At 48.0% G+C, this 144179-nt stretch overlaps 1 long non-coding RNA gene across 1 annotated transcript; it reads right to left on the minus strand.

Annotated features, from left to right (window-relative positions):
• Nucleotides 1-8629: 8629 nt before the first annotated feature.
• LOC140134556 (uncharacterized) lies at nt 8630-94999 on the minus strand. The gene is made up of 3 exons (XR_011856358.1): nt 94932-94999; nt 22054-22117; nt 8630-9063 (listed from the first exon to the last, which is right to left on the minus strand). It is a non-coding gene; the product is annotated as an uncharacterized lncRNA (long non-coding RNA).
• Between the last annotated feature and the right edge of the window lie 49180 nt (nt 95000-144179).

Genomic DNA, 144179 nt, shown 5'->3' on the forward strand with positions numbered 1-144179 from the left:
CACCTGTGACATACTTTTCCTCACAGGTTAAGGGTCTCAGGGACAGAGAGAGGTGCTGAGGAGGCGAGACCCTTCCCCTCTTACCTGGCTGACGCTGCGGAAACTGTGGAGAGATAAGAAGACGCGTCATCAGCCATCATGAAACATTGTAAGTACATGATATATTATAGACATAGGAGAATACAGGGTTAAACCGCCGCCACATTCAGTCTATTGTGCCATTGGTCAGGAATTGTGCGGGTAAAGCAACCATTGGGCATCACCAAGTGGGGGAGGGTCCTACACTAACAGTGTCCAATCAGAGCTCCCTCTAACAGCTGGAACGGTAACGCCCAGTTGTCAGTGAATTTTTGCTGGAGGAATAACTGAGGGACACAACCAGCCCCGATGTACAAGAAGTGAGGTCAGGGCCCAATGATGTGGTGGAGCCCCCTAAGCACCGGGGGCCTCAGTATGTGTCGGTCTCTCATACACATGCCATCTCATATAGGAGATCCCTCTGTATATCACATGGGCAGGATCATATAGGAGATCCCTCTGTATATCACATGGGCAGGATCATATAGGAGATCCCTCTGTATATCACATGGGCAGGATCATATAGGAGATCCCTCTGTATATCCCATGGGCAGGATCATATAGGAGATCCCTCTGTATATCCCATGGGCAGGATCATATAGGAGATCCCTCTGTATATCACATGGGCAGGATCATATAGGAGATCCCTCTGTATATCACATGGGCAGGATCATATAGGAGATCCCTCTGTATATCACATGGGCAGGATCATATAGGAGATCCCTCTGTATATCACATGGGCAGGATCATATAGGAGATCCCTCTGTATATCACATGGGCAGGATCATATAGGAGATCCCTCTGTATATCCCATGGGCAGGATCATATAGGAGATCCCTCTGTATATCACATGGGCAGGATCATATAGGAGATCCCTCTGTATATCACATGGGCAGGATCATATAGGAGATCCCTCTGTATATCACATGGGCAGGATCATATAGGAGATCCCTCTGTATATCACATGGGCAGGATCATATAGGAGATCCCTCTGTATATCACATGGGCAGGATCATATAGGAGATCCCTCTGTATATCCCATGGGCAGGATCATATAGGAGATCCCTCTGTATATCACATGGGCAGGATCATATAGGAGATCCCTCTGTATATCACATGGGCAGGATCATATAGGAGATCCCTCTGTATATCACATGGGCAGGATCATATAGGAGATCCCTCTGTATATCACATGGGCAGGATCATATAGGAGATCCCTCTGTATATCCCATGGGCAGGATCATATAGGAGATCCCTCTGTATATCCCATGGGCAGGATAATATAGGAGATCCCTCTGTATATCACATGGGCAGGATCATATAGGAGATCCCTCTGTATATCACATGGGCAGGATCATATAGGAGATCCCTCTGTATATCACATGGGCAGGATCATATAGGAGATCCCTCTGTATATCCCATGGGCAGGATCATATAGGAGATCCCTCTGTATATCCCATGGGCAGGATCATATAGGAGATCCCTCTGTATATCCCATGGGCAGGATCATATAGGAGATCCCTCTGTATATCACATGGGCAGGATCATATAGGAGATCCCTCTGTATATCACATGGGCAGGATCATATAGGAGATCCCTCTGTATATCACATGGGCAGGATCATATAGGAGATCCCTCTGTATATCACATGGGCAGGATCATATAGGAGATCCCTCTGTATATCCCATGGGCAGGATCATATAGGAGATCCCTCTGTATATCCCATGGGCAGGATCATATAGGAGATCCCTCTGTATATCACATGGGCAGGATCATATAGGAGATCCCTCTGTATATCCCATGGGCAGGATCATATAGGAGATCCCTCTGTATATCCCATGGGCAGGATCATATAGGAGATCCCTCTGTATATCACATGGGCAGGATCATATAGGAGATCCCTCTGTATATCACATGGGCAGGATCATATAGGAGATCCCTCTGTATATCCCATGGGCAGGATCATATAGGAGATCCCTCTGTATATCACATGGGCAGGATCATATAGGAGATCCCTCTGTATATCCCATGGGCAGGATCATATAGGAGATCCCTCTGTATATCCCATGGGCAGGATCATATAGGAGATCCCTCTGTATATCCCATGGGCAGGATCATATAGGAGATCCCTCTGTATATCACATGGGCAGGATCATATAGGAGATCCCTCTGTATATCACATGGGCAGGATCATATAGGAGATCCCTCTGTATATCCCATGGGCAGGATCATATAGGAGATCCCTCTGTATATCCCATGGGCAGGATCATATAGGAGATCCCTCTGTATATCCCATGGGCAGGATCATATAGGATATCCCTCTGTATATCACATGGGCAGGATCATATAGGAGATCCCTCTGTATATCACATGGGCAGGATCATATAGGATATCCCTCTGTATATCACATGGGCAGGATCATATAGGAGATGCCTCTGTATATCCCATGGGCAGGATCATATAGGATATCCCTCTGTATATCACATGGGCAGGATCATAGGAGATCCCTCTGTATATCACATGGGCAGGATCATATAGGAGATTATAGAGCAGTACTGACCTGTACTTATGTGTATAAAGCACTTAAGGCGAGATAAAAACTTCCTATCAGCTCCAGCGGCCTCTGTCTGTGTCTCTCCTCTATAATATAGGACATCATAGAGAAGAACTGACCTGTACTGATGCTGTTGGGGTGAAATAGAAACTTAATATTATCTCCAGCAGCCTCTGCATGTGCCTGAGTCTCTCCTCTATCACAGCTGCATCAGAAAGGACATTATAGAGAAGGACTCAGCTGTTCTGATAATAAACACTTGGGGTCAGATAGAAACCTCCTATTCTCTCCAGCAGCCTCTGTATGTGCCTGTGTCTCTCCTCTATCACACAGAAAGGACATTATAGAGCAGTACTGACCTGCACTTGTGTGTATTAAGCACTTGGGGTCAGATAGAAACCTCCTATTCTCTCCAGCAGCCTCTGTATGTGCCTGTGTCTCTCCTCTATCACACAGAAAGGACATTATAGAGCAGTACTGACCTGCACTTGTGTGTATTAAGCACTTGGGGTCAGATAGAAACCTCCTATTCTCTCCAGCAGCCTCTGTATGTGCCTGTGTCTCTCCTCTATCACACAGAAAGGACATTATAGAGCAGTACTGACCTGCACTTGTGTGTATTAAGCACCTGGGGTCAGATAGTAACTTCCTATTATCTCCAGCAGCCTCTGCATGTGCCTGAGTCTCTCCTCTATCACACAGAAAGGACATTATAGAGAAGGACTCAGTTGTTCTGATGATAAGCACTTGGGGTCAGATAGTAACTTCTTATTATCTCCAGCAGCCTCTGCATGTGCCTGAGTCTCTCCTCTATCACACAGAAAGGACATTATAGAGCAGTACTGACCTGTACTTCTGTGTATTAAGCACCTGGGGTCAGATAGTAACTTCCTATTCTCTCCAGCAGCCTCTGCATGTGCCTGCGTCTCTCCTATATCCCTCAGAAAGGACATTATAGAGAAGGACTCAGTTGTTCTGATGATAAGCACTTGGGGTTGGATAGAACCTTCCTATCTCCAGCAGCCTCTGTCCCTCCTCTATTATATAAAACATCACAAGTGATGATCTGATGACAAACTCCGTTCTGCTACATCTGTATAATACTAGTGTCCACAAGCCGTGCCCCAGCATCACCCCACCAGACCAGCAAGACCAAGGGACCCGAAAATATGAAGCCCCAAACACCTGTGACAGACACCAGTTACATGCGGAGACGTCCATCATTGTACTATCTGTAAGGACTCTTCATACAGAGACATGGGGCGGCCGAGACTACACAACTTGTCACACCCCCCCCATCAGAGTGTGGTAGTGTATGACTATATATGTGTTTACAATGTGATGTGTATGTATGACTATATATATGTGTGTGTGTAGTATGATGTGTATGACTATATATATATATATGTGTGTGTGTGTAGTATGATGTGTAGGTATATGTATGACTATACAGTATGATGTATATGACGATATAGTGTGATATGATGAGTATGACGACATGTATGGTGTGATGTATGTGTATGATTATATAGTGTGACGTGTGTATGACTATAGTATGACGTGTATGTATGAATATAAGTATAGTGTGTGTATGTGTATGACTATATAGTGTGATGTGTATGATGATATGTATGTGTATAACTGTATAGAGTGATGTGTATGTATGAATATAAGTACAGTGTGATGTGTATGTATGAATATAAGTACAGTGTGATGTGTATGTATGTGTATGGCTATATAGTGTGATGTGTATGTATGTGTATGGCTATATAGTGTGATGTGTATGGCTATATAGTGTGATGTGTATGTATGTGTATGGCTATATAGTGTGATGTGTATGTATGTGTATGGCTATATAGTGTGATGTGTATGATGATGTGTATGTGTATAGTGTGATGTATGTATGTGTATAACTGTATTGTATGATGTGTATGTATGAATAAAAGTATAGTGTGATGTGTATGACGATGTGTATGTCTATGACTATAGTGTGACTGTACAGTGTGATGTATGTATGTGTATGATGATATGTATATGTATGACTATATAGTGTGATGTGTATGATGATATGTATATGTATGACTATATAGTGTGATGTGTATGATGATATGTATATGTATGACTATATAGTGTGATGTATATGTATGACTATATAGTGTGATGTATATGTATGACTGTACAGTGTGAGGCAGTGACTCTGGTCTCTATACTCAGTCACACGCAGACGGCGCGGTTGCAGAATGCGTTGCGTCCCAGACAACAATAGATGGGACATGTTTGCCATTGTCTGGCGCAGGACGTTGGTGTGAGCCGCGCACCTTCCATTGTCTTACCTCTGGCATCTGGCGGCCCCTCCATATTCCGTCACATGGGAGCGCATCCCCTCCGCAGTCTAGAGCACAGGATGAAAGGAGTTAACGAGAATCCACATCAGCCGGACAGAGGCAGCCTGGGAAATAACGGGGCAACAATTGGGCAAAAATAGCAAAAATGAAGCCCTCTGGTTGTGAGTGGCGCCCACGTCTCTGCAGCAGATCCTGCTCTCCGCATTGTCCAGGCAGCGCACCCCACTAATGTCTGTCCTCAGGTCGCCCCCCTCTCTAGTAGCCGGCAATTTAGGGAGTGGTTGCAGGAAGTGCAGCCCATAATTGGGTGGCCTGGTGCCATGATACTTCTTCACCTATAGTGTCCCTCCGCCTGTCTGGGCCACCACATATCAGCACTTTCAATGCTTTCCTAAGTCATGAAGTCCCCCAGACATCCCTCCATCGGGCACCCACCCTCTACCTACCTACCCACTATAACTCATGCCGGGCAGTGTGCCTGGCACAAGACGGGCACAGACCAGACAATCACATCTGACTACTCCCAACCCACCTGCCTGGCACCTACCTGTAAGGGAACAAAGCGAGGAAGGCAAACGCAACGTTACAGGTGCACAGACACTGGCATCCAGACAGATGGCGGCGCAGACAATGCGCAAAATGGCGTCTCCACCGCCGCAGAATATTAATCAGCGACTGACCCCAAACTGAGCTGCGGAATGAGACACTGGCCCCCAAGACCCTCCTCGGAAAAAGAAAGAAAATCGGGGAAAAAAGAGATGACGGTACCGCACCAAAAAAAGATGCAAAGCCGGGCAGGAGATGGGCATGCGATGGGCACGGGCGAGACACATGCACTTAATGCAAGACTGAACCCTACAGACAGGCGTCCCCCCGAAGTGAGCAGCAGACGTGTCCCCCCGACGCAACAAAAGAGCATCCAGGCAGCACAAGCTCCGCAGACGAGAGACACATGAGAGCGTCTGGCAGCCCCGTACCTGACCTCCAGCTGCCTCTGCCAGTCTGTGCCACCCCCTCCTCTGCCCTCGCATACTCTCTCCTCGCCTGCGGAGTGCGCTGTTACAGGTAGCTGTGGCCTGTGCTCCGGAGTGCAGACACTTCTGGCTGGATACAATGTTGCGGCTTCTTTGTGTCTGTGCATTCCTCTGTACCTTTCTGCCTGGTGCACCTGCCGCTACCTCTTTGTCTGGCACACTGTCACGGCGCTGCGCTCTCATTGCTCTTTGTCTGCACTGTCGCTGCCTCGATTGACCCCGTGTTTTTTTCCCTGATTTTTCCTTTTTCCCTCTATGCACCTGTCTGTTTTCTGCATTCCCTCTTCCCTCCGTCCGTGGTCCCCTGCTGCCCTCCCTCCGTTGCCCCCTTAGCTTGGCTCCAGCAGGTTGAGCCCCATTGTGCGCTGGCCGCTATCCCCCCGGTACCTGTCCGCCTCGTTCATTTCCTCGTCTGACCATCCTCTCTTCCTTCTTCCTCTCAGCTCTCTCACCATTCTCCCCCTCCTCTTGCTGTGTCTCGCTCTCCATTCTCCCCTCGCTCCATCCCTCCCCTCCTCCGCCCTCCCCGATCCCTCTCTCTCCGCCTCCTGGGCTGCCTTTCATTTCCAGACAGGCAGAAAGCGCAATGCGGTTCTAGTCAGGATGGGGGGGATTTATTAAACTTGTCTGGCTCAAGACACCGAGGGAGGGTCTGTCTCTGTGTGTGGGGTGATGGGACTGAGGAGACACGGATAGAACCCCAATAAGGGAGGGGGTTGCTTAATAGTAATGCCAGGTAGATATCCCCAATCTCCCGGTAGGTAGATAGATTAACTCTTCCCTGCCAGGTGGCGCATTGCAGAAGGCGCTTAGTACAAGAGTTAATGTGGCGAACAGCGTCTCATCCCTAATACTGCCGCCATCTCCCGACACCCGTTTTAGGTCTTACCCGACCCCCGGTATGTCGGCTTTTTCGGGTTCCAGCCCTGTGTCACATATCTCAGCATCCTTCCCCCCTGCGTTACGTTTAAGCAGAATGCGTCTGACCCTCTAACTCGTTTTCCAGTCTAGACCGAGACGTTGGGTTATTTTGGAAGCTCGTAAAAATACATCTGTCCGTTCCGATGAAGAAGAGGACGGAACATACATGTTACCATATGACAAGATAATGAAATTCTGGGGTGAATGGAGATAAAACGCACTGGCGTCATCCCTCCCGGGGGCAGAGCCATTGTATCAGTCCTGGTTAAGGACTACTACAACCATCATCCTCTTGTCGGGAAGATTTGCTGGCTCCCTTGTCGTTGGAGTTATTTGCTGGAATCCTCACGTCGTGTAGTGATGGGACATATGTCTGCGCACGTATCCCACATAATTCGATGCAAAGTTATCATGGCAGCCGAGATCTCAGTCTGTCTCACTTGGAAGCGCTAGAACAGACGGAGAAATCCTGCAGATTCACAATGCAGCTTCCTCCAGGGGGCGCTCCGAGACTATTCCACTTGCAAGGTGCAGCAGAGGTCGTTGGAGGCCTGAGGTTCGCTCTGGCTCCCCCTCTCCTCCTGTAGTGTTACTGACAGAACAGCAGGTGACGCTGCGACACCACAGAGACGACTCTGCCGGCTGCGCTCAGACTGAACCCCCCGAGCCGCCCACTGCATGGCAACACAGACACAAAAGATTAAAAAATGATCCTGCAGCCTTTGACTCCGCAAAGCGATATTGGAAAAAGTAGCCAAAAATATCGCCGGAACGGGGACACCAGCTACGGATATACTATTGTGGGGCGGTCGTAATATAAAACATATAGACATACAGCAGGGGTGAGGTACGCAGGTCCTTATATATCATATATCTGTTGCCAAGTAACAGGTATGGCATTTTTGGGGACCCTGTTGCTATGGGATTGCAGTCCATGCCCTTTAAATCTGTCAGCAGTCACCGCTCTGTGGTCTTGAGCCCATAGTCTGCTGACACGTCTGCAGCACATCTTGCAGGGACTCTATAGGATTATTGGCAATATACACTGAAGATCCTCCACACCATTGCAGATATCATAGTTGGGCCCCCTTGTGCTCTTCCAACCTGTCCTCAGTCACAGTACTATAGCCCCGAGTCCACAGTCTGCTGACACGTAGTCTGTAGGACAAAAAACTATCCCACGTCCTTGCACCCCCTCTTGAATACCAACATTGAATGAGCAGGGAGCAGGTCCCTCAAACCCAGTGGTGATCGCTCATGGTGGACGATCATTGGATAGGACATGACGCCAGTTGGTGCATCACATCAAATATTCCTGCAGAATCCCGAATCCGACGGATGGAAGAAGTTGTGATGTCATGGTGAAACCCCAGGGAAAGATAGGAGGCTGTACAGTTATCTCCTGTGGTGTTATCCTCAACTATACAACCTACTACCTCATCCTGGAGCTCACTGAGCAGAAGACCCCTGGAAGGCGGTGGATGAGCGGTTTCCTGGTACGAGGGGAACCAAATAGAAGAGAACATGGACGATAAGCGTAGACATCCAACAAAGTCTATGGAGACACTATATAAGATTGCTATTCCCATGTAACCCTACGTGCCGCCGTAGCCAAGCCGACACAGACCCGCACACTCGAGCTTGTGAGATGGGCACAGCACAAGTTCGGATCTACGGGTTTATGGCAACCAGCAAAACATTTAATACCAAACATTAAAACAGAAAAATCTACTAGTCTGAAACTGTAACATATATGGGACTTCCACATCGACATATTATTTTTATGATCCCTTTAAGTGGGCACCAAATCATTCAAGAATCTAGGATTCAAGGGGAGAAGAACATTCGCCAACATGAACACGACGTCATAGGGCCATAAATAAGATCTACGACTACTGCTGGAACGAAATGGAAGTTGAAAGTTACAAGTTACCTTATTGGGCGGTTAGTATCACCCCTAAATGTCCTCGCCCCGCGCAGAGCCTGGAAGTACCGGCCATGTTACATGCTGCCTGGAGTGGGCGGCTGTACTGGGCCCCGTGCCATGACACTGAAGGCGGTGTTGCATTTTTCGTGGCCTCTCTCTCTCTCTCGCTTTCCTCCCCTTCCCCATGGACAGTTTCCGTCGCAACTAAAAGGAACAAAGGAGAGAAATGAAGACATAAATGCGGGTTGCACGTTGGCACAGGCTGGTATATTCGCTTGGCAGCGGCTGGTCTTCGGGGAAGGATTCCCTTTCTCGTTTCCCACACACTTCTGCTTCCCGTTCTATCTATTCCGAGTCTACCCAACCTATGATGTCACCGCTCTTTGTCCCCCTTATCAATATGTGGCCGGATGTGGGGCCCCTTCTTCCCAGTTATATTTTACTTTCCTTTCATCTCGCTGCCCTCTGACGACTTTTTCCCTAACGTCATCCTAACAGTTCGGCTTTCCCTGCTTTCGAGCTCCGATCTTTACCGTTTTTCCCCCCGTCACTTTCATGGTCACTTTGTTAATTATCGATCCCCGTCTCCATTCCTTTCCCGCCCTGATTCTCTTCATTCATTACCCTCCTCCTCCCTTCCTTCCACTCCTCCCATACTCCGCTCATTCCTAGACTTTTTCTTCGCTGCATTCTCTTGATGGCTTCTGTCTCGTTCCCCACCCCTCGTACTTTACCTCCCTCCCTTTTCTACACCTGTCTTTCTCCTTCATGTCTACCACATTGGTTTTCCTCTTTTTTCCCGCCAAATATAGTACAAACTTTTTCATATTCCGATCCAAATTCAATACAATCAATAAAATTCTATATAACAATCAATTGCTACATTTCCATATATCAATAGCTCTTTGGTTATCACCGACTCTTCATATCCAAAGAGAGCAGACCAGACCCAAGGGCTCAGTGTTACGCACAGCAGCCAAGTACATTGTGCCGTCTGCTCCGGTACTGTACATGTTAAATTACGAGGCTTTCTCCGATCGAGGAGCCGGTGCCAGACCTCTCGGCATGTGCAAGTCACAGCAGAGCCCAACAACATTTCCAAGGCTGAAGATCAAATGAAAGTAATGAAGGGAAAGATATCCGATTATTATGTATGTATCCGATACGGGAAGTTGTATCCCGGAGCTCGGGGGAAGCTCTACGGGTGATGTTCTACACGTTGAACTTTCAGCTTCGTATTACTAGAAGGCCAGATGACTTGTATTTCGACAAAAAATGACCCTACTAATGCTTTATTCCAAGGCACCGGTGGTGGTCCTGGCTCATGGACTCTCACCAATGTGATGGTCATCTTAAGTTTTTTAAACTGGAGAAGCCCTTGTATGGCTTAGAGAAGGAGCCGCATTGCCTGGATCTCCAGACCAGCTTAAAATATTCTACCCTTTTATACCTAAAAAAACACGTAAATCACCACACAATATCTGTTGTTTAATGATACCACATAGATCAATAATATCAGAGGAGTCTTGTCTCACTATGTTCCTCAGGAGCTCTACATTAGGACTATTACCTAGGTACACCAGCACTGGTAGCCCGTCCGGCCCATATAGACATGTATCATCTCAGGCTTTCATATTAATACTTCCCCCTCTCAAAACATGTGTGTATAAGCTCCTATAGGTGTACATGTATTACAGGAGGATATGGGTGACTTCCTGGGTAATGCTCATGATCTATACATAAAGCTGAATTCTTCGCATTTCTCCCCAATTGTTCTATATTTGATGAGAAGCAGCGCTCAATGTCAGGTGGCAGCTGCAGAAGTCACGACAACTTTCAACAAAACTAGAAGAAAATGAAATATAGCTTTGAAATCGATTGAAATCGGAAGGTTTGATGTGACGAAAACCAGAGCTCAATGTCAGAGAGCAGCTGCAAAAGCCAAGACGTGGTTTAAAAATGTGAGAAAAGATGTCAGAGTCACAGCCAAAGTTTTCATTAGGTATAAAGGATTTTTTTCCCCCCTAAAACTATACAAACATTTCTGCAAAATCAAAAAAAGGACAAAATTATTTCAGTAATTGGTTTACGGGTCACGTGTTTGGTGGTCTACTTGAAAAGGAAAGAGGGGAAGTTGAGTTTTATAAGGTGTAAAGGGTCTGAGCTGTAATCATGATGGAGAACACATGTGACCGGGAGGGATTTCCACTTGTTATAGACGAGTTACAATATGATGGTCCTACAGGTTCCCATTACTGGCTGTCAGTAGAGCGTAAACTTTGTAGACTAACAAGAGGTTGTTGTAACATTGTCCACTCTGGGAATCGGGGTCCGTGGGGTAAGAAGTGTTGAATGCTGCACCCAACAAGGTTCCAACAAAGTTGGACCCCATAACTCTGGTGGTACGTAGCAACTATGGAAAAGGAAGATTCCTCATTGACACTTGTCAACGGTAAAACATCTGCCGGCTTGTGGTTGCCCCAGTCAAGAATAGCCTAAAATTTGGAAGCTTCTTATCTTCCGTAGCCCCCGTGAGGAACTAGGTTCTTGGAGGTTTTTGATTGCACTGAATGGTACAAGAGAAGTTTTCTCAATGAAAATCCATCTTGTCCTCAATAAATTAGATGATGACCACAAGTGGCCAGTGGTGCGCTAGATATGTCAGGTATGAGCGATTTGAATGGTGAACATTGTTGGCATAGACCAGGTCCTCACAGTGAAGTTGCCCAGTCATCAGAAACTGGCCTAAGCAACTACTACCAGTATATTGTCTTGCATCTTTCCACCATCCAGATCATGTTTCTTTCATAGCCCAGCACGGCTCCATCACCCAGAAAATCAACTTTCAAGTAAGATGTAAACTGGTTGTATAAAGTCAAGGAGGCGGAGAGTTCAACAGTTAAGTCACGCTTTCCCCGCCCCTGAACACCTCCCCCTGTGACATAATATCCAGACTTCAGGAGATTTGGTTAGTGATGTCTCTGGATGCAGGACCATCAATTACAATGCAGGGGTCTTCCTGAGACAGGGAAAGTTTGAATTCATTGTTAAACTCTCCGCCTCCTTGACTTTATACAACTAATTTACATCTCACTTCAAAGTTGATTTTGTCTATGATGTCACCAGCCTGAGCCAGGTAACATATATGAACTGGAAGGTGTTCAGCTGCTTGACAACATACGGGTAGTGATTTATTGGGTATATTTCTGCCCCTTTAAATTGTCTCAAGACTTGAAAAAGTTTACATCAATAAGATCTCTCCGAAAGTTCATTAATGTGTTGGAGAAGATGTCGCCCATTACTTCATATGTGTTTGACCTTTGACTCTTATACTTCACTCATCTAAAACTTAGGCCTCCTTCACGCAAACTTTTTTCCGACCCCACTTCCTTCCATGTTCTTATGCCCACGGCAGGTGCATGCGAGGCGCCTATGGTGGGCCGACTGTCCACAAGACAGATTATGGGGCGGGTGCTATTCCTGACCATCTTTGTGACTTGGGCAGATACTTTCTATCGACAGGGGTGGTGTGAGGGGGGGGGGATCACGCGCCAATGTCATATGGGCCACAAACATGGATTACGCTTTGCGACCCACAGAGTGGTGATTAGGCCTTAGGCACATGTGTGTGGAGAGTCCTATAGTGGCAAACTATGAAGTTGCGATGAGCTCCTGGGAGACATGTTGGCCAAGATAAGTTGGCGCCAATCCATTTCCTATGAAAAGTAAACAACAGCGTAGAACTTGTCTCTTCACAGTCAAAGCAGCACTAGGAGCTATGGAGTCAGGAATCGGGTCACAAACACCTACCAGACCCAACTATTTTAGGTGGGTCTAGAACAGAAATGGTGGTAAAGGGGGATATAGATTTTTGGCACATGGCCCTTCTCATTGGGTTAATCAGTTCATGGTTTTGTAATCCACTTCTTATAATATCACTGGACTTTAACAGATACTTGGAATATTTTTGTATAATATGAGTACGAAAATATTCACAGATCGTGTAGGTTGAAGGAATGGTCACAAAGACAGTGATGGAAGGAGAAGACAAGGAGGGAGACATCTACCCCACCTCCCGTATTGACAGGGTCAACACCCATAATGTAGGACTGGGTGTTTAGATTTTTGGGACAGGGTCTCTTGTCTGTCGGTAGACCTCTTGGTGCTACTTTTCTACTTATTGGGTTGACCATGTTTGTTACGTTGTTGAAAAAAATCATCGCTCACGATATTGGATTATGATGGAAGCCGCAGAGTAAATAATTCATGAATATTGGGAATATTGTAGATCATAACAACAAAAATATTTACACATTGTCGAAACGGAGGTCAAGTCATTAACGGAGGAAGGAGAAATGGTGGAGGAAGAAGACGAAGGCCCTTGTGTTTTGGCGGGATCAAAGGATGGGAAGGTAGAAGGGGGATTTGGATTTGTGGTTTGGGTTATTTTTATCTTTGTGTATTGTGGCTCTTCCACCCTTTCGGGCCACCAGGCGAGTCATGTCTAACTACAAGTGGATGAGGAACATAAAGAACGTAGAGAAATGGTCATTTTTGTTGAATATCAGTAGTAAAATGTTCTTGTAGGTCAAATGAGAGGTCATCTGGTCAAGGATTAACCAAATTGTACAAAACATCTCGAAAGAGCGAAAGGAAGAATAGTGGAATATCTATAGGAAGAAATCCACTCATGACTCAAGACCAACATGAAGACAACTGAAGGGAAGGTGGAGAATTTCGGCATGGGGCCCTTTGTTTATATTTTTTTTAATGCCAACTTTCTGATCATCAGCTTGACCATAGGACCTAAGTTTTTGGAGATAATCCGTAGTATGAAGGTTGGAGGAGAGGTCGTTCCCACCAGGGATTAACCAAGCTTAACAAAAACTTTACAAGGATGGGAAGGAGAAGACCAGGAGACACGTAGAAGAAGGAACAGGTCATCTGTAACCTCCAGAGCTGGATGAGGTCTCGCCTTGGAGAGGGTAGTAGGTGGCAGAAGTGACTGACGTTAGTTCTGATCCCTGTTACTATGGGAGCTGAATCGTCCTCAGCCGCTCCACAATATATTGGGCACATGCCCAGATATCTCTCCTCCTTTGTCTCTCCCTCCTTCATTCGCTCCCCCTCCCTCTCCTGAGACAGGGTCTGCCTGTTTCTTGTTCCTCACACCTCTCCTGCTTCAGAATATCACACCTTTGTGTCTCGCACATCCTTCCTTTATTCCTACATTCGCTGTCTTGCAATTTCTTCCCAAAAAATTCTTATTTTACACATTGGCATTTTTCTTGCCTTCCCCACGATGTCGAGACGTTGCCTGTTATTTGCCCGTTATTGCCGTTTTGCGTTGTCTATCCCCTTTAATATTTATTTCTTTATTCCTTTTTCGTCTCTCATCTACCCCCCCCCCCCCATTGCTTGCCTTTCCTTCGTCTACCTCTCCCTCCCCCCTATTCTCATTAATTCCTCACACGCAGCACTGCGTCTGATGCCAGGATACCAGGCTGGCACCCGCCATGATGCGAGAGCTCGCGTGGTGCCACAGGGACATGGCTATCCGCAGTGTCTCCATGGCCGTTCGGATGTCTTATAATCATTTTTTTATCCCGGTTCTGCTCATTTTTCATACGTCTGAAATAGTCGTCGTTGAATTTTATGGCCAAAATGACGTCCGGCTTGCCCAGTTGTGCGGCGCAGCACTGTTAGGGGTTAACCCTGTACGACTATGACTGGGTCTTGTAGGGATTAGTTGGCAATCTGGTACTCTGTCACACTCCGCTAGTCCTTTTCGAGTTATTGAGTCTGCTGTGATTGCCACAGCCAATTCCGACTGAAGCCCTCCGCCCCCCCCCCCCCACCGATGGGAAGAGTTATCCGAGACCGTGCACGGAATGACTACGTCCCTCTCCCACCTGCTTTATCTTCCCTTCTATGACTTACTATATACTTCTACTTTCCATACATTCCCAGAATCCATATAGATATTTCTACCTGCCGCCCTACGTAGAAGATTTACCCTATGGAATATTTTATGGTGTAGAAAGATGATGGGTGGATGAATAGATAAGATGTTACATTTATATAAAAGTTGGATAACTAAAAGATTTCTTTTGGTAGTGGGTGGTTGCTGGGAGTTGTAGTCTTCCTACCCTCCTATGGACCTTATATTTCCATATAATATCTAGCTAATAAGTTTCCTTCTAGTCGGAGCGTCCGCCTTTCACCTCCAGACGCTCCGGCACTGGCTGACCGCTCCTTAATCTTCTCGCTCCTCCCCAAACAGAGAAAATAAAATGATGATCTCATCACTTGATGAGAATCCAAAATTGGCGAAATAAAACAGTCGTTAAAGCGGTGTCACCGCATCGTATAGACCTTTAGGACGGCCGGAGCGGATCCATTATTATATTGTATTGGGGGGGGGCCCGACATTTTATCCTTAATCTATGCACAAACGACTTCTCCTTTTCGGACGCCCCAATCGGACCCGCGTTTGGCAAAGTCCCCCCCCCCCCCCCCCCACGACCAAAAATACTATGTGCCTACTTTTGCCCTGTTTTTTCTGGGTACCCATGTCCTTACTTAAAATGGCGTCCTTCCACAATCCCACTCGGGCGCAATTCACACACGGTCAACACGTCACACATCTACGGGTCTAACAAAGGCAAATGAGGAGGAAAAAAAAATACCTTCACGCCGTCACATTGCGGAGTCATGACAACGGGGCGAACCGGCAGCCGATCCCTCGTTTCATTGTCCACTTAAGGTTTGTCGTCTTTTTTTTATTTTTTCGACAGCCCCTCCCACCGAGTCTGACTTCCCGTCTCAAACGGGCACAAAAAAAAAAAAAACTTCTTCCTTAATTCTACGAAAAAGAAGGATTTTTGCCCCAAGTATTGGGGAAGTCAGAAAGGCGGGCACCCTGTCTACTGGTGGCGACGGTCACCCCCATAATTAGCGGGGGTTCTTCCTCTTGGTTTCCCTTGCTCTTCGTCTCGTTTTCTTTCTCACCTCCCGCCCCCCCTCTGCATGCCACCGGCTGGCGTGTCAGACTGCCAGGGGAGCCGGCTCCCTGGCAACGCGAACCCTGGCACATCTCCCAACACTCGCTGACTCAAGCTGTGTTTAACACCTTCAAGCCTGAGCTCGCTCTGCCGCCCAGACACCGGAGCAGCCGGGTGATTACCAGAGGCGGGGGGGTGGGGTGGGGGGGTGGGCATCTTACAAAATAAAGCAAAAATATTTTAAAAAATAATAAAAGACTTTGTGATTTTCTAATGTGCTTGGAAGCGAGAATACTTCCACTTCCGACGTTGGCGCCCCTACCAGCTCACCGCATGGTTATTAACCCACGAGCGTCCAGAGCGTTTTTGTTGGACAAAAATTTCAGGAGATGATAAATTGTGACAACATCGTACGATGATCGAAACATAGACAAATCCAGTGTATACATAATCCTATATATACATAATCCTATATATACATAATCCTATATATATACATAATCCTATATAACCAACCAACTACTCGTGGCCACCAAGTCACAAAGTCTTCACCCCAAAATGATTTATAACCTACGAATACGACAACTACCCACAGCAATGCTGCACGGTCCAGGGTCGGACACAACAATTGGAAAAGTGACCATTGGTGGTGCTCATTGTATACGTGACCATTCCTGGTGCTCATTGTATACGTGACCATTGGTGGTGCTCATTGTATACGTGACCATTGGTGGTGCTCATTGTATACGTGACCATTGGTGGTGCTCATTGTATACGTGACCATTCGTGGTGCTCATTGTATACGTGACCATTCGTGGTGCTCATTGTATATGTGACCATTGGTGGTGCTCATTGTATACGTGACCATTGGTGGTGCTCATTGTATACGTGACCATTGGTGGTGCTCATTGTATACGTGACCATTGGTGGTGCTCATTGTATACGTGACCATTCCTGGTGCTCATTGTATACGTGACCATTCGTGGTGCTCATTGTATACGTGACCATTGGTGGTGCTCAATGTATACGTGACCATTGGTGGTGCTCATTGTATACGTGACCATTCGTGGTGCTCAATGTATACGTGACCATTCGTGGTGCTCATTGTATACGTGACCATTGGTGGTGCTCATTGTATACGTGACCATTCCTGGTGCTCATTGTATACATGACCATTCCTGGTGCTCATTGTATACGTGACCATTCGTGGTGCTCATTGTATACGTGACCATTGGTGGTGCTCATTGTATACGTGACCATTCCTGGTGCTCATTGTATACGTGACCATTCGTGGTGCTCATTGTATACGTGACCATTGGTGGTGCTCATTGTATACGTGACCATTCCTGGTGCTCATTGTATACGTGACCATTGGTGGTGCTCATTGTATACGTGACCATTCCTGGTGCTCATTGTATACGTGACCATTGGTGGTGCTCATTGTATACGTGACCATTCCTGGTGCTCATTGTATACGTGACCATTGGTGGTGCTCATTGTATACGTGACCATTGGTGGTGCTCATTGTATACGTGACCATTGGTGGTGCTCATTGTATACGTGACCATTCCTGGTGCTCATCGTATACGTGACCATTCGTGATGCTCATTGTATACGTGCCCATTGGTGGTGCTCATTGTATACGTGACCATTCCTGGTGCTCATCTTTAGAATTGTAGCATCTTTGAGAGCAAAGTCATTCCAAAATAGTCAACACAAGACTTTAGAACTTTAAGTTACGGTATCTTTTTTCTAAACCTTTGATTAATGTTGGGCCATAGCTAGTGTATAAATTATGGTGGACAGTGGAGGTATGGAAGAGGACAGAGGAGTCTGGAAGAGGAGGAGGAGGACAGAGGAGCCTGGAGGAGGAGGACAGAGGAGCCTGGAGGAGGAGGACAGAGGAGTCTGGAGAAGGAGGAGGACAGAGGGGTCTGGAGAAGGAGGAGGACAGAGGAGTCTGGAAGAGGAGGAGGACAGAGGAGCCTGGAGGAGGAGGACAGAGGGGTCTGGAAGAGGAGAAGGACAGAGGAGCCTGGAGGAGGAGGACAGAGGAGTCTGGAGGAGGAGGACAGAAGGGTCTGGAGGAGGAGGACAGAGGAGCCTGGAGGAGGAGGACAGAGGAGTCTGGAGAAGGAGGAGGACAGAGGAGTCTGGAAGAGGAGGAGGACAGAGGAGCCTGGAGGAGGAGGACAGAGGGGTCTGGAAGAGGAGGAGGACAGAGGAGCCTAGAAGAGGAGGAGGAGGACAGAGGAGCCTGGAGGAGGAGGAGGACAGAGGAGTCTGGAAGAGGAGGAGGACAGAGGAGCCTGGAGGAGGAGGAGGACAGAGGGGTCTGGAAGAGGAGGAGGACAGAGGAGCCTGGAGGAGGAGGAGGACAGAGGAGCCTGGAGGAGGAGGAGGACAGAGGAGCCTGGAGGAGGAGGAGGACAGAGGAGCCTGGAGGAGGAGGAGGACAGAGGACCCTGGAGGAGGAGGAGGACAGAGGAGTCTGGAGAAGGAGGACAGAGGAGTCTGGAGAAGGAGGACAGAGGAGTCTGGAGGAAGAGGAGGAGGACAGAGGAGTCTGGTGGAGGAAGAGGACAGAGGAATCTGGAGGAGGAGGACAGAGGAGTCTGGAGGAGGATAGAGGAGTCTGGAGGAGGGGGACAGAGGAGTCTGGAGGAGGATAGAGGAGTCTGGAGGAGGGGGACAGATGAGTCTGGAGGAGGGGGACAGAGGAGTCTGGAGGAGGACAGAGGAGTCTGGAGGAGGAGGAGGACAGAGGAGTCTGGAGGAGGAGGAGGACAGAGGAATCTGGTGGAGGAAGAGGACAGAGGAATCTGGTGGAGGAAGAGGACAGAGGAATCTGGAGGAGGAGGACAGAGGAGTCTGGAGGAGGACAGAGGAGTCTGGAGGAAGAGGAGGGGGACAGAGGAGTCTGGAGGAGGATAGAGGAGTCTGGAGGAGGGGGACAGAGGAGTCTGGAGGAGGATAGAGGAGTCTGGAGGAGGGGGACAGAGGAGTCTGGAGGAGGGGGACAGAGGAGTCTGGAGGAGGAGGAGGACAGAGGAGTCTGGAGGAGGAGGAGGACAGAGGAATCTGGAGGAAGAGGAGGACAGAGGGGTCTGGAAGAGGACAGAGGAATCTGGAGGAGGAAGAGGAGTCTGGAGGAGGAGGAGGACAGAGGAGTCTGGAGGGAGGAGGAGGACAGAGGAGTCTGGAGGAGGAGGAGGACATCAGAAAGGCACACATAGAAGTCTGGAGGAGGCACATTTAGCATTCTGGAGAGGGACACAAGAGTCTGAAGAGACGGAGGGGTTGGAAAGCACACAGGGTTGTAAGGGACACACAAGCTTAGGGGGGGGGGGGCAGAAGAATCAGAGGTGCGCAAAGGGGAGAAGTCTGGCAATTGCTTTTACTATAAAGCACAGGTGCACGCTAGGCGAAACTAAGCATTCAAGTGCAGGAAGATGCTCAACAGCGGCTGTTATCAGCAGAGAGAGGGAGATGCAGGCCTGAGCATGTGAGTCCATGAGATTGCAGATTCATCTCTGATTGTCGGGGGATATGGTCAGTAGTGACTGCAATCAGTGGAGGGAGATGCAGGCCTGAGCATGTGAGTCCATGAGGCTGCAGATTCATCTCTGATTGTCGGGGGATATGGTCAGTAGGGACTGCAATCAGTGGAGAGACGCAGCATAGAGCATGTGAGTCCATGAGCCTGCAGAGTCTTCTCTGATTGTCGGGGGATATGGTCAGTAGTGACTGCAATCAGTGGAGAGACGCAGGCCTGAGCATGCGAGTCCATGAGGCTGCAGAGTCTTCTCTGATTGTCGGGGGATATGGTCAGTAGTGACTGCAATCAGTGGAGAGACGCAGGCCTGAGCATGCGAGTCCATGAGGCTGCAGATTCATCTCTGATTGTCGAGGGATATGTTCAGTAATGACTGCAATCAGTGGAGGGAGACGCAGCATTGAGCATGTGAGTCCATGAGGCTGCACAGTCTTCTCTGATTGTCGGGGGATATGGTCAGTAGGGACTGCAATCAGTGGAGGGAGACGCGGCATTGAGCATGTGAGTCCATGAGGCTGCAGAGTCGTCTCTGATTGTCAGGGGATATGGTCAGTAGTGGCTACAATCAGTGGAGGGAGACACAGGCCTGAGCATGTGAGTCCATGAGGCTGAAGAGTCTTCTCTGATTGCAGTCACTACTGAACATATCCCCTGACAATCAGAGAAGACTCTGCAGCCTCATGGACTCACATGCTCAGGCCTGAGTCTCCCTCCACTGATTGCAGCCACTACTGAACATATCCCCTGACAATCAGTGGAGTGAGACGCAGCAATGAGCATGTGAGTCCATGAGGCTGCAGAGTCTTCTCTGATTGTCAGGGGATATGGTCAGTAGGGACTGCAATCAGTGGAGGGAGACGCAGCATTGAGCATGTGAGTCCATGAGACTGCAGAGTCTTCTCTGATTGTCAGGGGATATGGTCAGTAGTGGCTGCAATCAGCAGAGGGAGACTCGGCAATGAGCATGTGAGTCCATGAGGCTGCAGAGTCTTCTCTGATTGTCAGGGGATATGGTCAGTAGGGACTGCAATCAGTGGAGGGAGACGCAGCATTGAGCATGTGAGTCCATGAGGCTGCAGAGTCTTCTCTGATTGTCAGGGGATATGGTCAGTAATGACTGCAATCAGTGGAGGGAGACTCGGCAATGAGCATGTGAGTCCATGAGGCTGCAGAGTCTTCTCTGATTGTCAGGGGATATGGTCAGTAGTGGCTGCAATCAGCGGAGGGAGACTCAGGCCTGAGCATGTGAGTCCATGAATCTGTAATGTCTCATCTCCCAGGGTAATGCGCACCTGCAGAGCGTCTCCTCTGACAATCGGGTAAGACCCTACAGCTGCAGGACAGGGATGCTGTTTGGTTCTGTATTACAAGCCCTAATCAGTTCTTCCCAGTGGAGTGGGTGACCCGGCATCTCCTGCTTGTCCACTCCTCTGTCTGAATGGAGTAGCACGCTGCCGCACTATTCATAGTCTATGGGGGGATGCAGGGAGTGTGCCCACCCTGTGCCCACATTACACTAGTACGTGATGGCCCCTAGTAGTCTGGTCACTGTCTTTCCATAGTAAATGACAGGTCTCATCACTAGAGTCTGGTTGTATTCATGAGCACAGCACTAACCCCGCCTCCCCAGACACGCCCACACTAATGTAACAGGAAGAAATGTATCAGTGTCTCGCTGCAGAAACCTTTACAACCAAATCAGATTCCAAAAGTATAATAAAAGCTAAAATCCTATTGGTTGATGAGAATGAGGATAAGAGGCGGCACATCCGGATCCAAACAATAAGATGCAGGGGTGAGATTATTTCAGTGCAATATTTTGGTTTGAAAAAGCTGGTAATGCACCAAAGTAATCTCACCCCTGCAGCTGATTTTTTGGATCTGGATGTGACGCCTCCTTAACTTGGATACACAGACATGAAATAGATACATGTGGGATAGATAGGAGATAGATAGATAGATAGATAGATAGATATGAGATAGATAGGAGATAGATAGGAGATAGATAGATAGATAGATATGAGATAGATAGATAGATAGATAGATAGGAGATAGATAGATAGGAGATAGATAGATAGATAGATAGGAGATAGATAGATAGGAGATAGATAGGAGATAGATAGATAGGAGATAGATAGATAGAGAGATAGATAGATAGATAGATAGATAGGAGATAGATAGATAGATAGATAGATACATAGATAGATAGATAGATAGATAGGAGATAGATAGGAGATAGATAGGAGATAGATAGATAGATAGATAGATAGATAGGAGATAGATAGATAGGAGATAGATAGATATATAGGAGATAGATAGATATATAGGAGATAGATAGATATATAGGAGATAGATAGATAGATATGAGATAGATAGATAGATATGAGATACATAGACAGATAGATAGATAGGAGATAGATAGATAGATAGATAGATAAGAACATTTAGTACTACTTAATCTTGCTCGGAGATGATCTGATAATCTTACACATCCCACAATCCATAATGTTGTACAATGTTACGGAATGTTCCGCTTCCTGGTGCTGGAGTTTGGGGCCTGACAAACTTTTGTAGGAGAATCTATGTGAGCGTTCTGCCCTCTAGTGTTGGGCCTGGGAGCTGCAGGCCTCGTACCTGTGTGAGTGAGCGCTGCCTGCAGGACATTCCTGTACCGACACATCACAACGGATCTTCAGCTCTGTAAAGACAATGAAACAGAAGAGGGTGAGACTGTGTGCGATCGGACATCGTAGTGTAAGTGTATAGACTATGGGGCGCGCTATCCCCTTCTAGAAGTAATAGACGTTTCCTCCAGGCTGTGCTGCGCTGTCACACTGTGACGACACGGACACATTGTCAGACTGATGATCTGTAGATCCCTCCATATCTCAACTCCATGAACATCACATTTCATCATCGCATCAACAACACTAAAGGAGCACAGGCAGGGATCTCCTCATACAGATCCCTACATCTCCGCTCCTTACCACATGGAGATATAAACCTGTCCTAGTGCGGACACAAGGAGTTACCAGACCGGGCAGGACCGGGACATTGAGAAGACCTTCAGTGTCCTCCTCCAAGATACAAGAGGATGGAGCAAGCTGAGATATAAGGTTCTGTATGATGGTCCTCATACTGTACAGGAGCCACTGACTATCAGAACCAGTGACCCAAGTGTAACCTCCATGTCCTATGGGTAGAGGGAGCTGAGATATAAGGTTCTGTATGATGTGGTCCTCATACTGTAGAGGAGCCACCGACCATCCCTGACATGGAGGGAACACAAGGTCAATCAGAACCAGCGACCCAAGTGTAACCTCCATGTCCTATGGGTAGAGGGAGCTGAGATATAAGGTTCTGTATGATGTGGTCCTCATACTGTAGAGGAGCCACCGACCATCCCTGACATGGAGGGAACACAAGGTCAATCAGAACCAGCGACCCAAGTGTAACCTCCATGTCCTATGGGTAGAGGGAGCTGAGATATAAGGTTCTGTATGATGTGGTCCTCATACTATAGAGGAGCCACTGACCATCTGAACCCACGACCCAAATGTACCCCACATGCCCCACCTATAAAAGCAGGAGAAGCTGAGGTAGAAGGTCCTGCCTGACACCGGAGAACTTCTCTAACTCCTCGCTTGTCTGTGGCCTGGAAGAAACAATATTATCAACTGTGAGGGTCAAAGGAAGATTTATCATGTTCGTTCCCCTGGTTTGTCTGTGACATGGAGGGAACACCTTCACCATGGAAAAGATGTGTAGGGAGCACTGAACCATCCATGGAAGGTGTGGAGTAAGGAGCCCAACAAACATCTCCTTGTATCTCAGCTTCCTGGTAGGGCAGTAGAACACAGATGATACACTCGTCGTAACCAACGATTGTGATGCCCACTAGGATTATGGAGGTGGTGGATCTGATAGCACCCACCACGTCCCCCTCATCCAGGTAGAGGAAGCTGAGATACATGGTCATGTTTGATGGGATCTTCACCCTGGAGAGGTTCTTCAGCTCCCATTGTCCATCTGTGACTTGTAGGGATCACTGTTGTCACCTGAGGACCAGGTGTAGCCTCCATCTCCTTGTATCTCAGCTTCCCAGAGCAGATCATGGATGGTTGATGTTGATGCTTCTTATACGTTGACTACTAAGGTTATGGAGCAACAAGAGAAAGTTTCAAAAGACATCCTGACGTTCCAATAGTATGTGAACCCCAATTGTCATATCCTCAATCAGGCCTAGTAGACCCCCACATCTTCCCGTTATGCCGGCTATTGCCTTACATGTATGAGGCACCACAAACGGGTTCATTAGCCATCAAAATCCAAAAAATAAGTGCCCCCCCCCTCATATTTCCAGGGGAGGCACTACCCCAGGAGCCCCCACATCCTGCACGTTGTTCTGTAGCATCCGCTGTATGATAGTTTATTGGAAGTTGGTCCTCATCAGTGCGAATGTCATTAATTGGGAGACAGATTGGCTCGTTAGTGGCGAGCAGCGATCCAGCGGGATAATTAGCGATGCGCAGACTATGCTTGGCAGGAGCGCCAGGATAGCACGTAGTGTCTTTTATCTGCCGCACCAACAAATGGCTTTTCTATTTGTTATATTCATTGGCTCCATTGATCAAGATAAAGTCCAGAATAATGTCTCACTATCTGGGAGCCAGGAACTGCACCAGCAGCAAAGTGAGTGCAGCTCTGGGGTATAATACAGGATGTAACTCAGGATCAGTACAGGATAAGTAATGTCATGTATGTACACAGTGACTGCACCAGCAGCAGAATAGTGAGTGCAGCTCTGGGGTATAGTACAGGATGTAACTCAGGATCAGTACAGGATAAGTAATGTCATGTATGTACACAGTGACCGCACCAGCAGCAGAATAGTGAGTGCAGCTCTGGAGTATAATACAGGATGTAACTCAGGATCAGTACAGGATAAGTAATGTCATGTATGTACACAGTGACTGCACCAGCAGCAGAATAGTGAGTGCAGCTCTGGGGTATAATACAGGATGTAACTCAGGATCAGTACAGGATAAGTATTGTCATGTATGTACACAGTGACTGCACCAGCAGCAGAATAGTGAGTGCAGCTCTGGAGTATAATACAGGATATAACTCAGGATCAGTACAGGATAAGTAATGTCATGTATATACACAGTGACTGCACCAGCAGCAGAATAGTGAGTGCAGCTCTGGGGTATAATACAGGATGTAACTCAGGATCAGTACAGGATAAGTAATGCCATGTATGTACACAGTGACTGCACCAGCAGCAGAATAGTGAGTGCAGCTCTGGAGTATAATACAGGATGTAACTCAGGATCAGTACAGGATAAGTAATGTCATGTATGTACACAGTGACTGCACCAGCAGCAGAATAGTGAGTGCAGCTCTGGGGTATAATACAGGATATAACTCAGGATCAGTACAGGATAAGTAATGTCATGTATGTACACAGTGACTGCACCAGCAGCAGAATAGTGAGTGCAGCTCTGGAGTATAATACAGGATGTAACTTAGGATCAGTACAGGATAAGTAATGTCATGTATGTACACAGTGACTGCACCAGCAGCAGAATAGTGAGTGCAGCTCTGGGGTATAATACAGGATGTAACTCAGGATCAGTACAGGATAAGTAATGTCATGTATGTACACAGTGACTGCACCAGCAGCAGAATAGTGAGTGCAGCTCTGGAGTATAATACAGGATGTAACTCAGGATCAGTACAGGATAAGTAATGTCATGTATGTACACAGTGACTGCACCAGCAGCAGAATAGTGAGTGCAGCTCTGGGGTATAATACAGGATGTAACTCAGGATCAGTACAGGATAAGTAATGTCATGTATGTACACAGTGACTGCACCAGCAGCAGAATAGTGAGTGCAGCTCTGGAGTATAATACAGGATGTAACTCAGGATCAGTACAGGATAAGTAATGTCATGTATGTACACAGTGACTGCACCAGCAGCAGAATAGTGAGTGCAGCTCTGGAGTACAATACAGGATGTAACTCAGGATCAGTACAGGATAAGTAATGTCATGTATGTACAGTGACTGCACCAGCAGCAGAATAGTGAGTGCAGCTCTGGAGTATAATACAGGATGTAACTCAGGATCAGTACAGGATAAGTAATGTCATGTATGTACACAGTGACTGCACCAGCAGCAGAATAGTGAGTGCAGCTCTGGGGTATAATACAGGATGTAACTCAGGATCAGTACAGGATAAGTAATGTCATGTATGTACACAGTGACTGCACCAGCAGCAGAATAGTGAGTGCAGCTCTGGTGTATAATACAGGATGTAACTCATGGTCAGTACAGGATAAGTAATGTCATGTATGTACACAGTGACTGCACCAGCAGCAGAATAGTGAGTGCAGCTCTGGAGTATAATACAGGATGTAACTCAGGATCAGTACAGGATAAGTAATGTCATGTATGTACACAGTGACTGCACCAGCAGCAGAATAGTGAGTGCAGCTCTGGGGTATAATACAGGATGTAACTCAGGATCAGTACAGGATAAGTAATGTCATGTATGTACAGTGACTGCACCAGCAGCAGAATAGTGAGTGCAGCTCTGGAGTATAATACAGGATGTAACTCAGGATCAGTACAGGATAAGTAATGTCATGTATGTACACAGTGACTGCACCAGCAGCAGAATAGTGAGTGCAGCTCTGGGGTATAATACAGGATGTAACTCAGGATCAGTACAGGGTAAGTAATGTCATGTATGTACACAGTGACTGCACCAGCAGCAGAATAGTGAGTGCAGCTCTGGGGTATAATACAGGATGTAACTCAGGATCAGTACAGGATAAGTAATGTCATGTATGTACAGTGACTGCACCAGCAGCAGAATAGTGAGTGCAGCTCTGGAGTATAATACAGGATGTAACTCAGGATCAGTACAGGATAAGTAATGTCATGTATGTACACAGTGACTGCACCAGCAGCAGAATAGTGAGTGCAGCTCTGGAGTATAATACAGGATGTAACTCAGGATCAGTACAGGATAAGTAATGTCATGTATGTACACAGTGACTGCACCAGCAACAGAATAGTGAGTGCAGCTCTGGGGTATAATACAGGATGTAACTCAGGATCAGTACAGGGTAAGTAATGTCATGTATGTACACAGTGACTGCACCAGCAGCAGAATAGTGAGTGCAGCTCTGGGGTATAATACAGGATGTAACTTAGGATCAGTACAGGATAAGTAATGTCATGTATGTACACAGTGACTGCACCAGCAGCAGAATAGTGCGTGCATTGTCATTCTGCTGTGAGCTACTGACGGGTGTGGTTGTGTGCTGCTGAGCTCCTGCACCACCTGGAGCAAACCCAATCCACCCAGGCCTGCTCTCTCCTCCCCAGGGAGGGAGTGGGTTCTCTGGGATGAATCAAGCTGGAAAGTCCCAGGCTCCTGTCTCCCGGACCAGGCCGGCGGGGGGCAGGAGAATCCAGTTACCGGCCAAAACTGATGGCGTGAGAAGATCTGCCCGGAGCCAAGGACGCAGCGATGTGACCTCGGCTGCCACCCCCAAGACCCAGGGAAGCCGCAAGGTCTCCGGAACACAGAAGATCAAGGCAAGTGACATCAGCCTAAGTGCTCCTCCTGGAAAGCTGGATGTATGTGCGGGAAAGCTGGGTGGTTCAGCTGAAAAGCTGGGTGCTCACGGGGGTGTGCAAAAAGCATGGGGTGATCTTAAGGCCCGGGAGTCTGCTTCCATCTATGGCTCCCGGATTGCTGAGCACCTCCGTGAGTACGAGGAAGCTGGAAAAGCGCTGAGGAGGCTCCAGGAGGAGATAAGGGAGACCTTGGCCCTAGCGGGGGTGGCTACGCAGAGAAAGAAAAAGTCTGATCTTCTTAACACCATAGACAGACTAAAAGCCGAGGTCACCGCTCTGCAGGAGAAGCGTCATCTTATCCGTGAGCACAGCGGTCCGTTTCGTGAAAAGCTGGAGAATGACGCCCGGTTTGATGACATGCGCCAGGAGCAGCTGAGAAAGCTGAAGGGGCTTGAGATCCAGGCGGATGATGGCGATGATGAGGAGGATGAGGAAGACCTGCCGTGTCCGTCTGGTGGCCTGCACCAACACCAGCAGGCCTCGCACGACAGGCTGCCTGCGGAGCAAGCGCCATTACCATCAGGCTGCGGCTCTGCCAACCTGGAGGAGGAAAGTGATGACAGCGGCCAGGGGGGGGCGCTAATGGCTCAGATCCGTCAGCTTGAGTCCCCAGTTCACCTCCAGAACTTCTCCTTCGGCGATGATATGCCAGATGACGACCTAAAGAGAAAGAAGACGAGACCCAAGAAGACCAAGACGTCTCAGGAGGTGAATCTGGTGTTTCGTCCCCTCCCTGTTCCCTCCGGGCGGGCAGCAGTGCCAGCCTGTCGTGTAGGCCCCGTTGCCCAGCCCAGCACGAGTCCTGCAGTGGACCCGGTGCCAGGGTGCGGGGAGAGTGCAAAGCCACGTTCCATCATGGCGCAGAGCACCAGCCTTGTTTGTAGTAGCAAGGATGGTGCAGGGAAGGCATCGGCCGAAAGGCCGGACAGTGAGGGCGATCCAGCAGGTCCTGGTACTGTGCGCCGCCCCCTAGTGGGAGGGGGGGGTGGCCCAGTGCCAGGGGCAGTGGCGGTGGCTCCTGTGGCCCTTAGCGCTGTTGCTTGCTCCGGTGAGCAGCGGCAGTGTGATGGGGCTGCTGGGGCTTGTAGTGCGGCGCCTCCCAAACATCCCGTGCAGCCTGCAGAGAAAGGCGCAGAAAAAGTATTATTCTGTATTGGTGCATCAAACTCTGAAGACATAAAAGGGGCAAAAAAACTGTCTGGAGTCTGTAAGGACAAGAGGCCTCTACCACCAATCGAGCAGCGATGCTCAAACATCATAAAAACTGCTGGACAACAAGGGGTTAATGCCAATGAGGCAGAGGGCACAAATAAGATCGGGGTTGGAGCTGCCTCTTCTCAGGCTGTATCAGCTATGGAGGTGGCTCTACCCCCAGTGCCCAGTGACGCCGAGGCAACCCCAGGTCCTCCTGGCCCAGCTGGTGTGAGTGATGCAAGGAAGCGAGGCAGTATTGTACATAGTGTGGTGAATGTTGGGGTGGTGAATGGCGCTGAGGGGGATCCTGGTGTGAGTGCTGGACCATCTGCACCCCCAGTGGTGGCCGCTCCCATAAGGAGCTATGCGAGTGTCACCGCTGGGGCAAGTGGGGTTAACTCCTTGTCTCCTGGCTCTGGGAACAGCGTTTTGCAAAGGCGTCTTCTGGAGGCTCTCAGGAGAGGGGAAAAGTCAATCACTGTAGAGGGGAGAGAGGTTGATCTGTCCTTCTGGACAGACAGGCATGGCCTGGCAGCCTTCCAAGAGAAAAGGGGGGGAGAGACTGTATGGTCTTTACCCACAACTGGGCCCGGAGCTGCCCGTAGGAATGTGGTTCGTCTTCGCTGGAGGGGCAGTGACGCATGCCCACCCAGGTCAAGGGTGGTGGAGCTCCTCCTGAAGATGAACTTCAGGGCTAGTGACATCTTTGCCCTGATACATCCTTATGGTACTCCGGAGTTCGATGTCAGCTTTGTTCGGCCGGAGGGCTTAGAGCTCTTCTGGTCGAATTATGAGCTGGCAAAGAACGAGCCCGCATGGCGAGACTTTGCTGTGCAAGCAGTGTCTCGCCAAAACACAGTCAAGAAGGTGACCGTTTTGACCCGTAACGAGTCACTTTCTTGCATGGACATCATGACTTGGCTCAGTCGTTATGGTGAGGTTGTACAGGTACCTCAGAAAAACCGCGATGAATTTGGCATTTGGTCTGGAGCCTGGACCTTCATGATGAAGTTGAAGTGTTCAGGCGGCACAGTCGCCCACATTCCCTCTTCAGCCTTTCTTGGGCGAGACAGAATCCTGATTTTCTACCAGGGGCAGCCGAAGGTCTGTCACAGGTGCGGTGACCCCACACACTTTAGCGCCAGCTGCCAAGTGCAGAAGTGTGCGTTGTGTGGTGGGCTAGGTCATCTCGCTGCATCCTGTAAGGACATTAGGTGTAACCTGTGTGGTGAGCTCGGTCACCCTTTCAGCCGTTGTCCTCGCTCCTTTGCCAATGCGGTTGTGACCCCAGTGGAGGAGAGCCATGAGGTTGCTTCTGCTGGGGAAGGTACCAGCAGAGGTGGAGGAGCTAAGGGGCCTGTGAAGAAAAGCAAGAATAAGTCACCTTCTCAGTTGAGGCGGCTTGAGGCCAGACAAAAAGGGAGAGACCTGGGGAAGCCTCAGGTTGCTGGGGTGACCCTGGGTCCTTCCTCAGAGGCTGGTCATGCTACTGAGGCCCTGAGGGATGATGAGTTGGATGAGGAGGTCAGGAGGATGGAGCGCGAGAAAGGTGCCATGTCCTCCACGTCCTCCCATTATGAGAGTATGGATGAGGATAACAGGATTTGGCTAGAAAATAAGCGCAAGCAGAAAAAGAAAAAACGCGGCCTAAGGTACCTAAGGAAGGGAAAACTTCCTCCCCTCTGGTTGAGCTTTCCAACCGGTTCCTCACCCTCGATGAGATCGCCTCCTCGGGAAGAGAGGCTGAGGGTGGGGTTCTGGAGGTGGCGGCGGAGCAGCCTGCAGGGGTCGCCGAGTCTCTATCCTCTGGGGAAGCTGGGTCCTCAGAGTGGGAGACTGACTCAGAGTCAGGAGACAAGGACGAAGGAGAGGGTGGTCCGGGTGGGTCCTTGGGGGCCAGTAATAATATGGACACCACAATCTCATTAAAGAGAAGCTGCCCCAATTCTGAAGGTAAAAGGGAAAAGGGATCATCCTCAGAGGACAGTAGAGGGAAGGGAGGCAGTAAGAAAAAAGCCGTCTAACTCAATCACTCATGATGGCGGCACCCACTCCGTTGACGCTGGCGTCCATTAATGTCGCCAGCATTAAGTCTGATGCGGCTAGATTTGCGGCCTTTGATTTTCTCGGCCGTGTTGAAGCCGACATTTTATTTTTGCAGGAGACCAGGCTGCCAGATTTGGCGGCCGTGTTTAAAGCTAAGAGGGAATGGAGACACGGGCCTTCCTATTGGTCTCTTGCGGCCGAGCCGTATAGCGGAGTGGCGGTCCTTTTTACCGCGCCGGTAGAATGCCGACGAGTTATTGAGTTAGAAATGGGGAGGTGCCTGATCCTGGATGTCCTCATGAAGGGACAAGAACTGCGCCTAATTAACATCTATGGTCCCCAGTCCAAGTGGGACAGGAAGTGTCTCTTTATGAGGATCAAGCCCTACCTTTTTACAAGTCGGCAGGTGGTCTTTGGAGGGGACTTCAATGCTGTCACGAGGTCCCAGGATAGGGGAGGTTCCAGAGACAAGCTGACTTATGATAGCGTCGCTCTTAATAGCATAGCTAGTGAGGCTCGCCTGGTGGATGTCCACATCCGGCACACCCCAGGCCACGCGGGGTTCACCTATTATAGGGGTAGCTGCAGGTCTAGAATAGACAGGTTTTATTTAAAGGAGGAAGCCATTTCTTCAGCAGTGTCCGTTGTTGAGGTGGAGTTCTCCGACCACTGTCTAATTTTGTTTTCTCTGAATGTTACAGAGACCCCCCGGATGGGAAGAGGCTACTGGAAGCTCAATTCGTCTCTCCTGGAAGAAGCAGAGATAAGACAATCCTTTGAGGACTTTCTTCAGAGCCAGGTACCATTGCTGGGCCTTTGTAGCAGTAAGTCAGAGTGGTGGGAGATGCTCAAGAAAAGGGTGGCGAGATTCTTCCGCCAGCTCTCGAGCCTCAGGAGTCTGGACAGGTACCGCCTGTATCAGGGCCTGAGGAGGAAACTCGAGCATCTCGTCTCGACTGGAGGTAGTCGTGAGGACATCTCCAGAGTGAAATCCTTGCTGAAGAGGTGTCAGTACGATAGACACGCATCTTTGGTTTTTGAGAGGGATTACGGGAAATACCGCTCGCCCGACCCTTACAGAAACTGCAAGATGTCAGTGAATGGTAAAGTTGTCACAGGACTGGTTGACAGTACGGGATCCCTGAAAAGGTCCAGATCAGGGATTCTGGAGGTCGTCAGATCCTTCTACTCGCACCTCTTGGGCAGGAAGGATCTAGATCGGGATGTGATGTCGGCTTTCCTGGCTGAAACTGTCCCTGAGCCAGGAGTAGACCCCTCTCTTGATGTTTTGACAGAGATGATCAGGGAAGAGGAAGTCAGCCGGGCGATTGAAGGGCTCGCCCTCAAGAAATCGCCGGGTCCGGATGGCTTAACATCCGAGTTTTATAAGACCTTTAAGGACGCCTTGGTTCCCCTCTTGACTGAGGTATTCAATGAGTGTCTTTCCTCGGGCGCTCTGCCGAAGTCAATGAGGAGGTCTGCCCTGATCATCCTGTCAAAGGGTAAGGACCGATCTCGTATTGAGAACTGGCGTCCCATAGCGCTTCTCAATGCGGACAGAAAGGTTTTGGCAAAGGTGCTGTTTAATCGGCTGGTGCAGTTTGCGCCCCGGCTCCTTTCGGGGACCCAGCACTGCTCTGTTCCAGGCCGCAGTACATTTAGTGCTGTGCTTTGTGTTCGGGAGGCAGTGGAGCAGGGCAGGGCTGGTAACTGGAAGGGGTACTTGCTGTCCTTGGATCAGGCAAAAGCGTTTGATCGGGTTAACCACGAGTACCTCTGGTCTGTCCTTCTGAGGTATGGCCTGCCGGGGGAGTTTGTCAATTGGCTAAAGGTTTTGTACGCAGGGGCAGAGAGTTTCCCGCTTGTGAACGGTTGGATTGGCCGCTCTTTTGAGGTCGGGTCTGGTGTTCGCCAGGGTTGTCCTCTGAGCCCACTTTTATACGTGTTCGCGATTGACCCATTCCTTAGGAGGGTTGATCGTGGGCCGTTGGTGGGAGTCGGGATGGACCAGGCGGCACCGGAAGCCACTCTAAGGGTGGTAGCGTATGCTGATGATGTCACCGTTTTTGTGTCCTCGAGAGGGGAGGCGCAATGGGTGATGTCAGAGGTTGACCGCTACTCAGAGGCTTCTGGGTCCAAGATCAACCGGGATAAGTGTGAGAGTCTCTGGCTGGGAGAGGGGGATCCAGGCTTTGATCTCCCGGACACTCTTCCAGGGCCCCAAGACTCTGCCAAAGTTCTCGGCATCGAATTTGGCCAGGGGGATTACCCCATGCAAAACTGGGACGGCAGGCTTAAGATCGCCGCCCAGAAGGTGGACCAGTGGAAGGGTTGGTCTTTGACCCTCAGGGAAAGGGTGAACTTGATTAAAACTTACCTGCTCCCATTGCTGATATATCTGGGCAGTGTGTGCATGTTGCCAGAACCCCTCTGGACTCGGGTCTACAGTCTGTTCTTCCAGCTGTTATGGGGGAATAGGCTGAACCTAATCAAGAGGGAGGTTACTTACCGCACGAGGAGACAAGGAGGGTTGTGTATGGTCAACCCTGTGGTGTTCCTAGTGAATACCTTTCTTAAGATCAATATCGCAAACCTCTGGAAAGAGAGGGCTCCTCCGTGGGTATACTCCTGCAGGGGATGGTTTCGGCCTTTCTTCCAGGAATGGGAGACAGGAGGGCGAGTGAAGGATCTCCGTACACCACATGGGCATCTTCCGGCTTACGCTACCCCGGTTCTGAAGGTGATTCGCCGGTGGGGTCTGGGAATGTGGGAGATCAGGACCATGTCGAGGAAAATCCTTGACAAAAGGGTTCTGTTGACCCATTTCCAGAAGCCTCTGGCCCTCAGGGATTGCCCAAGTCGGGATCTTGGGGTGGGTTTAGGTCTTTTGAATTCCATCAGGATCCCCTTGAAGTTTTGGGACTTGACTTGGCGCTGCTTCCATGGAAAGCTGTGTGTGAGGGACAATCTGAAGTGTAGGAGCTCTGAGGAAAGGGGTTGTCCCCGGGAGGAGTGCGGTGGTCTGCTGGAGAGCATGGACCACTTCCTGCTTCAGTGCCCCTTTAACACAGAGGTGTACAACCGGGTGGGCGCTTCCATCCATTGGCCCGGGTTGGCCGGTCTCTCCTATGCGGAGTGGGCCTATGGAGCATTCAGAGGCCTGGGTGGCCGGGACCGCTGCACGTTATTCCTAGTTAGTCTAGTGGTCAGGTACCACACGTGGAACGCACGGTGTTTAGTATCGACGCAGCGTAAAATCCTCCCGGTGGTTGAGGTGGTTAGGAACATTCTGGGTGACCTGGTGAAGGTGCGCTCTCTGGAGTATGAGAGGCTGGGCACGGGGAGGGCCTCTCTCCTTTGGAGGGGGTTCTCCTTTAGTGTCCCTTAGTCTGTCATCTCCGCTCCTGGTGTTGGGCTGAAGCTGACACTGTAGATTTTTGTTTTGTATCTGAGGTTATAGTGATGTAGGGGCTTGCAGGCGCCGATCCTGGGCTTTATGTGGTTGGTTTGTTATATGTTGATATGTTTAATGTGTTTGTATTTTGTGTACAGTGTGTATTTATGTAGTTATAGTTAATGTGTATATAGCTTGGTTGGTTTTGGGGTGTTGGTGTTAGGGTGTTAGGTTGGGAGGGGGGTGGACGGGATTCGGACAATATGATCCTGGGCACTGGTCTGGACTATATAGCGCGGACTTTGGACGTTAGACCAGTGTCTGGGTGGGAGGGTGATGGGCGTGGGATTTAGTTAGTTTATATTTAATGTTTTTATTTCCTGTTTGTCTTTTTTTTGCTGTGTATCCTTTAGTTATTTATGGAAAAAAAAAAAAAAAAATTTATTATAAAAAATTATATAAAAAAAAAAAAAAAAATTAGGTGGTGGGATTGGGTGAAGGTTTTGTTTTATAATGCTGATTGTGTGGTGTGTGTGTGGCTGGGCCAGGAGATTTTCGTAAGTCTCTTTTAGTTTGTATTATTGTTTTGTTATTATTATTATTGTTTTGTTTTGCCAGAAGTTATGGCTTGATTTATGTTTATTGTTGTAATGTTTTTCATTTTTATATATAAAATAAAAGATTTACAGGATGTAACTCAGGACAGTACATGATAAGTAACGTCATGTATGTACACAGTGACTGCACCAGCAGCAGAATAGTGAGTGCAGCTCTGGAGTATAATACAGGATGTAACTCAGGATCAGTACAGGATAAGTAATGTCATGTATGTACACAGTGACTGCACCAGCAGCAGAATAGTGAGTGCAGCTCTGGGGTATAATACAGGATGTAACTCAGGATCAGTACAGGGTAAGTAATGTCATGTATGTACACAGTGACTGCACCAGCAGCAGAATAGTGAGTGCAGCTCTGGAGTATAATACAGGATGTAACTCAGGATCAGTACAGGATAAGTAATGTCATGTATGTACAGTGACTGCACCAGCAGCAGAATAGTGAGTGCAGCTCTGGAGTACAATACAGGATGTAACTCAGGATCAGTACAGGATAAGTAATGTCATGTATGTACACAGTGACTGCACCAGCAGCAGAATAGTGAGTGCAGCTCTGGAGTATAATACAGGATGTAACTCAGGATCAGTACAGGATAAGTAATGTCATGTATGTACACAGTGACTGCACCAGCAGCAGAATAGTGAGTGCAGCTCTGGAGTATAATACAGGATGTAACTCAGGATCAGTACAGGATAAGTAATGTCATGTATGTACACAGTGACTGCACCAGCAGCAGAATAGTGAGTGCAGCTCTGGAGTATAATACAGGATGTAACTCAGGATCAGTACAGGATAAGTAATGTCATGTATGTACAGTGACTGCACCAGCAGCAGAATAGTGAGTGCAGCTCTGGAGTATAATACAGGATGTAACTCAGGATCAGTACAGGATAAGTAATGTCATGTATGTACACAGTGACTGCACCAGCAACAGAATATTGAGTGCAGCTCTGGGGTATAATACAGGATGTAACTCAGGATCAGTACAGGGTAAGTAATGTCATGTATGTACACAGTGACTGCACCAGCAGCAGAATAGTGAGTGCAGCTCTGGGGTATAATACAGGATGTAACTCAGGATCAGTACAGGATAAGTAATGTCATGTATGTACACAGTGACTGCACCAGCAACAGAATAGTGAGTGCAGCTCTGGGGTATAATACAGGATGTAACTCAGGATCAGTACAGGGTAAGTAATGTCATGTATGTACACAGTGACTGCACCAGCAGCAGAATAGTGAGTGCAGCTCTGGGGTATAATACAGGATGTAACTCAGGATCAGTACAGGATAAGTAATGTCATGTATGTACAGTGACTGCACCAGCAGCAGAATAGTGAGTGCAGCTCTGGAGTATAATACAGGATGTAACTCAGGATCAGTACAGGATAAGTAATGTCATGTATGTACACAGTGACTGCACCAGTAGAATAGTGAGTGCAGCTCTGGGGTATAATACAGGATGTAACTCAGGATCAGTACAGGATAAGTAATGTCATGTATGTACACAGTGACTGCACCAGCAGCAGAATAGTGAGTGCAGCTCTGGAGTATAATACAGGATGTAACTCAGGATCAGTACAGGATAAGTAATGTCATGTATGTACAGTGACTGCACCAGCAGCAGAATAGTGAGTGCAGCTCTGGAGTATAATACACGATATCTTAGGGATGAACTCAAAAGACAAAACTCAAAAAGAGTGAAAAACTAGACACTCCCCACATCTGGTTTATATTTCAGTCTTTGAATACTCATAGTATTTCCCAGTAGATGTTGGGATCTGCATGGGGCACGGTGCTCTCCATACTCATCGGTTGTGTTTTGTCGCTGTGGTTTCCATGACGACTGGTATTTGGGATCTGACACATAATGTGATTGTACACTGGACGGATGAGCAGCGGCCATTGTTCTCCACATGAATCACTGGAGACTATTTATAACATCATCCACCATCGATGGTTCCTGCTGCTGCAATGAGGCCTGTGGAAATACTGGACGCTCAGCTAACTCTCTCTCCACTGGCCTCATAGCATGCAATGTAGTCAGTGGTCTCTGTGTGTATAGAGCAGGTTGGGTATTAGTCTGTTTGGCAGGGGTAGGGCATTCCAGAGAATTGGTGCAGCTCGGGGAAAGTCTTGGAGACAGAGTAGTGAGGAGTCCGAATTAAGGTAGAAAATAATCTAAGATCAATGGCAGATAAAAGAGCACAGGTAGGACAATAGAGAGAAGAGATAGGAAGGTGCAGCATTATGCAGAGCTTTGTGCATGAGGGTTATTATTTTAAACTGTACTCGGAAGGAGACGGGCAACCAGTGCAGTGACTGGCACAGACACGAGGCATCCGTAAAGCATTTGGTCTAAGACAAGTCTGGCTGCTGTATAAATAATAATAATACATTGGAAAGGAGAGAGTTTAGTTACAACTTTGACCTTGGCCTAATCCTTAATTCTGCCTGCCATGACCCATCTTGATCCTCGACTCTGCAAAGACTTCCACTGACCTCGGCTTGAACCACAACCGTCCTAGATATCTAACTGCCCTCACCTTGGCTTGATCCTCAAAACTGCCTTAACTCCACCTGTCATGACAGCATTTGATCCTCTACTTTGCCAGACTTCTACCTGCCCTTGGCTTGAACCTTAACCCTGAAGACATCCCACTGCCCTGACCTCGGCTTGATTCTCAAGTCTACCTGCCTCAACTCCGCCTGTCATGACAGGACTTGATCCTCTACTTTGCTAGACTTCTAACTGCCCTTGGCTTGAACCTTAACCCTGAAGACATCCAACTGCCCTGACCTCGGCTTGATCTTCAACTGTGCCATGACTCGGCTTAATCCTTGACTTTGCTAGAAGTCTACCTGCCCTGACCTATCCATGATCCTCAAATCTGCCGGCTATGACCTGGTTTTTATTCTCGACTCTGCCTAAAACTCCACCTTCCGAGATTTCTGCTTGATCCTTGACTCTAGAATGCCCTGACCTCAACTCTGCTAGACCTCTACCTGTCCTAACCTCGACTTGATCCTCAACTCTACCTGCCATGACTCAGCTCAAACCTTGACTTTGCTAGACTTTGCCACCTGCCCTGACCTTGGCTGGATAATCCTTACCTAGACTTCCCAGGCCTACTCTGAAACATAGCAAACTCATGACCATTGTGTTGTTGAAGTCTACATTCCCGTACAGGGAAGAAGGGTGAAAACCCACCGGTCCAAGAGAAATGTCCGATGCCAAATAGTTAGGAGGCACTTGTGGCTCCACGACCCTCTGCTCATTACAATTACTTTGACGTTTATACACAAAACCTCGGGAAATTGTGATTCAAGATGCATTCTGAAGACAACGTTCCTGATTTCGACACAGAAGCTAAATTCCACCTCCAGAAAGTTATGATGAGCAAACCCGAGGACAGCATCAAAGTACAAAGAAGAACCGGTCCAAACCGTTTTCTCTATCAGAAGAGTTTTCAAAATATACATATAATTATCTTAATAGCTGCTGACGGGTCTCCCATCGTGGGGCAGGAACTGATCGGTGGACTGAGACGGCCCCCATGACATTGGATTCTCAGTAGCTGAGCAGCACTGATAATCCTGTCCTTTACGTTGAAATGACATTTACAGTGCAGGACTGTAGTGATTTAATGGTGGACAGTCACTCTATTATGCCTTTGCAGCCTTCTTCCCCTATACAACCGCTATCCACTGCGCCCAGTGCTGACTATATGCTCGGGACCCGGCACGACCTGGTATGGGAAGGAATCTGGAGAAGAGCCGGAGCTCAAAGAGAAAGTCCAAGACCAAAGAGAAAGTTGTTGTGAATAGCGTCCATAGTGCATGTGACTTGTGTCAGTGACCCAGAACGCTGCCCCCTACGGGAATGTGTGGGAGACCATGGGCACGTCCCACCCCTTAAAGCCCTGCTCATCCCGGTTCAGAGTAGATGATGCCACAACTACTGTGACCACTGTCAGATTCCACCCTGTTCTACTGTGACATCACAGAGCAGTCATATTATCACACAGCATTTACCAGCTCCTGTATCCTTGGCAAGTGGGTGCCCTTTACACACAGACCTGTATCCAAGACAAGGGGACGTCCTCTACACCTAGACCTGTATCCATGACACGAGGACGTCCTCTACACCTAGACCTGTAACCATGACAAGGGGGCATCCTCTACACCTAGACCTGTAACCATGACAAGGGGGCATCCTCTACACCTAGACCTGTAACCATGACAAGGGGGCATCCTCTACACCTAGACCTGTAACCATGACAAGGGGGCGTCCTCTACATCTAGACCTGTAACCATGACAAGGGACGTCCTCTACACCTGTAACCATGACAAGGGGCGTCCTCTACACCTCCACCTGTAACCATGACAAGGGGGTGTCCTCTACACACAGACCTGTAACCATGACAAGGGGCGTCCTCTACACCTCCACCTGTAACCATGACAAGGGGGTGTCCTCTACACACAGACCTGTAACCATGACAAGGGGGTGTCCTCTACACCTAGACCTGTATCCATGACAAGGGGGTGTCCTCTACACCTAGACCTGTAACCATGACAAGGGGGCATCCTCTACACCAAGACCTGTAACCATGACAAGGGGGTGTCCTCTACACCTAGACCTGTAACCATGACAAGGGACGTCCTCTACATCTAGACCTGTAACCATGACACGGGGGCATCCTCTACACCTGTAACCATGACAAGGGGCGTCCTCTACACCTCCACCTGTAACCATGACAAGGGGGTGTCCTATACACCTAGACCTGTATCCATGACAAGGGGGTGTCCTCTATACCTAGACCAGTAACCATGACAAGGGACGTCCTCTACATCTAGACCTGTAACCATGACACGGGGGCATCCTCTACACCTGTAACCATGACAAGGGGCGTCCTCTACACCTCCACCTGTAACCATGACAAGGGGGTGTCCTATACACCTAGACCTGTAACCATGACAAGGGGGCGTCCTCTACACCTACACCTGTAACCATGACAAGGGCGCGTCCTCTACACCTACACCTGTATCCATGACAAGGGGGTGTCCTCTACACTTAGACCTGTAACCATGACAAGGGGACGCCCTCTACACCTAGACCTGTAACCATGACAAGGGGCGTCCTCTACACCTAGACCTGTAACCATGACAAGGGGGAGTCCTCTACACCTAGACCTGTAACCATGACAAGGGGGCGTCCTCTACACCTAGACCTGTAACCATGACAAGGGGTGTCCTCTACACCTAGACCTGTAACCATGACAAGGGGGCGTCCTCTACACCTAGACCTGTAACCATGACAAGGGGGAGTCCTCTACACCTAGACCTGTAACCATGACAAGGGGGCGTCCTCTACACCTAGACCTGTAACCATGACAAGGGGGAGTCCTCTACACCTAGACCTGTAACCATGACAAGGGGGCGTCCTCTACACCTAGACCTGTATCCATGACAAGGGGACGTCCTCTACACACAGACCTGTAACCATGACAAGGGGGCGTCCTGTACACCTGTATCCATGACAAGGGGACGTCCTCTACACCTAGACCTGTAACCATGACAAGGGGGTGTCCTCTACACCAAGACCTGTAACCATGACAAGGGGGAGTCCTATATACCTAGACCTGTAACCATGACATCCTAATACACCGGCACTAGTCCTCATCCTGATACACCAGCACTAGTCCTCATCCTGATACACCGGCACTAGTCCTCATCCTAATACACCGGCACTAGTCCTCATCCTAATACACCGGCACTAGTCCTCATCCTAATACACCGGCACTAGTCCTCATCCTAATACACCGGCACTAGTGCTCATCCTGATACACCAGCACTAGTCCTCATCCTAATACACCAGCACTAGTGCTCATCCTAATACACCGGCACTAGTCCTCATCCTAATACACCAGCACTAGTGCTCATCCTAATACACCGGCACTAGTCCTCATCCTAATACACCGGCACTAGTCCTCATCCTAATACACCGGCACTAGTCCTCATCCTAATACACCGGCACTAGTCCTCATCCTAATACACCGGCACTAGTCCTCATCCTAATACACCGGCACTAGTGCTCATCCTAATACACCAGCACTAGTCCTCATCCTAATACACCGGCACTAGTCCTCATCCTAATACACCGGCACTAGTGCTCATCCTAATACACCAGCACTAGTCCTCATCCTAATACACCGGCACTAGTCCTCATCCTAATACACCGGCACTAGTCCTCATCCTAATACACCGGCACTAGTCCTCATCCTAATACACCGGCACTAGTCCTCATCCTAATACACCGGCACTAGTGCTCATCCTAATACACCAGCACTAGTGCTCATCCTAATACACCGGCACTAGTGCTCATCCTAATACACCAGCACTAGTGCTCATCCTAATACACCAGCACTAGTCCTCATCCTGATACACCGGCACTAGTCCTCATCCTGATACACCAGCACTAGTCCTCATCCTAATACACCAGCACTAGTCCTCATCCTGATACACCAGCACTAGTCCTCATCCTGATACACCAGCACTAGTCCTCATCCTGATACACCAGCACTAGTCCTCATCCTGATACACCAGCACTAGTCCTCATCCTAATACACCAGCACTAGTCCTCATCCTAATACACCAGCACTAGTCCTCATCCTGATACACCAGCACTAGTCCTCATCCTGATACACCAGCACTAGTCCTCATCCTGATACACCAGCACTAGTCCTCATCCTGATACACCAGCACTAGTCCTCATCCTAATACACCGGCACTAGTGCTCATCCTAATACACCAGCACTAGTCCTCATCCTAATACACCAGCACTAGTCCTCATCCTAATACACCGGCACTAGTCCTCATCCTAATACACCGGCACTAGTGCTCATCCTAATACACCAGCACTAGTGCTCATCCTAATACACCAGCACTAGTCCTCATCCTGATACACCAGCACTAGTCCTCATCCTGATACACCAGCACTAGTCCTCATCCTGATACACCAGCACTAGTCCTCATCCTGATACACCAGCACTAGTCCTCATCCTGATACACCAGCACTAGTCCTCATCCTAATACACCAGCACTAGTCCTCATCCTAATACACCGGCACTAGTGCTCATCTTAGGACAAGTTAATCAAAAGCCAACTCTTTGGAGAAGACAACAATATATATAAAAACTAAAGAGAAAAACTCAACTGGGAAGATGATAGATGGTCTAAGTAGTGGGCATGAAATCTACCAAATTTGTCAACTTCCATAAAGCAGCATTTCTAACAGTGCAATAACCCATGGTATTTGTAGTACATCCACGGCATCCGAGCTTGTGATACAAAAAGCTTCACTGATAACATATTTATAAAGGAAAGATATATGAATGACTGTAACACCTTCACATTTTCATAATATCACATGGAGAAATCAACCAAAAATTATCTGCAACCTGAGGGAAGGGATGGGCTACGATAGGTGATAAGTTGTAGATCAGGGGAGATCCGGTTGACCCCACCTAGTCAAGTGAGCGTGGGTTCATTGCACAGTGATCACATAGACTTTCTTCAGGACTGCCGGAGGGTGAATGAACACTCTGCTAGTCTGCTAGGACTATTCTGAAATTTTGGGTGGAGAGCACTAATTTTGTACACAGAATGTGTTTCAGGAGGCCAAATTCCATCTAACAACCAAGGTCCATGTGCCAGACGAATTCCTCTGGACTGTGGACATGACTATGTAGACTCAATCTACTCAATGCAGTACAAGGTCTTTATCATAAGTCATTAAGATGTAGTCAGTTCCGTTCATAGGGTCTTGTTAGGTCCCGGCATTGTAGCCGGGCCAACCAAAACGGACCTTACTTTGATGTTACTCCAGATTTGCAGCCTCTTAAAATAGTGAAGTTTTTGTTGGTTGAACCTATGTTGACTGAAGTCAAAAGTTCATCGGATCTCGGTTTCAGATGTACTTAATGGCTCTTCCAAGGTGCAAACTCATCTTAAAACCAGATCACATATCCCCCTTGGTTTTTGTATCCCCCTCACAAGGAGCTGCTCTGGAACGGTTTGGTATTGGCCCGGCAGTAGAGCCGGTCCCTCTTGGGTGTGGTGGTTCTTTCTTCGTAAGAGAGAGTCAAAACATTGCTTGAATTCTCAAGGCAGAAATGTTTGAAGAATTCCAAATGTGTTGGAGGAGGTCGGAGGAACGGAGAGAGGCGAGCGGGGATGGACGTTCTGCAAGACGAGGCAAACACGAGGAATAATAACAGGTCTAGTTCCAGATGAAATATTTTCCTTACTGACCTGGACGTTTGGGATCGTATCCGCCTATGGCCTCAACATGAAAGGTTACTTCATTGAAAAAGGAAACTAGTTGTTTGTGTCTCAGGTGGTGGCAATAGCCTTCGTCTTCTCTATAAGAACATCACGGTGTTCCTGTGTACTGTACCTTAGGTAAGGCCTGCCAGGAACACCATTAGGAATCAGGTCTTAGCACAAGGGTTGGCGTCAACCTCGGAGAGATACTAGGGCCCAGTATTTTAGGTCTATTGTTACTTGTTATGTCAAACCCATAGCTGGAGTAGATAAGGAGTCCAGCACTATTATGTTGCCCCTAACGGTTCTCATAGTCCTGGAGCAAGACAGGACAACCTGGACAACCTCTTTAACCACTTTTTAATACTTGGCTATTAGTATCACAAGATGTAGTTGGAACTTTTTGGATAGGGGTTGTCCGCAAGTAAGACATTGCTGGTCAATCTTTTAGCGTTGGCTATCAAAGTTTGGTCCGTGGGGTTTTTATACTCTGGTGCCCTCAGGAGTTGTTAGCATGACCAATGGATGACTTCTTGGGGTTAGCATGACCAATGGATCACTTCTAGGGGTTAGCATGACCAATGGATCACTTCTAGAGATTAGCATGACCAATGGATCCCTTCTAGGGGTTAGCATGACCAATGGATCCCTTCTAGGGGTTAGCATGACCAATGGATCACTTCTAGGGGTTAGCATGACCAATGGATCACTTCTAGAGGTTAGCATGACCAATGGATCCCTTCTAGAGGTTATCATAACCAATGGATCCCTTCTAGGGGTTAGCATGACCAATGGATCCCTTCTAGGGGTTAGCATGACCAATGGATCACTTCTAGGGGTTAGCATGACCAATGGATCCCTTCTAGGGGTTAGCATGACCAATGGATCACTTCTAGGGGTTATCATGACCAATAGATCACTTCTAGGGATTAGCATGACAAATGGATCACTTCTAGGGGTTATCATAACCAATGGATCACTTCTAGGGGTTAGCATGACCAATGGATCACTTCTAGGGGTTAGTAATGTCCAATGGATCACTTCTAGGTGGTTAGCATGACCAATGGATCTCTTTTATAGGTTGGCATGACCAATGGATCACTTCCAGGGGTCGGCGTGGCCATTTGGTCATGTCTCACTTCCATGTTGAGCAATGTTGCAGAACTTTTGTAGAGCTGCCCAAACCACAAATGATCCTTCCAATGGATATCAGATACTTTCCTTGCTTTTTACAGCATTCACTTGTAGCAGACACTTAACCTAGAATATTTATGACCTAGACATAAACCTCTTCTAAAGTCACAAAGGAAAAAATATAGTTGACGGCCAATCTAGGAATTAATAATTCATAATCTGATCCCCGTTAAATATGGATAGATAATGTGTCTGCATCGGATCCTCGGCACAGATACTTATTTAATAGCATTGGGGTGCAAGGAAATCAAGTGGGTCCGTTCCAATAAAAGGGAAGTAATTACTCCGCCAGTGACTTGCTTTTTGGCACGTAACTCCCATCACTCACAGATTTCACAATATGTGGCCCCTTATTTTCTGGTTTTACCGCTCACACCCATTTGCGGTGATGACGCCTGGATTTAATGTCTTTGAAAACCTCATTTTTGGCATCTCATGAAAACGGAGCAGCCATGACCTCGAAAATTTGGAAACATGTTATGTGCATCATTAAAATTCCCCCTGAAGAAAAGAAAAAGAAATAAATCCTTAAAGGAACATTTCCGATCTCGGAAAAAAAAACATTAGCTGGAACATCATTTGCCAAACCTAATGAAATTTGTTGGGAGACCCATAAACATTAGATTAAAAATCCTATAGAATAAAATCTTGTGAGGGGAGAGACGCTGGTCCCTACCTTGTCCCACCAACTCCTTTCCGTTTATGATGGCCACAGGATCATTTCGGTCTTTGACACAGGGTACACACGGGGTTAATTAACCTAGCCAATCCATAGCTTTTCATGGATTTTTAAGGCACCCGCCCCCAATAAGTTGCCTGAGCAATAGGTTCCTAGTTTTCCAATGTTTCTAGTAGTTAGTTTGTCCACTTGGGTCCTGACCCATGTCCGAACCCGTTTCCCTAGCCCAGTCCTCTGTCTGTATAACCGTATATGAAAGACCTGCACCCTTGCAGACCTCTGTCCATCTACTGCCTACATCACTCTTTGACCATAAGGCACCACACACCAAAATGTCTGATCTTTCTTGGTTTGCCATCACTACCCTAAGATTACCAGATTCGGGAGTATCCCCAAGTCTCTCTGTAGTATCCCCAAGCCAAATCTTCCTTACAATGTGTTTGGCCATATTATCATCTGAACATTGAGGAACATAAGTCTCATAGTTAGAGCCAGGACTCACTGGGGAGTATTCATTATGCCTTCTCTGACGGTTTTCATGAATCTGGTTGGAGGTCACACGGCACACTTGCCCGGCCCCCCGTCACATTTAGTATGAACTCCGCCAGATCAGACCTGGCCAACAGGTCCTATTTGGTGGAATCTGCGCTCTTATTTAGTAAGAGGTTGGAGACTGGTATTCAAAATGGCAGCCCTAATGAACTCTACCCCTTTATCTGAGGCTTCTGAATTTCGATACTGTAGAGGTAATGGCAGAACAGAGTAATGTGCCTATAGGTATGTACATATCTACTGCTCTACGATGAGCACAGTCTACATCTCCTGTTATTTGCCCGTGATATGATACATAAATCCAATAACTCCAATCTCAGAGCTGACGACGACTGAACAACCGACAATCACGTGATCGACTTTTGAACGATCATTCTGTTATCTTAGTCTAGAATGTTCTCAGAGTCCTTCACAAGATAGTCCATCCATGGGCAGGTAAAGGACAAGTGATCATGCCTACCAAAGTCATTTCTTACCGGATCAATAAAGTATCGCTACAAAAGGTCAGACACGACATAGGATTCCAGACATCCCCGGTGATGATATATTCGTTACACCCAGCTTCCTGTAACGGTTGTCCAGATTGTATCAACCAAATGTATACAGGTGGTCTCCTACTTAAGGACACCCGACTTGCAGACAACCCCTAGTTACAGACGGACCCCTCTGCCCCCTGTGACCTCTGGTGACCTCTCTGAAAGCTTTTCTTTACTCCCAGACTGCAATGATCAGCTGTAAGGTGTCTGTAATGAAGCTTTATTGATAATCCTTGGTCCAATGACAGCAAAAACTATTGAAAATCCAATTGTCGTTGGGACAATTTTGTCTGGAACTACAATTTATAAAATATACAGTTCTGACTTTACATACAAATTCAACTTAAGTACAAACCTAAGAAACCGATCATGTATGTAACCCGGGGACTGTAGTGTAAATCCCAGGATATTGGAGGTGAGATAAGATGCGGAGAATGCGGATGGTGGCCTTGTACTGTGGGCAGGGGTCAGAGTTACACACAAGGTAAAGTCTGTAGAAAAGAAAGTCACTCTCTCCGGCCCTAAATCAATACGACCAGGAGGCATGTGCGCTATTAGGCCCCGTTGTCATGGCAGCAGACATAGAGTCTAACCTTAACACAACCCTCGCACCCCCTGCCGTAATGTCCCGCTCTCCCTGTCTGAACAGATTACACCTACTGAGCTCCACCAGGTGTAAAAACCTCTGCCGATCCCTGCCCGGACCCCATTTCTATTCTCAGTTAATTATATACAACCCAATAAACTAATCCATATCCTCGTAGTCTATGTCCTATGCAAAAAGGACAACCGGATTTCATTTACTTTTATTTTTCCGTTTTTTTTGTTATTTTTGCTTCTAGAGGGAATTTTTTTTGTAAATAAAAATTTTGTAAATTTAAAAATAACCAGTTATTTAATGGACAGCTTCCATTAAAATTTTCAAAAAAAAAAAAAAAAAAACAAAGCACTCAAAAATAACCAAATATAAATATATATTATATAATACAGAAAGGGTTTTAAAACACAAAAAAAAAAATCATAAAAGTAGTGTTTTTGAATTTTTTTTTTGAAGAAAATTAATGAAATAAAAATGTAAACTGTTAATTCTTAATCATCTATAAAAAATAGTCCCATGGCAATTGTTTTCTGAGAAACATTTGTATTAAAAACAGAAAAAAAATCTCAATAATGAAAAAAAAAACCTGTAAATTATTAGGATATTTATAACAAAAATTAAAAAAAAAAATGAATCAATCATTGTAAAAAAAAAAAAATAGTAATGAAAGAATTTTTCGTTTGCGAGAACTTCGAAGACAACAGAAAATAAAATACAATAAAAAATTCAATTGACATTCAAAAGAATTTTGTTGCCAAAAATCTAATTAAAAGAAAATTAATTAAAAATAATTTAAGAACTATAAAACTAAAAATAGTCAGAATCTAAAAGAAAAAGGTAAAACCCAGGCCTCTAGTTTGGGAGTCTAGAGATGTACGAAGACAAGGGGTCTACATGAAAGCAGAGCCAGGGACTATAGGATATCATCTTCCCTGTGCGGCGTATTGATAACTCAGAGAGCAGGAACAGGTTGTATTGGCTTAAGGATAATTACCTAAGCTAATTACAGGGGTCAAAGGTTAATGTCGGGGGCAAGCCCTTGAAATGCTGGCTGCAAAATCAAAGAAAAAACAATTAGAAATCCCTTTTTCCTGGAACAATCAATAAGCCGGGAACAATGGCTCTTCTCATCGCCGCTTGACCATCGGCCGTCACTGACCGTCAAGTGTCACGTCCGTCGTTCATCATTGTTAACCGTGTGACAAGAACAGAGACAATCGACTTTCTGCCCGTTTTTCTCTACCCTTTCGTTTGTTTTCGCTATAATGTTCTAATAAGTCCTTTAAAAAGTATAAAATATGCAAATTAGTTCATGTAAGCCAAATCGGAGACTCCTCCAAAAACAAGAGCAGCTGCCCCACGTGGAGCACTCCCATATGATTTGGCTCACATGAGCTCATTTGAATATATTTTTTCCCATGGCTCACTGTTGGTGTATTAGTCTCCACAATAAGAATTAATTTTTCCCCCAAAATACAATTAAATGGAATATTTTGAAGGTTGGGTTAAGACCCCTTGTCATCTATGTTTATCCTCACTCTCCGTCCACTTCAATTTCCGATTAATGGGGGGTTTCCGGCAATGAGATGAAGATCATGAAACATCATCTCCACTTTACTCATGATGAGTTTTTAATCTTTGAGTCCTCCATAAAAACAAATGACTAAATTAAAGGACTTCTCCACTTTTTATTGAGCTGGTCCTCCAGGGTTACCTCTGGTGGGACTGGGCAATTTTGACTAGAAGCCGCCATACACATTCAAAGGTAGAACGTTTATGGTTAGACAACTGTAGAATGAAGAGTCTTCCGGCTCACAATCGTTTCGACAACAGAGCCATAAACATTTCAGTCCATATCGTCCATTACATTCCATAACCCTACACATTCTGAGAATTCCGACGTTGGAATGTTCTAAGAATTTTCCTTCAATGGAAGTTTGTTATCTCTTATCTAAAACATATTTTACCTGATGATCAATTACTTTGGGTAACATTTTTCCTTGTGTTGACTTTATCGACAACTCAACTCTTTCTCTGTAACACCTGGGGGTCATAAGTCACAGCATCCGGTTTCTCTGGTTGGTCATGGCCACCGGGTACAGGTCTTCAGAATTTTCTGAATATGCTGTTTCCCTAACCAAACATGTTCTGCCCCTGTTTTTTTGGGCATCATCCACCAGAGGAAGGTGCCCGAGCAATTAAGATTCTGAGCCTCGTCTAGCCTTCTGAAGGTGTTCATGTCCACTTGTCCACCAACTACTTCTACGATTATGCACTCTATCTGCCCCGACCTAGGCCTGTAACCTAGACTAGGTTCCTGTTTGTCCCCTGTTGACCTGTCGGTGTTAGCCAACACTGGGAATACTCAAAGAGGTAACAAAGTCCCTTGTGGGGGTTATAAGGTAAAAACTCTGTAGGCCACTTAAGAGTAGTGAAAGGTCAATCCAGTTCGGCAGGTAAGTCTACACGATTCTACACGACAACAATTCACTGGTCAAACGGAGACACAATATGGTATCAGTTATGGTTGTAGATGGACACCTTTGCACTATCGATGATCATAAATGGATCCACAAATAGAAGACGTCCCCGTTACAAGCCTCAACGGGGCATTGCCAATACTGTTCTGGCCCTTTAACATATTTCCGAGATTTGTTCCGTAATGTGTTTTCCCTGAAAAGTAGAAGTTAAGTAAGTTGGTGACTCTCTCCGCCTCTGCGGCTGCGATTCCTGGCCGGCCGCCGGCTGAGTAATTTGGGAGTGAATGTGGTAGAATCTTCTCGTGTGGTGAATCACCTGCAAATCACTTTTTACTAAATCCCAGCGTAATTTGGCAAATTTCTTGTCTTTCCATAATACTAAGGAAACTATCATTGACTAATGGTCTGTCGGTTTACCCAAAGCCTTTGTAAGTGGCGGACCACCGGACCCCCCACCACCTCAAAACCTCAAATACTTTACCCACATACCTAATCCACCGTCTCGTAAGTGTCACCTAGTAGAGCGGCCAAACTCAAGGTCAATCCTGGAAACTCAGGTTTTGCTGGATTTATCCCTAATCTTCCCCCAACCCCCTATGGTCACATTGTCCAGGGAGCTGAGATATGAGTCTGCCCTGATGGACAGCTGGGAGGTGACCTCAGGAGAGTGCCCGCTTCCCAGAATCCCTTAATCCTTCTTCTAAGGAGCGTGAGACCATTTGTTCCAATTTTGGACCTCTGTGACCAAACAACTCTCTGTTGGTATGAAAATGTTTACAAAGAATTTCTACTTCAAATGAAAAAAAATTCAAAAATTTCTGTAAATTATTATTTGTACCTGTTTGTATTTTCATATTTTTTTTCGATTCTCCATCACAAAACAATAATAAGAAAAACATATTAAGTAATGCCGCCATGATTATATGATTTGCATAAAAAAGGCCTAAGAGCTGTCACCAGGGGACTCGGGAGGACACATAGGAGCCTAGGGGGGCCAGGAGGACACAGAGGAGCCTGGAGGACAGGGGGGGGGGGGGGGCTGGGGGACGCAGGGGAGCCTAGAGGACACAGGGGAGCCCGGAGTGGACATAGAAGTCTGGGTGGGCCAAATGGAGAAGTGAAAATATGTGACTGTAGGGTACAAAATGTTTTGGAAAATGGAGATGGACAGAAGAGTCTGGAGCAGAGGAAGAAGGAAGAACCTGGAAAAGGACCACAGAGGATTCTGGAGGACGATGAGGACAGAGGAATCTGGAGGATGAGGAGTCTGGAGGAGGACAGAGGGGTCTGGAGGAGGAGGAGGACAGAGGAGTCTGGAGGAGGAGCAGGACAGAGGAGTCTGGAGGAGGAGGACAGAGGGGTCTGGAGGAGGAGCAGGACAGAGGAGTCTGGAGCGAGGAGGAGGACAGAGGGGGTCGGGAGGAGGAGGAGGACAGAGGAGTCTGGAGGAGGACAGAGGAGTCTGGAGGAGGACAGAGGAGTCTGGAGGAGGAGCAGGACAGAGGAGTCTGGAGGAGGAGCAGGACAGAGGAATCTGGAGGAGGAGCAGGACAGAGGAGTCTGGAGGAGGAGCAGGACAGAGGAGTCTGGAGCGAGGAGGAGGAGGACAGAGGAGTCTGGAGGAGGAGGACAGAGGAGTCTGGAGGAGGAGCAGGACAGAGGAGTCTGGAGCGAGGAGGAGGACAGAGGAGTCTGGAGGAGGAGGAGGAGGACAGAGGAGTCTGGAGGAGGACAGAGGAGTCTGGAGGAGGAGCAGGACAGAGGAGTCTGGAGGAGGAGCAGGACAGAGGACTCTGGAGGAGGAGGAGTCTGGAGGAGGAGCAGGACAGAGGAGTCTGGAAGAGAAGCAGGACAGAGGAGTCTGGAGGAGGAGGAGTCTGGAGGAGGAGGAGTCTGGAGGAGGAGCAGGACAGAGGAGTCTGGGAGAGGCGGAGGAGGACAGAGGGGTCTGGAGGAGGAGGAGCAGGACAGAGGAGTCTGGAGGAGGAGGAGTCTGGAGGAGGAGCAGGACAGAGGAGTCTGGGAGAGGCGGAGGAGGACAGAGGGGTCTGGAGGAGGAGGACAGAGGAGTCTGGAGGAGGAGCAGGACCGAGGGGTCTGGAGGAGGAGGAGCTGGACAGAGGAGTCTGGAGGAGGAGGAGTCTGGAGGAGGAGCAGGACAGAGGGGTCGGGAGGAGGAGGTTATAATATATAAATATATAAAAGTAATTATAAGAGATATAATTGTTACCCTGTGTCTGTAGGACGTGTGAGGAGCAGTATATGGTAACGGGGTGAGTAGTGTTACACGTCTCTAAGCTCCGGCAGGTGATAATATCCGGAAATGTGACCATCTGTAGGTGAAATGTTTTACGTCCTGAGTACACACTCCATGAATAGAAGGTGTGAAAGCAGAGATTAGAGGGGAAGTGAGGTGACTGCAGCCCGAGGGAACACAGGTGTCATGTGAGGATCCCAGGCCCGCGGCTTACATGTATAATTATACCAACGTCAGGAGGGGGAACTAAAGCTAAAGGAAATATATCCATGGACAACACAGGACACCGACCAATCATAGTGCAAGGAACAGACAGGAAGAAATAATAACATTGTATTTTATTATAATAATACCGAACGGAAAAACTGTATTATACTTTAGTGACTGTCTCTCTGCTGTCTCTAACAGATTGTCCTCTCTCCTCTTGAAACTTAAAGGAAACCTACCACTTGAAGTGGCAGGTTTCTGATGGAAATACCGGGCACCAGCTCAGGGTGAGATCAGGGTGAGCTGGTGCCGGAGCTTATTTTTGTTAGTGTTTTAAACCGCGGTATCGCGGTTTAAAACACTTTTTAAACTTTATAGCCGGCGCATGGAGGTACGCGCTCGGCGCTTACCATGCGCACGGCTCTCCTTCACTTGCTATGTAGCCGTGCGCATGGTAAGCGCCGAGCGCGTACCTCCATGCGCCGGCTATAAAGTTTAAAAAGTGTTTTAAACCGCGATACCGCGGTTTAAAACACTAACAAAAATAAGCTCCGGCACCAGCTCACCCTGATCTCACCCTGAGCTGGTGCCCGGTATTTCCATCAGAAACCTGCCACTACAAGTGGAAGGTTTCCTTTAATCTAAGACTGAACTCCTTATCTTTCCACCATCTACTAACAGAGTGTATCCTAACCTCTCCGGTCTGTGGGATCTCTATAGCAGGCCGCTGTTTTGGGGTTGTCCTGGACTCTGACCTCTCATTTGCACCGTATATGCAATCTCTTGCATCTCAGAAACATCTCCAGAATCCGCCCTTTTCTTACACTGGAAACCTCTAAAATGATAATTGTTGGATTAGACTCCTGTAACTCCCTACTAATCGGTCTTCTACTCTCCTCTACAATCTACTCTTAATGCAGCGGCCGGGCTCGTCTTTCAGACCAAACGCTACACAGATGCCTTCAGTTTGTGCCAATCAATGCACTGGCTGCTCGTCTCCTTCTGTATGCAGTATAAAATAATAACCCTCATCCACAAAGCTCTGCACAGTGCTGCACCCCCTACCTCTCCTCTCTTATCTCAGTCTATCGCCCTTCCCGTGCTCTTCCATCTGACAGTGATATTAGACTAATATCCACCTTGATTCGAACCTCTCATCCATGTCTCCAGGACTTCTCCCGAGCTGCACCAATTCTCTAGAATCCCCTTCCCCGGACTCTCAGACTAACACCCACCCTCCAAAGTTTCAAATGTGCTCTTAAAAACCATTTTTTTTAGACAGCCTATGACACTCGCTAACTGCATGAAATGTCAACTCTCTCTTTACTCATCCATCCTATGTCCTCCTCCCGTTATCCGGCAAACAGCAGATATTTACCAGGCTCCAGGCTTCTCTGCAGTCATTTTTTACCATGGAAATGTATATAAGATGCGGCTGATGGCTGGTTCAAGCAGCAAAATTTTTATAAAATTATTTTATACTGTTCCATTATAAAGAATGGCCAGACCATTATACAAGCCCTTATACCTTGTGTCCCCCCTCATCCTCATAGACTGTAAGCTCTTGTGTCACCCCTCATCCTCATAGTCTGTATGCTCTTGTGTCCTCCCCTCATCCTCATAGACTGTAAGCTCTTGTGTCCTCCCCTCATCCTCATAGACTGTAAGCTCTTGTGTCACCCCCTCATCCTCATAGACTGTAAGCTCTTGTGTCCCTCCCCTCATCCTCATAGACTGTAAGCTCCTGTGTCACCCCTCATCCTCATAGACTGTAAGCTCTTGTGTCACCCCCTCATCCTCATAGACTGTAAGCTCTTGTGTCCCTCCCCTCATCCTCATAGACTGTAAGCTCCTGTGTCACCCCTCATCCTCATAGACTGTAAGCTCTTGTGTCACCCCCTCATCCTCATAGACTGTAAGCTCTTGTGTCCCCCTCATCCTCATAGACTGTAAGCTCTTGTGTTATCCCCTCATCCTCATAGACTTTAAGCTCTTGTGTCCCCCTCATCCTCATAGACTGTAATGCTCTTGTGTCACCCCCTCATCCTCATAGACTGTAATGCTCTTGTGTCACCCCCTCATCCTCATAGTCTGTAAGCTCATGTGTCACCCCCTCATCCTCATAGACTGTAAGCTCTTGTGTCACCCCTCATTCTCATAGACTGTAAGCTCTTGTGTCACCCCCTCATCCTCATAGACTGTGAGCTCTTGTGTCCTCCCCTCATCCTCATAGTCTGTAAGCTCTTGTGTCACCCCCTCATCCTCATAGACTGTAAGCTCCTGTGTCACCTCCTCATCCTCATAGACTGTAAGCTCTTGTGTCACCCCCTCATCCTCATAGACTGTAAGCTCTTGTGTCACCCCCTCATCCTCATAGACTGTAAGTTCTTGTGTCACCCCCTCATCCTCATAGACTGTAAGTTCTTGTGTCACCCCCTCATCCTTATAGACTGTAAGCTCTTGTGTCACCCCCTCATCCTCATAGACTGTAAGCTCTTGTGTCACCCCCTCATCCTCATAGACTGTAAGTTCTTGTGTCACCCCCTCATCCTCATAGACTGTAAGTTCTTGTGTCACCCCCTCATCCTTATAGACTGTAAGCTCTTGTGTCACCCCCTCATCCTCATAGACTGTAAGCTCTTGTGTCACCCCCTCATCCTCATAGACTGTAAGCTCTTGTGTCCCCCCTCATCCTCATAGACTGTAAGCTCTTGTGTCACCCCCTCATCCTCATAGACTGTAAGCTCTTGTGTCACCCCCTCATCCTCATAGACCAGTGATGGCGAACCTTTTAGAGACCGAGTGCCCAAACTACAACAAAGACCCGCTTATTTATCGCAAAGTGCCAACACATAAATTCTATTTGTGATTTATACTCCCTGCTCACACAGTTTCACAGTTTTCATTGTTACCAGCCCCTGAGGACACCAATATAGCAGAAAATAGTCCCAGGTAGAGCTGTCACTTTAAAATATCTCTGTGCACAGCAAGTCCTGGGATGTCTGGGACTGCAGGAAGATACCTGGAGTCATCTCTGGAAATGGCCTGAGTGCCCACAGAGAGGGCTCCGAGTGCCACCTCTGGCACCAGTGCCATAGGTTCGCCATCACTGTCATAGACTGTAAGCTCTTGTGTCACCCCCTCATCCTCATAGACTGTAAGCTCTTGTGTCACCTCCTCATCCTCATAGACTGTAAGCTCTTGTGTCCTCCCCTCATCCTCATAGACTGTAAGCTCTTGTGTCACCTCCTCATCCTCATAGACTGTAAGCTCTTGTGTCACCCCCTCATCCTCATAGACTGTAAGCTCTTGTGTCACCCCCTCATCCTCATAGACTGTAAGCTCTTGTGTCCTGCCCTCATCCTCATAGACTGTAAGCTATGACGTCACAGGCTCCACCCATAAGGATGACTCTGCCGTCTGCTGCTCCCTGACTACCTACCTGCTGAGCCCTGTGACTGTAAGTGTCCTGTGGGCAGCAGGGGTGATCAGTCACAGAACCTACCTGCTAGTGAGAGGACGGCCTGAGGTACCCGCTGTAATACCGTCACTGGGGGATGACGCTGCACAGCTACTGCATATGGTGGCGCTATGTGTATTATATGAGGAAAGTCCAGGAGGTGCAGACAGTGTGTTATCAGACCTCTGTGTATGTAGCAGCAGGACTGTGACATATGGATCAATATTCCAGGGTTATAGCTTCTCCAAATGTACTGAGAGTACTGAGAGTACTCACACTGCTGTGCTCTGGGCTCTCTATAGTGTTAGGTATCATCCCTAAAGAGATGTATTCCTTTGTTTGTGTGTGTTAGTAGAAGCAGGACTGTGAAATACGAGTTTATACTCCAGGATTGCAGCTTTTCTAAGTACACAGGACTGGAGGTGTATCCCTACACTGCTGTCCTCTGGGCTCTCTGCAGCCAGCGTTATACATTGCTACTAGATAGATGTGTGATCAGACCTTTGTGTATGTTATCAATATCAGCAGGACTGTGATATGGATTTATATTCCGGGATTGTAGCTTCACCAAGCGCATAGGGGGCATCTCCTCACACCGCTGTGTCCTGTGCTCTTTGTACTTTTAGGTAACGTCTTTAAAGAGAGAGGTGTAATCAGTCCTTAGTGTGTGGTGTTAGTAGCAGCAGGACTGTGATATATGGATTTATATTCCAGTATTGTAGCTTCTCCATGTAAAGAGGAGGCGTGTCCTCACACTGCTGTGCTCTGTGCTCTCTGCAGCCAGTGTTAGGTGTAATCAGACCTTTCTGTGTGTTGTTAGTAGCAGCAGGACTGATATATGTCTCCCAGCCGGATGTGTCAGTCTGAGACCCCCTTACCGGCAGAAGTTGGGGGTCCCAGGCCCGTGTCAAGTGGATGCAGAGCTCATACACCCCTTTAAGTAAACACGTGGCTGCTGGTTCTGTGGACCAGGGCAGCCACAGGCAGAGGATCGTACCGATCGCAGGACACCGCAGCACCAGAGCCGCAGCAGAAGAGCACTGAACTGTAATGTAACAAGGACGTCTACAAAGTGTCAATGTTTACTCGCAGCTTTATGTGTGACTTGTGATGTTAACACACAATCATCACTGAGACAATATTTAACATGGAGCAGTCACATCGTACCGCCATAGTGTGCTAGATACACCGCCATAGTGTGCTAGATACACCGCCATAGTGTGCTAGATACACCGCCATAGTGTGCTAGATACACCGCCATAGTGTGCTAGATACACCGCCATAGTGTGCTAGATACACCGCCATGGTGGGCTAGATACACCGCCATAGTGGGCTAGATACACCGCCATAGTGTGATAGATACACCGCCATAGTGTGATAGATACACCGCCATAGTGGGATAGATACACTGCCAAAGTGGGATAGATACACCGCCATAGTGTGATAGATACACCGCCATAGTGTGCTAGATACACCGCCATAGTGTGATAGATACACCGCCATAGTGTGATAGGTGATAGACCGCCATAGTGTGATAGATACACCGCCATAGTGTGCTAGATACACCGCCATAGTGTGATAGATACACCGCCATAGTGTGCTAGATACACCGCCATAGTGTGCTAGGTGATAGACCGCCATAGTGTGATAGATACACCGCCATAGTGTGATAGGTGATAGACCGCCATAGTGTGATAGATACACCGCCATAGTGTGCTAGATACACCGCCATAGTGTGCTAGATACACCGCCATAGTGTGATAGATACACCGCCATAGTGTGATAGATACACCGCCATAGTGGGATAGATACACCGCCATAGTGGGATAGATACACCGCCATAGTGGGATAGATACACCGCCATAGTGGGATAGATACACCGCCATAGTGTGCTAGATACACCGCCATAGTGTGATAGATACACCGCCATAGTGTGATAGATACACCGCCATAGTGTGTTAGATACACCGCCATAGTGTGATAGATACACCGCCATAGTGTGATAGATACACCGCCATAGTGTGATAGATACATCGCCATATTGTCATAGATACACCGCCATAGTGTGATAGATACACCGCCATAGTGTGCTAGATACACCGCCATAGTGTGCTAGATACACCGCCATAGTGTGCTAGATACACCGCCATAGTGTGCTAAATACACCGCCATAGTTTGCTAGATACACCGCCATAGTGTGCTAGATACACCGCCATAGTGTGCTAGATACACCGCCATAGTGTGCTAAATACACCGCCATAGTGTGCTAGATACACCGCCATAGTGTGCTAGATACACCGCCATAGTGTGCTAGATACACCGCCATAGTGTGCTAGATACACCGCCATAGTGTGCTAGATACACCGCCATAGTGTGATAGATACACCGCCATAGTGTGATAGATACACCGCCATAGTGTGATAGATACACCGCCATAGTGGGATAGATACACCGCCATAGTGTGCTAGATACACCGCCATAGTGTGATAGGTGATACACCGCCATAGTGTGATAGGTGATACACCGCCATAGTGTGATAGATACACCGCCATAGTGTCATAGGTGATACACCGCCATAGTGTGATAGATACACCGCCATAGTGTGATAGATACACCGCCATAGTGTGATAGGTGATAGACCGCCATAGTGTGATAGGTGATACACCGCCATAGTGTGCTAGATACACCGCCATAGTGTGATAGGTGATACACCGCCATAGTGTAATAGATACACCGCCATAGTGTGCTAGATACACCGCCATAGTGTGATAGATACACCGCCATAGTGTGATAGATACACCGCCATAGTGTGATAGATACACCGCCATAGTGTGATAGATACACCGCCATAGTGGGATAGATACACCTCCATAGTGTGATAGATACACCACCATAGTGTGATAGATACACCGCCATAGTGTGATAGATACACCGCCATAGTGTGATAGGTGATAGACCGCCATAGTGTGATAGATACACCGCCATAGTGTGATAGATACACCGCCATAGTGTGCTAGATACACCGCCATAGTGTGATAGGTGATAGACCGCCATAGTGTGATAGGTGATAGACCGCCATAGTGTGATAGGTGATAGACCGCCATAGTGTGATAGGTACACCGCCATAGTGTGCTAGATACACCGCCATAGTGTGCTAGATACACCGCCATAGTGTGCTAGATACACCGCCATAGTGTGATAGATACACCGCCATAGTGTGATAGATACACCGCCATAGTGTGATAGATACACCGCCATAGTGTGATAGATACACCGCCATAGTGTGATAGGTGATAGACCGCCATAGTGTGATAGGTGATACACCGCCATAGTGTGATAGATACACAGCCATAGTGTGATAGGTGATAGAACGCCATAGTGTGATAGATACACCGCCATAGTGTGATAGATACACCGCCATAGTGTGCTAGATACACCGCCATAGTGGGATAGGTGATACACCGCCATAGTGTGATAGATACACCGCCATAGTGTGCTAGATACACCGCCATAGTGTGCTAGATACACCGCCATAGTGTGCTAGATACACCGCCATAGTGTGATAGATACACCGCCATAGTGTGATAGATACACCGCCATAGTGTGATAGATACACCGCCATAGTGTGATAGATACACCGCCATAGTGTGATAGGTGATAGACCGCCATAGTGTGATAGGTGATACACCGCAATAGTGTGATAGATACACCGCCATAGTGTGATAGGTGATAGAACGCCATAGTGTGATAGATACACCGCCATAGTGTGATAGATACACCGCCATAGTGTGCTAGATACACCGCCATAGTGGGATAGGTGATACACCGCCATAGTGTGATAGATACACCGCCATAGTGTGATAGATACACCGCCATAGTGTGATAGGTGATAGACCGCCATAGTGTGATAGATACACCGTCATAGTGTGATAGATACACCGCCATAGTGGGATAGGTGATAGACCGCCATAGTGTGATAGGTGATAGACCGCCATAGTGTGATAGATACACCGCCATAGTGTGATAGATACACCGCCATAGTGTGATAGATACACCGCCATAGTGTGATAGATACACCGCCATAGTGAGATAGGTGATACACCGCCATAGTGTGATAGATACACCGCCATAGTGTGCTAGATACACCGCCATAGTGGGATAGATACACCGCCATAGTGTGATAGATACACCGCCATAGTGTGATAGATACATCGCCATAGTGTGATAGATACACCGTCATAGTGTGATAGATACATCGCCATAGTGGGATAGATACACCGCCATAGTGTGATAGATACACCGCCATAGTGGGATAGATACACCGCCATAGTGTGATAGATACACCGCCATAGTGTGCTAGATACACCGCCATAGTGTGATAGATACACCGCCATAGTGGGATAGATACACCACCATAGTGTGCTAGATACACCGCCATAGTGTGCTAGATACACCGCCATAGTGTGATAGATACACCGCCATAATGTGATAGATACACCGCCATAGTGTGATAGATACACCGCCATAGTGGGATAGATACACCGCCATAGTGGGATAGATACACCGCCATAGTGTGATAGATACACCGCCATAGTGTGATAGATACACCGCCATAGTGGGATAGATACACCGCCATAGTGGGATAGATACACCGCCATAGTGTGATAGATACACCGCCATAGTGTGATAGATACACCGCCACAGTGTGATAGATACACCGCCATAGTGTGATAGGTGATAGACCGCCATAGTGTGATAGGTGATACACCGCCATAGTGGGATAGGTGATACACCGCCATAGTGTGATAGATACACCGCCATAGTGTGATAGGTGATAGAACGCCATAGTGTGATAGATACACCGCCATAGTGTGATAGATACACCGCCATAGTGTGCTAGATACACCGCCATAGTGGGATAGGTGATACACCGCCATAGTGTGATAGATACACCGCCATAGTGTGATAGATACACCGCCATAGTGTGATAGATACACCGCCATAGTGTGCTAGATACACCGCCATAGTGAGATAGGTGATACACCGCCATAGTGTGATAGGTGATACACCGCCATAGTGTGATAGGTGATACACCGCCATAGTGTGATAGGTGATACACCGCCATAGTGTGATAGGTGATACACCGCCATAGTGTGATAGGTGATACACCGCCATAGTGTGCTAGATACACCGCCATAGTGTGCTAGATACACCGCCATAGTGTGATAGATACACCGCCATAGTGTGATAGGTGATAGACCGCCATAGTGTGATAGATACACCGCCATAGTGTGATAGGTGATACACCGCCATAGTGTGATAGGTGATACACCGCCATAGTGTGATAGATACACCGCCATAGTGTGCTAGATACACCGCCATAGTGGGATAGGTGATACACCGCCATAGTGTGATAGATACACCGCCATAGTGTGATAGATACACCGCCATAGTGTGATAGATACACCGCCATAGTGTGCTAGATACACCGCCATAGTGAGATAGGTGATACACCGCCATAGTGTGATAGGTGATACACCGCCATAGTGTGATAGGTGATACACCGCCATAGTGTGATAGGTGATACACCGCCATAGTGTGATAGGTGATACACCGCCATAGTGTGATAGGTGATACACCGCCATAGTGTGCTAGATACACCGCCATAGTGTGCTAGATACACCGCCATAGTGTGATAGATACACCGCCATAGTGTGATAGGTGATAGACCGCCATAGTGTGATAGATACACCGCCATAGTGTGATAGGTGATACACCGCCATAGTGTGATAGGTGATACACCGCCATAGTGTGATAGGTGATACACCGCCATAGTGTGATAGATACACCGCCATAGTGTGATAGGTGATACACCGCCATAGTGTAATAGATACACCGCCATAGTGTGATAGATACACCGCCATAGTGTGATAGGTGATACACCGCCATAGTGTGATAGATACACCGCCATAGTGTGATAGGTGATACACCGCCATAGTGGGATAGATACACCGCCATAGTGGGATAGATACACCGCCATAGTGGGATAGATACACCGCCATAGTGTGATAGATACACCGCCATAGTGTGATAGATACACCGCCATAGTGTGATAGGTGATAGACCGCCATAGTGTGATAGATGCACCGCCATAGTGTGATAGATACACCGCCATAGTGGGATAGATACACCGCCATAGTGGGATAGATACACCGCCATAGTGGGATAGATACACCGCCATAGTGTGATAGATACACCGCCATAGTGTGATAGATACACCGCCATAGTGTGATAGATACACCGCCATAGTGTGATAGGTGATAGACCGCCATAGTGGGATAGATACACCGCCATAGTGGGATAGATACACCGCCATAGTGTGATAGATACACCGCCATAGTGTGATAGGTGATACACCGCCATAGTGTGATAGATACACCGCCATAGTGGGATAGATACACCGCCATAGTGGGATAGATACACCGCCATAGTGGGATAGATACACCGCCATAGTGGGATAGATACACCGCCATAGTGTGCTAGATACACCGCCATAGTGTGATAGATACACCGCCATAGTGTGATAGGTGATACACCGCCATAGTGGGATAGATACACCGCCATAGTGTGATAGGTGATACACCGCCATAGTGGGATAGATACACCGCCATAGTGGGATAGATACACCGCCATAGTGGGATAGATACACCGCCATAGTGGGATAGATACACCGCCATAGTGTGCTAGATACACCGCCATAGTGTGCTAGATACACCGCCATAGTGTGCTAGATACACCGCCATAGTGTGATAGATACACCGCCATAGTGTGATAGATACACCGCCATAGTGTGATAGATACACCGCCATAGTGTGATAGATACACCGCCATAGTGTGATAGATACACCGCCATAGTGTGCTAGATACACCGCCATAGTGTGCTAGATACACCGCCATAGTGTGCTAGATACACCGCCATAGTGTGCTAGATACACCGCCATAGTGGGATAGATACACCGCCATAGTGGGATAGATACACCGCCATAGTGGGATAGATACACCGCCATAGTGGGCTAGATACACCGCCATAGTGGGATAGATACACCGCCATAGTGGGATAGATACACCGCCATAGTGGGATAGATACACCGCCATAGTGGGATAGATACACCGCCATAGTGTGATAGATACACCGCCATAGTGTGATAGATACACCGCCATAGTGTGATAGATACAGCGCCATAGTGTGATAGATACACCGCCATAGTGTGATAGATACACCGCCATAGTGTGATAGATACACCGCCATAGTGTGATAGATACACCGCCATAGTGGGATAGATACACCGCCATAGTGGGATAGATACACCGCCATAGTGGGATAGATACACCGCCATAGTGGGATAGATACACCGCCATAGTGTGCTAGATACACCGCCATAGTGTGATAGGTGATAGACCGCCATAGTGTGATAGATACACCGCCATAGTGTGATAGATACACCGCCATAGTGGGATAGATACACCGCCATAGTGGGATAGATACACCGCCATAGTGGGATAGGTGATAGACCGCCATAGTGTGATAGGTGATAGACCGCCATAGTGGGATAGATACACCGCCATAGTGTGATAGATACACCGCCATAGTGTGATAGATACACCGCCATAGTGTGATAGGTGATAGACCGCCATAGTGGGATAGATACACCGCCATAGTGTGATAGATACACCGCCATAGTGTGATAGATACACCGCCATAGTGTGATAGATACACCGCCATAGTGTGATAGATACACCGCCATAGTGTGATAGGTGATAGACCGCCATAGTGTGATAGATACACCGCCATAGTGTGATAGATACACCGCCATAGTGTGATAGATACACCGCCATAGTGTGATAGATACACCGCCATAGTGTGATAGATACACCGCCATAGTGTGATAGATACACCGCCATAGTGTGATAGATACACCGCCATAGTGTGATAGATACACCGCCATAGTGTGCTAGATACACCGCCATAGTGTGATAGATACACCGCCATAGTGGGATAGATACACCGCCATAGTGTGATAGATACACCGCCATAGTGTGCTAGATACACCGCCATAGTGTGATAGATACACCGCCATAGTGTGATAGATACACCGCCATAGTGTGATAGATACACCGCCATAGTGGGATAGATACACCGCCATAGTGTGATAGATACACCGCCATAGTGTGCTAGATACACCGCCATAGTGTGATAGGTGATAGACCGCCATAGTGTGATAGATACACCGCCATAGTGTGATAGATACACCGCCATAGTGGGATAGATACACCGCCATAGTGGGATAGATACACCGCCATAGTGGGATAGGTGATAGACCGCCATAGTGTGATAGGTGATAGACCGCCATAGTGGGATAGATACACCGCCATAGTGTGATAGATACACCGCCATAGTGTGATAGATACACCGCCATAGTGTGATAGATACACCGCCATAGTGTGCTAGATACACCGCCATAGTGTGATAGATACACCGCCATAGTGGGATAGATACACCGCCATAGTGTGATAGATACACCGCCATAGTGTGCTAGATACACCGCCATAGTGTGATAGATACACCGCCATAGTGTGATAGATACACCGCCATAGTGTGATAGATACACCGCCATAGTGGGATAGATACACCGCCATAGTGGGATAGATACACCGCCATAGTGGGATAGATACACCGCCATAGTGGGATAGATACACCGCCATAGTGTGCTAGATACACCGCCATAGTGTGCTAGATACACCGCCATAGTGTGATAGATGCACCGCCATAGTGGGATAGATACACCGCCATAGTGTGATAGATACACCGCCATAGTGGGATAGATACACCGCCATAGTGTGATAGATACACCGCCATAGTGGGATAGATACACCGCCATAGTGTGCTAGATACACCGCCATAGTGTGATAGATACACCGCCATAGTGGGATAGATACACCGCCATAGTGTGATAGATACACCGCCATAGTGGGATAGATACACCGCCATAGTGGGATAGATACACCGCCATAGTGGGATAGGTGATAGACCGCCATAGTGTGATAGATACACCGCCATAGTGGGATAGATACACCGCCATAGTGTGATAGATACACCGCCATAGTGTGATAGGTGATAGACCGCCATAGTGTGATAGATACACCGCCATAGTGTGATAGATACACCGCCATAGTGTGATAGATACACCGCCATAGTGTGATAGATACACCGCCATAGTGTGATAGATACACCGCCATAGTGTGATAGGTGATAGACCGCCATAGTGTGATAGGTGATAGACCGCCATAGTGTGATAGGTGATAGACCGCCATAGTGTGATAGATACACCGCCATAGTGTGATAGATACACCGCCATAGTGTGACAGATACACCACCATAGTGGGATAGATACACCGCCATAGTGTGCTAGATACACCGCCATAGTGTGATAGATACACCGCCATAGTGGGATAGATACACCGCCATAGTGTGATAGATACACCGCCATAGTGGGATAGATACACCGCCATAGTGGGATAGATACACCGCCATAGTGGGATAGGTGATAGACCGCCATAGTGTGATAGATACACCGCCATAGTGGGATAGATACACCGCCATAGTGTGATAGATACACCGCCATAGTGTGATAGGTGATAGACCGCCATAGTGTGATAGATACACCGCCATAGTGTGATAGATACACCGCCATAGTGTGATAGATACACCGCCATAGTGTGATAGATACACCGCCATAGTGTGATAGATACACCGCCATAGTGTGATAGGTGATAGACCGCCATAGTGTGATAGGTGATAGACCGCCATAGTGTGATAGGTGATAGACCGCCATAGTGTGATAGATACACCGCCATAGTGTGATAGATACACCGCCATAGTGTGATAGATACACCGCCATAGTGTGATAGATACACCGCCATAGTGTGCTAGATACACCGCCATAGTGTGATAGATACACCGCCATAGTGTGATAGATACACCGCCATAGTGGGATAGATACACCGCCATAGTGTGATAGATACACCGCCATAGTGTGATAGATACACCGCCATAGTGGGATAGATACACCGCCATAGTGTGATAGATACACCGCCATAGTGGGATAGATACACCGCCATAGTGTGATAGATACACCGCCATAGTGTGCTAGATACACCGCCATAGTGTGCTAGATACACTGCCATAGTGTGATAGATACACCGCCATAGTGGGATAGATACACCGCCATAGTGTGCTAGATACACCGCCATAGTGTGATAGATACACCGCCATAGTGGGATAGATACACCGCCATAGTGTGATAGATACACCGCCATAGTGTGCGAGATACACCGCCATAGTGTGATAGATACACCGCCATAGTGGGATAGATACATCGCCATAGTGTGATAGATACACCGCCATAGTGTGCTAGATACATCGCCATAGTGTGCTAGATACACCGCCATAGTGTGATAGATACACCGCCATAGTGGGATAGATACACCGCCATAGTGGGATAGATACACCGCCATAGTGTGCGTGATACACCGCCATAGTGTGATAGATACACCGCCATAGTGTGATAGATACACCGCCATAGTGGGATAGATACACCGCCATAGTGTGATAGATACACCGCCATAGTGTGCTAGATACACCGCCATAGTGTGCTAGATACACTGCCATAGTGTGATAGATACACCGCCATAGTGGGATAGATACACCGCCATAGTGTGCTAGATACACCGCCATAGTGTGATAGATACACCGCCATAGTGGGATAGATACACCGCCATAGTGTGATAGATACACCGCCATAGTGTGCGAGATACACCGCCATAGTGTGATAGATACACCGCCATAGTGGGATAGATACATCGCCATAGTGTGATAGATACACCGCCATAGTGTGCTAGATACATCGCCATAGTGTGCTAGATACACCGCCATAGTGTGATAGATACACCGCCATAGTGGGATAGATACACCGCCATAGTGGGATAGATACACCGCCATAGTGTGCGTGATACACCGCCATAGTGTGATAGATACACCGCCATAGTGTGATAGATACACCGCCATAGTGGGATAGATACACCGCCATAGAGTGCACACCACCTGATATCTACACCTAGCTTATATTCTCCTGCACATAGTGTCCATCGGTTCTCTGTTATGATCTGATACTTATCTGTCATCCACATTCCATCATATTCCAACCACAGATCAGATCCCACAGCAACTGCACAACAGTCTCTGCCACAAAATGTGTCCTGCAATCCTTTCCTCCCCTCCCGGGGCTGCGCCCTCCCATACCGGACCCCAGAACTTATATCACAGATCCTGTAGGGTGAGACCCCCGTCTACCAGAAGAATGTGCACACCAGGTGGTGACCACTAAGAATCCCCTCCAAAAACTCATGTCAAGGACCTCACATTTCCAGAGTCTCATCTCCTCTTCATGATCGGCCATTGACCTTTGTCATGAATGTAAGTTACAGGTCTTTGAAGCCGCCGGTGGATAAGGACCACTTGGCAGAAGTAGCGTTCTCCGAGAGCCACCAGCTGGAGAGACTCACTCCCCACTTGATCCCGGCCTCTTTCATACGTGAGATATTCCTGCAGACATCTTGAAGAGATTCTGAATTCCTTCTAAGAATAGAGCGCTAAGGTCTCTTTAACAATTTTTTTGGTTCATGCATTTTTGAGATCTTGCCTTGAGATCTTGTTCCTCTATCATGGTATGGTCCACTGGATTATACCACACGGGGGTTGTATCCAACAAACGAGGAACAGTTCCCCAATCCTGATGGCCATGGTTTGAGCCACCAGAATTTTAGACTTCTTTTGCCGGACACTAATCATAGGACTCCCCAACCAAATTTTTTAGATGCTTTTTGTAGACAGTGTACATGGTATGGTCCACCAGAATCTTTTTAATTTTTTCTCTATAGCCGGATCATTATACACTCAACCAGAATTGTGTACATCTATCTACACACTGATCATGGTATATATATATATATTACTATTTTTTATAACGCTTCTATCTACACGTCAAGGGCCATACCATCTATTACGGTATTTTCTACTGGATCTTTTACATCAATGACGACGTTGACCTCCGTTTTATATAACACCATATATCATGGAATGATCCACTGTTCTCTTACCAATTTACCATGACACCCTTCACAGCAATTTATTACAACACCTTTTATATCAATTCATCATGGTATGATCCACCAGATAATACACTGTACAACCCTGGCATGTACCTCTAGAATTTAATCTGATACCTTTTATATATCCATCATGGTGTGGTCCACCATATACAACCATGAACTGTTCCTGTCTCGCATTTTATGGTGAGGGAATCTATTCCTATTCTTTTTAGTTATTAATTCCCCTGTTCACCATCCACTAACGTGTAACCTAGCTTCTTTAAAATCTCTCTATCATGGTATGGTCCACCAGAATTATATTATATATACAGAAGGTAACAAAAGAACTTCTCTATCCATCCATAATGGTATGGTCCACCGTATCATATACAACCACAACACAGTCCTCTAGAAGGTAACACAACAATGTTTATATCCACCAATTGTGGTATGGTCCACCAGATCACGAATAACCACAGCACACATGTCTAGAAGCTACTGAAAGACATATTGGTATGGTCCATGGTATGGTCCACCAGATCTTTTCAATGTTACCATGGTCCATCTCTATTGCACTTGCCCCAATTTGGGGTGAATATTTCGGTAAAGTAAAACAGATTAAATATAGACAGGCAATGACTCGAGAAGAACATATCATAATGGCATCGGGCCGTTGAGGAACATCTGAGATTGGTTGAGTAGGAGCAGGTAGCAAGGTGTTACTTCCTCTTTGTGGACCCCCGGTATATGGGGCTTTAACATACAACCTGCAGTTCAGTCACCTGGGCCCATCTCCTCCAGGCGTTACCAGACATATCAGTCCGTGGACCATTTAGACCTCCTACACAACTGGAGGAATTCCTCGTAAAGGATTCTTGAGGAGTAACCTCATTTCTAGTCGCCCTTCAGTTTCTGAATTATTGCAGCATCTCAGCCAGGAAAGGGGGGGGGGGGGGCATGTGACCTGACGATACAATGGGGTGGGCGAAAAATTCATATAAAAAAAGAGCATCCTTATTAACTTCTTCCCCACAGTGCAGTGCAGTGCCACATCGCCCCCTCTGGCAAGGGTCACATATATGATGCCTGGCAGATGTAGGTTACGGAGGATCTCGCCTGCACCCCACATCTCCTAGTACAAGCTCCACGTGCTTTATACAATGGTTGGAATTCCTTTTTATATTAAGACCCCCCCCCCCCCACACCCCTCCCGTGCATCCCGGCACATCCCCCTACTACAGTGCTGTAATTAGGAATCTTCCCTGGGCAGCAGTCAGGTGCCTCATACATAGCAATCCCTGTGTACGGTGCTCGGTGCCAACCCAGATTCTTACATATTTTAGCAGAGAATTTTTTTGAAAAAAACGTCCAAACGTCGGAACCACGTGCCCCTTCCAGTACCAAAAATGGCCGATCGCGCCGACCCTACGAGTCACTCCTTCTACACGGAATATTTTGTAGGTACATAATAATCCAACCGAGATACAAAACCCAACAAACCTACGTGACCCCCCAAGAGGCAAAAACATTCTTCCTGCTCCGACACATAGATCACCAAATATACAGTAGCCGGTGAGGGCTCGCACGTGCCCCTCTACTGTATGACACCCCTCGCCAGCCACATCCAATGTGCTTCTTACACTACACACACCCCTCACCCCTCATACACCCTCCATCAACACATCGTCACCCCCTTATTCAAATTTCAGAATTTTCAAAAACATATTTTTTGCTGTATCGTATACTCCGATTCATTTTTTTTTTTTTTGGATATGCCCACCCTCCCCCATTTAACCCACCGGCTAGAAAAATTCCTAACCCCCCCCCCCCACGCCCTCCCCCCATTATTATTATTTTTTTTCAATAATCTCATTCCGTAACTGGGAAGTCAAACATTTTTGAATTTCTAAAACTTACGGTTTCGGTCGGACCTGGATTTAAATCCGTAAAAATCTCGTGTGGTGCCAGATGTTGCATTGATGGAAGAGGAAGATTTTTTTTTTTTCCCCGTAAAATACACACACAGTGCCGGCCTTGTGGTGCGCTGCCTGGTTAACCCTGCGCTGGCAGAAGCCCCTCACTCTCTCGGGTAGAGGAATGTGTAAGCACGTGTTTTCTGCCTTTTGAATCCGTTCCAAATCCCTTGGTTTTTACGGGATGCAAAAAAAAGCAAAAAAGGATGGGACCCGGCCGGCTCTCGATATTGCCTTTCGCATGATGTGACTTTCTGGATGGCCGCTTGCTGTGTTTTAGTGGGAGAGTGGGGGGGGTGTGGGAGGAAGAGGAGGGAGGGACGTGGAGAGAGAGGAGGAGGAGGAGGAGGGTACGGAGGGAGAGAGAGAGCAAGAGAGAGAGAGAGCCGGAACGGCATTGGCTTTGACAGTGTGTAGCGGAGACTGGAAGGGGTGGGAGAGCGAGCAAAGGAGCGGGCGGGAGAGGGAACGCCGGAGGAAGGCAGATAAAGGCAGAGGGAAGATGAAAAAAAGGAGAAAAAAAAAAAAAAAGGTGAAGGTGACAGAAGGAGAGAGAAGACGCAAAATATAATTCCCACGGAGACATTCTAATTGGAATCTTAAACCCGATTTCTAAAAACCACGCCTAGAAATTTAACAAATTTAATTAATACAAATTCTCCGAAAATTTGTACTCTTTTTCGAAATATAAATTTAAAAAAAAAAAACGACTTCCCACAAAGCTGCTTTAATAGGATTTCTCCCCCAATTTCTAAAAAAAAAACGACGCACCTTCTTTTTACGAATTGGATTAATTAAAAATTCTTAGAAATGTTTCATTTTTTTTTATTTAAAAAAATGACTCCCCCCCCCCCCCCCCCCCCCACAAAGCTGTTGTAATAGGAATCTTACCCGACTTTACAAAATGTCATTACCGTAATAAAAATTCTCTGAAAATGTATCATTATATAAAATAACGACTTCTTGCAAAAGCTGGTTTAACATTACTTTTAACCAATTTCGAAAAATGACGCCTGTGAATGAGGAAAAATTCTTATAAAATTGTAAAAAAAAAATTTATTTTCAAAATATAAAAAACTTCCTGCTAGGGAATTTACACAATTTTCATAGACGATAAAGTTAATTTAAAAAAAAAAAGTTTTCTTATACATGATTCAGGAAAAACCCTGAAAAAATTTAATTAAAAGATTATCTTCCCTCGGACCCCCATTAATAGAATTTTACCCAATTTCCAAAAACCTTTAGCTGGAAATCGAATGAATTTTATTAAAAATTCTAAATGTATTGTCTGTCCCGATGGTTAACGGTTCCATAACAGAGTTGAACTTGTCACTTAAAATCCTGTATGAAGCAGAGAGCACCGGAAAGTGTATAGTGGTGGTGCAGGGGTATTGCAGCATCACTCCTATTCATCTATCTATCTATCTCCTATCTATCTATCTATCTATCTCCTATCTATCTATCTCCTATCTATCTATCTCCTATCTATCTATCTCCTATCTATCTCCTATCTATCTATCTATCTATCTATCTATCTATCTATCTATCTATCTATCTATCTCCTATCTATCTATCTATCTCCTATCTATCTATCTATCTATCTCCTATCTATCTCCTATCTATCTATCTATCTATCTATCTATCTCATATCTATCTATCTATCTATCTCCTATCTATCTATCTATCTATCTATCTCCTATCTATCCATCTATCTATCTCCTATCTATCTATCTATCTATCTATCTCCTATCTATCTATCTCCTATCTATCTCCTATCTATCCATCCATCTCCTATCTATCTATCTATCTATCTATCTATCTATCCATCTATCTCCTATCTATCTATCTATCTATCTATCTCCTATCTATTTATCTATCTATCTATCTATCTATCTATCTATCTCCTATCTATCTCCTATCTATCTATCTCCTATCTATCTATCTATCTATCTATCTATCTATCTATCTATCTCCTATCTATCTATCTCCTATCTATCTATCTCCTATCTATCTATCTCCTATCTATCTATCTCCTATCTATCCATCCATCTCCTATCTATCTATCTATCTATCTATCTATCTATCTATCCATCTATCTATCTCTCTATCTATCTCCTATCTATCTATCTATCTATCTATCTATCTATCCATCTCCTATCTATCTATCTATCTATCTATCTATCTCCTATCTATCTATCTCCTATCTATCCATCTATCTCCTATCTATCTATCTATCTATCTATCTATCTATCTATCCATCTATCTATCTATCTCCTATCTATCTATCTATCTATCTCCTATCTATCTCCTATCTCCTATCTATCTATCTCCTATCTATCTATCTATCTCATATCTATCTATCTATCTATCTATCTATCTCCTATCTATCTATCTATCTATCTATCTATCTATCTATCTCCTATCTATCTATCTATCTATCTCCTATCCATCTATCTCTATTAAAAAGAGGCTGATAACAGAGAACAATATACAAGACTAGCAAAAGAAACAGTAAATAAAAAAACCTTAGTTCTCCCTCCCCCCTTATAATCCCTATTTTATGACTTGTATGAGCCCCCCATGGAGAATACTGCCCCTTGCCTCTACTGCTGTGCAGTGTCAGCTACTGCTTTCTGTTATCAGCCACATCTGACAGAATATCTCGTCACATCATATAGAACTTTCTCCGGGGTTTATGTGTTCGAGGTGACGGGTCATTGATGTTATTATCCTTACCGGGTGCTAATTACATGTAGGAGGCGCCAGCGTCAGGGAGCTGGAGACACGACCTCCCACACCTTAAAGGGACGTGCACACCGGGCTGCAGAATAATCCACAACAAATAATCTGCAATGTATGAAACATAAATGACAATAATCTAAATACTCATCTCCATACAATCCGGAATCAATGGAATTGTAAATAAACTGGATTATTAAATATTCCAGATTAGCGGACTATCATAGAAAAGTCACAGATAATCCTAATCCTCATCAGTGGAAATACAGAGGATTATCAAATATTCCACATTCACGGTCAAACATAGAATAGTCCATAGAACAATAGAAACATCTGTAGAGCCTGAATGTCGTCCTCTGCTTCTCGCCTTGTCAGATTGTTATTCCAGTGGCGGATTACTGGAATGTATGGATTATCAAACCTTCTGGATTACCAGGCTATCATAGAATCTTCTAAACCTCTCAGACGGATCTTCAGAGGCTCATGGTTCAGTAACGCTCCTTTTACCATGTGAGATTTGACATTGTATTCTCATTCTTGGTCTGAAACCAAGTGACGGATTACAGGGATTATGAAATATTCTGGATTATTTTACAGAAATCTAAAGATCTCAGATTACGGTGGAGGATGCTCTTTAGTAATCTGCTTCTCGCCTTGTGGGATTTGTTATCCGATTGGTTTCAGACCAGGAATGACAAGTGTCAGATTACTGGATTACAGGGATTAGCAAATATCCTGGAATAATAGACTATAACATCACACTTCTAACATCTTCAGGAAAACCAGGAGCCTAGAGATTAGCTAAATACCAGATTACAGGATTCCATGGATAACTGGTGTGGGGATTATCATGGGAACTGGATGATGGGTCCTAGGTGAGAAGCAGCAGGAGATTGGATCCATGGATGGGGAGGGAGCAGATTTATTGCCTCAGGCAGAGGGGAGAGGAGCTATGACATCATAGGAAAGATACTACTACTACTACTCCTATTATCCTTCACCTTCCGCTTCTTCTAGGAAGAGTCTAGCGGATACAAGCCGGGGCCTGCAGCCCCTGTCCTGCCGATGGGAGTGTATGCCGGGCGATATTCTGAGGGCGTGCAAAGACGAGGAGGAGGGGGGGGGGGGGGATCTTCTAGGAATCCGTTCATCAGTCTCCAGGGAGGGAATCCCAGAGAGAACTGTCCCTCCTCCCACCCCATCCATGTACCATAGTCACCAGGAGAGGTGACGGAGATCCATGGAATAAGGTGGGAGATCATCCATACTATGTGATATCTCCTAGAAGATGGACATGGTGAGGTGTCTATCATCCATACTATGTGATATCTCCTAGAAGATGGACATGGTGAGGTGTCTATCATCCATACTATGTGATATCTCCTAGAAGATGGACATGGTGAGGTGTCTATCATCCATAGTATGTAATATCTCCTAGAAGATGGACATGGTGAGGTGTCTATCATCCATAGTATGTATCTCCTAGAAGATGGACATGGTGAGGTGTCTATCATCCATACTATGTGATATCTCCTAGAAGATGGACATGGTGAGGTGTCTATCATCCATACTATGTGATATCTCCTAGAAGATGGACATGGTGAGGTGTCTATCATCCATAGTATGTAATATCTCCTAGAAGATGGACATGGTGAGGTGTCTATCATCCATAGTATGTAATATCTCCTAGAAGATGGACATGGTGAGGTGTCTATCATCCATACTATGTGATATCTCCTAGAAGATGGACATGGTGAGGTGTCTATCATCCATACTATGTGATATCTCCTAGAAGATGGACATGGTGAGGTGTCTATCATCCATACTATGTGATATCTCCTAGAAGATGGACATGGTGAGGTGTCTATCATCTACACTATGTGATATCTCCTAGAAGATGGACATGGTGAGGTGTCTATCACCAATACTATGTGATATCTCCTAGAAGATGGACATGGTGAGGTGTCTATCATCCATACTATGTGATATCTCCTAGAAGATGGACATGGTGAGGTGTCTATCATCTACACTATGTGATATCTCCTAGAAGATGGACATGGTGAGGTGTCTATCACCAATACTATGTGATATCTCCTAGAAGATGGACATGGTGAGGTGTCTATCATCCATACTATGTGATATCTCCTAGAAGATGGACATGGTGAGGTGTCTATCATCCATACTATGTGATATCTCCTAGTAGATGGACATGGTGAGCTGTCTATCATCCGTACTATGTGATATCTCCTAGAAGATGGACATGGTGAGGTGTCTATCATCTACACTATGTGATATCTCCTAGAAGATGGACATGGTGAGGTGTCTATCATCTACACTATGTGATATCTCCTAGAAGATGGACATGGTGAGGTGTCTATCATCCATACTATGTGATATCTCCTAGAAGAGGGACATGGTGAGGTGTCTATCATCCATACTATGTGATATCTCCTAGAAGATGGACATGGTGAGGTGTCTATCATCCATACTATGTAATATCTCCTAGAAGATGGACATGGTGAGGTGTCTATCATCCATACTATGTGATATCTCCTAGAAGATGGACATGGTGAGGTGTCTATCATCCATAGTATGTGATATCTCCTAGAAGATGGACATGGTGAGGAGTCTATCATCCATACTATGTGATATCTCCTAGAAGATGGACATGGTGAGGTGTCTATCATCCATACTATGTGATATCTCCTAGAAGATGGACATGGTGAGGTGTCTATCATCCGTACTATGTGATATCTCCTAGAAGATGGACATGGTGAGGAGTCTATCATCCATACTATGTGATATCTAGAAGAGGGACATGGTGAGGTGTCTATCATCCATACTATGTGATATCTCCTAGAAGATGGACATGGTGAGGTGTCTATCATCCATACTATGTGATATCTCCTAGAAGATGGACATGGTGAGGTGTCTATCATCCATACTATGTGATATCTCCTAGTACAATGATGGCGAACCTTTTAGAGTCTGAGTGCCCAAACTTCAACCAAAATCCACTTATTTATTACAAAGTGCCAGCGCAGTACTTTAAGCAGTAATTTATTTCTCCTTGTTCATTGACAACTTTCAATCCTTCCGCCTCCCAAGGACACCAACGCAGTTGAAAAGAGGAGGGCAAATTCATCTATCATTGTAGGAAGATTCTGCAGGCAGATTCTTTGAGTTCTGTCTATTGAACTTCATTCTGGGGTGATGGCCTGGGTGCCCACAGAAAGGGCTCAGAGTGCAGCCTCTGGCACCAGTGCCATAGGTTCGCCACCACTGTCCTAGTAGATGGACATGGTGAGGTGTCTATCATCCATAGTATGTATCTCCTAGAAGATGGACATGGTGAGGTGTCTATCATCCATACTATGTGATATCTCCTAGAAGATGGACATGGTGAGGTGTCTATCATCCATAGTATGTGATATCTCCTAGAAGATGGACATGGTGAGGTGTCTATCATCCATACTATGTGATATCTCCTAGAAGATGGACATGGTGAGGTGTCTATCATCCATAGTATGTATCTCCTAGAAGATGGACATGGTGAGGTGTCTATCATCCATACTATGTGATATCTCCTAGAAGATGGACATGGTGAGGTGTCTATCATCCATAGTATGTGATATCTCCTAGAAGATGGACATGGTGAGGTGTCTATCATCCATACTATGTGATATCTCCTAGAAGATGGACATGGTGAGGTGTCTATCATCCATAGTATGTATCTCCTAGAAGATGGACATGGTGAGGTGTCTATCATCCATACTATGTGATATCTCCTAGAAGATAGACATGGTGAGGTGTCTATCATCCATACTATGTGATATCTCCTAGAAGATAGACATGGTGAGGTGTCTATCATCCATACTATGTGATATCTACAAGAAGATGGACATGGTGAGGTGTCTATCATCCATAGTATGTGATATCTCCTAGAAGATAGACATGGTGAGGTGTCTATCATCCATACTATCTGATATCTACTAGAAGATGGACATGGTGAGGTGTCTATCATCCATACTATGTGATATCTACTAGAAGATGGACATGGTGAGGTGTCTATCATCCATACTATGTGATATCTCCTAGAAGAGGGACATGGTGAGGTGTCTATCATCCATAGTATGTATCTCCTAGAAGAGGGACATGGTGAGGTGTCTATCATCCATAGTATGTATCTCCTAGAAGAGGGACATGGTGAGGTGTATATCATCCATACTATGTGATATCTCCTAGAAGATGGACATGGTGAGGTGTCTATCATCCATAGTATGTATCTCCTAGAAGAGGGACATGGTGAGGTGTATATCATCCATACTATGTGATATCTCCTAGAAGATGGACATGGTGAGGTGTCTATCATCCATAGTATGTATCTCCTAGAAGAGGGACATGGTGAGGTGTATATCATCCATACTATGTGATATCTCCTAGAAGATAGACATGGTGAGGTGTCTATCATCCATACTATGTGATATCTACAAGAAGATGGACATGGTGAGGTGTCTATCATCCATAGTATGTGATATCTCCTAGAAGATGGACATGGTGAGGTGTCTATCATCCATATTATGTGATATCTCCTAGAAGATGGACATGGTGAGGTGTCTATCATCCATACTATGTAATATCTCCTAGAAGATGGACATGGTGAGGTGTCTATCATCCATACTATGTGATATCTTCTAGAAGATGGACATGGTGAGGTGTCTATCATCCATAGTATGTATCTCCTAGAAGATGGACATGGTGAGGTGTCTATCATCCATAGTATGTATCTCCTAGAAGATGGACATGGTGAGGTGTCTATCATCCATACTATGTGATATCTCCTAGAAGATAGACATGGTGAGGTGTCTATCATCCATACTATGTGATATCTCCTAGAAGATAGACATGGTGAGGTGTCTATCATCCATACTATGTGATATCTACAAGAAGATGGACATGGTGAGGTGTCTATCATCCATAGTATGTGATATCTCCTAGAAGATAGACATGGTGAGGTGTCTATCATCCATACTATCTGATATCTACTAGAAGATGGACATGGTGAGGTGTCTATCATCCATACTATGTGATATCTACTAGAAGATGGACATGGTGAGGTGTCTATCATCCATACTATGTGATATCTCCTAGAAGAGGGACATGGTGAGGTGTCTATCATCCATAGTATGTATCTCCTAGAAGAGGGACATGGTGAGGTGTCTATCATCCATAGTATGTATCTCCTAGAAGAGGGACATGGTGAGGTGTATATCATCCATACTATGTGATATCTCCTAGAAGATGGACATGGTGAGTTGTCTATCATCCATACTATGTGATATCTACAAGAAGATGGACATGGTGAGGTGTCTATCATCCATAGTATGTGATATCTCCTAGAAGATGGACATGGTGAGGTGTCTATCATCCATATTATGTGATATCTCCTAGAAGATGGACATGGTGAGGTGTCTATCATCCATACTATGTGATATCTCCTAGAAGATGGACATGGTGAGGTGTCTATCATCCATACTATGTAATATCTCCTAGAAGATGGACATGGTGAGGTGTCTATCATCCATAGTATGTATCTCCTAGAAGATGGACATGGTGAGGTGTCTATCATCCTTACTATGTGATATCTCCTAGTAGATGGACATGGTGAGGAGTCTATCATCCATACTATGTGATATCTCCTAGAAGATGGACATGGTGAGGTGTCTATCATCCATACTATGTGATATCTCCTAGAAGATGGACATGGTGAGGTGTCTATCATCCATAGTATGTGATATCTCCTAGAAGATGGACATGGTGAGGTGTCTATCATCCATACTATGTGATATCTCCTAGAAGATGGACATGGTGAGGTGTCTATCATCCATAGTATGTAATATCTCCTAGAAGATGGACATGGTGAGGTGTCTATCATCCATAGTATGTGATATCACCTAGAAGATGGACATGGTGAGGTGTCTATCATCCATAGTATGTGATATCTCCTAGAAGATGAACATGGTGAGGTGTCTATCATCCATACTATGTGATATCTCCTAGAAGATGGACATGGTGAGGTGTCTATCATCCATACTATGTGATATCTCCTAGAAGATGGACATGGTGAGGTGTCTATCATCCATACTATGTGATATCTCCTAGAAGATGGACATGGTGAGGTGTCTATCATCCATAGTATGTGATATCTCCTAGAAGATGGACATGGTGAGGTGTCTATCATCCATACTATGTGATATCTCCTAGAAGATGGACATGGTGAGGTGTCTATCATCCATAGTATGTAATATCTCCTAGAAGATGGACATGGTGAGGTGTCTATCATCCATAGTATGTGATATCACCTAGAAGATGGACATGGTGAGGTGTCTATCATCCATAGTATGTGATATCTCCTAGAAGATGAACATGGTGAGGTGTCTATCATCCATAGTATGTGATATCTCCTAGAAGATGGACATGGTGAGGTGTCTATCATCCATAGTATGTATCTCCTAGAAGAGGGACATGGTGAGGTGTCTATCATCCATACTATGTGATATCTCCTAGAAGATGGACATGGTGAGGTGTCTATCATCCATAGTATGTATCTCCTAGAAGATGGACATGGTGAGGTGTCTATCATCCATAGTATGTATCTCCTAGAAGATGGACATGGTGAGGTGTCTATCATCCATACTATGTGATATCTCCTAGAAGATAGACATGGTGAGGTGTCTATCATCCATACTATGTGATATCTCCTAGAAGATAGACATGGTGAGGTGTCTATCATCCATACTATGTGATATCTACAAGAAGATGGACATGGTGAGGTGTCTATCATCCATAGTATGTGATATCTCCTAGAAGATAGACATGGTGAGGTGTCTATCATCCATACTATCTGATATCTACTAGAAGATGGACATGGTGAGGTGTCTATCATCCATACTATGTGATATCTACTAGAAGATGGACATGGTGAGGTGTCTATCATCCATACTATGTGATATCTCCTAGAAGATGGACATGGTGAGGAGTCTATCATCCATAGTATGTATCTCCTAGAAGAGGGACATGGTGAGGTGTCTATCATCCATAGTATGTATCTCCTAGAAGAGGGACATGGTGAGGTGTCTATCATCCATACTATGTGATATCTCCTAGAAGAGGGACATGGTGAGGTATCTATCATCCATACTATGTGATATCTCCTAGAAGATGGACATGGTGAGGTGTCTATCATCCATACTATGTGATATCTCCTAGAAGATGGACATGGTGAGGTGTCTATCATCTACACTATGTGATATCTCCTAGAAGATGGACATGGTGAGGAGTCTAACACCCATACTATGTGATATCTCCTAGAAGATGGACATGGTGAGGTGTCTAACATCCATACTATGTGATATCTCCTAGAAGATGGACATGGTGAGGAGTCTATCATCCATAGTATGTATCTCCTAGAAGAGGGACATGGTGAGGTGTCTATCATCCATAGTATGTATCTCCTAGAAGAGGGACATGGTGAGGTGTCTATCATCCATACTATGTGATATCTCCTAGAAGATGGACATGGTGAGGTGTCTATCATCCATACTATGTGATATCTCCTAGAAGAGGGACATGGTGAGGTGTCTATCATCCATACTATGTGATATCTCCTAGAAGATGGACATGGTGAGGAGTCTATCATCCATAGTATGTGATATCTCCTAGAAGATGGACATGGTGAGGTGTCTATCATCCATACTATGTGATATCTCCTAGAAGATAGACATGGTGAGGAGTCTATCATCCATACTATGTGATATCTCCTAGAAGATGGACATGGTGAGGTGTCTATCATCCATACTATGTGATATCTCCTAGAAGATGGACATGGTGAGGTGTCTATCATCTACACTATGTGATATCTCCTAGAACAGTGATTTTCAACCTTTTTTGAGCCGCGGCACACTTTTTAAACTTAGAAAATCCTGAGGCACACCACCAACCAAAATAGCACAAAATGACACTAAAACAGTCATAAAAGGCCTCCCTTTACTAATAAAAAGGCCCTAGCGGTCTCCCTTTACTAATAAAAAGCCCCTAGCTGCCTCCCTTTACTAATAAAAAGCCCCTAGATGCCTCCCTTTACTAATAAAAAGCCCCTAGCTGCCTCCCTTTACTAATAAAAAGGCCCTAGCTGCCTCCCTTTACTAATAAAAAGCCCCTAGATGCCTCCCTTTACTAATAAAAAGCCCCTAGCTGCCTCCCTTTACTAATAAAAAGCCCCTAGCTGCCTCCCTTTACTAATAAAAAGGCCCTAGCTGCCTCCCTTTACTAATAAAAAGGCCCTAGCTGCCTCCCTTTACTAATAAAATTCCCCTAGATGCCTCCCTTTACTAATAAAAAGCCCCTAGCTGCCTCCCTTTACTAATAAAAAGGCCCTAGCTGCCTCCCTTTACTAATAAAAAGCCCCTAGATGCCTCCCTTTACTAATAAAAAGCCCCTGGCTGCCCCCCTTTACTAATAAAAAGCCCCTAGCTGCCTCCCTTTACTAATAAAAAGCCCCTAGCTGCCCCCCTTTACTAATAAAAAGCCACTAGATGCCTCCCTTTACTAATAAAAAGCCACTAGATGCCTCCCTTTACTAATAAAAAGCCCCTAGATGCCCCCCTTTACTAATAAAAAGCCACTAGATGCCTCCCTTTACTAATAAAAAGCCCCTGGCTGCCTCCCTTTACTAATAAAAAGCCCCTAGATGCCCCCCTTTACTAATAAAAAGGCCCTAGCTGCCTCCCTTTACTAATAAAAAGCCCCTAGCTGCCTCCCTTTACTAATAAAAAGCCCCTAGATGCCTCCCTTTACTAATAAAAAGGCCCTAGCTGCCTCCCTTTACTAATAAAATGCCCCTAGATGCCTCCCTTTACTAATAAAAAGGCCCTAGCTGCCCCCCTTTACTAATAAAAAGCCCCTAGCTGCCTCCCTTTACTAATAAAAAGCCCCTAGCTGCCCCCCTTTACTAATAAAAAGCCACTAGATGCCTCCCTTTACTAATAAAAAGCCACTAGATGCCTCCCTTTACTAATAAAAAGCCCCTAGATGCCCCCCTTTACTAATAAAAAGGCCCTAGCTGCCTCCCTTTACTAATAAAAAGCCCCTAGCTGCCTCCCTTTACTAATAAAAAGCCCCTAGATGCCTCCCTTTACTAATAAAAAGGCCCTAGCTGCCTCCCTTTACTAATAAAAAGCCCCTAGATGCCTCCCTTTACTAATTAAAAGCCCCTAGCTGCCTCCCTTTACTAATTAAAAGCCCCTAGCTGCCTCCCTTTACTAATAAAAAGCCCCTAGATGCCTCCCTTTACTAATAAAAAGCCCTTAGATGCCTCCCTTACTAATAAAAAGCCCCTAGCTGCCTCCCTTTACTAATAAAAAGCCACTAGCTGCCTCCCTTTACTAATAAAAAGCCCCTAGCAGCCTCCCTTTACTAATAAAAAGGCCCTAGCTGCCTCCCTTTACTAATAAAAAGCCCCTAGATGCCTCCCTTTACTAATAAAAAGCCCCTAGCTGCCTCCCTTTACTAATAAAAAGCCACTAGCTGCCTCCCTTTACTAATAAAAAGCCCCTAGCAGCCTCCCTTTACTAATAAAAAGGCCCTAGCTGCCTCCCTTTACTAATAAAAAGCCCCTAGATGCCTCCCTTTACTAATAAAAAGCCCCTGGCTGCCTCCCTTTACTAATAAAAAGCCCCTAGCTGCCTCCCTTTACTAATAAAAAGGCCCTAGCTGCCTCCCTTTACTAATAAAAAGCCCCTAGCTGCCTCCCTTTACTAATAAAAAGGCCCTAGCTGCCTCCCTTTACTAATAAAAAGCCCCTGGCTGCCTCCCTTTACTAATAAAAAGCCCCTAGCTGCCTCCCTTTACTAATAAAAAGGCCCTAGCAGCCTCCCTTTACTAATAAAAAGCCCCTAGATGCCTCCCTTTACTAATAAAAAGGCCCTAGCTGCCTCCCTTTACTAATAAAAAGCCCCTGGCTGCCTCCCTTTACTAATAAAAAGCCCCTAGCTGCCTCCCTTTACTAATAAAAAGGCCCTAGCGGTCTCCCTTTACTAATAAAAAGCCCCTAGATGCCTCCCTTTACTAATAAAAAGGCCCTAGCAGCCTCCCTTTACTAATAAAAAGGCCCTAGCTGCCCCCCTTTACTAATAAAAAGGCCCTAGCTGCCTCCCTTTACTAATAAAAAGGCCCTAGATGCCCCCCTTTACTAATAAAAAGCCCCTAGCTGCCTCCCTTTACTAATAAAAAGCCCCTAGCTGCCTCCCTTTACTAATAAAAAGCCCCTAGCAGCCTCCCTTTACTAATAAAAAGGCCCTATCTGCCTCCCTTTACTAATAAAAAGCCCCTAGCTGCCTCCCTTTACTAATAAAAAGCCACTAGCTGCCTCCCTTTACTAATAAAAAGGCCCTAGCAGCCTCCCTTTACTAATAAAAAGCCACTAGCTGCCTCCCTTTACTAATAAAAAGGCCCTAGCTGCCTCCCTTTACTAATAAAAAGCCCCTAGCTGCCTCCCTTTACTAATTAAAAGCCCCTAGCAGCCTCCCTTTACTAATAAAAAGCCCCTAGCAGCCTCCCTTTACTAATAAAAAGCCCCTAGCTGCCTCCCTTTACTAATAAAAAGCCCCTAGCAGCCTCCCTTTACTAATAAAAAGCCCCTAGCGGCCTCCCTTTACTAATTAAAAGACCCTAGCGGTCTCCCTTTACAAATTAAGAGCCCGTGGCGGCCTCCCTTTACAAATTAAGAGCCCGTAGCGGCCTCCCTTTACAAATTAAAAGGCCCTAGAGCCCCCCCTTTACTAATTAAAAGGCCCTAGAGACCCCCCTTTGCTAATAAAAAGGCCCTAGAGGCCCCCCTTTACTAATTAAAAGGCCCTAGAGGCCCCCCTTTACTAATTAAAAGGCCCTAGAGCCCCCCCTTTACTAATAAAAAGCCCCTAGATGCCTCCCTTTACTAATAAAAAGCCCTTAGATGCCTCCCTTACTAATAAAAAGCCCCTAGCTGCCTCCCTTTACTAATAAAAAGCCACTAGCTGCCTCCCTTTACTAATAAAAAGCCCCTAGCAGCCTCCCTTTACTAATAAAAAGCCCCTGGCGGCCTCCCTTTACTAATAAAAAGCCCCTGGCTGCCTCCCTTTACTAATAAAAAGCCCCTAGCTGCCTCCCTTTACTAATAAAAAGGCCCTAGCTGCCTCCCTTTACTAATAAAAAGCCCCTAGCTGCCTCCCTTTACTAATAAAAAGGCCCTAGCAGCCTCCCTTTACTAATAAAAAGCCCCTAGCTGCCCCCCTTTACTAATAAAAAGGCCCTAGCGGTCTCCCTTTACTAATAAAAAGCCCCTAGATGCCTCCCTTTACTAATAAAAAGGCCCTAGCAGCCTCCCTTTACTAATAAAAAGGCCCTAGCTGCCCCCCTTTACTAATAAAAAGGCCCTAGCTGCCTCCCTTTACTAATAAAAAGGCCCTAGATGCCCCCCTTTACTAATAAAAAGCCCCTAGCTGCCTCCCTTTACTAATAAAAAGCCCCTAGCTGCCTCCCTTTACTAATAAAAAGCCCCTAGCAGCCTCCCTTTACTAATAAAAAGGCCCTAGCAGCCTCCCTTTACTAATAAAAAGGCCCTAGCTGCCTCCCTTTACTAATAAAAAGCCCCTAGCTGCCTCCCTTTACTAATAAAAAGCCACTAGCTGCCTCCCTTTACTAATAAAAAGGCCCTAGCAGCCTCCCTTTACTAATAAAAAGCCACTAGCTGCCTCCCTTTACTAATAAAAAGGCCCTAGATGCCTCCCTTTACTAATAAAAAGCCCCTAGCTGCCTCCCTTTACTAATTAAAAGCCCCTAGCAGCCTCCCTTTACTAATAAAAAGCCCCTAGCAGCCTCCCTTTACTAATAAAAAGCCCCTAGCTGCCCCCCTTTACTAATTAAAAGACCCTAGCTGCCTCCCTTTACTAATAAAAAGCCCCTAGCTACCTCCCTTTACTAATAAAAAGCCCCTAGCTGCCTCCCTTTACTAATTAAAAGACCCTAGCGGTCTCCCTTTACAAATTAAGAGCCCGTGGCGGCCTCCCTTTACAAATTAAGAGCCCGTAGCGGCCTCTCTTTACTAGTTAAAAGGCCCTAGAGCCCCCCCTTTACTAATTAAAAGGCCCTAGAGACCCCCCTTTGCTAATAAAAAGGCCCTAGAGGCCCCCCTTTACTAATTAAAAGGCCCTAGAGGCCCCCCTTTACTAATTAAAAGGCCCTAGAGCCCCCCCTTTACTAATTAAAAGGCCCTAGAGGCCTCCCTTAACAAATAAAAAGCCCCAGCCTACCTTTACTAATAAAAACAAAGACCCTAGCTGCCTTCCCTATACAAATAATAACCCTATATACTTACCCTTGATGTCTTCTTCCGCGTACCTTCACTCCTAATGGCGATCCGCTCACCTTCTGTAGCTCCTGCACCGCGCGCCTCTGGTCACGTGACTTACGCGACCTGACGTCAGGTCGCGTCAGTCACGTGACATGGGCCGCGCGGTGCAGGAGCTACAGAAGATGGGCGGATCGCCGACGCGGGGCTTGGAGGTAAGTATGGGGCAGAAATAAGGGGGCGCGGCGGCAGCTCGATATCGGGGCAGCTTAGTTCGGGGAACTTTCCCCCGCGGCACACTCAACCTTGTGTCGCGGCACACTAGTGTGCCGCGGCACACAGGTTGAAAATCACTGTCCTAGAAGATGGACATGGTGAGGTGTCTATCATCCATATTATGTGATATCTCCTAGAAGATGGACATGGTGAGGTGTCTAACATCCATACTATGTGATATCTCCTAGAAGATGGACATGGTGAGGTGTCTATCATCTACACTATGTGATATCTCCTAGAAGATGGACATGGTGAGGAGTCTATCATCCATACTATGTAATATCTACTAGAAGAGGGACATGGTGAGGTGTCTATCATCCATACTATGTGATATCTCCTAGAAGATGGACATGGTGAGGTGTATATCATCCATACTATGTGATATCTCCTAGAAGATGGACATGGTGAGGTGTCTATCATCCATACTATGTGATATCTCCTAGAAGATGGACATGGTGAGGAGTCTAACATCCATACTATGTGATATCTCCTAGAAGATGGACATGGTGAGGTGTCTATCATCTACACTATGTGATATCTCCTAGAAGATGGACATGGTGAGGAGTCTATCATCCATACTATGTAATATCTACTAGAAGAGGGACATGGTGAGGTGTCTATCATCCATACTATGTGATATCTCCTAGAAGATGGACATGGTGAGGTGTCTATCATCCATAGTATGTGATATCTCCTAGAAGATGGACATGGTGAGGAGTCTAACACCCATACTATGTGATATCTCCTAGAAGATGGACATGGTGAGGTGTCTAACATCCATACTATGTGATATCTCCTAGAAGATGGACATGGTGAGGTGTCTATCATCCATAGTATGTGATATCTCCTAGAAGATAGACATGGTGAGGAGTCTATCATCCATACTATGTGATATCTCCTAGAAGAGGGACATGGTGAGGTGTCTATCATCCATACTATGTGATATCTCCTAGAAGATGGACATGGTGAGGTGTCTATCATCCATAGTATGTATCTCCTAGAAGAGGGACATGGTGAGGTGTCTATCATCCATAGTATGTGATATCTCCTAGAAGATGGACATGGTGAGGTGTCTATCATCCATACTATGTGATATCTCCTAGAAGATGAACATGGTGAGGAGTCTATCATCCATACTATGTGATATCTCCTAGAAGATGGACATGGTGAGGTGTCTATCATCCATACTATGTGATATCTCCTAGAAGATGGACATGGTGAGGTGTCTATCATCCATACTATGTGATATCTCCTAGAAGATGGACATGGTGAGGTGTCTATCATCCATACTATGTGATATCTCCTAGAAGATGGACATGGTGAGGAGTCTATCATCCATACTATGTGATATCTCCTAGAAGATGGACATGGTGAGGAGTCTATCATCCATACTATGTGATATCTCCTAGAAGATGGACATGGTGAGGTGTCTATCATCCATACTATGTGATATCTCCTAGAAGATGGACATGGTGAGGTGTCTATCATCCATACTATGTGATATCTCCTAGAAGATGGACATGGTGAGGAGTCTATCATCCATACTATGTGATATCTCCTAGAAGATGGACATGGTGAGGTGTCTATCATCCATAGTATGTGATATCTCCTAGAAGATGGACATGGTGAGGTGTCTATCATCTACACTATGTGATATCTCCTAGAAGATGGACATGGTGAGGTGTCTATCATCCATACTATGTGATATCTCCTAGAAGATGGACATGGTGAGGAGTCTATCATCCATACTATGTGATATCTCCTAGAAGATGGACATCGTGAGGAGTCTATCATCCATACTATGTGATATCTCCTAGAAGATGGACATGGTGAGGTGTCTATCATCCATAGTATGTGATATCTCCTAGAAGAGGGACATGGTGAGGTGTCTATCATCCATACTATGTGATATCTCCTAGAAGATGGACATGGTGAGGTGTCTAACATCCATACTATGTGATATCTCCTAGAAGAGGGACATGGTGAGGTGTCTATCATCTACACTATGTGATATCTCCTAGAAGATGGACATGGTGAGGTGTCTATCATCCATACTATGTGATATCTCCTAGAAGATGGACATGGTGAGGTGTCTATCATCCATACTATCTTCCACTCCTTATATAATGGGGCCCCCTCAGTGCCCCCCATTGTTAGTCTGTATAACAGGTGGTGATATCTATGAGTGTACGGGAGGCTCAGTACCCGCCGTGGTTACAGTAATATTTGGCGCTTGTATTTATAGGTTTTATAAATAGACCCAGACGCATCAGACGGGAAGGAGGCAAAGGATTGGGGCTCCACCGTGTGTGAGGATGACCCAGATTTAGGAACTTGTGGGAGGAGGGGGGGGAGCATTTTACAGAACACGGTCCAATAACAGGGAATTTAACTCCTCACTATTCATTTATATCTAAAACGAGCATCTATTCCGTCTGTCTATCTATACATCTTATCTCTCTATTCATCTCATATCTATCTCTCCATCCATCCACCTTCCCGTCCGTCCACCTCCCTCTCCGTCCACCTCCCTCTCCGTCCACCTCCCTCTCCATCCGTCCACCTCCCTCTCCATCCGTCCACCTCCCTCTCCATCCGTCCACCTCCCTCTCCATCCGTCCACCTCCCTCTCCATCCGTCCACCTCCCTCTCCATCCGTCCACCTCCCTCTCCATCCGTCCACCTCCCTCTCCATCCGTCCACCTCCCTCTCCATCCGTCCACCTCCCTCTCCATCCGTCCACCTCCCTCTCCATCCGTCCACCTCCCTCTCCATCCGTCCCCTCCCCTCCATCCGCCTCCCTCTCCATCCACCTCCCCTCCATCCGCCTCCCCCTCCATCCGCCTCCCTCTCCATCCATCTCCCTCTCCATCCACCTCCCTCTCCATCCACCTCCCCCTCCATCCACCTCTCCATCCACCTCCCTCTCCATCCACCTCTCTCTCCATCCACCTCTCTCTCCATCCACCTCTCTCTCCATCCACCTCTCCCTCCATCCACCTCCCCCTCCATCCACCTCTCCATCCACCTCCCTCTCCATCCACCTCTCTCTCCATCCACCTCTCTCTCCATCCACCTCTCTCTCCATCCACCTCTCCCTCCATCCACCTCTCCCTCCATCCACCTCTCCATCCACCTCTCCCTCCATCCACCTCTACATCCATCCACCTCTACATCCATCCACCTCTACATCCATCCACCTCTACATCCATCCACCGCTCCATCCATCCACCTCTCCATCCACCTCTCTCTCCATCCACCTCTCTCTCCATCCACCTCTCTCTCCATCCACCTCTCCCTCCATCCACCTCTCCCTCCATCCACCTCTCCCTCCATCCACCTCTCCATCCACCTCTCTCTCCATCCACCTCCCTCTCCATCCACCTCCCTCTCCATCCACCTCTCTCTCCATCCACCTCCCTCTCCATCCACCTCCCTCTCCATCCACCTCTCTCTCCATCCACCTCTCTCTCCATCCACCTCTTCATCCATCCACCTCTTCATCCATCCACCTCTTCATCCATCCACCTCTTCATCCATCCACCTCTTCATCCATCCACCTCTACATCCATCCACCTCTTCATCCATCCACCTCTTCATCCATCCACCTCTTCATCCATCCACCTCTTCATCCATCCACCTCTTCATCCATCCACCTCTACATCCATCCACCTCTACATCCATCCACCTCATATGTCTCCGTCCATCTCTCTCTCCCCTCGTCTCATTACCTAATATAAGTGTGTGGTCTCCTTTAAGAGTTTGCCCCTGCACCCCACAGACAGGAGCTGCAGCCCGGGGACACACTCAGCTCTGCTGCACGTATACAGTGGGGCAGTGTACACAGGTAGACATGACACATGGACTGGAGGTGATGATGTCCCCTCGTGTCCCCGGTGGCGCTGCAGGGGTTACTCTCCGTCCACCTTGGTGCCGCTGGCGCCGGGGCCTATTGTGGTGCCTTCTCTATTTACCGGTTCTGGATCTGTTCCCCTCCTGTAAGACCCGGCTTGTGCCAGGGTGTAGAGTCGCGCCGCCCGCTCGGCTCTGCTTCGTGTTTTCCTCGCTCCTGTCCCTTTTTTCCCTCCTGTAACCACAGAAACCTTCCTGTGTTTGTCTTCAGACAGGTCGGAGCGGGGCGGCGGGCCTACGAGAGAAGCCGCCCGCTCGCCCTGCCTACCCCGGCCCGTGCCATGCGGACGCCATTTCACAGCTCCCCCCCCCCCAACCCTGAATCCGGAGCCGTACAAAATGGTGGCACCTCTCCAAGTGCAGCATGGGAGCAGCTGTAGGGAGCCGGCGCTAGGCCTCGATCCGAGCAGCAGAGCTCACACAGCTGCATATGGATGTAGCAGAGCCGGGCCCGCGCCTTAACCCTTCATGGATAATACAGGTGATGTATAACCACACGGCTATGCTACATTGTCACCTGACAGCGCGGGGTTACAGGCGGCACAATATGGCACCCAAGGGGATCAGCCTGGCCCCAAAAAGGAAGAGGACGACTACAAACAGCAGTTTTCCGTGTCAATGTTTCACCGTTTCCGTCGCGTTCAGAGAGAACCTACGTATAGTAATCATCATTTTTGAAATCCGCGCTAGCTGTCAGTGAATAGATCTGATCATCGGTGATGTCCGGCGGCAGCACGTTACACTGTAACAGACCCGCAGCTGTGTGAATGGGACGTGGTTGGATGATATAGCAGCAGTATGGAGGCATCTGGAAGCAGAGCTTGTTTTTAGTTTGTCGGGGGAAGGGTCACAGGCTGAGGGGGGGGGGGGTTTGTTATTGAGACAGACTGGGGTCAAAGGTGACGACATCCCAGCTGTAGACAGTCTGGGACAGCAGACAAGGTCAGAAGGCACGCGGGGGTCAGAGCGGCTGGCAGCTGAAGCTCCCTGTGCCACCACATCGCATAGGAAGTGACCTATAACCCAGTGAGCCTGTGCCATGTGTGTGATGGGGGACCCCCGGGGGGCGGCAGCTGTGACACAATGTAGCAGGAAGTCACCAGACAATAGCCCCGGGGCCCCTCCCGCTAAGGGGCGACAGGGTGACAGTGATCCGCAGACACATCACCACCCACAACTGCAAAGGTTACACCGGGCTGTAGTCCTCTGTGCTGCTGTGAGAGATCACTATCTGATAGTACTAGCCATAGAGCACTGCATAGTGCTGTAGTCCTCTGTGCTGCTGTGAGTGGTCACAATCTGATAGTACTAGCCATAGAGCACTGCATAGTGCTGTAGTCCTCTGTGCTGCTGTGAGTGGTCACTATCTGATAGTACTAGCCATAGAGCACGGCATAGTGCTGTAGTCCTCTGTGCTGCTGTGAGTGGTCACTATCTGATAGTACTAGCCATAGAGCACCGCATAGTGCTGTAGTCCTCTGTGCTGCTGTGAGAGGTCACTATCTGATAGTACTAGCCATAGAGCACGGCATAGTGCTGTAGTCCTCTGTGCTGCTGTGAGTGGTCACTATCTGATAGTATGAGCCATAGAGCACCGCATAGTGCTGTAGTCCTCTGTGCTGCTGTGAGAGGTCACTATCTGATAGTATGAGCCATAGAGCACCGCATAGTGCTGTAGTCCTCTGTGCTGCTGTGAGTGGTCACTATCTGATAGTATGAGCCATAGAGCTCCGCATAGTGCTGTAGTCCTCTGTGCTGCTGTGAGTGGTCACTATCTGATAGTATGAGCCATAGAGCTCCGCATAGTGCTGTAGTCCTCTGTGCTGCTGTGATTGGTCACTATCTGATAGTACTAGCCATAGGGCACCGCATAGTGCTGTAGTCCTCTGTGCTGCTGTGAGTGGTCACTATCTGATAGTATGAGCCATAGAGCACCGCATAGTGCTGTAGTCCTCTGTGCTGCTGTGAGTGGTCACTATCTGATAGTATGAGCCATAGAGCACTGCATAGTGCTGTAGTCCTCTGTGCTGCTGTGATTGGTCACTATCTGATAGTACTAGCCATAGGGCACCGCATAGTGCTGTAGTCCTCTGTGCTGCTGTGAGTGGTCACTATCTGATAGTATGAGCCATAGAGCACCGCATAGTGCTGTAGTCCTCTGTGCTGCTGTGAGTGGTCACAATCTGATAGTATGAGCCATAGAGCACTGCATAGTGCTGTAGTCCTCTGTGCTGCTGTGAGTGGTCACTATCTGATAGTATGAGCCATAGAGCACCGCATAGTGCTGTAGTCCTCTGTGCTGCTGTGAGTAATCACTATCTGATAGTACTAGCCATAGAGCACTGCATAGTGCTGTAGTCCTCTGTGCTGCTGTGAGTGGTCACTATCTGATAGTACTAGCCATAGGGCACCGCATAGTGCTGTAGTCCTCTGTGCTGCTGTGATTGGTCACTATCTGATAGTACTAGCCATAGAGCACTGCATAGTGCTGTAGTCCTCTGTGCTGCTGTGAGTGGTCACTATCTGATAGTACTAGCCATAGAGCACTGCATAGTGCTGTAGTCCTCTGTGCTGCTGTGAGAGGTCACTATCTGATAGTACTAGCCATAGAGCACTGCATAGTGCTGTAGTCCTCTGTGCTGCTGTGAGAGGTCACTATCTGATAGTACTAGCCATAGAGCACCACATAGTGCTGTAGTCCTCTGTGCTGCTGTGAGTGGTCACTATCTGATAGTATGAGCCATAGAGCACCGCATAGTGCTGTAGTCCTCTGTGCTGCTGTGAGTGGTCACTATCTGATAGTACTAGCCATAGGGCACCGCATAGTGCTGTAGTCCTCTGTGCTGCTGTGAGTGGTCACAATCTGATAGTATGAGCCATAGAGCACTGCATAGTGCTGTAGTCCTCTGTGCTGCTGTGAGTGGTCACTATCTGATAGTATGAGCCATAGAGCACCGCATAGTGCTGTAGTCCTCTGTGCTGCTGTGAGTGGTCACAATCTGATAGTATGAGCCATAGAGCACTGCATAGTGCTGTAGTCCTCTGTGCTGCTGTGAGTGGTCACTATCTGATAGTACTAGCCATAGAGCACCGCATAGTGCTGTAGTCCTCTGTGCTGCTGTGAGAGGTCACTATCTGATAGTACTAGCCATAGAGCACCGCATAGTGCTGTAGTCCTCTGTGCTGCTGTGAGTGGTCACTATCTGATAGTATGAGCCATAGAGCACTGCATAGTGCTGTAGTCCTCTGTGCTGCTGTGAGAGGTCACTATCTGATAGTACTAGCCATAGAGCACTGCATAGTGCTGTAGTCCTCTGTGCTGCTGTGAGAGGTCACTATCTGATAGTACTAGCCATAGAGCACCGCATAGTGCTGTAGTCCTCTGTGCTGCTGTGAGTGGTCACTATCTGATAGTATGAGCCATAGAGCACCGCATAGTGCTGTAGTCCTCTGTGCTGCTGTGAGTGGTCACTATCTGATAGTACTAGCCATAGGGCACCGCATAGTGCTGTAGTCCTCTGTGCTGCTGTGAGTGGTCACAATCTGATAGTATGAGCCATAGAGCACTGCATAGTGCTGTAGTCCTCTGTGCTGCTGTGAGTGGTCACTATCTGATAGTATGAGCCATAGAGCACCGCATAGTGCTGTAGTCCTCTGTGCTGCTGTGAGTGGTCACAATCTGATAGTATGAGCCATAGAGCACTGCATAGTGCTGTAGTCCTCTGTGCTGCTGTGAGTGGTCACTATCTGATAGTACTAGCCATAGAGCACCGCATAGTGCTGTAGTCCTCTGTGCTGCTGTGAGAGGTCACTATCTGATAGTACTAGCCATAGAGCACCGCATAGTGCTGTAGTCCTCTGTGCTGCTGTGAGTGGTCACTATCTGATAGTATGAGCCATAGAGCACTGCATAGTGCTGTAGTCCTCTGTGCTGCTGTGAGTGGTCACTATCTGATAGTATGAGCCATAGAGCACTGCATAGTGCTGTAGTCCTCTGTGCTGCTGTGAGAGGTCACTATCTGATAGTACAAGCCATAGAGCACTGCATAGTGCTGTAGTCCTCTGTGCTGCTGTGAGTAGTCACTATCTGATAGTACTAGCCATAGAGCACGGTATAGTGCTGTAGTCCTCTGTGCTGCTGTGAGTGGTCACTGTCTGATAGTATGAGCCATAGAGCACCGCATAGTGCTGTAGTCCTCTGTGCTGCTGTGAGTGGTCACTATCTGATAGTATGAGCCATAGAGCACTGCATAGTGCTGTAGTCCTCTGTGCTGCTATGAGAGGTCACTATCTGATAGTATGAGCCATAGAGCACCGCATAGTGCTGTAGTCCTCTGTGCTGCTGTGATTGGTCACTATCTGATAGTACAAGCCATAGAGCACTGCATAGTGCTGTAGTCCTCTGTGCTGCTGTGAGTGGTCACTATCTGATAGTACTAGCCATAGAGCACTGCATAGTGCTGTAGTCCTCTGTGCTGCTGTGAGTGGTCACTATCTGATAGTACTAGCCATAGAGCACCGCATAGTGCTGTAGTCCTCTGTGCTGCTGTGAGTGGTCACTATCTGATAGTATGAGCCATAGAGCTCCGCATAGTGCTGTAGTCCTCTGTGCTGCTGTGAGTGGTCACTATCTGATAGTATGAGCCATAGAGCACCACATAGTGCTGTAGTCCTCTGTGCTGCTGTGAGTAGTCACTATCTGATAGTACTAGCCATAGAGCACTGCATAGTGCTGTAGTCCTCTGTGCTGCTGTGAGTGATCACTATCTGATAGTACGAGCCATAGAGCACCGCATAGTGCTGTAGTCCTCTGTGCTGCTGTGAGTGATCACTATCTGATAGTACGAGCCATAGAGCACTGCATAGTGCTGTAGTCCTCTGTGCTGCTGTGAGAGGTCACTATCTGATAGTACTAGCCATAGAGCACCGCATAGTGCTGTAGTCCTCTGTGCTGCTGTGAGTGGTCACTATCTGATAGTACTAGCCATAAAGCACTGCATAGTGCTGTAGTCCTCTGTGCTGCTGTGAGTGGTCACTATCTGATAGTACTTGCCATAGAGCACTGCATAGTGCTGTAGTCCTCTGTGCTGCTGTGAGTGGTCACTATCTGATAGTATGAGCCATAGAGCACCACATAGTGCTGTAGTCCTCTGTGCTGCTGTGAGTGGTCACTACCTGATAGTACTAGCCATAGAGCACCGCATAGTGCTGTAGTCCTCTGTGCTGCTGTGAGAGGTCACTATCTGATAGTATGAGCCATAGAGCACCGCATAGTGCTGTAGTCCTCTGTGCTGCTGTGAGTGGTCACTATCTGATAGTATGAGCCATAGAGCACTGCATAGTGCTGTAGTCCTCTGTGCTGCTGTGAGAGGTCACAATCTGATAGTACTAGCCATAGGGCACCGCATAGTGCTGTAGTCCTCTGTGCTGCTGTGAGTGGTCACAATCTGATAGTACAAGCCATAGAGCACTGCATAGTGCTGTAGTCCTCTGTGCTGCTGTGAGTGATCACGTGCTGTAGTCTGTGCTGCTGTGAGTGATCACTATCTGATAGTATGAGCCATAGAGCACCGCATAGTGCTGTAGTCTCTGTGCTGCTGTGTGTGGTCACTATCTGATAGTATGAGCCATAGAGCACTGCATAGTGCTGTAGTCCTCTGTGTAGAGCCAGAGCACCGATAGTGCTGTAGTCCTCTGTGCTGCTGTGAGTGATCACTATCTGATAGTACTAGCCATAGAGCACCGCATAGTGCTGTAGTCCTCTGTGCTGCTGTGAGAGGTCACTATCTGATAGTACTAGCCATAGAGCACCGCATAGTGCTGTAGTCCTCTGTGCTGCTGTGAGTGGTCACTATCTGATAGTATGAGCCATAGAGCACTGCATAGTGCTGTAGTCCTCTGTGCTGCTGTGAGTGGTCACTATCTGATAGTATGAGCCATAGAGCACTGCATAGTGCTGTAGTCCTCTGTGCTGCTGTGAGTGGTCACAATCTGATAGTACTAGCCATAGAGCACTGCATAGTGCTGTAGTCCTCTGTGCTGCTGTGAGTGGTCACAATCTGATAGTACTAGCCATAGAGCACTGCATAGTGCTGTAGTCCTCTGTGCTGCTGTGAGTGGTCACTATCTGATAGTACTAGCCATAGAGCACTGCATAGTGCTGTAGTCCTCTGTGCTGCTGTGAGTGGTCACTATCCGATAGTACTAGCCATAGAGCACTGCATAGTGCTGTAGTCCTCTGTGCTGCTGTGAGCCAATTGCCCATCTCCCACATCACAAGCAGCGCAGATACGGACATGGGTGTATTTGAAAAGCTTTTCTATGGATGTCTGGATGAAAATTTCACGTGATCTATGGGCGACTTTGCAGCAGGTGTTCATTTCCCTGCAGTGTCCCCGCTGGACAAACTGAGTATTACACATTGTCAAATAGACACGAGTGGGCCGATAATGTACAGGATGGACGTGGCGGGTCCTCCAGACAGAGAGACGCTCTTTATAGTCACCCATCATCTGTCCTTAGTCTCCGGATTGGGGGTGACAGCTGAGTTTTAATGACCGGTCATCTTTTGGACCATAATTGGTGGTTGTGTTACCCTAACAGTAGAGGATCCGGCCGGCTCTGATCTGAGGTATCATTATCTGCCGGTGTGAATGAGCCACCATACCAACTGCCACCACCAAACCCATCATCCACCACCAAATCCATCATCTCTGATGTTACCCATAATCCAGCATCACACCGCTCATAATCTGAGAGCGCCCCCTCATGGCTGAGCTCCACCACACAAAGTATCACATTCCATATACCAAGTCATGTACCTACCTTACTGCTGGCGGCAATCCAGTTTAGGGGTATCTCTTCTGGGATTGTAACCTGTTTCATTAACTGAAAACAGAAAAGAAAAAAAATCTGAGACCAGGAGTCTGGTATAATGTATATCCCAGTATGGCTGCTGCAGTGCAATACATGCTGTGTTATACTCCAGAGCTGCACTCACTATTCTGCTGCTGGTGCAGTCACTGTGTACATACATGACATTACTTATCCTGTACTGATCCTGAGTTACATCCTGTATTATACTCCAGAGCTGCACTCACTATTCTGCTGCTGGTGCAGTCACTGTACATACATGACATTACTTATCCTGTACTGATCCTGAGTTACATCCTGTATTATACCCCAGAGCTGCACTCACTATTCTGCTGCTGGTGCAGTCACTGTGTACATACATGACATTACTTATCCTGTACTGATCCTGAGTTACATCCTGTATTATACCCCAGAGCTGCACTCACTATTCTGCTGCTGGTGCAGTCACTGTGTACATACATGACATTACTTATCCTGTACTGATCCTGAGTTACATCCTGTATTATACCCCAGAGCTGCACTCACATTGTGCTGCTGGTGCAGTCACTGTGTACATACATGACATTACTTATCCTGTACTGATCCTGAGTTACATCCTGTATTATACTCCAGAGCTGCACTCACTATTCTGCTGCTGGTGCAGTCACTGTGTACATACATGACATTACTTATCCTGTACTGATCCAGAGTTACATCCTGTATTATACCCCAGAGCTGCACTCACTATTCTGCTGCTGGTGCAGTCACTGTACATACATGACATTACTTATCCTGTACTGATCCTGAGTTACATCCTGTATTATACTCCAGAGCTACACTCACTATTCTGCTGCTGGTGCAGTCACTGTGTACATACATGACATTACTTATCCTGTACTGATCCTGAGTTACATCCTGTATTATACTCCAGAGCTGCACTCACTATTCTGCTGCTGGTGCAGTCACTGTGTACATACATGACATTACTTATCCTGTACTGATCCTGAGTTACATCCTGTATTATACCCCAGAGCTGCACTCACTATTCTGCTGCTGGTGCAGTCACTGTGTACATACATGACATTACTTATCCTGTACTGATCCTGAGTTACATCCTGTATTATACCCCAGAGCTGCACTCACTATTCTGCTGCTGGTGCAGTCACTGTGTACATACATGACATTACTTATCCTGTACTGATCCTGAGTTACATCGTGTATTATACCCCAGAGCTGCACTCACTATTCTGCTGCTGGTGCAGTCACTGTGTACATACATGACATTACTTATCCTGTACTGATCCAGAGTTACATCCTGTATTATACTCCTGAGCTGCACTCACTATTCTTTCTTTAGCAGTGTGTTTAGTTCCTCTGTGCTGCTGTGAATCCCTGTAACCTTCAGGATGAGCCATGCTCAGTATTGCACAGGGATTAGTCCTCTGTGCTGCTGTGAGTCACTGTATACTCTGTGCAGGGTGAATGATATGTAGGTGTAGTAGTGAGCGGCAGCCTATGGAGCTATGGTGGTTATGGTGGCTGCTCCCTCCTGTCATTGCTATGTACAAGGTGTTTCCTGCTGATACTCCCTGCACTGGACATGATTTACACTTTTTTCTCTGAAGAACGATGAAAACCTTTCTAAGAAGGTGAAAGATTTAGGGATTTTATGGCAGGGCCCAGATATGGCGGCCTAGTACAACCTCCCCGCGCTCAGTACGACCTCCCCGCGCTCAGTACAACCTCCCCGCGCTCAGTACAACCTCCCCGCGCTCAGTACAACCTCCCCGCGCTCAGTACAACCTCCCCGCGCTCAGTACAACCTCCCCGCGCTCAGTACAACCTCCCCGCGCTCAGTACAACCTCCCCGCGCTCAGTACAACCTCCCCGCGCTCAGTACAACCTCCCCGCGCTCAGTACAACCTCCCCGCGCTCAGTACAACCTCCCCGCGCTCAGTACAACCTCCCCGCGCTCAGTACAACCTCCCCGCGCTCAGTACAACCTCCCCGCGCTCAGTACAACCTCCCCGCGCTCAGTACAACCTCCCCGCGCTCAGTACAACCTCCCCGCGCTCAGTACAACCTCCCCGCGCTCAGTACAACCTCCCCGCGCTCAGTACAACCTCCCCGCGCTCAGTACAACCTCCCCGCGCTCAGTACAACCTCCCCGCGCTCAGTACAACCTCCCCGCGCTCAGTACAACCTCCCCGCGCTCAGTACAACCTCCCCGCGCTCAGTACAACCTCCCCGCGCTCAGTACAACCTCCCCGCGCTCAGTACAACCTCCCCGCGCTCAGTACAACCTCCCCGCGCTCAGTACAACCTCCCCGCGCTCAGTACAACCTCCCCGCGCTCAGTACAACCTCCCCGCGCTCAGTACAACCTCCCCGCGCTCAGTACAACCTCCCCGCGCTCAGTACAACCTCCCCGCGCTCAGTACAACCTCCCCGCGCTCAGTACAACCTCCCCGCGCTCAGTACAACCTCCCCGCGCTCAGTACAACCTCCCCGCGCTCAGTACAACCTCCCCGCGCTCAGTACAACCTCCCCGCGCTCAGTACAACCTCCCCGCGCTCAGTACAACCTCCCCGCGCTCAGTACAACCTCCCCGCGCTCAGTACAACCTCCCCGCGCTCAGTACAACCTCCCCGCGCTCAGTACAACCTCCCCGCGCTCAGTACAACCTCCCCGCGCTCAGTACAACCTCCCCGCGCTCAGTACAACCTCCCCGCGCTCAGTACAACCTCCCCGCGCTCAGTACAACCTCCCCGCGCTCAGTACAACCTCCCCGCGCTCAGTACAACCTCCCCGCGCTCAGTACAACCTCCCCGCGCTCAGTACAACCTCCCCGCGCTCAGTACAACCTCCCCGCGCTCAGTACAACCTCCCCGCGCTCAGTACAACCTCCCCGCGCTCAGTACAACCTCCCCGCGCTCAGTACAACCTCCCCGCGCTCAGTACAACCTCCCCGCGCTCAGTACAACCTCCCCGCGCTCAGTACAACCTCCCCGCGCTCAGTACAACCTCCCCGCGCTCAGTACAACCTCCCCGCGCTCAGTACAACCTCCCCGCGCTCAGTACAACCTCCCCGCGCTCAGTACAACCTCCCCGCGCTCAGTACAACCTCCCCGCGCTCAGTACAACCTCCCCGCGCTCAGTACAACCTCCCCGCGCTCAGTACAACCTCCCCGCGCTCAGTACAACCTCCCCGCGCTCAGTACAACCTCCCCGCGCTCAGTACAACCTCCCCGCGCTCAGTACAACCTCCCCGCGCTCAGTACAACCTCCCCGCGCTCAGTACAACCTCCCCGCACTCAGTACAACCTCCCCGCACTCAGTACAACCTCCCCGCACTCAGTACAACCTCCCCGCACTCAGTACAACCTCCCCGCACTCAGTACAACCTCCCCGCACTCAGTACAACCTCCCCGCACTCAGTACAACCTCCCCGCACTCAGTACAACCTCCCCGCACTCAGTACAACCTCCCCGCACTCAGTACAACCTCCCCGCACTCAGTACAACCTCCCCGCACTCAGTACAACCTCCCCGCACTCAGTACAACCTCCCCGCACTCAGTACAACCTCCCCGCACTCAGTACAACCTCCCCGCACTCAGTACAACCTCCCCGCACTCAGTACAACCTCCCCGCACTCAGTACAACCTCCCCGCACTCAGTACAACCTCCCCGCACTCAGTACAACCTCCCCGCACTCAGTACAACCTCCCCGCACTCAGTACAACCTCCCCGCACTCAGTACAACCTCCCCGCACTCAGTACAACCTCCCCGCACTCAGTACAACCTCCCCGCACTCAGTACAACCTCCCCGCACTCAGTACAACCTCCCCGCACTCAGTACAACCTCCCCGCACTCAGTACAACCTCCCCGCACTCAGTACAACCTCCCCGCACTCAGTACAACCTCCCCGCACTCAGTACAACCTCCCCGCACTCAGTACAACCTCCCCGCACTCAGTACAACCTCCCCGCACTCAGTACAACCTCCCCGCACTCAGTACAACCTCCCCGCACTCAGTACAACCTCCCCGCACTCAGTACAACCTCCCCGCACTCAGTACAACCTCCCCGCACTCAGTACAACCTCCCCGCACTCAGTACAACCTCCCCGCACTCAGTACAACCTCCCCGCACTCAGTACAACCTCCCCGCACTCAGTACAACCTCCCCGCACTCAGTACAACCTCCCCGCACTCAGTACAACCTCCCCGCACTCAGTACAACCTCCCCGCACTCAGTACAACCTCCCCGCACTCAGTACAACCTCCCCGCACTCAGTACAACCTCCCCGCACTCAGTACAACCTCCCCGCACTCAGTACAACCTCCCCGCACTCAGTACAACCTCCCCGCACTCAGTACAACCTCCCCGCACTCAGTACAACCTCCCCGCACTCAGTACAACCTCCCCGCACTCAGTACAACCTCCCCGCACTCAGTACAACCTCCCCGCACTCAGTACAACCTCCCCGCACTCAGTACAACCTCCCCGCACTCAGTACAACCTCCCCGCACTCAGTACAACGTCCCCGCACTCAGTACAACGTCCCCGCACTCAGTACAACGTCCCCGCACTCAGTACAACGTCCCCGCACTCAGTACAACGTCCCCGCACTCAGTACAACGTCCCCGCACTCAGTACAACGTCCCCGCACTCAGTACAACGTCCCCGCACTCAGTACAACGTCCCCGCACTCAGTACAACGTCCCCGCACTCAGTACAACGTCCCCGCACTCAGTACAACGTCCCCGCACTCAGTACAACGTCCCCGCACTCAGTACAACGTCCCCGCACTCAGTACAACGTCCCCGCACTCAGTACAACGTCCCCGCACTCAGTACAACGTCCCCGCACTCAGTACAACGTCCCCGCACTCAGTACAACGTCCCCGCACTCAGTACAACGTCCCCGCACTCAGTACAACGTCCCCGCACTCAGTACAACGTCCCCGCACTCAGTACAACGTCCCCGCACTCAGTACAACGTCCCCGCACTCAGTACAACCTCCCCGCACTCAGTACAACCTCCCCGCACTCAGTACAACCTCCCCGCACTCAGTACAACCTCCCCGCACTCAGTACAACCTCCCCGCACTCAGTACAACCTCCCCGCACTCAGTACAACCTCCCCGCACTCAGTACAACCTCCCCGCACTCAGTACAACCTCCCCGCACTCAGTACAACCTCCCCGCACTCAGTACAACCTCCCCGCACTCAGTACAACCTCCCCGCACTCAGTACAACCTCCCCGCACTCAGTACAACCTCCCCGCACTCAGTACAACCTCCCCGCACTCAGTACAACCTCCCCGCACTCAGTACAACCTCCCCGCACTCAGTACAACCTCCCCGCACTCAGTACAACCTCCCCGCACTCAGTACAACCTCCCCGCACTCAGTACAACCTCCCCGCACTCAGTACAACCTCCCCGCACTCAGTACAACCTCCCCGCACTCAGTACAACCTCCCCGCACTCAGTACAACCTCCCCGCACTCAGTACAACCTCCCCGCACTCAGTACAACCTCCCCGCACTCAGTACAACCTCCCCGCACTCAGTACAACCTCCCCGCACTCAGTACAACCTCCCCGCACTCAGTACAACCTCCCCGCACTCAGTACAACCTCCCCGCACTCAGTACAACCTCCCCGCACTCAGTACAACCTCCCCGCACTCAGTACAACCTCCCCGCACTCAGTACAACCTCCCCGCACTCAGTACAACCTCCCCGCACTCAGTACAACCTCCCCGCACTCAGTACAACCTCCCCGCACTCAGTACAACCTCCCCGCACTCAGTACAACCTCCCCGCACTCAGTACAACCTCCCCGCACTCAGTACAACCTCCCCGCACTCAGTACAACCTCCCCGCACTCAGTACAACCTCCCCGCACTCAGTACAACCTCCCCGCACTCAGTACAACCTCCCCGCACTCAGTACAACCTCCCCGCACTCAGTACAACCTCCCCGCACTCAGTACAACCTCCCCGCACTCAGTACAACCTCCCCGCACTCAGTACAACCTCCCCGCACTCAGTACAACCTCCCCGCACTCAGTACAACCTCCCCGCACTCAGTACAACCTCCCCGCACTCAGTACAACCTCCCCGCACTCAGTACAACCTCCCCGCACTCAGTACAACCTCCCCGCACTCAGTACAACCTCCCCGCACTCAGTACAACCTCCCCGCACTCAGTACAACCTCCCCGCACTCAGTACAACCTCCCCGCACTCAGTACAACCTCCCCGCACTCAGTACAACCTCCCCGCACTCAGTACAACCTCCCCGCACTCAGTACAACCTCCCCGCACTCAGTACAACCTCCCCGCACTCAGTACAACCTCCCCGCACTCAGTACAACCTCCCCGCACTCAGTACAACCTCCCCGCACTCAGTACAACCTCCCCGCACTCAGTACAACCTCCCCGCACTCAGTACAACCTCCCCGCACTCAGTACAACCTCCCCGCACTCAGTACAACCTCCCCGCACTCAGTACAACCTCCCCGCACTCAGTACAACCTCCCCGCACTCAGTACAACCTCCCCGCACTCAGTACAACCTCCCCGCACTCAGTACAACTTCCCAGCGCTCAGTACAACCTGCCAGTGCATACATACAAAAACAATAAAAATCTGTCAATGTAAAGGATGGAGGTGGCGGGTCCTCCACACAGAATATCCATAGGTTTTCTACAGTTCTCAACTGAACGGAAGGAGCGGCCATTTTATATCTCTAATCGCAAATATGGAACTGCCTGGACCAACCAAACTCTGATATATTGTTAACACAAAGCGTTTGTGATGTCATCAGAACGCACTTTTCTGATGACATCACGCTCACTCGTGTCCTGAGGTGATGCTGCCATGGAGATGATCTATGGATCCACATCACTATATAATGATGATCCACGTACGCCATAGATACTGTGATATGGAGCCACTCAGCGCCTCACAGAAGAGACCACTGTGTTGTCATAGAAACATCCTAGTAGTAGTACAGTTTCAGGCTTCGGCCTGCTCATGATAAGTCAGCCATAAAGGGAATTTTGAGGAGAAAATATTTTCTTTTTGGTTATAGTACTATAAAAAATCTGAAAAATTGCCATTGTAATGTCCTGATAAGTATTTGAATTCACTCAAATGTCCAGAGGCGGTGTCAGGTATGGCCAAATAGCCCTGTTTATCTCCAGAGTCTATATCAGACACAACCCATGGATTCATATGTCCTTCTAGTCATGATCAATCCCTTTAAGGGACTCTCCTATGATGGAAGTGGAGCGCCAGCTTTCCGACAAGCCCGGACCAGATATTATCGTTCTAGTCTGAGTCTTTCTGACTAATAGTTTTTAATATTTTCAAGTGAAGTTTAATATAAAGAGCGTCTGCGACCTCATATCCATCAGGACGCACTTCCGGCCCTTTGGCTGCGGGGGAATTAAAGCTAAATGCATTAAGCAATATGATGAATGCACTTTACTTATCCGGGCTAAGTCATTATTATGGTAAGGTAGCCGCGTGTGTGTGTGTGGGAAGAGTCACAATCAGCTTTATGATCTCTGTATCCTCCGCTCGAGGTCACCGTCTTATCGTGTAAGAAGATGGAGCGTAACCCCTTACTCGCCAGATGCACCAGTTAGGGGATGCTGGGGGTTGTTGTTTGCTGCAAATTTGATGTAGATTATCGAGCCAGACAAATCGGTGTCATAATCTACCTCCCATTTATTTTACTTTACTTGGATGGGAGGGACAAAGTCTGCAGCATAAGACGTGCAGATTTAGATGCAGAATTTGATGCAGATTTTCAGAGGCATTTTATTCTGCCATTGGCATCACCCTTAGACAAAGCCCCTTGCACACAGGGTTTTTTTCACGGTGTTGTACCTGTACTGTGTACGCGTTAAAGTTAGGTAGCACTCATCCCCATATACTCTAATGAGTAATACGGTCATCCATTTGAATGGCCATATCGCCCACTATCCGGGTCACGCCTGATTTCTTATGGAGGGGTGAGAAGCGCTCATCCCCTTCATACTTTATGCTACACGCAGGTATTGGTTGTCACGTAGCTTTAATAGCGGCCATATTGGTTGTCACCTCGCTTTAATAGTGGCCATATTGGTTGTCACCTCGCTTTAATAGTGGCCATATTGGTTGTCACCTAGCTTTAATAGCGGCCATATTGGTTGTCACCTAGCTCTAATAGCGGCCATATTGGTTGTCACCTAGCTCTAATAGCGGCCATATTGGATGTCACCTAGCTCTACTAGTGGACTTATTGGTTGTCACCTGGCTTTACTAGTGGACTTATTGGTTGTCACCTAGCTTTCCCGGACATAAATAAAGCTCAGGAACTTTAGAAGATGACTCCATGACTTTTGTTCCTGTCGTTTCCTATGGAGAGGGGAGGGGTGAGGAGCTCTAACCCCCCGTCCATGCTGCATCCGGCAGTATGCTACACCCAGGTATTGGTTGTCACCTAACTTTAATATCGGCCATATTGGTTGTCACCTAGCTTTACTAGTGGCCATATTGGTTGTCACCTAGCTTTAATACTGGGTATATTGGTTGTCACCTAGAGTTAATAGTGGCCATATTGGTTGTCACCTGGCTTTAATATTGGCCATATTGGTTGTCACCTGAACTTTAGATAGAAGATGACTCCATGACTTTGGTTCCTGTCGTTTCTAGTTATTTTGCTCTGGGTGGAATTTTTACAAGATTTGTTCCTTTCACCCCAGGACACCATCACCCTGTATAGACAGATGTAACATGTCCTTGTTATCGACTGATAAAGAGTGGAAATTCTGCCGTCTTTTCCACCTTCTTCCTGTTAGCTACTAGTTTCCCCCATAAAAGCACCATGGCCGCCCGGCTAGTAATGATACGAGTTTCCTGCACAGCGGGAGATACGCGCTGATGAGAATGTTCTCAGAAGTTCCCCTGATTCTGCCGCAGCTGTGAGAAGCGTCGCCATCGCTGCTGCTCGGTTTCCTCTTTAATCCTGGCTTCTATCTTATGTGAACTGAGAATCTCAATGAGCAAAGACAGGTCATTGGGAAGCCATTTTGAGTCTCCAAAGGAGAGGATTACAGAGGAAACGCTTTACGCATGGGTTAATTCAAGATGGCTGCCATGACAACGGCTGGGATTAACTCTTTGTTACATCCCCTTTTTTTTTAAAGAAAAAAGATATGTCTTCAGAGGAGGCGTCCATTACCGCTTTTCTTATCATTCTGTGAGCAGGTTTAGAAAAAAAATAATGGATGTTATCATTGTCACCTCTGGTCTGAATGAGGCCTAGTGGTGTGGAGTCACACAACAGTACAACCCAATGAGTCTCCAGGGTTCATTGTCACCGCCGCGACTGCCGGAACCATCAACACCTTCTGATGATGGAGTCCTCCATCTTTCCAGTGACTGCTCCATCTTAACGTTCCCCTCTGTCTGTGCATCAAACAATTCTCACTTCCGTTTCCTGGGACAGGAAGTAGCCCTCTGACAACGGCCAATTTTAGACCTCACGGGGTCACTTTTTCGGTCATTCGATGACCCAGAAATGACTTCCAAATTTTCCTGGCGGTCGATCACAGCAAGGGAGCCTCTCCATTACTTTCACTGAGTGGGAGCATCAACAATTATTTAGGAGTAATTTTTTTGATTCCAAAAACATTGGTATAGCTGGACCTATGGGGTGACGTTACATTAGGTCCAAGTGGATCAAATATCTAGTGGGATGAAGATTTGGCATATGATATTTTGGTTGGAGAGCTCCAGGAGTAGACCTGTTGCGGGGGTCCTAATTGTCAGGCACAAGGCCTCAGATGTGAAAGCCACCTCGATTCCTTCTGATCTATGTCCCAGTCACGAGAAGCCCCATCTTTAGAAAAAGTCTTCCTCTGCCTCCCCAAAAATTTACAAATTTTTGCTATTCATCTTCCCCCAGACTCGTAGCCTAGTCAGGAGTCGTCTCAATTTTGAGAATTCACGCGTGAAACTTGTATTCCGAGAAGATCCGAATTGTCCCTCTACAGAATATTCTTTAATTTCATCCATGTCCCCTACTGGTTCTCAGTCACTCATCGCCCCCCATCAATCAGTCCACAGCGGCCTCTCTCCTCTGCGTTCCTCTCCTCGTTCTTCCTCTCTCTCTCCACCTCTCTTCTATCTCTCCCTCGTTCTCTCCTCTTTGCTTGGAGAGGCAGCGCTGGCTCAACGCCAAGGCGAAAAATTCCATCTCCTCATCCAGTGCAGAGCCGCAGGGAGGGAGAGAGGATGGGGGGAGGGAAGACGAGAGAGACATGGGGGGAGGGGAGAGGTGAGAGGCAGAAAAGGGGGACACAAAGACGGGAGAGACTGCCAGAGACACAGAAACGTGTACCCGTCTACGAAGAAGACCACCACCAAAGAGAGGAGCCGGGGCCTAAATCATATCAAAAGTCCCCTAAATAACTGAACTCTTATAGGAGTCAGCGACTATCAGGTTCATGGCGGGTTTCACGCAGTCTGTCAGGACGCGAAAGGGTTAGACGATCTCGAGTTAAGGACACCCGACTTACAGACGACCCCTAGTTAAAGATGGACCTCTCACCCCCGTGTGACCTCTCTGGATGCTTTGCAATGATCAGCTATAAGGGGTCTGTAGTGAAGCTTTATTGATAATCCTTGTTCCCATGACAGCACAAAATTTGGAAAATCCAAATTAAGACAATTATAACATATACCAGTTCCGACTTACATACAAATTCAACTTAAGAACAAACCTAAAGAACGTCTCCTCTATGTAACCCGGGGACTGTCTGTAGTTCATCTTTACGATTTGCAGACTTTGTGATCGCTTTTAATTACTAATCTGGCGCCGGGTTTATTCATTTTTGCGCACTGGAAACAGTTTTACCGAAAAACATTATACACGATCATTAAAGTCGATAAAACCACATTTTATTCTATATTGTGTCCGATTTCTGCGCCATTTTTCGGATTTTAACCGCTGCTTTGTTAAAAAGAAAGCTGATCTGTGATTGGTTGCTATAAACTGTCTAAAGAATTGCAGCCAATCGAAGCAAGGCTTTCATATTGCCACAGCAGTTTATGAAATGCATCCTTCTCTCTGATTGGTTGCTATGGGCAGCAAAGTTCAGGGATTTGCAAGTGCCCCTGACAACCAATGAGAAGGCAGCTTTTAAATTTCCAAAGCAGTCTACAATATACAAACTAGGCCCTGATTGGTTGCTGTGGGGAAGGCTATCAGTTTTTTTGCATATAAATGAGGTCTCGTTTATCAAAACGTTCTAAATAAGCTCAGACTTTTCCGGCCGTCACAAACCAATGACAGGCCTGGTTCCATTTTTTAAGCTGCTCTATTAAAATGAAAGATGCGCTGTGATTGGCTTTATTGGGCGACAAAGACGATTTCGTGTTTAGACGGTTTTGAAGAATTTGCCTGTTGTCTGCTAAAATGTATTATGTATTCCTCGCCCGGTCACTATGGTCCCTGTACTAGGAGGTCAGTAGGGGGCGGTCTGTTCGGAAAGTGTCACCGGAACAGAGGTGGTGGCATATATAGGACAATCGCACATGTAACAATCGCCTAATAGGTAAAAAAACAGGAGAACCATCCGCTTTAAGGTGTAAATTACGAAAATATAGCCACGTATCTGCTTAGCATCGTACCTGGCACCTGTATACCAGTAGACAGACCATTTACCTAGAAAATCAATGTCTGACACGTCGAATAAACGCTAGAAATACAGAACATCTCATCCCGGAGCTACTGCGAGGAGCCGCAACATAGCACATTCAGATTTTACTCCAAAAAGAGACAAATTATGTTAAAAAAATAAAAATCTCAGTCAACTATTCCCAACATCCGAGCCGGGAATGAGCCTCTGCAGGGTTCTGGGGGTGTAACGCTCTGCAGAGAGACATTATCCAGTGCTATCTGCAGGATGGTCTGATGGCGGTTACCGGTGGGAGGTCGCGGGATCATGGAGGCAGTAGGCTGCGGAGAGAAAGTATTGCCTATAAGCCGGAATAATATGAAGCGGGGAGGCTTCACCACCGGCAACTTTACAGGAGACGTTGGGGGGGTGAGGAATTAAAGGCGCAGCGCTCTGCAGCACGATGCTCTGCAGCACGATGCTCTGCAGGTGACTGAAAGGTCTCGCGATTGCTCTATTGCAACGACTAGATGCAATTCCCAGGATGGGCGACCAGAACAAAGATCTGGAGAAGATCCTGGGCCCAGCTGGGAATAGCCAGACAGGATCTTTCTAGGACACGGATAAATATAGGAGGTGGGGGAGGGGCGGCGCTGTAGACAGAGGAGCGGGGCTACAAACTGGGCTCAGGGGGCTACCGAGAGAGAGTGGGGGGGGCAGCGAGGTGGAAGGGACGCAGGTAAAGAAGAACAGAGGCCACGAACAAAGATGAGGAGACAGGAGGAGGAGGAGGAAGGAGACCTGCAGAGAAGAGGGAGGGAGCGGCCACTGTCTGTCCTTGTATAACTCTGTCACCAGCATAGCACTTAACTCCTTGGCTGCCCGAGACAGACACGTCGAAAAAACGCCCAGCAGCCCATTCATATATCACCAAAAACAATTATAGCTAATCATAATAACTGGATAAAAATACAAACAAAAAAGTTATTAAAAATTGTCAAAAATTAATAAATATATGTAAAACGTGTTAAAGGAAATTTACCAACAAAATCCAAGCGGCATAGATCCAGGCACCATGACTGCGGGAATCTTCTTATAGTTATCATCCATGGCCTCCTTCCTTCTAAAATCAACTTTTATAACTATGCTAATGAGTCTGAGGGGCTCCAGTGGGTGTGGGTGGAGAGTGGTGTTACCAGAGCCCCTCCCTGCTGCAGCTTCACGGGCTGTTACACTGTCTCCCCTCGCACTGTTTGAGATTAGAGCAGGGATAGGGGGTGTGTGTGGGGTGGGGGGGGATAAGACAGTGTAACAGCCTGTGAAGCTGCAGTTAGAAAGTTAATGTTAGTAGGAAGGAGATCATTAATGACAAATATGAGAAGATTTCTACAGTCCCGGTGCCTGGATCTAGGAGTAAGTGTTTATCATGATGGATTTTGATGTTAGATTTCCTTTAATTTCCACTTTTACCCTCTCAAGGTCCCTGAGAGCGTCACATAGACGTTTTGGGGGATATAACTGGAAAATGCTTAAAAACTGGAAATTTTCGGGTTTTTTTTTTATACTTTTCATATCCAATCCTACGTGTATGGGCAGTACATATGTAACTACATGACCAGACCACCCTGGGGTCCGTCCAGAGACCTCCCCATATACCGGTATCAGTGCACTGTACATACAGCCTGTATACAGGACCCCTACAGGCTGATATCATTGCACATCCTCCTTCTAGGGGCACAATAATTTGGCTCGGATCTTATCGCAGTTAAAGGAATTGTCTATAACTTCCATTCCTTTAATCCCTTCCTCATAAGCAGAGAGCAGAACATCTCAGTTATTTTTATTTTTGACTTATTTCCTTGCTCGGGTCAGAGGGTCAGACATCATCACCACTTCCCCAATATTTTGCTAAGTATTCAGTTTTTTTTTTTTCCCCTAACCACAAAATGCATTTTATGTCCATAATGACAAGGTCACAGCTGTGACTATGAGGTGATAACTAATGACCACCGACTGCTGCACAGCGATCATACATAATGTCACCTACATCATCTCATACACAGAACATATAGAATTACATACCACCTGTAGATCTTTTATTTTATATAAAAGTAAAAAACATAACAATACAAACAAAACATAACATACAATCTCTTACTTGCTGGTCCAGCCCCATTCACACCTAGTAAAAACAATAACTTAAAATACACCGAAATGAATGAACACCAAATACCACAACCCCCACCCAACCGATTATCACAACCTAAACCAAACCAATAAACAAAAACAAGCCACACCACAAATAAAACATAAATGAATATAAATATACATAAACCCACCCCACACCCTCTAATAACAAACCACCCCACACAGATCACATCCCACACCCATTTTTATTTTTTTTTTTTTTTAAATATATAATAACAAATACACACAACACTACACTAAACTAAATCCCTCGCCCGCACCCTCCCCTTCCCCCCAGACACTGGTCTAACGTCCAAAGTTTGCGTTAAGTAGTCCAGACCAGTGCCCAGGGTCATAGAGTCCAAGGTCAACGTAAATCCCACCACCATCACCCCCCTCCCAACCTAACACTATGTCCCAAACCCCACTATATACAATATATACACTATATACAGTATTTACAACACAACATAAAGAAAACGGAATACAAATAAAATCTCAAAATCTCAACAACATCAATCAAAACCACATAAAGCCCAGGTTCGGCGCCTGCAAGCCCAACATCACTATAACCTCAGAACACAAAACAAAAATCTACAGTGCAGCATCAGCCCAACACCAGGAGTGGAGACGACAGACTAAGGGACACTAAAGGAGAACCCCCTCCAAAGGAGAGAGGCCCTCCCCGTGCCCAGCCTCTCATACTCCAGAGAGCGCACCTTCACCAGGTCACCCAGAATGTTCCTAACCACCTCATCCACCGGGAGGATTTTACGCTGCGTCGATACTAAACACCGTGCGTTCCACGTGTGGTACCTGACCACTAGGCTAACTAGGAATAACGTGCAGCGGTCCCGGCCACCCAGGCCTCTGAATGCTCCATAGGCCCACTCCGCATAGGAGAGACCGGCCAACCCGGGCCAATGGATGGAAGCGCCCACCCGGTTGTACACCTCTGTGTTATAGGGGCACTGAAGCAGGAAGTGGTCCATGCTCTCCAGCAGACCACCGCACTCCTCCCGGGGACAACCCCTTTCCTCAGAGCTCCTACACTTCAGATTGTCCCTCACACACAGCTTTCCATGGAGGCAGCGCCAAGTCACGTCCCAAAACTTCAAGGGGATCCTGATGGAATTCAATAAACTCAAACCCACCCCAAGATCCCGACTTGGGCAATCCCTGAGGGCCAGAGGCTTCTGGAAATGGGTCAACAGAACCCTCTTGTCAAGGACTTTCCTCGACATGGTCCTGATCTCCCACATTCCCAGACCCCACCGGCGAATCACCTTCAGAACCGGGGTAGCGTAAGCCGGAAGATGCCCATGTGGTGTACGGAGATCCTTCACTTGCCCTCCTGTCTCCCATTCCTGGAAGAAAGGCCGAAACCATCCCCTGCAGGAGTATACCCACGGAGGAGCCCTCTCTTTCCAGAGGTTTGCTACATTGATCTTAAGAAAGGTATTCACTAGGAACACCACAGGGTTGACCATACACAACCCTCCTTGTCTCCTCGTGCGGTAAGTAACCTCCCTCTTGATAAGGTTCAGCCTATTCCCCCATAACAGCTGGAAGAACAGACTGTAGACCCGAGTCCAGAGGGGTTCTGGCAACATGCACACACTGCCCAGATAAATCAGTAACGGGAGCAGGTAAGTTTTGATCAGATTAACCCTTTCTCTGAGGGTCAAAGACCAACCCTTCCATTGGTCCACCTTCTGAGCGGCGATCTTAAGCCTGCCATCCCAGTTTTGCATGGGGTAATCCCCCTGGCCGAATTCGATGCCGAGAACTTTGGCGGAGTCCTGGGGCCCTGGAAGAGTGTCCGGGAGATCAAAGCCTTGATCCCCCTCTCCCAGCCAGAGACTCTCACACTTATCCCGGTTGATCTTGGACCCAGAAACCTCTGAGTAGCGGTCAACCTCTGACATCACCCATTGTGCCTCCCCTCCCGAGGACACGAAAACGGTGACATCATCAGCATATGCTACCACCCTTAGAGTGGCTTCCGGTGCTGCCCGATCCATCCCGACTCCCACCAACGGCCCACGATCAACCCTCCTAAGGAATGGGTCAATCGCGAACACGTATAAAAGTGGGCTCAGAGGACAACCCTGGCGAACACCAGACCCGACCTCAAAAGAGCGGCCAATCCAACCGTTCACAAGCGGGAAACTCTCTGCCCCTGCGTACAAAACCTTAAGCCAATTGACAAACCCACCCGGCAGGCCATACCTCAGAAGGACAGACCAGAGGTACTCGTGGTTAACCCGATCAAACGCTTTTGCCTGATCCAAGGACAGCAAGTACCCCTTCCAGTTACCAGCCCTGCCCTGCTCCACTGCCTCCCGGACACAAAGCACAGCACTAAATGTACTGCGGCCTGGAACAGAGCAGTGCTGGGTCCCCGAAAGGAGCCGGGGCGCAAACTGCACCAGCCGATTAAACAGCACCTTTGCCAAAACCTTTCTGTCCGTATTGAGAAGTGCTATGGGACGCCAGTTCTCAATACGAGATCGGTCCTTACCCTTTGACAGGATGATCAGGGCAGACCTCCTCATTGACTTCGGCAGAGCGCCCGAGGAAAGACACTCATTATATACCTCAGTCAAGAGGGGAACCAAGGCGTCCTTAAAGGTCTTATAAAACTCAGATGTTAAGCCATCCGGGCCTGGCGATTTCTTGAGGGCGAGCCCTTCAATCGCCCGGCTGACTTCCTCTTCCCTGATCATCTCTGTCAAAACATCAAGAGAGGGGTCTACTCCTGGCTCAGGGACAGTTTCAGCCAGGAAAGCCGACATCACATCCCGATCTAGATCCTTCCTGCCCAAGAGGTGCGAGTAGAAGGATCTGACGACCTCCAGGATCCCTGATCTGGACCTTTTCAGGGATCCCGTACTGTCAACCAGTCCCGTGACAACTTTACCATTCACTGACATCTTGCAGTTTCTGTAAGGGTCGGGCGAGCGGTATTTCCCGTAATCCCTCTCAAAAACCAAAGATGCGTGTCTATCGTACTGACACCTCTCCAGCAAGGATTTCACTCTGGAGATGTCTTCACGACTACCTCCAGTCGAGACGAGATGCTCGAGTTTCCTCCTCAGGCCCTGATACAGACGGTACCTGTCCAGGCTCCTGAGGCTCGAGAGCTGGCGGAAGAATCTCGCCACCCTTTTCTTGAGCATCTCCCACCACTCTGACTTACTGCTACAAAGGCCCAGCAATGGTACCTGGCTCTGAAGAAAGTCCTCAAAGGATTGTCTTATCTCCGCTTCCTCCAGGAGAGACGAATTGAGCTTCCAGTAGCCTCTTCCCATCCGGGGGGTCTCTGTAACATTCAGAGAAAACAAAATTAAACAGTGGTCGGAGAACTCCACCTCAACAACGGACACTGCTGAAGAGATGGCTTCCTCCTTTAAATAAAACCTGTCTATTCTAGACCTGCAGCTACCCCTATAATAGGTGAACCCCGCGTGGCCTGGGGTGTGCCGGATGTGGACATCCACCAGGCGAGCCTCACTAGCTATGCTATTAAGAGCGACGCTATCATAAGTCAGCTTGTCTCTGGAACCTCCCCTATCCTGGGACCTCGTGACAGCATTGAAGTCCCCTCCAAAGACCACCTGCCGACTTGTAAAAAGGTAGGGCTTGATCCTCATAAAGAGACACTTCCTGTCCCACTTGGACTGGGGACCATAGATGTTAATAAGACGAAGTTCTTGTCCCTTCATGAGGACATCCAGGATCAGGCACCTCCCCATTTCTAACTCAATAACTCGTCGGCATTCTACCGGTGCGGTAAAAAGGACCGCCACTCCGCTATACGGCTCGGCCGCAAGAGACCAATAGGAAGGCCCGTGTCTCCATTCCCTCTTAGCTTTAAACACGGCCGCCAAATCTGGCAGCCTGGTCTCCTGCAAAAATAAAATGTCGGCTTCAACACGGCCGAGAAAATCAAAGGCCGCAAATCTAGCCGCATCAGACTTAATGCTGGCGACATTAATGGACGCCAGCGTCAACGGAGTGGGTGCCGCCATCATGAGTGATTGAGTTAGACGGCTTTCTTTTTACCCATCTTACCACCACCCTCGGGAAATGAACACCCCCTTTTTAGACATATTGTGGTGTCCATCTCCCGCACCTCTGATGCTTCAGGGGCAGATTCAGGACCTGCCCCCTCATCCTCGTCTCCAGACTCTGGGCCAGTCTCCCCTCCTGAGGACCCTGACTCCCCAGGGGGAGACTCGGCACCCCCTGCAGGCTCCGCCACCTCTGGCCCTTCACCCTCAGCCCCTCCATCGGCAGGAGAGGCTCCATCCAGGGCCAGGAATCGATTTGAAAGTTCGACCAGCGGGGGGTTGGTTGCACCTTCCTTGGGTACCTTAGTCAGGGAGGGAGAAGATCTTACACCTCCCTTCTTTTTACCCTTTTTCTTCTTTTTGGCGCCACGCTTACGCTTTTCCTCTAGCCACGCCCTATTATCCTCATCCATACTCTCATAATGGGAGGAGTCTGAGGACGTGGCACCTTCCTCTCTCTCGATCCTCCTGACCTCCTCATCCAGTACATCATCCCCTGGGGCCTCAGCGACAGGTGTGGTCTCCAGGAGAGCGCCAGAGGTTGTCCGAGTAGCCCGAGACTCCCCCCGCTCTCTCTCCTGTTGACGCTTCTCTAGACGCCTTAGCTGGGCAGGCGTCTTTTTCCTGTCTTTCTTCCCTGGCCCCTCCATTCCTCCACCTCTGCTAGTCCCCTCCCCAGCAGATTCAGCCTCATGGCTTTCATCCGCTGAGGCTGAGCCCGCATTAGCGAAGGAAAGAGGACAACGACTGTACGGGTGACCGAGATCACCACACAGGTTACACCTAATCTGCCCTGTACAGGATGCAGCGAGATGGCCGACACCCCCACACAACGCACACTTCTGCACGGTGCAGTTTGCGCTGAAATGTGTGGGGTCACCGCACCTGTGACACAGCTTAGGCTGCCCCCGGTAGAAGATCAGGATCCGATCCCTCCCCAGGAAGGCTGATGAAGGGATGTGGGCGACTGAGTTACCTGAACGCCTCAACTTCACCATGAAGGTCCAGGCCCCTGACCAGATACCATACTCATCACGATTTTTCTCGGGTACTCCCAGTACCTCTCCATAACGATTCATCCAGGTCATGATGTCAAAGCAAGATAGTGATTCGTTACGGGTAAGAACGGTCACTTTCTTGAGTTCGCTCTGGCGGGACACTGCTTGCACAGCAAAGTCCCGCCACTCGGGCTCGTTGTATCTCAGCTCATAGTTGGACCAGAAGAGCTCAAGCCCCTCCGGCCGAACAAAGCTGACATCAAACTCAGATGTACCATAGGGATGGATCAAGGCAAAGATGTCAGCCGCCTTGAAGTCCATCTTCAGCAGCAGCTCAACTACCCGTGCCCGAGGGGGACACACATCACTGCCACGCCACCGAAGACGGACCACATTCCTACGGTTAGCACCCGGCCCGGTTGTCGGGAGCGACCATGATGTCTCCCTGCCTCTTTGCTCTCGGAAGGCAGACAGGCCGTGCCTCTCTATCCAAAATGACAAATCAACCTCCTGCCCCGCTACATTGATCGTCCTTTCTCCCTTCTGTAAGGCCTGCAGGAGGCGCCGTTGCAAAAAGCCGTCCCCAGAGCCCAGAGACGAGGATGATGGAACCCTACTTCCCCCAGCAGCGACACTGGCATAGCTCTTAATAGGGGCCGCCACTGGGGGAGCAACCGGACCAACCCCTGCACCCACCACATTAACACTACCCACCTGCATGTTACACTCAGCCACGCCACTCACACCACCAGTCCCTCCATCACCCACCCCCAAAGCTGGAAAAGATTCAGCACCACTCACACCATTCACATTATCCACCACAACATTACTGACTCCACTCACACTGGCTGGACCAGCACCAACATCAGGGGACATGACCACCTCCGCATCTTCAGGCACAAGGGACGGGGGTCCCCCCGCAGCGCATCGCCCAGAGGGGACCACAACTCTTGTCACACTTGTGCCCTCCGCATCATCGGTAGCAGATGTTATTTTACTTCTCCTGGGGCTTGGTAACATTCGCCGCTGCTCCTTAGCCGGTGTGAGGCGCCGCTGATCTTCAATTTCCACAGAATTCAAATTATCCCCAACACCAACACAGAATAACACTTTTTGTCTGGGAGGTCCGGAGCCCTCAGCCTCAGCGACCCCTCCACACTGCCGCCGCTCCATAACCAAGTGATCAGCAGCAACAGCATGAAGAGGCGCCGAGGCACCGGAAGCTGCCACCAGTGCCGGGCTGTCCCCCCCTCCCAGCGGGGGACGCACCACAGCACTGGATTTTGATGTTATCGCCACTGCCGAGCCGCCCTGACTGTCCGGCCTTGCGGCCGATGCCTCCCCTGCTCCCCCACTGTTACCACAAACAGAGACGGAGCCCATCGCCACATCAGATGTCACACCTGTAATCTCCCTGCACCTTTGCACCGGGTCCACAGCAGAACTCGGGGGGGTTTGGGTAGCAGGGCTTGCACAGTGAGCTGACCCTGCGCTTTGCCCGGGGGGGTTTACAGGGAGGGGGGTAAAGATGAAACGTACCTCTTCTTGCTGCTTTGGCCTGGTCTTCTTCGCCTTCCTCCGGCTGCTCCCCCCAGCGGCTTCCTCTGGGAGTTCATCGCCAAAAGAAAAGTTTTCCATGCGCACTGGGGACTCGAGCAGCCGGATCTCCGCCATGAGCGCCCCTCCCTGGCTGCCGGTGTCACTGTCCTCCCCCGAGCGAGGTGTTACTGCTGGCTGTCCTGCAGGGGGCCCACTGCACGAGGCCTGCTGATCTTCCTGCAGGCCGCCAGGTGTGTCCTGCTGATCGTCATCATCATCATCATCCTCCTCCTCCTCCACCTGGCTTGCAGGCTGCAACCCCATCAGCCTTTGCTCTCTGTTATCAGCCATCTGAGCAAATCGGTCATCATTAATCAGTTTTTCCTTAAATGGTCCGCTGTTATCACAAATAAAGGTCTTTCTTTTTGTCAGCTTGTCAATCTCTGCCTTTAGGTGATTAATCTCTCCTTTAACCTCCGTCTTGCGCTTCTTTGGCGCCGTGTTCGCCCTGGCGCGGGCACATCGCAGCTCCTCCCGGAGCCTCCTGATGGTCTTGGTCGCCTCTTCGTACTCACAGAGGTGGCTCTGGACCCGGGAGGCATAGGTGGACAAAGACTCCCGGGGCCCCTGCACCGCCCAGCCTCCCCCCGCATGGTCAGCCTTACCTCTGTGAGCACTCCGCTTCATAGTTCCAGCCCCGGAAGGACCGCTGTCACCCGCACCATCATGGACATCCAGGTTCTTGACGCGCCGCCTCACACCAGACTCAGGGGGAGCAGGAGCAGTATTACTACGACTCCTGGTGGAACGTCTCACCCCTGAGTCCTCCATAGCGCTGGCCGGTTCCTGGCTACCCCTGCCCCCCGCCGGCCTGGCCCGGGAAGCAGGAGCCTGGGGCTTGCCGCTCTGGCTCATGCCTGGAAACCCACCCCCTCCCTGGGAAGGGAGAGAGCAGGTCCCAGGTGGAGGTGGATTATTCCTGGAGCTCAGAGCAGCAGCAGCACACAGCCTCCCACAGCAACAGACAGAGATAACGAGCTAACGAGCTCCAGAGATGCACTCACTATCTGCTGCTGGTGGTGCAGTCACTGTGTACATACATGACATTACTTATCCTGTACTGATCCTGAGTTACATCCTGTATTATACTCCAGAGCTGCAATCACTATTCTGCTGCTGGTGCAGTCACTTTGTACATACATGACATTACTTATCCTGTACTGATCCTGAGTTACATCCTGTATTATACTCCAGAGCTGCACTCACTATTCTGCTGCTGGTGCAGTCACTGTGTACATACATGACATTACTTATCCTGTACTGATCCTGAGTTACATCCTATATTATACCCCAGAGCTGCACTCACTATTCTGCTGCTGGTGCAGTCACTGTGTACATACATGACATTACTTATCCTGTACTGATCCTGAGTTACATCCTGTATTATACTCCAGAGCTGCACTCACTATTCTGCTGCTGGTGCAGTCACTGTGTACATACATGACATTACTCATCCTGTACTGACCCTGAGTTACATCCTGTATTATACCCCAGAGCTGCACTCACTATTCTGCTGCTGGTGCAGTCACTGTACATACATGACATTACTTATCCTGTACTGATCCGGAGTTACATCCTGTATTATACCCCAGAGCTGCACTCACTATTCTGCTGCTGGTGCAGTCACTGTACATACATGACATTACTTATCCTGTACTGATCCTGAGTTACATCCTGTATTATACTCCAGAGCTGCACTCACTATTCTGCTGCTGGTGCAGTCACTGTACATACATGACATTACTTATCCTGTACTGATCCTGAGTTACATCCTGTATTATACCCCAGAGCTGCACTCACTATTCTGCTGCTGGTGCAGTCACTGTGTACATACATGACATTACTTATCCTGTACTGATCCTGAGTTACATCCTGTATTATACCCCAGAGCTGCACTCACTATTCTGCTGCTGGTGCAGTCACTGTGTACATACATGACATTACTTATCCTGTACTGATCCTGAGTTACATCCTGTATTATACCCCAGAGCTGCACTCACTATTCTGCTGCTGCTGGTGCAGTCACTGTGTACATACATGACATTACTTATCCTGTACTGATCCTGAGTTACATCCTGTATTATACCCCAGAGCTGCACTCACTATTCTGCTGCTGGTGCAGTCACTGTGTACATACATGACAATACTTATCCTGTACTGATCCTGAGTTACATCCTGTATTATACCCCAGAGCTGCACTCACTATTCTGCTGCTGGTGCAGTCACTGTGTACATACATGACATTACTTATCCTGTACTGATCCTGAGTTACATCCTGTATTATACCCCAGAGCTGCACTCACTATTCTGCTGCTGGTGCAGTCACTGTGTACATACATGACATTACTTATCCTGTACTGATCCTGAGTTACATCCTGTATTATACCCCAGAGCTGCACTCACTATTCTGCTGCTGGTGCAGTCACTGTGTACATACATGACATTACTTATCCTGTACTGATCCTGAGTTACATCCTGTATTATACCCCAGAGCTGCACTCACTATTCTGCTGCTGGTGCAGTCACTGTGTACATACATGACATTACTTATCCTGTACTGATCCTGAGTTACATCCTGTATTATACCCCAGAGCTACACTCACTATTCTGCTGCTGGTGCAGTCACTGTGTACATACATGACATTACTTATCCTGTACTGATCCTGAGTTACATCCTGTATTATACCCCAGAGCTGCACTCACTATTCTGCTGCTGGTGCAGTCACTGTGTACATACATGACATTACTTATCCTGTACTGATCCTGAGTTACATCCTGTATTATACCCCAGAGCTGCACTCACTATTCTGCTGCTGGTGCAGTCACTGTGTACATACATGACATTACTTATCCTGTACTGATCCTGAGTTACATCCTGTATTATACCCCAGAGCTGCACTCACTATTCTGCTGCTGGTGCAGTCACTGTGTACATACATGACATTACTTATCCTGTACTGATCCTGAGTTACATCCTGTATTATACTCCAGAGCTGCACTCACTATTCTGCTGCTGGTGCAGTCACTGTGTACATACATAGACAGGACAGAAGCTGAGAAGTTCTAGGTGAGGACTATTGTGTGACCCTCCTGTGAGGTAAGTGACCTGTATATTCACAGCATATAAAAGAGGACAGGGCTGAAGGTGGAGGAGAGAGGGTGGGTAGGTACAAGGCTGAGCTCTATAGTGGAATGGGAAGAACTAGAGCAGCGCAGAGTATTTCAGCAGAGCGTCTGGTGGATGCTGATGTATCATCTTGGTATATACAGCAGTTTATAGTGATTTTAGAGGTAAGTGGCTAGTAATAACACAGGCAGCACAGAGTATTTCAGGAGAATAGTGCTGGATAAGACAAGATAGAGGCAGCAATGCATCCAGCAGCACAGAGTGTTTAAGAAGGACAGTGTGCTGATCGTTTGAGGTTCATGAGAACTGGGATTTATGAAATAGGAACAGTATCATGGCGTTAGGCATTGAATGGGGGAGACAGTGTCCCCAGCAGCACAGAGTATTTCAGGACAGGATTGCGCTGATCAGAGAGACAAGTGTCCCAGCAGCACAGAGTATTTCAGGACAGAATTGCGCTGATCAGAGACACAAGTGTCCCAGCAGCACAGAGTATTTCAGGACAGGATTGCGCTGATCAGAGAGACAAGTGTCCCAGCAGCACAGAGTATTTCAGGACAGGATTGCGGTGATCAGAGACACAAGTGTCCCAGCAGCACAGAGTATTTCAGGACACAGTAATCATTGGTTGTTATCTTCTCCTGTAGGGTTGTATGATATCCCTCCTGCCCCATTCTCTATCTGTGGCAGTTTTTGGGGTGCCTCCACACCCCTGAACAACCCCTGGATATATCCACACCTCTCCTCCCACATGTTCATCTTATCCGCAGCCGGAGTCACATTCCCGCTGCTCCATTGTTCAGTCACCGGCAGACAGCGGGTTAACCGGGTCTGGAGCCGGATCTAAAATGTATCCATAAAACCTTCCCGCCGCCTCTAGTGACCCCCGATATAACGGGAGGGCAGAGCCGGTACATGGCAGTATGTTATCCGAGGCTGAATATGGCGCCGCTGCACCAGGGTGTGTCCGTAGACGCCGCGGGTTCCGAAAATTCAGGAAAAAAACTCAAAGAACAACAAAAGTTACAAATGTATCCAAAAAGATTCAGATACATATATACAGAGCTGAAGGGGGGGGGGTTTCATGCGACTCACGAAACGATGGGGGTGATAGTGGCAGAACGGGGCTTTATTGAAATCATTGAATGATTAAAAGTCTTAAAGGGGCCCCATTTCCCAGCCAGGGGTCAGGATGACATGGAGGGTCCCACACTTGACCCCCAACATCCTTTGTAATGAAGATAAGGGGCACGACCCCAAGGTTAACCCCCACTCCGCCGGACAACGCACCACTGCTATGTATCCGAGCTGCGATACCATACACTACCAGGCCACAGGGGTGGCGCTGTCTCCAGAAGAAAGCAATTTCATCACCAATTTCATGATCTCTGTTCAAACACAGATTCTCAAAACCTGTCGACGTCCTGCAGTTTTCACAGCTGAGGGTTTGCTACAATCGTATCCAATGCAGGTGAGTCACAAATCTCTTCTTTGTCTTGAGGTGCAGTGTAACAAACCCTCTACTGTGAGAAGTAAGAAAAGTAATCAGTGTGGTCATTCACTCCTCCCTCTGCCCTGTTACATTGTATCAGTGAAAATGAAATGGGTCGGATCGGAATCCTCTGGACTGACTACAATTGTAGCAGATCATCAGCTGTGAAAATAAGTCAGAAAGTAACAGAGAATTCATTCTTCCGCTGTCTTTATGGATTGTTACAATGTATCAGTCTAGAGGTCTGACTGTTTGCCCCAATTACCTAGATTGATTACAACTGTAACAAACCCTCAGCTACAAAAAAGTAATTGGACAGAATTGGTTTGTGACTTTTTCATCCTCTTGTATGCTTTGTGACAGTGTATCAGTGCAGCCGATGACAGATTGGGGGGTCAGCCTCTCGGCCTCTGCTCGGTTTGGGGCACACAATGTGCTATTAACTATCGCATCACCATGAAAAGAAGGAGGGCGACCACATTATAGCCGTGACCATCGCCCCAAGAATCTGAAAGACCCTCTGACCCGACCAAGACATTTATAAGAGGTCGAAGAGAAGACAAAACGGTAGGCGGTCCGCAGCGCCCCCATAAGGCCCCCGACTGAGGATTTATAGCCCTGGTTATATAGACACCAAGCGGGGTCACCGCGTGGACAGAGCCGGCACTGGACCCATCCACAAGAACCGGAGGTTTATTTATTTTGATTTTTATAATTTTATTTCTTCTCATTTTTTTCCCCTTTTTGTTTTAAATTCATCTTATTTATTATTATAAATTTGTTTTAATATTTTTAACTATTATTTTCTTTCTGTAAAAATATATCCATAATGTAATTTAAATCAAAGTTAAAAACATATACAAAAAAAGAGTTGAAGAATTTATCCACATCTGAAGACCAATATAGATCTTAAATGTTTTTTTATTTATTTTGAAATTCAACATTATTTCCCATATTTTTTTAATAATACTTCCATTTTTTCGTAATTTTTTTTAGTTTACCTTAAATTATTCGATGTTCGTTTTTGGTTTATTGTTATTTATGATTTTTCTGTTTATTTCTGTGTGTATTATACATCATTGTTATGATTTTTTTCTATTTAATTTTATCTTTGTGTTTTTTTCCCCATTTTTGTTTATTTAGTAAATTCAATTTAATCTTTTATTTATTTATTTAATTTTTATTATTTTTTGAATGTTTGCTTATTTCATTTTTTTAGATTTTGCGCACAATAATACTTGTAGACGTTCCGTTTTTGTTAGCAGCATGTTGCGGCAGTTTTGTTCGCGATGTCCTAGAAACCATATCAGATTGGATTTGTCCTGGCCGATTCTTTTGTCTCCTGATCCCGATGGCGGAGATACCTGGCAATCGCCCGTCTACCATCGCCAACAGCACGAATTATCACTCCCGTTCACAATAGGAGGAGAATCATACTAGGACGAGTATGACGCCTCCCCTGCCTCTATACAGTATTATTACTCATATATACATCAGATCACGGTAAGAAGAGCCACATTTGAAACAGAGCGAGGCAATAGAGACACTACAACCCTAAGTAGGGGATGCTGGGATGTGTAGTTCATGCTCTGTATGGAGGATGGAGGGGTCTTGGGTACTACAACCCTTAGTAGGGGATGCTGGGATGTGTAGTACACCCTGTATAGAGGATGGAGGGGTCTTGGGTACTACAACCCTTAGTAGGGGATGCTGGGATGTGTAGTACACGCTCTGTATGGAGGATGGAGGGGTCTTGGGTACTACAACCCTTAGTAGGGGATGCTGGGATGTGTAGTTCATGCTCTGTATGGAGGATGGAGGGGTCTTGGGTACTACAACCCTTAGTAGGGGATGCTGGGATGTGTAGTACACCCTGTATAGAGGATGGAGGGGTCTTGGGTACTACAACCCTTAGTAGGGGATGCTGGGATGTGTAGTACACGCTCTGTATGGAGGATGGAGGGGTCTTGGGTACTACAACCCTTAGTAGGGGATGCTGGGATGTGTAGTACACCCTGTACACCCTGCTGGGATGTGTAGTACACCCTGTATAGAGGATGGAGGGGTCTTGGGTACTACAACCCTTAGTAGGGGATGCTGGGATGTGTAGTACACCCTGTATAGAGGATGGAGGGGTCTTGGGTACTACATCCCTTAGTAGGGGATGCTGGGATGTGTAGTACACCCTGTATAGAGGATGGAGGGGTCTTGGGTACTACAACCCTTAGTAGGGGATGCTGGGATGTGTAGTACACGCTCTGTATGGAGGATGGAGGGGTCTTGGGTACTACAACCCTTAGTAGGGGATGCTGGGATGTGTAGTACACCCTGTACACCCTGCTGGGATGTGTAGTACACCCTGTATAGAGGATGGAGGGGTCTTGGGTACTACAACCCTTAGTAGGGGATGCTGGGATGTGTAGTACACCCTGTATAGAGGATGGAGGGGTCTTGGGTACTACATCCCTTAGTAGGGGATGCTGGGATGTGTAGTACACGCTCTGTATAGAGGATGGAGGGGTCTTGGGTACTACAACCCTTAGTAGGGGATGCTGGGATTTGTATTACATCCTGTATGGAGGGGTCTTCGATTAACTACAACCCTTAGGCTGCGTCATACATGGCGTTTTGAACCCGTTTTTGGCCCGTTTTTAAGTAGTCCGTTAAAAAACGCATGAGTTTTTGTCCGGTTTTACCAATTAACTTAATAAAACGGGTCAAAAACTGATTCAAAATGCCACGTGTGACCACAGCCTTAGTAGGGGATGCTGGGATGTGTAGTACACCCTTTATGGAGGATATACTACAATCCCTAGTAGGGAATTCTGGGGTTTGTAGTACGCCCTGTATGGAGGGGTCTCCAACCCTTAGAGATACTACAACCCTTAGTAGGGGGTGCTTGGATTTGTAGTATAAATTGCATAGAGGATGAAGGGGAGTAGGGAGTGCTGGGATATGTAGTACACCCTGTATAGAGGATTGGGGGTCTTGTTGATACTGCAACCCTTAGTTTAGGGAGCTGGGATGTGTAGTACACCCTGTCTAGGAGATGAAGGGGTCTCTGAGATACTACGAGCCTTAGTAGGGGATGCTGGGGTGTATAGTACACTCTGTATACAGGATTGAGGGTCTTGTTGATACTACAACCCTTAATAGGGAGCACTGGGATGTGTAGTACCCCCTGTTAAGAGGATGGAGGGGTCTTGGAAATACTACAAACCCTCAGTTTGTGAAGCTGGGATGTGTAGCACACACTGTATGGAGAATAGAGGGGTCTTGGAGATACTACAACCCTCAGTAGGGGATGCTGGGATGTGTAGTGCACCCCGTATAGAAGATGGAGGAGTTTTGAAGATACTACGATGCTTAGTAGGGGATGCTGGGATGTGTAGTACAACCTGTATGGACAGGTCTCAGAGATTCTATGACCCTCAGTAGGGGATGCTGGGATGTGTAGTACACCCTGTATGGACAGGTATCATAGATTCTATGACCCTCAGTAGGGGATGCTGGGATGTGTAGTACACCCTGTATGGACAGGTATCATAGATTCTATGACCCTCAGTAGGGGATGCTGGGATGTGTAGTACACCCTGTATGGACAGGTATCAGAGATTCTATGACCCTCAGTAGGGGATGCTGGGATGTGTAGTACACCCTATATAGAATATGGAAGGTCTCAGAGATTCTATGACCCTCAGTAGGGGATGCTGGGATGTGTAGTGCATGGCATATAGGTACGGCATAGGAGGCCATGGAGGGGTCCTATAAGGGGGTCTCCTTCCTCGGGTAGGAATGAAAGTCCTGCTCAGCACCTGACTTCTGGATGCTGTCAGGAGGGAGAGATGGGGCGACTCTGGGTGGGTGGAGAGGTGTTTGGGGGCCTATAAGGGTATAGCACAGAGAGGGAGGAGGATTTGGGGGCCGGGAGGAGGATTTGGGGGCCTGGAAGAGAATAGGAAAGAGGGAGGAGTATTTGGGGGCCTGCGAGGGAATAGCAGGAGACCGCCAGGAGATCCAGCGCCAGAAATGGACCGAGCAATATGGCGGCACATAATGATGCAGCGAGGTTACATTGGGCGATGTAACACGCTCTATACAGATGTAGCAGAGCCGAACTGGTCACTTGCCATAATCCATTGCAGACGACAAACCCACCTCTGCGGCAGCGTCGGGGGCCCCATTCCTCTTATTCCCTATAAAGTCTTTGTCAGGTGCGTTGGAAGTCACAGGGTCGGGCGCTTGTGCCGCACTGCGAGTCACGTTGCCAGCGCCGGGCCACCCCTGCAGGTGTTTTACTAGGAGTTCAATCAAAGGCTATGAAAAGCGCAGCGTGACTTCCCTGGCACCGAGCACCAGAATGCAGCAAGATCATGTGACTGGCAGCAGGGAAGGAGTTAATGCAGAGGTGGCGGGTGTTAGGGGTCTTGTCCTTCTGCGAGGGATACAGGCATCTCCTTTTTTCTCTAAGGAGTTTTATTGACGCTTCTCACCTGCAAGGGTTAATGCTACAGGCCGATACATTGTGAAAATGTACATATCGCAACTTTGTATACTCAGTCTCCACATTACAAAGTCAGAATGTTACAAAATGTATGACACATTCCCATAGACTAAGCCTTTCCGGGGTAGAAGAGGTTAAACGCAAAATCATAGACCACCCAGGGCCCGCTTGCAGTGCAGCGACTATTAGATTTCAGGATCATTGCAGTCAATGTAAGGGGTTAATTCTCTGTGATTATAGAGAAATGCAAGAGTTAACACTTTGGGATGCTCTTGGTGGCATGCAAGAGGTTAACACTGCAGAATTCGGAGTTCATTTAGGAGGACAAGGTGCTAACTTGGATTCCGCCAAGGTTTGAGTAAATTCTACCAGACTTTTCGTTGATCTGGGCCGTGCCGCTTTACATGACCTCAGGACACGTAGGGTTAATCCAGCATTTGATACAGTGGTGATACAAGACATAGGGTGACTGCAGCAGAGGCAGGGTTAAGCTGTGTGCACATGACTGCACATCAGATACAAAGGGTTAAATAGCCATGTCCCATCAGCATTGCTGGGGTTAATTCTGCACGTCTAGAAGTTTCATTGATTTACCTTGTCAAGCAAAGAATTTATAAGAGAGCAAATGGGAACTCTGCGTCAGAAAGGGGTTAAAGCTGCCAGGCTGGAGGACCCCATCTATAACAGGACCTGTGAGCAGAGGTTAAAACTGCAGGACTTATATATGTATATGGCAATATGTCCCCTCCAGCAGAGCAGGCGTAAAGTTTGCGGCTCCAGTAATGCTGCCTTTCCAGCAGTTCCAGGGTTAAAGCTGCAAGACCTTACTCCAGCAGAGCAGGGGTTAAGGGTGCATGTCTCAGTTTTGAGCAGGGCAGGGCCCTCCAGCAGAGCAGGGGTTAAGGCTGCAGGTCTTAGTTTTCTACAGTGCAGGGCCCTCCAGCAGAGCAGGGGTTAAGGCTGCAGGTCCCAGCTCTGTACAGTGCAGGGCCCTCCAGCTGATCAGGGGTTAAGGCTGCAGGTCCCAGCTTTGTACAGTGCAAGGCCCTACAGCACAGCAGGGGTTAAGGCTGCAGGTCCCAGTTCTGTACAGTGCAGGGCCCTACATCACAGCAGGGGTTAAGGCTGCAGATCCTAGCTCTATACAGTGCATGGTCCTCCAGCAGAGCAGGGGTTAAGGCTGCAGGTCCCAGCTCTGTGCAGTGCAGAGTCCTTCAGCAGAGCAGGGGTTAAGGCTGTAGGTCCCAGCTTTTACAGTGCAAGGCCCTACAGCACAGCAGGGGTTAAGGCTGCAGGTCCCAGTTTTCTACAGTTCAGGGCCCTCCAGCAGAGCAGGGGTTAAGGCTGCAGATCCTAGCTCTATACAGTGCAGGGTCCTCCAGCAGAGCAGGGGTTAAGGCTGCAGGTCCCAGTTTTCTACAATTCAGGGCCCTCCAGCAGAGCAGGGGTTAAGGCTGCAGGTCCCAGTTTTCTACAGTGCAGGGCCCTCCAGCAGAGCAGGGGTTAAGGCTGCAGGTCCCAGCTTTGTACAGTGCAGGGCCCTCCAGCAGGGCAGGGGTTAAGGTCCCAGTTTTCTACAGTGCAGGGCCCTCCAGCAGAGCAGGGGTTAAGGCTGCAGGTCCCAGCTCTGTACAGTACAGTGCCCTCCAGCAGAGCAGGGGTTAAGGCTGCAGGTCCCAGCTTAGTACAGTACAGGGCCCTCCAGAAGAGCAGGGGTTAAGGCTGCATGTCCCAGTTTTCTACAGTGCAGGGCCCTCCAGCAGAGCAGGGGTTAAGGCTGCATGTCCCAGTTTTCTACAGTGCAGGGCCCTCCAGCAGAGCAGGGGTTAAGGCTGCAGGTTTGGGACCCCTGGTCCTGTGCATGTCCTCTTACCTCTTGGCTGGGATGCTGCAGTCTCTTCCTCTGTCTCTTCCTCTGTCCTGCCCCAGCAGCTCTCCCTCCTCCTTCTCCATGTCTTTGCCTGCTCTGCCTTGTCTCCACACTCCTCTCATGTCCCTCCCAGAACTCTCCTCCCTTTTCCTCCCTCTTTCCCTCTATCTTCCTTCCTGCAGCCCTCCCTCTGCACCTCTGGGCTCTGCTGTCACTTTTTCATCTCTGCTGTCACTTGGTCCAGATTTTCCTTTGTCATTGTCAGGCGATGGCCCCCAGACTGTCAGTGATGTACATTCCTATACAGAGTGCCGATCACACCGGGGTCCGGGATCCCCCCCGATTAGGTGTTTAGAGGTCCCCCGAGCCTCCCCATCAGATGCTGGGGAAAACAGAGAGGGTCCAACTAGGAGCCAGGAGGAGATATAAAACTCCGGAGGGGTCTGGGGGGAAGATACAGGAGATATAGCGGTCTGGAGGAGACAGAGGAATCTAGAGAAGACAAAGGAGTCATGTAAAGGCAGGGTAGTCTAGAGTAAATGGAGGAGCCAGGAGGTGATGGGTCTGGAAGAGACAGAGGAGCCTAAAGGAGTCTGAGGGATCTGGAGGGGATAGATAGAGGAGTGAAGGAAACAGAGAGGTCAGGAGGAGATAGGAGTGTGGTCTGGAAGAGAAATAATTGTCTTGAGTGACCTAGGAGTCTGAAGGTGATACAGAGATCTGGAGAAGACGGAGGAGCAAAGAAGACATAAGGAGCCAGGAGGAGATATAGAGGTTTGAAAAAGTCTAGAAGAGACAGATGATTTTGGAGGAGACTGTAGGAGAACTCTGGAAGAGTCTGTAAGAACCAGTCGAATTAGGACTCTGGAAGAGATACAGAGATCTGGAGAAGACGGAGGAGCAAAGAAGACACGAGGAGCCAGGAGGAGAGATAGAGGTTTGAAAAGGTTTAGAGGAGACAGAGATACCAGGAAGCAGAGGATTCTAGAAGAGACAGAGAGGTCTGTAGAAGATATAAAAGTCTGGAAGAATCTGGAAGAGCCAGGCGGATATATAGAGGTCTGAAGGAGACCGAGGGGTCTGGAGGAGATAGAGGAGACAGAAAAGCATGGAGGAGGTATAGAGTTCTGGAAGAGACAGGCGTCTGGAGGAGACAGGAGTGTGAAGGAGATATAGAAGTCTAGGGAAAATAGAGGAGACAAAAAAGCCTAGAGGAGGTATTGAGTTTTGGAAGAGATAGAGGAACATGAGTGTGAAGGAGATATAGAGGTCTAGAGGAAACACAGGGATCTGAGGGAAGGGTCTTGAGTGAGTAAATGGAGGAGCCAGTAGGTGATCTAGAGGCCTGGAGGACAGAGGAGTCCAGATGAAACAGGAGCTTGGAGGGGACATTGATGTCTGGAGGAGAAAGAGGATCCTGAATAGGACATGATGGTCTGGAGGGAAAAGAGAAGTCTAGAGAGGGCAGAAGGTTTTACAGAGGTCAAGAGGGAATAGAGGAGCCCAGTGGAGATACAGAGGTTTTGAGGGGTCATTTTATAGGAGAATGAAGTCTAGAGGGGGCAGTAGTTAGTCATTGCATGGTTTTGCTTTATCCACTCTTCTGGAGATTTTGAAGTTCTCTAGAATGCAAAGCCACTGCGTCTGTGTGTGTGCTACTTGTATAGAGAGGCTCTGGATTCTGTCTGATAGGATACACAAGCTTAGAGTGGACAACCGGGTTTGAAGGTGATGGCTTCTGGAAAAGAATTGAAGGATCTGGAATGGACGAGAGTCTAAAGACATATGGAAACAGAGGAATTTGAAGGGGCAGAGGGCTTTTGTGGTGATATGGAAGTGGAGAGGGGGGTCTGAAGAAGGATAGAAGAGTATGGAGGGGATAAATGGGTCTAGAGGAGGAGGACAGAGGAGTCTGGGAGAGACCGAGGACAGAGGAGTCTGGGAGAGACCGAGGACAGAGGAGTCTGGGAGAGACCGAGGACAGAGGAGTCTGGGAGAGACCGAGGACAGAGGAGTCTGGGAGAGACCGAGGACAGAGGAGTCTGGGAGAGACCGAGGACAGAGGAGTCTGGGAGAGACCGAGGACAGAGGAGTCTGGGAGAGACCGAGGACAGAGGAGTCTGGGAGAGACCGAGGACAGAGGAGTCTGGGAGAGACCGAGGACAGAGGAGTCTGGGAGAGACCGAGGACAGAGGAGTCTGGGAGAGACCGAGGACAGAGGAGTCTGGGAGAGACCGAGGACAGAGGAGTCTGGGAGAGACCGAGGACAGAGGAGTCTGGGAGAGACCGAGGACAGAGGAGTCTGGGAGAGACCGAGGACAGAGGAGTCTGGGAGAGACCGAGGACAGAGGAGTCTGGGAGAGACCGAGGACAGAGGAGTCTGGGAGAGACCGAGGACAGAGGAGTCTGGGAGAGACCGAGGACAGAGGAGTCTGGGAGAGACCGAGGACAGAGGAGTCTGGGAGAGACCGAGGACAGAGGAGTCTGGGAGAGACCGAGGACAGAGGAGTCTGGGAGAGACCGAGGACAGAGGAGTCTGGGAGAGACCGAGGACAGAGGAGTCTGGGAGAGACCGAGGACAGAGGAGTCTGGGAGAGACCGAGGACAGAGGAGTCTGGGAGAGACCGAGGACAGAGGAGTCTGGGAGAGACCGAGGACAGAGGAGTCTGGGAGAGACCGAGGACAGAGGAGTCTGGGAGAGACCGAGGACAGAGGAGTCTGGGAGAGACCGAGGACAGAGGAGTCTGGGAGAGACCGAGGACAGAGGAGTCTGGGAGAGACCGAGGACAGAGGAGTCTGGGAGAGACCGAGGACAGAGGAGTCTGGGAGAGACCGAGGACAGAGGAGTCTGGGAGAGACCGAGGACAGAGGAGTCTGGGAGAGACCGAGGACAGAGGAGTCTGGGAGAGACCGAGGACAGAGGAGTCTGGGAGAGACCGAGGACAGAGGAGTCTGGGAGAGACCGAGGACAGAGGAGTCTGGGAGAGACCGAGGACAGAGGAGTCTGGGAGAGACCGAGGACAGAGGAGTCTGGGAGAGACCGAGGAGTCTGGGAGAGACCGAGGACAGAGGAGTCTGGGAGAGACCGAGGACAGAGGAGTCTGGGAGAGACCGAGGACAGAGGAGTCTGGGAGAGACCGAGGACAGAGGAGTCTGGGAGAGACCGAGGAGTCTGGGAGAGACCGAGGACAGAGGAGTCTGGGAGAGACCGAGGAGTCTGGGAGAGACCGAGGAGTCTGGGAGAGACCGAGGACAGAGGAGTCTGGGAGAGACCGAGGACAGAGGAGTCTGGGAGAGACCGAGGAGTCTGGGAGAGACCGAGGACAGAGGAGTCTGGGAGAGACCGAGGACAGAGGAGTCTGGGAGAGACCGAGGACAGAGGAGTCTGGGAGAGACCGAGGACAGAGGAGTCTGGGAGAGACCGAGGACAGAGGAGTCTGGGAGAGACCGAGGACAGAGGAGTCTGGGAGAGACCGAGGACAGAGGAGTCTGGGAGAGACCGAGCACAGAGGAGTCTGGGAGAGGCGGAGGAGGACAGAGAGGTCTGGGAGAGGCGGAGAAGGAGTCTGGGAGGGGTAGGAGTCTGAGAGGAGGAGGAGTATGCTCCGGCCGGCAGATAACATGGCCGCGTCTCTACCGGCTGTTACAGAAGACCAAAGTAAGAATAGGAGCCGCGCCGACATCGGGGAGCCACGCTAAGCATCATGGCCGCTGGAGGGTGAGTATATAAGTTTTTTTTTTTTTTGACTGGTGTATAAGCCGAGGTGAGGTTTTTCAGCACATTTTTTGTGCTGAAAAACCCGGCTTATACACGAGTATATGCGGTATACAATTATGATATTGAGGCTCTGTGGCTCCTGTGGCTGCTCCAGGACTTCTCCTCATCCTAATTATGTTCCAGCCTTGTCCTGCCCAGAATAAGCCGTGAATCTGTCATCACTGTGTTGTCCCTGACAGGCAGAAGTAATCAATCGCTGCACCATCCCCCAGCGTATGAGTCATCCAGATTAGGTTGATTAGTCCTGTCTGGACAGTTCAGTTCAGTTTCCAAGGTCCTGAATTTTATAATTGCTTTTTGAGCAAAACCAGGGATCAGGGATTAAACAAGATATGTTTCTGCATCAGTGTCGCTAATTCTAAAGGTATGTTAGCTTCACATTGTATGAAATCAAATGGTAGGTTTCCGTTAAGTTGCCTGGGACTGCAGGAGGATTCTTTGAGTCCTGTCTGGGGAACTCTGTGCTGGGGCTATGGTCTGGGTGCCCACAATGAGGGCTCTGAGTGCCACCTCTGGCACCCCTGCCATAGGTTTGCCACCACTGCTCTGGGATTATAGCTAATACGTGGGTTTTAAATCCCACCCCCTATTGTGGCCGATATATAAAATCCCACCCCCTATTGTGGCCGTTATTCTAAAATCCCACCCCCTATTGTGGCCGTTATTCTAAAATCCCACCCCCTATTGTGGCCTTTATTCTAAAATCCCACCCCCTATTGTGGCCGTTATTCTAAAATCCCACCCCCTATTGTGGCCTTTATTCTAAAATCCCACCCCCTATTGTGGCCGATATATAAAATCCCACCCCCTATTGTGGTCGATATATAAGATCCCACCCCCTATTGTGGCTGATATATAAAATCCCACCCCCTATTGTGGTCGATATATAAGATCCCACTCCCTATTGTGGCCGTTATATAAAATCCCACCCCCTGTTGTGGCCGATATATAAAATCCCACCCCCTGTTGTGGCCGATATATAAAATCCCACCCCCTATTGTGGTCGATATATAAAATCCCACCCCCTATTGTGTCCATTATATAAAATCCCACCTACTATTGTGGCCGATATATAAAATCCCACCCCCTATTGTGGTCGATATATAAAATCCCACCCCCTATTGTGGCCGATATATAAAATCCCACCTACTATTGTGGCCGATATATAAAATCCCACCCCCTATTGTGGTCGATATATAAGATCCCACTCCCTATTGTGGCCGTTATATAAAATCCCACCCCCTATTGTGGCCGATATGTAAAATCCCACCCCCTATTGTGGCCGATATGTAAAACTCCACCCCCTATTATGGCCGTTATATAAAATCCCACCCCCTATTGTGGCCGTTATATATCATATCTCGCCCCCTATTGTGGCCGATATGTAAAATCCCACCCCCTATTGTGGCCGATATGTAAAATTCCACCCCCTATTGTGGCCGATATGTAAAACTCCACCCCCTATTATGGCCGTTATATAAGATCCCACCCCCTACTGTGGCCGTTATATATCATATCTCGCCCCCTATTGTGCCCGTTATATAAAATCCCACCCCCTATTGTGTCTGTTATATAAAATCCCACCCCCTATTGTGGCCGATATATAAGATCCCACCCCCTATTGTGGCCGTTATATAAAATCCCACCCCCTATTGTGTCCGTTATATAAGATCCCACCCCCTATTGTGGCCGTTATATAAAATCCCACCCCCTATTGTGTCCGTTATTTAAAATCCCACCCCCTATTGTGGCCGATATATAAAATCCCACCCCCTATTGTGGCCGTTATATAAAATCCCACCCCCTATTGTGGTCGATATATAAGATCCCACTCCCTACTGTGGCCGTTATATATCATATCTCGCCACCTATTGTGGCCGTTATATAAAATCCCACCCCCTATTGTGTCCGTTATATAAGATCCCACCCCCTATTGTGTCCGTTATTTAAAATCCCACCCCCTATTGTGGCCGATATGTAAAATCCCACCCCCTATTATGGCCGTTATATAAAATCCCACCCCCTATTGTGGCCGATATATAAAATCCCACCCCCTATTGTGGCCGTTATATAAAATCCCACCCCCTATTATGGCCGTTATATAAAATCCCACCCCCTATTATGGCCGTTATATAAAATCCCACCCCCTATTGTGGCCGTTATATAAAATCCCACCCCCTATTATGGCCGTTATATAAAATCCCACCCCCTATTGTGGCCGATATATAAAATCCCACCCCCTATTGTGGCCGTTATATAAAATCCCACCCCCTATTGTGGCCGTTATATAAAATCCCACCCCCTATTGTGTCCGTTATATAAAATCCCACCCCCTATTGTGGCCGATATATAAGATCCCACCCCCTATTGTGTCCGTTATATAAAATCCCTCCCCCTATTGTGGCCGTTATATAAGATCCCACCCCCTACTGTGGCCGTTATATATCATATCTCGCCCCCTATTGTGGCCGTTATATAAAATCCCACCCCCTATTGTGTCCGTTATTTAAAATCCCACCCCCTATTGTGGCCGATATATAAAATCCCACCCCCTATTGTGGTCGATATATAAGATCCCACTCCCTATTGTGGCCGTTATATAAAATCCCACCCCCTATTGTGGCCGTTATATATAAAATCCCACCCCCTATTGTGTCCGTTATATATAAAATCCCACCCCCTATTGTGGCCGATATATAAAATCCCACCACCTATTGTGGCCGATATATAAAATCCCACCCCTATTGTGTCCGTTATATATAAAATCCCACCCCCTATTGTGGCCGTTATATATAAAATCCCGCCCCCTTTTGTGGCTGATATATAATATCCCACCCCCTATTGTACATTAAAAGCTAAAAAAAATAAATAAATCTCAAAATATAGTCGTAAACTTTCCCTTACAGGAAAATGCTGCAAGAGTCCAGAATACAATTACAAAAACTCCCCAAAAATTCCCCTACATCAGTGATGGCTAACCTATGGCACTGGTGCCAGAGGTGGCACTCGGAGCCCTTTCTGTGGGCACTCAGGCCATCACCAGAGATGACTCCAGGTATCTTCCTGCAGTCCCAGACAGTCCAGGACTTGCTGTGCACTGAGGTATTTTAAAGTGGCAGCTCTACCTGGGACTATTTTCTGCTTTATTGGTGCCTCAGGTGCTGGTATCAATGAAATCTGTGACAGAGAAGGGAGTATAAATCACAAATTACATTTCTGTGTTGGCACTTTGCGATAAATAAGCGGGTCTTTGTTGTACTTTGGGCACTCAGTCTCTAAAAGGTTCGCCATCACTGCCCTACATGATCAGGAATTTTTTTTTGCCTGAATATATTTTTAGTTAGTTTGTGTCCATGTCTTTAGTAGTGGATGTGATGCAGCGGACGGCGCCCCCCGTGTATGAGGGGTTATTGTCTTGTATGGGGTTTGTACTGGTTCTGTGACCCGGTGGGTGCAGGCGGCAGGTCTGCCCCCCCCCCCCGTGTATTTTCGGGGGCCATTGTCTAACCTTCGTTCTCTGCAGTAAAAGGGATGTAAATAAAATGTATACGTACAGTGAGACGCGGATGTGGGCGCCACGTTCCGCCCTCCGGCCGGGCCAGGAAGCAGTGCGATCTGGTACAGCAGAGGTTAAGCCGCCGTCTCTCGCAGGAGGTCACTTTGGGACGCTGAATATCTGTTTCATGTCCCCGCCCTGCTGCAAAATCTGCTCTCTGCCAGGCGGATTAACTCCGGCTCTTAACCCCCTGACTGCTGGAAGCATCTGCTCCGATGCCACTTTCACCTGTCTCAACCTCAATGGCGCCGATCCACCCGTTAGACGGGAATCTCGCCAAAATTCCGTCCGATTTTTATCCCTTATTTCTAATTTTTCGTGCTTAACCCTATAATGGACATTTTTTTCCGTAGACCCGCCTATTTTATTCTGCTCCTATAGTCGCAGCGCGGCGCCGTACGGCGGGGGCCATCTTTTTTTTTATTCTGTCTTGGCGAGGGCGAAATATTTTGCCCATTCGATGCCAGGGAAATGTCTTGACATCTCCAGTAAGACGTGAATTTAATCCCGTTTAACCCTATAATGACATTTCGGATCCACATGTTCCACACTTTGCGGATATTTGCGGATCTCGTGCTTCTCTCCTGCCCATTGTCATCTTGTCTCCCTCCACGGCCCCGTTCACTCTTATACTGCAATGCATTGTGGTCTGTGTAGTTTCCTACGCTCCTGCCCCTGTGATTGGCTGTCACGGCTCGAGGCGCTGCCAGGGGCGGCTCCCGTCACCCAACGTCTGGAAGTATTTTTTATATCACTAGAGTCATCTGCATTAAAGGGATATTTTCGTTTCGGGTGGAAAAAGCTGAAAAAACTTCTAGAACTTTCTGATATTTCTTTCCAGTACTTAAAGACCTTGGCTTGCTGTCAGTGAACTAAAACCTATCGAGCTCCTCTACAGCCGCAGGGCTCATTAAAAAGAGAAGCGATACATTGTGACGAGGCGCACAGCTGTGTGAGCTGCACAGGACTGGGATGGAAGCAGGAAAGGTTCCATTCACTGACAGCAAGCGCAGATTATTTTAAATGTTGAAGAAAGACTGATGGAATGTAAAGTGTAATTGTATCTAGATATGTAAGAGACTCAACATCAGATTTCACTGATGTAGAACAGAGATAGAAACGTGTAGGAAAGAGATTAAAATATAAGGAAATAGAGAAAAAAATATAGAAAATAATAATAATTCTTTAGTTATATAGCGCCTGCAGATTACGTGATATGAAGGACAGAGATTGAGACAGAGATACAGAGGGAGACAGAGATACAGAGAGAGGCAGAGATACAGAGGGAGGCAGAGGTACAGAGGGAGGCAGCGATACAGAGAGAGGCAGCGATACAGAGGGAGGAAGAGATACAGAGGGAGGAAGAGATACAGAGAGAGGCAGGGATACAGAGAGAGGCAGAGGTACAGAGAGAAGCAGAGATACAGAGAGAAGCAGAGATACAGAGAGAGGCAGAGATACAGAGAGAGGCAGAGATACAGAGAGAGGCAGAGATACAGAGAGAGGCAGAGATACAGAGAGAGGCAGAGATACAGAGAGAGGCAGAGGTACAGAGAGAGACAAAGATACAGAGAGAGGCAGAGATACAGAGAGAGGCAGAGATACAGAGAGAGGCAGAGGTACAGAGAGAGGCAGAGGTACAGAGAGAAGCAGAGGTACAGAGAGAGGCTGAGATACAGAGGGAGGCAGGGATACAGAGAGAAGCAGAGATACAGAGGGAGGCAGGGATACAGAGAGAAGCAGAGAGAGGCAGAGGTACAGAGAGAAACAGAGAGAGGCAGAGGTACAGAGAGGCAGAGATACAGAGAGAGGCAGATATACAGAGAGAGGCAGAGGTACAGAGGGAGGAAGAGATACAGAGGGAGGCAGAGATACAGAGAGAGGCGGAGATACAGAGGGAGGAAGAGATACAGAGAGAGGCAGAGGTACAGAGGGAGGCGGAGATACAGAGGGAGGAAGAGATACAGAGAGAGGCAGAGGTACAGAGGGAGGCAGAGATACAGAGGGAGGCAGAGATACAGAAAGAGGTAGAGATACAGAGGGAGGAAGAGATACAGAGAGAGACAAAGATACAGAGAAAGACAAAGATACAGAGAGTGGCAGCGATACAGAGAGAGGCAGAGATACAGAGGAAGGAAGAGATACAAAGGGAGGCGGAGATACAGAGAGAGGCGGAGATACAGAGAGAGACAAAGATACAGAGAGTGGCAGAGATACAGAGAGTGGCAGAGATACAGAGAGTGGCAGAGATACAGAGAGTGGCAGAGATACAGAGAGTGGCAGAGATACAGAGGGAGAAAGAGATACAGAGGGAGGCAGAGATACAGAGGGAGGCAGAGATACAGAGAGAGGCGGAGATACAGAGAGAGGAAGAGATACAGAGGGAGGAGGAGATACAGAGGGAGGCGGAGATACAGAGAGAGACAAGGATACAGAGAGAGGCAGAGATACAGAGAGAGGCAGAGATACAGAGAGAGACAAAGATACAGAGAGAGGCGGAGATACAGAGAGAGGCGGAGATACAGAGAGAGGCGGAGATACAGAGAGAGACGGAGATACAGAGAGAGGCGGAGATACAGAGAGAGGCGGAGATACAGAGAGAGACAAAGATACAGAGAGAGGCAGAGATACAGAGAGAGACAAAGATACAGAGAGAGGCAGAGATACTTAGAGAGACTAAGATACAGAGAGAGGCAGAGATACAGAGAGATGCAGAGATACAGAGAGAGGCAGAGATACTGATAGAGGCAGAGAGAGGCAGAGGTACAGAGAGAAGCAGAGGTACATGGAGAAGCAGAGGTACAGAGAGAGGCAGAGATACAGAGGGAGGAAGAGATACAGAGGGAGGAAGAGATACAGAGGGAGGAAGAGATACAGAGGGAGGCGGAGATACAGAGAGAGGCGGAGATACAGAGGGAGGCGGAGATACAGAGAGAGACAAAGATACAGAGAGAGGCAGAGATACAGAGAGAGGCGGAGATACAGAGAGAGGCGGAGATACAGAGAGAGGCGGAGATACAGAGAGAGGCGGAGATACAGAGAGAGGCGGAGATACAGAGAGAGACGGAGATACAGAGAGAGGCGGAGATACAGAGAGAGACAAAGATACAGAGAGAGGCAGAGATACAGAGAGAGACAAAGATACAGAGAGAGGCAGAGATACTTAGAGAGACTAAGATACAGAGAGAGGCAGAGATACAGAGAGATGCAGAGATACAGAGAGAGGCAGAGATACTGATAGAGGCAGAGAGAGGCAGAGGTACAGAGAGAAGCAGAGGTACATGGAGAAGCAGAGGTACAGAGAGAGGCAGAGATACAGAGGGAGGAAGAGATACAGAGGGAGGCAGAGAGAGGCAGAGGTACAGAGGGAGGCAGCGATACAGAGAGAGGCAGCGATACAGAGGGAGGAAGAGATACAGAGGGAGGAAGAGATACAGAGAGAGGCAGGGATACAGAGAGAGGCATAGGTACAGAGAGAAGCAGAGATACAGAGAGAGGCAGAGATACAGAGAGAGGCAGAGATACAGAGAGAGGCAGAGATACAGAGAGAGGCAGAGATACAGAGAGAGGCAGAGATACAGAGAGAGGCAGAGATACAGAGAGAGGCAGAGGTACAGAGAGAAGCAGAGGTACAGAGAGAGGCTGAGATACAGAGGGAGGCAGGGATACAGAGAGAAGCAGAGAGAGGCAGAGGTACAGAGAGGCAGAGGTACAGAGAGGCAGAGATACAGAGAGAGGCAGAGATACAGAGAGAGGCAGATATACAGAGAGAGGCAGAGGTACAGAGGGAGGAAGAGATACAGAGGGAGGCAGAGATACAGAGAGAGGCGGAGATACAGAGGGAGGAAGAGATACAGAGGGAGGCAGAGATACAGAAAGAGGTAGAGATACAGAGGGAGGAAGAGATACAGAGAGAGACAAAGATACAGAGAAAGACAAAGATACAGAGAGTGGCAGCGGTACAGAGGGAGGCAGCGATACAGAGAGAGGCAGAGATACAGAGGAAGGAAGAGATACAAAGGGAGGCGGAGATACAGAGCGAGGCGGAGATACAGAGCGAGGCGGAGATACAGAGAGTGGCAGAGATACAGAGAGTGGCAGAGATACAGAGAGTGGCAGAGATACAGAGAGTGGCAGAGATACAGAGAGTGGCAGAGATACAGAGAGTGGCAGAGATACAGAGAGTGGCAGAGATACAGAGGGAGGAAGAGATACAGAGGGAGAAAGAGATACAGAGGGAGGCAGAGATACAGAGAGAGGCGGAGATACAGAGAGAGGAAGAGATACAGAGGGAGGAGGAGATACAGAGGGAGGCGGAGATACAGAGAGAGACAAGGATACAGAGAGAGACAAGGATACAGAGAGAGGCAGAGATACAGAGAGAGGCAGAGATACAGAGAGAGACAAAGATACAGAGAGAGGCAGAGATACAGAGAGAGGCGGAGATACAGAGAGAGGCGGAGATACAGAGAGAGGCGGAGATACAGAGAGAGGCGGAGATACAGAGAGAGACGGAGATACAGAGAGAGGCGGAGATACAGAGAGAGACAAAGATACAGAGAGAGGCAGAGATACAGAGAGAGACAAAGATACAGAGAGAGGCAGAGATACTTAGAGAGACTAAGATACAGAGAGAGGCAGAGATACAGAGAGATGCAGAGATACAGAGAGAGGCAGAGATACTGATAGAGGCAGAGGTACAGAGAGAGGCAGAGGTACAGAGAGAAGCAGAGGCACATGGAGAAGCAGAGGTACAGAGAGAGGCAGAGATACAGAGGGAGGAAGAGATACAGAAAGAGGTAGAGATACAGAGGGAGGAAGAGATACAGAGGGAGGCGGAGATACAGAGAGAGGCGGAGATACAGAGGGAGGCGGAGATACAGAGGGAGGCGGAGATACAGAGAGAGGCGGAGATACAGAGAGAGGCAGAGATACAGAGAGAGGCAGAGGTACAGAGAGAGGCAGAGGTACAGAGAGAAGCAGAGGTACATGGAGAAGCAGAGGTACAGAGAGAGGCAGAGATACAGAGGGAGGAAGAGATACAGAAAGAGGTAGAGATACAGAGAGAGGCGGAGATACAGAGGGAGGCGGAGATACAGAGGGAGGCGGAGATACAGAGGGAGGCGGAGATACAGAGGGAGGCGGAGATACAGAGAGAAGCAGAGAGAGGCAGAGGTACAGAGCGAGGCAGCGATACAGAGAGAGGCAGCGATACAGAGGGAGGAAGAGATACAGAGGGAGGAAGAGATACAGAGGGAAGCAGAGATACAGAGAGAGGCAGGGATACAGAGAGAGGCAGAGGTACAGAGAGAAGCAGAGATACAGAGAGAGGCAGAGATACAGAGAGAGGCAGAGATACAGAGAGAGGCAGAGGTACAGAGAGAGGCAGAGGTACAGAGAGAAGCAGAGGTACAGAGAGAGGCAGAGATACAGAGGGAGGCAGGGATACAGAGAGAAGCAGAGAGAGGCAGAGGTACAGAGAGAAGCAGAGATACAGAGAGAAGCAGAGATACAGAGAGAGGCAGAGATACAGAGAGAGGCAGAGATACAGAGAGAGGCAGAGGTACAGAGAGAGGCAGAGGTACAGAGAGAAGCAGAGGTACAGAGAGAGGCAGAGATACAGAGGGAGGCAGGGATACAGAGAGAAGCAGAGAGAGGCAGAGGTACAGAGAGATACAGAGAGAGGCAGAGATACAGAGAGAGGCAGAGATACAGAGAGAGGCAGAGATACAGAGAGAGGCAGAGGTACAGAGGGAGGCAGAGATACAGAGGGAGGCAGAGATACAGAGGGAGGCAGAGATACAGAGGGAGGCAGAGAGAGGCAGAGGTACAGAGAGAAACAGAGAGAGGCAGAGATACAGAGAGAGGCAGAGATACAGAGAGAGGCGGAGATACAGAGGGAGGAAGAGATACAGAGAGAGGCAGAGGTACAGAGGGAGGCAGCGATACAGAGGTACAGAGGGAGGAAGAGATACAGAAAGAGGTAGAGATACAGAGGGAGGAAGAGATACAGAGAGAGACAAAGATACAGAGAAAGACAAAGATACAGAGAGTGGCAGAGATACAGAGAGAGGCAGATATACAGAGAGAGACAAAGATACAGAGAGAAGCAGAGATACAGAGAGAAGCAGAGATACAGAGAGAGGCAGCGGTACAGAGGGAGGCAGCGATACAGAGAGAGGCAGAGATACAGAGGGAGGAAGAGATACAAAGGGAGGCAGAGATACAGAGAGAGACAAAGATACAGAGAGAGGCAGAGATACAGAGAGAGGCAGAGATACAGAGAGAGACAAAGATACAGAGAGAGGCGGAGATACAGAGAGAGGCGGAGATACAGAGAGAGGCGGAGATACAGAGAGAGGCGGAGATACAGAGAGAGACGGAGATACAGAGAGAGACGGAGATACAGAGAGAGGCGGAGATACAGAGAGAGACAAAGATACAGAGAGAGGCAGAGATACAGAGAGAGACAAAGATACAGAGAGAGGCAGAGATACAGAGAGAGACAAAGATACAGAGAGAGGCAGAGATACTTAGAGAGACTAAGATACAGAGAGAGGCAGAGATACAGAGAGAGGCAGAGATACAGAGAGAGGCAGAGATACTGATAGAGGCAGAGAGAGGCAGAGGTACAGAGAGAAGCAGAGGTACATGGAGAAGCAGAGGTACAGAGAGAGGCAGAGATACAGAGGGAGGAAGAGATACAGAGAGAGGCGGAGATACAGAGAGAGGCGGAGATACAGAGAGAGGCAGAGATACAGAGAGAGACAAAGATACAGAGAGAGGCAGAGATACTTAGAGAGACTAAGATACAGAGAGAGGCAGAGATACAGAGAGAGGCAGAGATACAGAGAGAGGCAGAGATACTGATAGAGGCAGAGAGAGGCAGAGGTACAGAGAGAAGCAGAGGTACATGGAGAAGCAGAGGTACAGAGAGAGGCAGAGATACAGAGGGAGGAAGAGATACAGAGAGAGGCGGAGATACAGAGAGAGGCGGAGATACAGAGAGAGGCGGAGATACAGAGAGAGGCGGAGATACAGAGAGAGACGGAGATACAGAGAGAGGCGGAGATACAGAGAGAGACAAAGATACAGAGAGAGGCAGAGATACAGAGAGAGACAAAGATACAGAGAGAGGCAGAGATACTTAGAGAGACTAAGATACAGAGAGAGGCAGAGATACAGAGAGAGGCAGAGATACAGAGAGAGGCAGAGGTACAGAGAGAAGCAGAGGTACATGGAGAAGAAGAGGTACAGAGAGAGGCAGAGATACAGAGGGAGGAAGAGATACAGAAAGAGGTAGAGATACAGAGGGAGGCGGAGATACAGAGGGAGGCGGAGATACAGAGAGAGGCGGAGATACAGAGAGAGGCAGAGGTACAGCGGGAGGCAGAGGTACAGCTGGAGGCGGAGATACAGCGGGAGGCGGAGATACAGCGGGAGGCGGAGATACAGAGGGAGGCGGAGATACAGAGAGAGGCAGAGGTACAGAGAGAAGCAGAGGTACAGAGAGAGGCAGGGATACAGAGAGAGGCAGGGATACAGAGAGAGGCAGAGATACAGAGAGAGGCAGAGATGCAGAGATACAGAGAGAGGCAGAGGTACAGAGAGAATCAGAGATACAGAGGGAGGCGGAGATACAGAGGGAGGCGGAGATACAGAGGGAGGCGGAGATACAGAGGGAGGCGGAGATATAGAGAGAGGCAGATAATAATAGTACAGAGATGAAGAAAAATAAAAAGGTGTGGGACACTGGGAGGGACTGCAGAGGTAAGTATAAAGCACTTGCCATACACTGCCCGTATACTGTAATACTGCCACACACCGCCCGTATACTGTAATACTGCCATACACTGCCTGTATACTGTAATACTGCCATACACCGCCCGTATACTGTAATACTGCCATACACTGCCTGTATACTGTAATACTGCCATACACCGCCCGTATACTGTAATACTGCCATACACCGCCCGTATACTGTAATACTGTCATACACTGCCTGTATACTGTAATACTGCCATACACCGCCCGTATACTGTAATACTGCCATACACTGCCTGTATAATGTAATACTGCCATACACTGCCTGTATATTGTAATACTGCCATACACTGCCTGTATACTGTAATACTGCCACACACCGCCCGTATACTGTAATACTGCCATACACTGCCCGTATACTGTAATACTGCCATACACTGCCTGTATACTGTAATACTGCCATACACTGCCTGTATACTGTAATACTGCCATACACCGCCTGTATACTGTAATACTGCCATACACTGCCTGTATACTGTAATACTGCCATACACCGCCCGTATACTGTAATACTGTCATACACTGCCTGTATACTGTAATACTGCCACACACCGCCCGTATACTGTAATACTGCCATACACTGCCTGTATACTGTAATACTGCCATACACCGCCCGTATACTGTAATACTGCCATACACTGCCTGTATACTGTAATACTGCCATACACTGCCTGTATATTGTAATACTGCCACACACTGCCCGTATACTGTAATACTGCCATACACTGCCCGTATACTGTACTACTGCCATACACCGCCTGTATACTGTAATACTGCCATACACCGCCCGTATACTGTAATACTGCCATACACTGCCCGTATACTGTAATACTGCCATACACTGCCTGTATACTGTAATACTGCCATACACCGCCCGTATACTGTAATACTGCCATACGCTGCCTGTATAATGCAATACTGCCATACGCTACCCGTATACTGTAATACTGCCATACACCGCCCGTATACTGTAATACTGCCATACACTGCCTGTATACTGTAATACTGCCACACACTGCCTGTATAATGTAATACTGCCATACACTGCCCGTATACTGTAATACTGCCATACACCGCCCGTATACTGTAATACTGCCATACACTGCCTGTATACTGTAATACTGCCATACACCGCCCGTATACTGTAATACTGCCACACACCGCCCGTATACTGTAATACCGCCATACACTGCCCGTATACTGTAATACTGCCATACACTACCTGTATACTGTAATACTGCCATACACCTCCCGTATACTGTAATACTGCCATACACTACCTGTATACTGTAATACTGCCATACACCGCCCGTATACTGTAATACTGCCATACACTGCCTGTATACTGTAATACTGCCATACACCTCCCGTATACTGTAATACTGCCATACACTGCCCGTATACTGTAATACTGCCATACACTGCCCGTATACTGTAATACTGCCATACACTGCCTGTATACTGTAATACTGCCATACACTGCCCGTATACTGTAATACTGCCATACACTGCCTGTATAATGCAATACTGCCATACACTGCCTGTATATTGTAATACTGCCATACACTGCCCGTATACTGTAATACTGCCATACACTGCCCGTATACTGTAATACTGCCATACACCGCCCGTATACTGTAATACTGCCATACACTGCCCGTATACTGTAATACTGCCATACGCTACCCGTATACTGTAATACTGCCATACACTGCCCGTATACTGTAATACTGCCATACACCGCCCGTATACTGTAATACTGCCATACACCGCCCGTATACTGTAATACTGCCATACACTGCCCGTATACTGTAATACTGCCATACGCTACCCGTATACTGTAATACTGCCATACACTGCCCGTATACTGTAATACTGCCATACACCGCCCGTATACTGTAATACTGCCATACACCGCCCGTATACTGTAATACTGCCATACACCGCCCGTATACTGTAATACTGCCATACACTGCCCGTATACTGTAATACTGCCATACACTGCCCGTATACTGTAATACTGCCATACACTGCTCGTATACTGTAATACTGCCATACACTGCCCGTATACTGTAATACTGCCATACACTGCCCCGTATACTGTAATACTGCCATACACCGCCAGTATACTGTAATACTGCCATACACTGCCCGTATACTGTAATACTGCCATACACCGCCCGTATACTGTAATACTGCCATACACTGCCTGTATAATGTAATACTGCCATACACTGCCTGTATATTGTAATACTGCCATATACTGCCCGTATACTGTAATACTGCCATACACTGCCCGTATACTGTAATACTGCCATACACTGCCCGTATACTGTAATACTGCCATACACCGCCCGTATACTGTAATACTGCCATACACCGCCCGTATACTGTAATACTGCCATACACTGCCCGTATACTGTAATACTGCCATACACTGCCCGTATACTGTAATACTGCCATACATTGCCCGTATACTGTAATACTGCCATACACTGCCCGTATACTGTAATACTGCCATACACTGCCC

This window comes from Engystomops pustulosus, chromosome 6 (assembly GCF_040894005.1).
Source record: "Engystomops pustulosus chromosome 6, aEngPut4.maternal, whole genome shotgun sequence".
Lineage (NCBI taxonomy): Eukaryota > Metazoa > Chordata > Amphibia > Anura > Leptodactylidae > Engystomops > Engystomops pustulosus.